This window comes from Chanos chanos, chromosome 9 (genome assembly GCF_902362185.1).
Source record: "Chanos chanos chromosome 9, fChaCha1.1, whole genome shotgun sequence".
Lineage (NCBI taxonomy): Eukaryota > Metazoa > Chordata > Actinopteri > Gonorynchiformes > Chanidae > Chanos > Chanos chanos.
Window position 1 is genome coordinate 37,858,908 of NC_044503.1, and position 144,179 is coordinate 38,003,086.

General features: G+C 39.9%; 5 protein-coding genes and 1 pseudogene across 5 annotated transcripts in view; 3 read left to right on the forward strand and 3 right to left on the reverse strand.

Moving 5' to 3' along the window:
- The window catches only part of LOC115821751 (NACHT, LRR and PYD domains-containing protein 12-like), a 16,210-nt gene extending 5,566 nt beyond the window's left edge, over positions 1-10,644 (reverse strand). The window contains exons 1-8 of the mRNA XM_030785546.1: positions 9,362-10,644; positions 8,077-8,254; positions 7,696-7,875; positions 6,477-6,559; positions 6,281-6,353; positions 1,288-1,454; positions 655-828; positions 131-301 (exon numbers count right to left, since the gene is read on the reverse strand). Coding sequence (XP_030641406.1) covers positions 131-301; positions 655-828; positions 1,288-1,454; positions 6,281-6,353; positions 6,477-6,559; positions 7,696-7,875; positions 8,077-8,254; positions 9,362-10,644 — 2,309 coding nt within the window. The remainder of the gene's footprint in view (positions 1-130; positions 302-654; positions 829-1,287; positions 1,455-6,280; positions 6,354-6,476; positions 6,560-7,695; positions 7,876-8,076; positions 8,255-9,361) is intronic.
- A 6,724-nt stretch (positions 10,645-17,368) lies between these two features.
- Positions 17,369-19,991, reverse strand: LOC115821752 (nuclear factor 7, brain-like). The gene is made up of 4 exons (XM_030785547.1): positions 19,524-19,991; positions 19,133-19,228; positions 18,589-18,819; positions 17,369-17,836 (listed from the first exon to the last, which is right to left on the reverse strand). The coding sequence occupies exons 1-4, from the start codon at positions 19,989-19,991 to the stop codon at positions 17,369-17,371; spliced, it is 1,263 nt and encodes a 420-aa protein (XP_030641407.1).
- A 16,283-nt stretch (positions 19,992-36,274) lies between these two features.
- LOC115821753 (NLR family CARD domain-containing protein 3-like) lies at positions 36,275-54,728 on the forward strand. Its single transcript, XM_030785548.1, has 9 exons — positions 36,275-36,569; positions 36,999-38,796; positions 39,885-40,058; positions 49,129-49,302; positions 49,630-49,800; positions 49,884-49,930; positions 50,450-50,974; positions 53,465-53,533; positions 54,529-54,728. Exons 1-9 carry the CDS (start codon positions 36,275-36,277, stop codon positions 54,726-54,728), a joined length of 3,453 nt encoding a protein of 1,150 aa, XP_030641408.1.
- Positions 54,729-66,157: 11,429 nt separating this feature from the next.
- LOC115821754 (NLR family CARD domain-containing protein 3-like) lies at positions 66,158-98,859 on the forward strand. Its single transcript, XM_030785550.1, has 8 exons — positions 66,158-66,452; positions 66,881-68,681; positions 76,542-76,715; positions 77,177-77,350; positions 92,213-92,383; positions 92,471-92,517; positions 93,017-93,540; positions 98,812-98,859. Exons 1-8 carry the CDS (start codon positions 66,158-66,160, stop codon positions 98,857-98,859), a joined length of 3,234 nt encoding a protein of 1,077 aa, XP_030641410.1.
- An 11,886-nt stretch (positions 98,860-110,745) lies between these two features.
- Positions 110,746-113,588, forward strand: LOC115820976 (protein NLRC3-like). The gene is made up of 2 exons (XM_030784706.1): positions 110,746-111,033; positions 111,780-113,588. Exons 1-2 carry the CDS (start codon positions 110,746-110,748, stop codon positions 113,586-113,588), a joined length of 2,097 nt encoding a protein of 698 aa, XP_030640566.1.
- A 27,203-nt stretch (positions 113,589-140,791) lies between these two features.
- On the reverse strand, positions 140,792-144,173 carry LOC115821755 (zinc-binding protein A33-like; annotated as a pseudogene).
- Positions 144,174-144,179: the final 6 nt, after the last annotated feature.

Here is a 144,179-nt window from a genome sequence, read left to right on the forward strand (position 1 = left end):
CAAAAACACACAACAGACAGTGGATGAGTCTCACATATAAACACACACACACACTGACACACACACACACACACAGACACACACACAGACACACACACAGACACACACACACACACACAGACACACACACTGTACTGACTTAAGTCGACAGTGTTGATTCATCTGTGTGGAGAGACGCTTCACTCCTGAGTCTCCTGGGTGATTGTAGCTCAGATCCAGTTCTCTCAGGTGTGAGGGGTTTGAACTCAGAGCTGAAGCCAGAGAAGAACAACCTTCATCTGTCACTAAACAACCAGACAACCTACAGACAGACAGAGAGAGAGAGAGAGAGAGAGAGAGAGAGAGAGAAATAAACATACATACAGACAGAGAATATCAACTCGTCATCTGGTTTGTGAAGTGTGATTCATTGTAAAGGTTCCACTCTGTTTTACCATAAATGTTGACTTTGTTAAACTATCACATTAACTAAACTCACAGACCAGTTACTAACATTAGCTGTACAGACACTGGGGGAAATTCATCTACTTTTATGATCAGTATGTTTCACACACAGCAGTACTTTAATAACCACACTATACATCAACCTGGTCTCATTTTAATGTGAGCATAGTCATTTTAAACACTGCATTTACATTCCTGGCTAATACTGACCTCAGTATCTCCACTTTACAGTATGGATTCTTCAGTCCCACACAGAGAAAGTTCACTCCTGAATCCTGAAGGTCATTGTTACTCAGGTCCAATTCTCTCAGGGGACAGTTTACTGACTGTAGAACTGAGGCTACAGATGAACAGGACTGTTCAGTGAGTTTACAGAGAGCAAGTCTGGAGAGAGAGAGAGAGAGAGAGAGAGAAACAAGTTTTATCCCAACAAGTTTTAGCTGAACAGAATTTTCCACATGAGATCAAGCTCCTGTTAAGAGTCAGAACAACTTCCTGGCTTGCAATAAACACTGTCACATCATCAGTGTCTGCTCATTAAACACGTTGAGTTTCAAGTTTTCATTTTATTTAAAGCCCGATATCACTGTTTACAGTCACAAATGGCTTTACATGCCCACAGGTTTACAACAAACAAAACAGGACGACACCCCCCGACTTAATCCTCATATCAGACAAGAAAAAAATCCCCTTCATGGCCAGACAGGTGTGCAATAGTCTCCTGCTACTGGAAACCCCATAAAGTCCCATCTCAGTTTCCACAGAAGAGACTCAATAGTGGGGCTGTATAACTGCCCTGAGAGTGGATAACCTGCCATTTTTCAGTTCCTGACTAATACTGACCTCAGTATCTCCAGTTTACAGTGTGGATTCTTCAGTCCCACACAGAGAAACTTCACTCCTGAATCCTGAAGGTCATTGTTACTCAGGTCCAGTTCTCTCAGGGGGCAGTTTACTGACTGTAGAACTGAGGTTATAGATGAACAGGACTGTTCAGTGAGTTTACAACCAGCAAGTCTGGAGAGAGAGAGAGAGAGAGAGAGAGAGAGAGAGAGAGAGAGAGAGAGAGAAAGACAGAGAACACAAGCATTCACTCATTTAAGAATTAAAAACTGTACTCATAGAATTTGACAAAAAGGTGTTAAATGTTGTGAAAAATTTGCTTAAATTGCTTAAACACACAGTGTGATATTTTTGGGATGAGTGTAAATTGTAATTAACTGTACATGTTAAACTGGAGAGACTAATGAAAATTTAAATAAGAAATATGCTATCAAAAAGGACAACACTTATAAAACTGTCAGTCAAGTTCATATTAAAAGGACCAGCCATATTCCACACAGAACAAAAGCGAGACAGACACCCTGTTTACTGGCCAACTCATTAGTCATGTAAAGATCAAAAGCACAGTTGGTGAATCTGATGACAAGTATGGTTATTTATACAAGAAGAAACTCAAATTTACCACGTAAAAATTAAGGCATTTTCATTAACCGTTGAAAATGTTATTCTAAATGTTGAATTACTTGCCGTCAAATCGAAGAGAAACTTTTCAACTCTGTGACCGTCGCCACTGCACTGAGGCTAACAGCGCGTGTAAATAACGGTATTCAGAGACTAATTACAATTTCTTATTCATTCAAAACCCGTCTGAATAAATACACTAAACATTTCACTGGCGGTTTTCCACAGGTATTTAAAAAGAACACGACACTTACTTTGTACACGAAGGTAAAGAAGAAAGACACAGAGAATCCGACATTTCCCAGACACTCGACGCTCGTCCGTCTCTCTCAAATTTTACCTCAGAAAATTCACCCCTCGCTCTCCGGCCGTTAGCAAGTCTCTCGGTTTCCCACTGACTTCGGTTGCTTAAAAAACGACGGCTTAAAATAGCCAAAGAAACCGACTGCAAAGTCCTCTATGAAATTTCATAGATTCTGCTTATATAATGATAGATTGATCAGGTGTGCAGGTAAAATCTCTTAGACAGGTAATGACCCCAATAATGAATACAGCAAAAAGAGCCGAGATCTGCCAGCTTCTCTCGCCGGTTCAAACTGATCACACTGATCTGCAGAAAGCCCTACTGTGGTGGATTCATAACCTTTCAAACTGGGTTCTGCTTGTACGATGAAAAAACAACCACATACATTCAGGTTAGTGTGTTAGAAATGTTGAGGTAAAAATAATTACACAGATATTTTTTTTTTCCCAGTGACTGGACTTCGAGTGCAAGTCCACAGAGAGAGAGAGACAGTTTTTTTGCTTTCCCATAACTAACATTCCTCGGACATAAAAGAAGCAAGAAACTTACTTTATAGAAGCGCAAACGAGACAGGTATCCGAAAAATCCCAGATTTCCGACACATTCAATGCACGTCGGTCACTGCGATGTTCATTATCGTTAAATGAATGAACCGTTTTAATTAATCACTGTTTTTATTACAGGCTCGTGACACGAGGTTACCGCTCTTTACATTTCAGTTAAACTCTCGCTCTACTAATCAAAGCGTCGTAAAGTAGCCACTCAAAACGTCACTCGGGTATTCTAAATCACAGCATACCGCCATCTAGTGGGTCTGGCACGTCACTACACAACTGGGTAATTTTATATCACTACATCCCCTTTCCTTTGAGGCTTGAGAGCAAGTTATATATAATAAAATTAAAGTGTGCAAGAATAAACTGTTGGGGAAGTAAAATGTTTCTTTGGTTTATGAAAACATCGTAACAGTTATGCAATCATTTTGTGTGAGTTAATCGACAATCATTTTTTCAATAATTATTTTGTATTAAGAATTTATAACAATATAATCATTTATATTAAAGTAAATGTATGAAACTCTTTTATAAAGATGTGATCTGTAAATGGAGGAATAGAAAGGTCACTGAGTTTGTCTCTGTGCAGAGAGTGCTGATGGTCAAACATTCAAGGTTACATGGTGTGAGCCTTTTTTGGAGAAGATGAGAAGTCTGACTGTGTTGGAATGTAGCCAAGGGCACTATGATAAGATGAAAGAGTGCTCTCATTTGCTCTTTGTATTCTCTAACAAATTCTCATTCATTTTTGTTCATTTATCAATGCAGGTGCTGATGTAAGACAGTATTCTCACTTATTTTTGAGTTTGGCCTGGGTCAAGACGTCAGTTCCTGATTACATCATTAGGAAATGACGGTGTCTAGCAAGATAGGCAAAGAAGATGGGAAGTCCTCTAATGACTGTCTTGACAATCATTGGATAATCCCTGATATGACTTTTGTATAACTATAGGTGATGTGTACCGGTTAGTTAGTCACTCCCAGGACCGGCTCTGTTTGTTGTATGCTGCTTTGAGTTTATGCAATAAACGTGTACTGCATCAGACTCTGAAAACTTTGACTGTCTTTTTTTAAGAAGATGAACAGTGTGGCTGGATTCTCGTTCATATCTGGCCCAGGCTGAGAATTCTCTCCCACAAAACCCTTGCATACAATTAAACTGAAATGAAGTCCAAAGAAATGTCCAAAAGAAACAAACATAAGTGCATTTCTCTCTCTTTTTTTAAATGTTAAGTGTCAGTCCAGCTATTCATCTCAAATTCCATTTCAGATGGACAATGTCAATGTCTTGTTTCATGATTTTTTTTCTCTTTTCTTTTACAGATTCAGTCTGTCAGGTGGTTTGACAGTATGTGTGGACCTTCTCAGCACAGGTTAGTATGTTTGTTCAGCTGGAGCAGCATTGTCTTGCAGTGGTGCTGGTTCTGATGTAACATTGTAAACTGGATCAGATGATGAATCACAGACTGTATCTCCTCCATTAGTCTGCTCCTGCAGAGTCTCTCTCGTTTTCAGAAGAGACTGACGATTCCTCCTAAGGGTTTGTCCATCCTCTGTCCTGACTGTTTAAGATCTTGGACCCACTTCCTTTAGAACAGTGTCTTTCTTCTTCCAGGTGTTTGAATCTTCAACTCTCACAGTGTCATGCACTGAAAGTCATCATTTGCTTTTTGCCTCTTTTTCAAGGGCTCGATTTTTTTTTCTTTTGAAGCATGATGCATAATTTGTGACTCAAAAAAGTTCAGCGGGAGACACACCAGGTTCCATAGGTGAAGCCCGGTAACTTAACAGAGCTAAAGAAAGATCTGATTTACTGTCTGTCACCTCCTTAAGCAGCTGTTTGACAATATGAACTCCTTTCTTGGCTCTGCCGTTTGACTGATCGTACAGCAGACTTGAACTTACATGTTAAAAGTTGTAGTGTTCTGCAAAGTTCTTCTTAAGATTTGTTAGGACTCTTTGCAGAACTTTGTCTTTTGCAGTTCCATTCACAATCACTTTTGATTTGATCCGTAAACGTAGCTGTGGACTTTCTCAAGCCCATTCACTAACCCTAGACATTCTCTCTCAGTCTGAGTCATCGTCCTTGAGGCATATGTGACAACCGTCAGTGGATCAGTGGATATCTTGGTTGGTTTCTTTGAGTCAGAGAAGCTGAGTATTGACTCTGTAGTTAGACTGATTTTCAGTCTCTCCCATTCTTGTTCATGATTCTCAGTCCACTTGAATTCACTTGTATGCTGTAACAGTTCTCTCAGGTAAACGGTTTGTGAAGACAGGTTCAGTCTGAATTTTCTGAAATTGATCATCCCCATTGCATGTACTACAGACTTTTTGTCAGTGGGTCTGGGCGTGTTGAGGATCTTTTGCACCCTGTTCTTGTCCAGCTTAACACCATCTCCTGAAAGCTTGTCACCAAAAAGTCTGTATTACATGCAATGAGGATGATCAATGTTGTCTGCATAAACACACACCGCATAACACAATGTTGTCTATATAAACACACACACTGTCTATACACTCAACAATATGTCCCATGGCACAGTGAAATATTTCAGGAGCGGAGGAAATTCCAAATGGCAGTCCCTACCAAAACAAAAAACGCCCAAACATAGTGTTGAATGTAAACTACTTTGTGCTGTACTTTGTGTTCTTCCCTTGTAGGAATTTGATCATGTTTGCATTAGGTTTGATATTTACATTTAAATCTTTTGGGTTCATGCACATGTGCAAATCACCATTTGCTTTTTTGACACAGACCATTGAATTCACCCATTCCACTTTCTTTATCACTCCTAAAGACACCATTCTGTCTAACTCTTTCTTTACACAATCTCAAAGTGGCTCTGGGACCCTCCTGGGAGCATGGACTACTGGCTGCATGTCGTCCTTCAATCATATCTTATATGTGAATGCTAGAGTACCAAACCCTTTAAAGACATCTGGAAATCTCTGCACAATTACATCTACACTATGACTCTGATCATTGGAGCTGTTGATACAGTAAACCCTTTTAACTGGGTCTAAGTCCTCACAAGTCTCATCACCCAAAAGTCAGTCACGCCCATCTGACATCACAACAAACATAAGGTGATCTCTCTCCTTTACTTTAACTCTGAGTCTGTATGTGCCCTTAGTTTCCATGTGTTGTCCACTGTAGGCCTTGAGCTGTACAGCCTTCCCGTGAATGTGAGGCTTTATTTTCACTGCTCTGATATCACTCTCACTAATCAAACTGCCCTTTGTCCCAGTGTCCAGCTTGACTGGAATTAAAACTCCATTTATTTGCAATGGCATCATCCACTCATTCTTTTTAACACTGTTCACATTAGACTGGTCAGTGTGTGTCTGTTCTTCCGCCATTTCTCAAATGTTTTATTGTGTTTCAGAGTTCATTCACTCACCTGACATATATGGATATAATCACATAAAGGACCACAAAAAAACCATGGGATATTGCTCTGTTGTCCCTAAGTAACACACACAGCGAAGACATCCCGGACTACAACTCTACCGTCACCGGCTTCCAGACGATACGGGCAGACAGAGAGCGAAAGAAGAGCGCTAAGAGGAAAGGAGGGGGTTCGCTAACGTTAACAACAGATGGTGTTATCCAGGGCACATGACTGTCAAGGATAAAGTCTGCAGCCCGGACATTGAACTTTTAGCGCTGAGCCTACGTCCCTATTATTTGCCCAGGGAATTCTCACCAGTTATAATGATCACTGTTTATGTTCCGCCATCCGCCGACGCGAACACAGCGGGTGACGTCATACTCTCGGTCACAGCGGAGCTTCAGTCACAGCACCCCAGGGCTGTCATCACGATTTCTGGGGACTTCAACCACGTGACGCTCTCCTCTATTATGACAAACTTCACCCAGTTTGTTGACTGTCCAACCAGAGACAATAAAACCCTGGATTTACTATATGCTAACATTAAAGACACATATAGCTCTACAGCCCTCCCCCCACTAGGCAGATGGAATCAGGACCTGGTCCACCTCTCACCCCAGTATAAGTCTCTTGTCCAGCAGCAACCTGTAACCACCAAGACAGTCAGGAGATGGTGGCAGGATGCAGTTGAGGCTCTGAGGGGCTGTTTTGAGGCTACGGACTGGGAGGTTCTCAGCGAGCCGCATGGTGAGGACATAGAGGGGTTAACACAATGTATTACGGGTTACATTAACGTCTGTGTGGACAATGTCAACCCCACCCACACAGTACAGTGTTTCCCCAATAACAAACCCTGGATCACCAGAGACATAAAGGCCCTCCTTAATGATAAAAAAAGGGCCTTCAGGGCTGGGGACAAGGAGGAGATGAAGAGGGTCCAGAAAGCACTGAGTGTTAAGATCAAGGAGGGCAAGGACGCCTACAGGAGGAGGATGGAGGACAGGCTGTAACAGAATAACACAAGGGAAATGTGGAACAGTATGAGGAGAATCACCGGCTACAGTCAGACCAGCAGCCGTATGAGAGAGGACAGCATGACCAGGGCCAATGAGTTAAACCTGTTTTTCAACAGGTTTCACACTGGAGCCCTTGTCCACTCACCCCCCAGCCCCTCAACCATTCACACCTCCCAAATCACCATGCAGTCCCCCTCCAGCCCTTCTCAGGTCCCTCCTGCTCCTCCCCCCTCATCACTCCCCCCAACCATCACAACTGACAACTGAAAAGTCAGAAGACAACTGGAAAAACTCCACTCAAGCAAAGCTGCAAGCCCCTGACGGCGTGAGCACAGAGGTGCTGAAGGGATGTGCTGAACAGTTCTGTGGTGTCTTCCAAAACATCTTTAATCTGAGCCTGGGACTGGGAAGGGTCCCCACACTCTGGGAAACGTCAGGCCTGGTCCCTGGAGAGGCTGGTCCTCTCCCACCTTAAACCCCTGGTCAGACCAGCACTAAACCCCCTGCAGTTTGTTTACCAGGAACACGTCGGAGTGGAGGATGCCATCATATACCTGCTGCACCGAGCCTGCTCTCATCTGGACAAGGCTGGGAGCACTGTGAGAGTCATGTTCTTTGACTTCTCCAGTGCATTCAACACCATACAGCCTGTACTGCTGGGAGACAAGCTTACTATTGTCATCAGACCCAGCTTTGATCTTTTTCATCAAGTCAGATAATGTGATTTGATGTGCTTATTTTATTGCTGATTCATACACTATTTATTATTTTATTTGCATGAATTGAATGACTGGAAAAACTATTTACTATTTATATGAATTGAATGACTGGAAAAAAATGTTAACTATTTAATTAAATGACTGTAAAACTTATCAACAAGTTGCTCCATTCAGAATTACTGACCTCAGTATTTCCAGTTGACAGTTTGGATTCTTTAGTGCGGCACAGAGCATCATCACTCCTGAATCCTGAAGACCAGTGCTTCTCAGGTCCAGTTCTCTCAGGGGGCAGTTCACTGACTTCAGAGCTGAGGCGATAGTTTCACAGGACTGCTGAGTGAGGTTATAGTCTCTGAGTCTACACAGGGAGAAGGAAAACAAAACACTGACTTTTTAAAGAATAAAATGATCCTGTAAATCACTCATAGAGCTGGACTTTGGTGACATTTTATCATAACATAATAAAAAATGTTAATCCAGACAAATGGTTGTTATAGTGACTATGAACAAACTAAAAAGTAACTGAGAGGAGTTCTGCACCACTGACTCGCTACAAACAATAAAAATCCAGCTTCCAGGCATTTACGTTCGATCGTTTATTACCACAGATCAAAACAAGACTATTTCAGACGTCGAACCTGTACACTAGCATAGCAAGGTAAAGCAAAGCAAAGGAAAAACCATGAGCATCCAAAACAGTAAGTGGGTCAACAAAAAATATACACTCCCTACTCCTCCCCTCTCCATGCTGTCATACCGGTGAACAGGTGAATATGTTCCCTCATTCTTTCAAACACTACCTACACCTACACCCACCTGACATGCATGACAACCGTAAACCCACAAGCTGATGCACAAATACAAACACAAAACAAACATTTCATAGGCATATGGCATTAGGCTCCTATAGTTGTTTTAGAGAAAGTTTGATGTTATAACCATCCTCCACATTCAGATATTGACATTACATTTGTAGCTGCCCTATAAACACAGCATTGCACAGGAGGCATCTGAAATATGTACAATACTATATATTTTTCACCCAGTGTTAAAAAATGATGAGTAGAAGGAAAAAGGAGAAAGAGATACAAACAGAATTCAAGGGAACAGCCTTTTTCCCCAGTCCTTTCACTGAGAACATGCTCTCACACACCCAGCATCCAACCAGAGAGAGAGAGACAGACAGACGGAGAGCCAATGTTCAGACACTGCTGTTAATGTCTCTAATAGAAGTGTCTGAACTCTGTGTCTGTCTAAACGCATCAGCTTTGACTACACATTGCAGAGGTTCTGAAAATTATGGAAATTACTGAATAGAGAAAATGACTGAAGTCAATTCCGAAGTCAGTTACTTTATATGTATTGTCCAAAGACATGCCAAAATATGACCAGGGAATTCCCACCAATTCCCCTCCAAATAAAGCTTCTAAAGACTCAGTGTTATGAAGTGAAACTGAAAACTCACAGAGCTTTTCTGCAGCACCTCACAGCTGGGAGCAGTCTCCTACGACCCTCATCTGATGTCTTGTATTTCTTCAGGTCAAACTCATCCAGCTCCTCCTCTGACATCAGAATCATGTAGGCCAGTGCTGTGCAGTGTGCAAGTGAGAGTTCAGTTGTGTAATTTTCAGACTTGACAAAAGCTTGAATTTCTTCATGGAGAGAGTGATCATTCATTTCAGTCAGGCAGTGCAGTAGATTGATCCATCTCTCAGGTGGGACACCATCTTTATTTAACTCTTTAATGTAACGGCTTATTTTCTTGATGCTCCGCTGGTTGTTCTGTGTGTGTGTCAGCAGGCCTTGTAGGAGTTTCTGGTTGGACTCCAGTGAGATGCCATGGAGGAAGCGGACAAACAGATCGAGACGTCCATCCTTACTCTCCAAAGATTTATCTACAGCTTTCTTCAGCAACTCATCCAAGGGAACATTGTCTGGCAAAGGTCTCGTGTTTTCCTTCAGAAAATACTCCAGTGCCTCCATGTTCTTGTTTACGTAGCAGTAAAACACATAGAGAGCAGCAAAGAACTCTTGAACACTCAGATGCACAAAGCAGTAGACCTTCTTCTGACGAAGCACAGATTCCTCCTTAAAGATCTCAGTACAAATCCCAGAGTACACTGTGGCCTCACTCACATCAATGCCACATTCTCTCAGATCCTCTTCATAAAACATGACATTGCCCCTCAGCAACTGATTAAAAGCCAGTTTAGCAAGTTTCAGAAAGATCTCCTTGCTTGATTCCAGAAGAATCTTTGAGTCTGTCTCAATTTTATCCTCATATTTCTGCTTCTTCACTTTAGTCTGAATGAGCAGGAAGTGTGTGTACATCTCAGTCAGAGTTTTAGGGATCTCTTTTACATTGTCTTGACGCAGCATTTCCTGAAGCACAGTGGCTGAAATCCAACAGAACACTGGAATGTGACACATGATGTGGAGACTCACTGATGTCTTGATGTGTGAGATGATTCTGTTGGCTTGACTCTTATTACTGACTCTTTTTCTGAAGTATTCCTCTTTCTGTGAATCACTGAATCCTTGGACTTCTGTCACACGACTGATGAACTGAGAGGGGATCTGACTGGCTGCTGCTGGTCTGGAGGTTATCCAGATGAGTGCAGAGGGAAGAAGATTTCCTCTGATGAGGTTTGATATCAGCATATTCACTGATGATGTTTTGGTCACATCACTCTTAGAAAAATCCAACTGAAGTCGACTCTCGTCAAAACCATCAAAGATGAACAGCATTTTACAGTCATTATATTTCTTTGGATCCAAGTCTTTCAGTTCTGGGTGAAACTCTAGCAGGAGTCCATGAAGACTGAACTGTTCATCTTTAACCAAGTTCAGTTCTCTAAAAGGAAGAACCAACATGAAATCAATGTCCTGATTGGTCCTTCCTTCTGCCCAGTCCAGAATGAACTTCTGCACAGAGACTGTTTTTCCAATTCCAGCAATGCCCTTGGTGAGTACAGTTCTGATTTCTGGCTTCTGTCTGTCCCTTCCAGGTTCTTGACGAGACAAGGCTTTTTTCTGCTCTTTAGTTCTGTTGGTTGACAAGGGTTTGAAGATGTCATTGCAGCTGATTGGTTTGTCTTGAGAAACCCATTTCCTGGATGCTGTTTCAATCTGTAAAACCTCATGTTTCTCATTCACTCCTTCACTCTCTCCCTCTGTGATGTAGAGCTCTGTGTAAATGCTGTTGAGGAGGGTTTGGTTTTCTTTCAGTGCGACACCTTCATATAAGCACTCATACTTCTTTTTCAGGGTGGTTTTATGACCCTCAATGATTCTCAGCAGGACATCATCTGACTTAGACATGGACGTGTTGTGCTGGACATTTTGGCAACATCCAGACAGATCCTCAGTTAGTTCTGTCTCCACACTGCAGAGAGAGAGAGAGAGAGAGAGAGAGAGAGAAATGGAGAAGAGCAGAAGTTCAGAAAAAAAAAATATCTCTCAGACCCTGCTGACACAGGCCACACCTGGACTGATCCTAGATCAGACCTGAGTTTCCATACTTGACAGATACATCCATCAAGGCTGGCAGGCTGAACCCTTCTCATCAGCCTTGTAGTTGAGTTTAGGGCTCATATTAGGATGATAGTGACGAAGTGTAACAATAATTATTGACAGCCGGTGAAGAATTCCCACTACACAGTGTTTAATCATTCAGAGAGTGGAGCTGATTGAACAGAGGGGAATGAGAGAGTTTCACTAATGGAAACCAAACAGGACAAACAAACTGCATGTACATGTCTCTTGTATGAGACAAGGACTAGCCTGTTATTTTTTTCATAGTTTTCTTATATTGTTCCTTGAAGATTTTGAAGTTTGAGTTGTAACCTTTGGATTCTAGGATATTAAAGGTTAACAAATTATAATGTGTAAATACGTTACAATATTAAACGTAGTTAACAAAATTAAACTGTGTCTAGAATAGACCATTTCATCCGTTTTTTGGTAAATTGTGTACCGTTACTTTAAGAGAGCGCTCCTTCCTGCATTTACATGCATAAGCGAACTAAGCAGCTGCTTAGGGCCACTGTGGCCACCAGAGGGCCCCCAAGAGCGCTTAAAATGTCTCACGAGGGACCTTGAATGTATTTATTCATTTATTTATTTATTTAGTTGTGATATATTATATTGTGGTGATCATATAAAAACACATTATTATGTTAACGGGCTGGTGAGATAATACTACTGGTTTAGTCAGTTACTGCTGCCTCTGTCAGAGCTGGTGTTATGTTCATGTGCATACACACTGTAACTGACATTAACTGCATTTTGATACAAACACAGTCAGTCAGACTAACGTTAGGTTACAGTGCTGTCCTCTGCGTCGATTAAAAAAGCAGCAAAAAAGTAATATTGTCATAAAAAGGACATATCCCTCTGTTTATCAAAGTTATTTGATATTAACTGGTGGTGATTGTTGTTCTTACGACAGAGTATTAGGGCCACACTGAGGGACAAAGAGAGTTCTGAGACTTCCAGAGTAAAGTCGTAATGTTAGGAGAATAAAGAATAAATAAAGTGTTATTTTAGGGGGAAGACATCAGAAGAGCAGCCTGCCGCCTGTGTTAAAATAAGATGATTAATTAAAGTGACCTGTTGACTCATGTGTGTGTCAGTCACTGTGATGAACAGCTCAGGCTGTCACTGACTGTCCTCTCGCCCGTTTACTGGTTATGCATCTTCCTAAAACTTTTATGATTTTATTCTCATAATACTATGATTTTTTCCTCAGTTACGACTTTAATCTCGTAATATTACGACCTTCTTCTCAAAATCTGAGAATTTGTTTTCCCTCAGTGTGGCCCTAATACTCCATCGTATGTTCTACACTTTTTCACACTGCAAAATTTTTTTAAACCCAAACCAGTTAAAGTGCTTGCTTGTTTACAGTAAATGCGTTTTCTGCTGGTTTATTTTTGTTACTTTTCAGTACAAAACATTCAGTATGCCTTTTAGTACTGTATCACTTTGAATATTAAAGTGCAAATGAACACCAGACCACTGTTGGTATGATGTAAGCAACACAGCTACCACTAATAAAACTGATAATGGGTGTGTTAGACTGACAGTAGGTGTGTGAATGATCAAACATTGACAATAGTCATTAGTATTGGCGGCGCCGAGGCGGTGGAGGGCCCCAGTCAAATTCTGCTCAGGGCCCCATAAAGGCTTTGGCCGGCCCTGTTTTTAATGGGTGTCCTTGCAGTGTGAACTGTGTCCTTGTTGGATGAGAATGATTTGAATGGTGTGTACTGAGTGTGTACTGAGGTCTGGGAGAATTGAGCAGGTAAGTCAGTGTATAATATACAGCATATCATATGTCATAAACACTGGTCAATGTGACAGAGTGACAATAAGGAATCATCTGCTGAAAAATCATCTGAAAATCATTGAAGAGTTTACAGGTAAAGTGACTGAATCAGTGTGTGACATTTCCTGTTGTTTGGTGACCACTTCATTGAATCATATCAGTGTTTGGTTTCATAACAGCCAAGAACTACAACATATGAACAGCATTTTGTCTGTGTTTTAGTTTCACTCTCTTTGATTCCAAATATCTGAATGAAAATATCCACACATCTCACTGTAACCTGTGTGATCTCTCTTTAGCTGTGTTTATACACACTGACATTATCAGTATGAATATATTATACACAGTGTTAATATCAGTTTATATTATACATATAGTTAATACGGTATAAATACAGTCACTCACTGTGACTCAGAGGGGACTGGTTCTCTGCTGAAGTTTAGAGGGTGACCCATGGATCTATCACTCTTCATAGACACACAGCTGGGTACTGGAGATCCTGGTCTCTGTGTCCTGTAGTCAACAGGATCCTCCTCCTCACACTGTCCAGACTGACTCATTCTACAGACAGTGTTCTTCTCCTCTCTGTCCCTACAGTCAATCCTTTTAGTTTTCTCCATTCTCACAATGTCCAGTGAGACTTGTTCAGACAGTGCAACTGTTTTGGTCCTGTGGACACACACACACACACTACAATTCATATACACAATAATATGTTTAAGGTACACACACACAAACCCACAAACACTAGAGTTTCTATACACAGTCATATGTTACAAGGTACACACATACACACACACACTGCAGTTTAAGTACACAATCATATGTTTTGATTTGCAAACAGATCTCGCAATCAGATGTTGAAAAGATGATGTTTATCTGAACTCTGTTACACTGTCGCCACCTGCTGGTCAGTGTCCGCAGGATTTCACAAGGAGGAAGACGGAAGTGAATTTTATGTCTTGATTTAACGAGTGCAAACGCTGCGCAGTTTAATGATAATCTGTGCAAATACCAATGTACAGGTTACTGAAGCTTATTAAAATAATAAAATGCTTCTTGAACACGTTTTAAATGTTTCCTATAATGCTGATGTGTGAGTGTCTTTGGAATTATGTGACGGTACACAGTCTACGCTACATTAAGTGTTAACCTCTGAATCAGTTAACTGAGCTCAAATAACATCGCTTTAATGGCTTTGTCTGTGGACAAGAACGGCACAAAACGTCAGTTTCAATATTTATTAAAAAAATGATCAGCTTTAATATTTTAAGCGATTGAATGTGTTTGGGCACTCAAAGCATATTCATATGTTCCGCGTTTCAACCGAAGTTTTGATCGGTTGACCTCATACGATTTAGTAGATCATGCTGTTACCATTGTTTTAGGAACAAAGCAAATCACTACAGTAATCTGGACGTAACACAACAATTTTTAAACACTTACCGCAATACTTCACAACGCTGCACTACATAAATGTCATTTCACACGAAGTTAATTTTCTGTCGTAAATGGCGCTGGGAACAGAGCAACGTTTACTTTCGTTTTCTCTCTCAGACTCCCAGAAAGCACTGCCCTGATCACTTAGGCCCAATACGAATTCCGTCTCGGCGGATAACCGGACAAACGGGGCACACATTTATAAATAGGCCTAATATCGCCGCTAAGACAAAGGTCCTCTCCACTTTATTTCTGAATGAAAACCTCTCTTTCTGCAAATAATATATCTGAAGGAGGCAGGTGTTCCATTGATATTAGATAGAAGTACTTTGGTTAGACGTACTGCGAATCAAGGACTTTGGCGGACTTTTAGGTACTGTAGTACCGTCTGAAATTGTACTGTTTGTCACTTAGGCAGGATGGAAGGCCAGAGTCGAAGTAATTCTGCGCGTAGTATGAAATATGCACCCCGGATATATCCTATATCGTCTCTACCGGTTCGGCTGTTCTTGAGGAAATAAAATAAAGGTTTAACATTGTTTAAAGTGAGTAGTCTGAAATCCCGGAAAACACCGGATAGCCTACAATGTGGAATATACAGTTATAAGTGAACAACACGCTACGTCACAACATCAGGCAGCGTAATCGCAATATGTAAATATGGAAAGTTTCTGGGGTGAGAAGGACTGGCTTTTAATTTCGTGCAGAGAAAAATAAAGTTTTAAAAAACTGTGAAGTAAAAAGATGAGCTCTTGAAGATCCTGAACATGTAAATGCAGTTGAAGCCACTTGCAGTGTTCACCACTTGTTATTATAAATGTTTTATACATCAGTCAAGTCCTTTTAAACTTTTTATTATAAATGTTTTACACATCAGTCAGGTCCTTTTAAACGTGTTATTCTAAATGTTTTACACATCAGTCAGGTCCTTTTAAACTTGTTATTCTAAATGTTTTATACATCAGTTAACACCTTTTAAACTTGTTATTATAGATGTTTTATACATCAGTTAAGTAACTTTTGAGCCTGGTCATTGCACAGATTTTTCATATATGTAATAGTAATTAAAATTTCTGCTTAGTTTGATGCTGATGTTCCTGTTGATTGTTTGCATGATGGTTACTAATATACATTTCAAAATGTTTATTTAGGACCCTCTCACTTAAAGAGGTTACAATCTGAAGAGATTTAGATTAATGATGTTCAGTGGATCAAGTCAACTGTAATAGATTTACTGGGAACTTTACTAAAGCTCCATTATTTATGCCACTGGTGAAGTAATAAAAGTGCAGTTGTTGTGAGAAGCTTATTTTAAGCCTTGTTGCATAACGCAGGCCAGGGTTTTCTTTGGCCTGATCAGGTTCTGGGATTAGATGGCAAATAGAAAATGACATGCAAATAAGGAAACCTTCAGTGAAGTGTCCAGAGTATACACCAGCTGTTTGGTATAAACACACACACACACGCACACACACACACACACACACCCACACACACACACACACACACACAGATATGCATACTCAGACTGAGGCTTCGTAAGGGTGCCCCCAACATGTTAGTGTTCTGCTGATAACCGATATTGAAATGATATTTGAACATTCTTATTGTAATATAATAATGCTTCATTTGTTCTGTTCCATTATATTTGTTCTGGTGGAATAGCGCTGGAGTAACTTTCATTATTTACCTTTTTCATTGGCTGATTTCATTGATTTCATAACCACATTTCTCAGTAATATTATTTAACCAGTTTAAAAAACAAATCAGCCCTTTTGTTTCAAGACACTGGTGTCTGCCCCTTTTCACCCGTCAGGCCTGGCCCAGTCATTTACAAACCTTTAGTGGATTACATAATATTTTACTTCTTGAATTTTTACTTTCTGCAGCCTTCTATACCAAACATTGTTATGGAATATGAATGAAACATCTTGTAATGTAATTAGAAATGATTAATAATGTGAGATCATCATTAAAAGCTCTCTTCATTAAAGTGACATGGAAGTGGTACACTCTAACACAGATACTTTTACACATGATCGTTTTACAGACGCCACATACGATTATGAAACAGAATTAAACATTGGATATCGACCTTTTCTAAATGTCAACATCTGACATCTTTTTTTTGTGACACCAGGTTGGTTTTTACCACATTTCTTTTGAACCTGAAGATTTTGCACAAATAACCCTCACCGTAAGAGTTTCCATTTCAGGCCTTTATTTCATTCAAAAAAGAGCAGAACAGCTGAAAACAAAGTAGAAAAGAATGACATTTGCTTTGGTTTCCACCACTTGACTGAATATATCTGATTGCTTTCAAACACAGTGAGTATGAATGGATGTAGTCAGAGATTGCACAGTCATAACCTAACCTGACAGACAGACAGATAGACAGAGAGAGAGAGAGAGAGAAACAAACTTTGATTCAAATAATGGTAAAGAAAAATCAATCAACAAACAAGTAAGATAATGTGAACTGTAACCGTGTGTTGATCATTATTCATTTGTCTTTTAATTAGAAAAGTCAAGTTGTTGTTGTTTTTTGTAAAGGAATCTACAGAATGTGATAGATGCATTATATCTGAGAGGAGCTGGTTAAAGTTAAACTCTCACAGTATTGCAGTGGACGTTGTCTTTCCCTCACTGACCAGTGACAAAAAAAAAGCCCAAATCTGGAGCATTTCCCTTATTTGAGTCGGGTCAGTACCAGCACAGTGTCAGCGGATCACTGTTCTTCCCCTCCAGATAGGCTCCAGGGAAGAGACAGAGAGAATGAGGTAAATTAAAATGACAGGTTGATTCTCCAATCAGAGTCATGTTGTCAGCGTTGTAAAAGGACACCTGATTTCTCTCACAGTCCAGGTACACTCCAACCTTTCTGGGCTTGACTCTGACATCCACAGGTCTGCCTTGTTCATCCTGATGCTGGCTGATTCTGTAACCTGAGGAGTAGCTGAGAGCCAGTGTTGTATCTTTGGTTACATTGTGACTCTTGCACACGCCAACACCCACTTCCCAGTCCAGTTTCTCTCCCACTTCCACTTCCCAGTAATGCTGTCCGCTCGTGAAGGAGCCCTCGGTACTGACGCAGAGAGATCTGTCCTTTTTGGATCTCTTTTTCAGACCCACTCTGTTGGCTGAGATCTTCAGATGGGAGCTGTCCTTTTCCTTTATGGCATGATGATAAGGAGCTAAAAGTGAACAGATTCACAGATTTTAAAATGCTATCATCCTAACAATACGCCACCATCATCAACACAACAAAATCGTCACTCTCTCATTTGACGATTTTTGCTTTCCTTTAAAAAAGAAAAAGATCTGAGCTTTGTGTAATGTTGTGTTAAAATGCATCTTCCACAGGGAGAAATAAGGGAAAGGTGTGTGTAATATCAATAAGGGATAAACCTCTCTATCCTGGTTTAATGGTTTCTAACATCTCCTTCCACACAAAGAACTGCAGGTGACTCTCATAAGGACCCAGGGAGACTGACTTGGGGGTTACTGTAGGCCTGAGGTTCTTCACTTTTGACACGAACCTTAAGGAAAACAGGTCATTTGTCTAGACAGTTTGTGCATTTTATTGTCTATTATTTTATACCGTGTTTTATTTCTGAAAGATTATGACTAATCTATAAAATCATAATCTAAAATTCTAAATGATAATCTTGTGAATTATGACCAATCCCAGAACTCACTTAGTTTTATGAATAGGAAATATGCTGGATGGGTTTTCACCATTTCCCTGTTTCATTTCATCCACCAGAGACTGTCCACAGTCACTCCACCACTATAAAAACACACACACACACACACACACATGCACACAGATACACACACACACACACACACACACACACTGTAAGCCTTCATATGAGAAACCAGACACATTCTCAATATTAAAAGGGACCAACTGCTCAAACCCGTGCAAATCGATCCGTATCCTTGTCCAGGGCCGACTGGATCATCTCCTGTTTTTCCCTCCCCTCTCTCAGCAGAGCCTCCACGACAGACAGTTTCTCCTCTGCCACTCTCACTGTACCTTTCTCCTCCTTTTCCAGCTGGTTTTTCACCTCCATCTCCCTCCTCCTGAGGAACTGGTGCAGCTCCTCAAACTGAAGAGAGATCTGAGCAGAGGCAAGGCCAGATCTCTCCTGTGAACACATATCACATGTCATCATCACAGGGCTAACCAAGAATGCCCCAGTAAGATTAGAAACTGGACTAATATTTGATTAAGTGATCATGAATGGTTCTGGAGATGTTCTGCTCTAGAGCGTCTTGGTTGGGTCTCCTACGTTCTAGAATTCAGAGTCAGAATCCTGAAGTGACATTTAGCGTTTACACTTAAAAGTAAACGTGTGGATTCAGGTTGGACAAGCAAAGATTGGCCAAAATGTTGTTTTTACACTTAAAGTATAAAATATATTAGTTTTCAAATCCGTTACAGCTAGTGTTTAATCTCACCTTGATGTTCTTAATCTCCTCTGTTTGTTTATGGATTAAATCATTCAGCTGTGTGTTTTCTGTGGAAAGGAAGTCCAGCAGTCCATACAGATCTTTCTATGAGCAAAATCAAAATATTGAGGTAGAGAAGATGAAGTTCTGCAAAATTATTTTCATGTTCTTCTCAGCAAAACCTCCAACCTACCACTGTGTTCAGGCAAAATATGTTATTATTGATACAAAGATTAGGAAAAAAATATCACACCCTCACTTTTCATCATCCCATAGCACATACCATCAACTCATAAGTACTGTCTCCTCTACTGCATGGCAGAAAAATCTCATCCCAAAACTCCAGAGCTTGATCATGTCTTGGTTCTTGTGAAATCATACTCAGATTGCGATACTGTACCTTTTTCGTTTTCTCAACGTCTTTAATGGGCTTCACTTTGTGTTTCTTATGCTGGTTGTCCTTTTTACAGCTGCCGCAAATCAGTCTCTGATCTGTCTCACAGTAGTAGCTGAGTTTCTCCTGGTGTTTTGAGCACTCTGCGGTCTTCGAATCCAACTTGTGTGTTTCCAGATGTTGACCCTCTAGCTCTGTCGCCAAGGCGTCCGCCTTCATTTTCAGCGCCTGGTGCTCCGTTAAATGGGCTTTGGCGGCGTCCACCATGTTTCTCACCGCTCTGCTGGTTTGGATGTTGCTTTCGGTGAACGTAAGCCTGCATTCGGGACACGCCGCGCTTTGTCCCAGTCCGGAGCGCAGGTGGCCGGTGATACACCGTCGGCAAAAAATGTGTTCGCACGGCAGACACACGGGATCCGTGAATTCACACAAACACACCGAGCATTGGATCTGGTCGAGGAGTTGAGTAGCCATCGCTCTTATTGTGCAGTCCCGAATCTGTTAACGCGTCGTCCAGACGCGAGTCTTCGTTTTTTTTTGTTTTTTTTTTTTGTCCTCTCACTTAACACTGTAAACTAGTTTTGTCTGGTTTCGTGCCCAAAAAATTACACAGTCAGTCATGTGAGACTGTCACTCTCTAATTCTGGTTACATCCACTGCAACACTCACAGATAGATTGTGTGTGACACCCATAAGGAGATTATTATTACCTATTCCTATGAACTTCAGCTCCAGGTTTTTCAGAGAACACTCACGGTGACTCACTGGTTCTAGATGTCATTATGTAACACAAGCATGAAAGGGAAAAAAAAAAATTTTCTTCAGTCTTTTGTTGCAGGTGTTTTGCTGTCGAGCACAGTTCTTTGTTGATGACTGTCTTTAATGTTTTCCCCCTTAGCCAATCCCTTACAGACACACACACACTCAGACACACACATAGAAACCTTTACTCTAAACATGTCGAAGCAGTTTGACGAGTCAGACTCAAAGGCAGGCATTTCTGTCTGTGCATTCCATCCCAATGCAAACCACAGAAGGACCCAGCACTCCACAGGGCTGTCCAAATGTGTGACGTTTTCACTGACACTAAAGCAAAATATCATTTTTAAAGCTAAATACTTGCATGGCCCTCCTTGATTTTATTAGTGAATCTGTTTTCCCAAATGAATATGACAAAATGTCCGTGTTTTAAGAGAACGGTTAGTCCCTGTTATGTAGCTAAGGGAGATGTAACAGAGACATGTAATGCCCTCTAATAAAAACCCTCCTCAGGTTTTAAAAAGTAAGGTTGGTTATGAAGGGGGGAGGTGTGTTTTTGACAGGAAATGTAACAGAGTATTGTTGTGTAATGAGGTGAAAGATAAAACTGCTCACACCACCTGGAAAAACCTGTCTGTGTGTGTTCACCATACACCTGCCCCTCTCTTCATTCTTTTCTTCTGCTGTCGTTGTCAAAGCAGAGCAAACATATCTGTCACCCCATCACCTGACCAACAATCTCATCTCTGTTTAGCTCTCTCTCTTTAAACTTTGACTTCCCCAGCATTACAAGACCTTTCTGATTTTCCACAGCCTGCCAAGCTATGAGAGGAAAATGTAACCTCAGACTTGTCATCTCTGGGAAGTTTACGAGCCTGTCTGGAGAAACTTTCCTCCACGGTGGCTGGACTGGGGAAAGATTTTGTTCCAGTCCTCTGAATCTGATATCCTAAGCCTGCGTGGACTTGAATAAGTAACTAAACATGTCTGTGCAGAACTGGCCTAAAAGATACAGAAACCTCCAGATCTCCTCTGATACAAAGAATGTCAGATTCTCCATCAGTCTCCCTGAAACACGGTCATCTGCAGGATCAACCTTAATCTGCAGGATTTTCCATTGCTTTTCAGTGACATTCCTTTGCCTGACATATGGAGGGGCTGGTGTCCTTGGCTAATGTAGCTTTACACAGAGTAGTGATGGTCAGATTCACTGATTCTCATCGGTGCATCAGTATAGAGATTCACGATGCCATTGCCCGGATTAAAAAAACGTGCACCGGATACAATATGGGATGAACTCGGGATGCATCGTCTCTCACATCCTAGCATTGGTAAAATCCGATTTATTTATATATAATTATTAGTAGAAGCCCTAGGCCTTTCTTGTTTAGAAATGCGACCAATAATTTGTGACCAGTAATTTTATATTTAGATTGATTCCTCCTGTCTAGACTGTTTCTCAAGTGTACGCGAAGTCAAAAAGAAACAGCATAAATGAGATGTTTACTGAGCTGCAGAACTAGAGAAACAAATATGTGAAGTAAAAATGTCATTTTTTTAGTTCATTTATGATTTGCTGTCTGCTTAAGAAGAACCAAAGAAATAAAGTCAAACTATTTTGTACCATATTCAATTGCACAGAATCATGCTCCTTTGCATCACATCATATCAGGTTGAATGGCATTATGTGGAATCAAATCGTGTCAAATCACACTGCATCGCAATCATATTGTATCGCATCAGCGGTTGCTTCATATGTATCTTCAATGTATCGGATCATCGGCAACGTGTATCGCGTCAGCCTCAGCGGTGGAGATGCACATCCACAGTGTGAAGTGAACCTTTTAGATCAGATTGTTTATCTTAATATTTTTTGGAGAAATCATTTCTTAATTTCCTTCATTCCATTGTTCTTTTTTTTTTTAACCTCGACCTGCCGACAAAAAACGCAAGAGAGGAGGAGAAGGAGCTGATGGACAAACTGCTCTGGCAGACGCAGCTGAGATTTGTTTTGAGTTCAGAACATGTATTTAACGAATGCAACCAGCCCCAAATCGTCCTTTGTGGAATACACTAGATCGGATCTGCTCCAAACAACCAGAACATGGAAAGTGTGCGCTTTCTCTCATGCTCTTTTAACCTTCATACTGAAGTAACGAGCTTTGCTAAATCAGATCCCGCAAGAAGCCCCTCAGGTTGATAGGTCTGGTGACACAAGTCACATCTCACATTTTTGTATTAGAGCAGTGTCTCCTCCAATGGACAATTCATGAGAAGCGTTTGAGGTAACCTTTGAGGTATGTTAGCATTTTTTTTTCTTTTTCACTTCAAAAATATGTCACCATTTTGATTTGTACATATTTTATGTGGCTCTGGTGAAGTCTATAGTGATAATAATGGTCAATCAAAAAATGTCCTGCTATACATGCATAATAGAACTTTTGCCTTATCAAGCAAATATTATTAAATGTGCTGAGAAAGTGCTGGAAATCCATGACTACATACAAATCCCTCATTATTCAGGAAAGACACAAATCCTGTGACTAACAGATTATGGTTAGGCACCCTTTTTGGGCTGGAAGATCTTTGTTTAATGAGGTTTGACACCTGTGTTGTGAAAATCAAGCATTGTTCAGTCAATTTGCCATGAGTTTGACATATGCTTCTTTATTCTTCAGACTTCACCACAAGCCACTTCTGAATAACTCATGGCTTTACCACTACAGTATGTCAGGTTTGTCTTCAGGTAGGCTGGGTCCTATTACACACCTGTAAAATGGCCATCAGTGAGTAACAGAGAGTGATATTCTCCTACACAATTTGCAGTTTAACTTTCCATTTTATTTTGTGCAGTGATTTTAGATAAACATGAAGTTAACATTCCCCTCAAACTTTACATTTAAAAATTTACCGGTTTCCTTTGTGATGACTAACGTCCAAATATGGTATTCTGCTCCGAGGTGATGTGTCAGGAAGTACAACGGCGCTGGACACAAATGCAGACAACTGAAGTATTTTAATGAGAAATGAAACAAACAAAAGAAGCTCAACACAAACAGGGTTAACAGGAGGCCAAAAGAAAGAGTACACACGGGTTAACAGGAGGCTAACAGAAAGAGTACAAATGGGTTAACAGATGGACTAGGAACTTTGGCACACGAAACACAAGACTGCTCAGTAGACATGGGAAAGTGTAAACTTCGCACTGACTGATTGGATGGAGGGGTTTAAACAGTGAGATGTATAATCGAGCTAAAGTGGAGGCAGGTGTGCGGGAGGAGAGTGATCAGACCAGTGATTAGTAGACCGGCGATGCTGAGCGCGGAATGGCTGAAACCAGCGAGGGAGGGGGCGAGGTCGTTACATGATGCGTGAGTGTGAAACAGGGTTATTATCATATACTAAAACTAAATGAAACTAACGGTGATTGCTGAAAAACAAACAAAGATAAAATAAGAAAAGACAAAGAATAATTGTCCTTATCGTTTCAAGACGGCGGACATCGTATCCATTCAAGGCGGCGGGTGTGACACTCCCAACATTCTGAGCAGCTATAGCCAACAACCATAAGATGGCGATACAGCGCATCAGGACCTACACTCACTAATAGAAATAGGCCTTATTGACAAGTGAAGAAGTCAGATATGTCAGGGAGGAAACCTGTGAGTCCTGTATGGGACTATTTTAAATTTAATTGTGAAAGTGATACAAGCAAATGCAGAAGTACAAGTAAATTCAGGTAACAGCACCTGTGGTGTAGAAATCAAAGGGAAAAGTCAAATCTTAAAGTTCACCCCCAATGTTACCATGGACGGGAATACAAATTATTCATGGAAAAAGATGTATCAAGACAGTGGGTGAGTGACAATGATTTTCAGTTAACTATACTGGTAGGGTTGACCGTGAAAACCCATGTCATATTGTTTGCCTGAAGTAAATAGTTGAAATATTTAATTGTGTTCTTGCCTTTTATGTATATTAACAGGCTTTCAGTCTGAAATAAATGCATCACATACATTAGTTACGTGTAGTCTTGAAATGTTGATATCTACAGTGATTAGCAGATTATTTTTCACGCTGCACTTTGATAATCTTTGATAATTTTTGTCCTTAACTTAAATTTCTAAAACTGAAACCGAAACTTTAATAAGCTCAAATGACACAGAAATGAGTCCATGAGATAAAAACTAAACTGAAACGAATGAAACCACTGGTGGGTGAAACTAACTAAAACTCAATGGAAATTCAGTTTGAATGCAAACATACTATCAAAGTAAAAAACGAATTTGAAAGCAGAAAGCTAGACCTGGTGGGCTTCAAACCCGGGTTGCTAGGGCAGAAGATGAACTACCAATAAACACTCCACCCAGGATTAGAGTGAACGCAGTTGCAGAGTCAGAGACGGGAGAGAAGGTAGATCTCAAAAAGGTTTTTAATGGAACACAAAACCTCAAAAGTCCAGAAAAAAGAAAGCAGCTCAATCCAAAAGAAAAACAGAAAAGAGATCAATTAGGAAAAAACTTAGGCAAAAAGGCTTAACAAGTCAAAAAGTGAAAACAGGCACAACTCAAAAAGGCAAACAAAAACTTCTCCAAAAAGCAAAACATTACACAGTCCAACAAAAAAACAAGAACTCGGACAGCTAACATGAACCAGGACTCAAGAACACAGGGGAAAATGGCTCAAAGACTAAGCAACGGGTGAACAAAAGACCATGGTTTAAACAGACAGACAAGACAAGACACTGGTGATACATATACATCAATAATGAACAACAGGGAAACTGATCATATGACAGGGACAAAACAAAAAGACTGAGGACCCCTATGGCCAAAAAAAGGAATGACACTCCACAGTCATGACATACTGAGATAAATGAGATAAAAATGAAATTCTAATCCGGTTTTATCATAGTTCTTTCAAAGCTTCAGACAAGTTAGTTCCTGGTTTAGTTCCGGTACAAAGATCAAACTTCATATCATAAAAACAACAGTAAATCCCCAGTCCACTTTACTGGAAATGATCATTCTGTGTCAGCGGTCAGTTAGAAATGGAATGAACATATAAACTAAAACAAGTGACTGTGTTCACTTAGAGACAGAGAGAGAGAGTAAAAGCCAGTGAGTCTCTCTGTCTCCCCTTCTCTCTCTCTCTCTTTCTCTCTCTGTCACACATACAGAGTGCCAGTTTAAAGAGACTTGTCCTGTCCTGAGGAATGGAGCTCCACTGTTGATTTGTTGACATTAATTATTTAATGTAGGTATGAGGTCCTGTGTCTCCAAAAATACAGACATTTATATAATCAAAATATATTACTCTGTCTCTATATTACACACATTTATAAAATCAAAATATATTGCATTGTCTCTATATACTATATACACACATTTATTTAATCATAATATGTTAGACTGTCTCTATATACTCCATACACACATTTATATAATCATAATATGTTACACTGTCTCTATATACTCCATACACACATTTATATAATCATAAAATATTACACTGTCTCTATATACTATATACACACATTTATATAATCATAATATATTACACTGTCTCTATATACTCTACACACACATTTATATAATCATAATATCTTACACTGTCTCTATATACTCCATACACACATTTATATAATCATAATATGTTAGACTGTCTCTATATACTCCATACACACATTTATATAATCATAATATGTTAGACTGTCTCTATATACTCCATACACACATTTATATAATCATAATAAGTTACGCTGCCTCCATATACTCCATACACACATTTATATAATCATAATATATTACACTGTCTCTATATACTCTACACACACATTTATATAATCATAATATCTTACACTGTCTCCATATACTCCATACACACATTAATATGTTCACAATATATTGTGAAAATCATAGGATGTGTTTTTCCCTGTTCATTTAGTTAACATTTCACCCTCAACACAGTCAACATCACACAACACCCAGAATAACCTGACAGGTTCAAGCACATTTACAACTGATCCTCCATCTTTACATGTCATTCTCATAAAGTGACAGTAGTAGATTCAGAGGTAATTCAGTCTGTGTGTCTGTAGTCACATAATCTTTGGTGTGTGTAACGTTTGTTTCCACTATGTGGCGCTTGTGCACTTAGTTACTTATTTCTTTCATTAACCTTTGATTAATTGATCTGTTTTGATTTCTCAAGTGTTGCGCAATATTCATGATTTCTACGTTAAATGTCATTTTTTCTGAGTGAGATTTATTTTTTTGGGTTATATTTTGTTCCCATCATGCATTTTCTACATGTCACTTCCTGCATGTCGACAGCGTGAAAGGTTTGAACAACTTTTTCCTCGCTAGGTTTGAAGTATTTGCTTCGTTATTGTAAGTCATTTAGCTAAAAATGTCAAGATACAAATTCCTCTCTTAGCCCACAAGCAGGCAAAAGAGGTATGTAGAGTTATTTTCTGTATTGTCACGTGTGTTCTGTTTAAGTGAGTGTAATTAATGGTTTTGTCTGTCATATTCGTCCTTTTTTATTTAGTTCTATGGTGTTGATGGTGCTGTTGGTGTTTGTGTTCCTCTAAGCATTAAACATCTGTGAAAAGGGACCTGAGCCTTTGCATTGTGACTAGGGGCAGCACAATCTGTTTTGGGCCTAATTCATTCTGAAGAGGGAGACAATGGTCCACTTCTGTATACATATATGTCCATAATAAAATAAGACTCATATGTGCAGTGGTTAGTGAGAGTTTCATATGAATGTGTCTTTTCTAATGTGAGACAGTGACTCCCTTACAGTCATCACGAATGATCAGAAACCACATCAAACCCTAAACCAGTAACTCACAGAAACCAGATCAAACACTCAACCAGTGACTCACAGAAACCAGATCAAACACTCAACCAGTCACTCACAGAAACCACATCAAACACTCAACCAGTGACTCACAGAAACCACATCAAACACTCAACCAGTCACTCACAGAAACCACATCAAACACTCAACCAGTGACTCACAGAAACCACATCAAACACTCAACCAGTAACTCACAGAAACCACATCAAACACTCAGCCAGTGACTCACAGAAACCACATCAAACACTCAACCAGTGACTTGCAGAAACCAGATCAAACACTCAACCAGTAACTCACACAGAATGCGAAATTCACACGAATAAAATATGCATAACACATGCTCCTTAGCAAACAACACTATCAACACATGTTCCTTAGTAAACAACACTATTAACACATGTTCATTAGTAAACAACACTATCAACACATGCTCCTTAGTAAACAACACTATTAACACATGTTCCTTAGTAAACAACACTATTAACACATGTTCCTTAGTAAACAACATTATTAACACATGCTCCTTAGTAAACAACACTATTAACACATGCTCCTTAGTAAACAACACTATTAACACATGCTCCTTAGTAAACAACACTATTAACACATGTTCCTTAGTAAACGACACTATTAACACATGCTCCTTAGTAAACGACACTGTTAACATATGCTCCTCAGTAAACAACACTATTAACACATGCTCCTTAGTAAACAACACTATTAACACATGTTCCTTAGTAAACAACACAATCAACACATGCTCCTTAGTAAACAACATTATTAACACATGCTCTTTAGCAAGTAAATTAATAAAAAGGTTTGGAAGTTATCAGTCCTACAGACATTTAAAACTAGAGATAATAGTCAAGTAAAAATATTTAACAGATCTGATGCTATTGTCATGTTTATTGTCTGCTCTTATGACTTCTCTCAATAACATGTTTACTGTGCTGGTGAAAAACTGTGATGTATTTAAGAAGGAAAATACCATGTATTCAAAGACACAATATGAAAATGTGTTTCATATAAATGTGAAAAGCATGAAGTATAGAAGAATACTGCATTACCTTCTGTCAGGTGAGTCTTCAGTCAGACAAGTCCAGTTCACCATCAGTCCAGACTGTTTGGAAAGTTCTGGTTCCCTAGTTCAGAACTCACAACATGTTTAAAATCTTAATGACTCTAGTCTGGGTTACTCCAATGTTTCCGTTAAAAATGTCTCTCTCCAAACATGTCTCAGCCTCCACAGAGAAACACAGCAACACACCCTGAGTTAATAGAGCAGGAAGTTAGTTCCTAGTTTATGAAGTACAAAGATCAAACTTCACATTATCAGAACAACAATAAAACCTCAGTCCACTTTATTCTCATTATGTTCCACTGGTCAGGTAGAAATGGTATAGAGACATAAACTAAGGCATTTGACTGTATTCACACAGTGACACATTTTTGCATTTCATGAACTATAAATATGACAGAAAGAGAGAGCGATACATAATTCAATACATAATTAATACATAATTAAATGACTGAAGACTAGTAGCTTTGACGTTAGTGGTTCTCAGTCCTGCTCTGGACTGAGAACCACTAGGACCCTTACTGTGCACATTTTCCATCTTTTCCTGTTCCACCTACCCGGCTGAACAGTGGCACTTCTGATTGGCTGAGCAGACCTGATTAGTGTGATTGACATGCTCTTTATTAAATCAGGTCTGCTCAGCCAATCAAAAGTGCCACTGATGAGTTCAGCCACTGTCACCGAATCAGAACTTATATTATCACTGTCCTCTTCTGTTTCCTGTACAATTCAGCCCTTTAAACAGACAGAAAAAACTTTCATAAATACAATTTTTTTAAAAGTACAGAAAATGAAAATATTTGGACATCTTATGAAAAGGTAACCTTTAAAAAGCCTAGCTGAGAAACAATTGTTTTCCAATCATTACAAATGACACAAGAAAAGCTATTGTCACTAACAAACACAAAACACTGGGCACTGAGACAATCTCATGCATTCACAGTTCAGCACTTAAACAGACAAAAAACTTTTCTAAATTTTTAAAAAAGTACTGAAAATGAAAATAACTTTCTTAATCTTATGAAAAGTTAAGCTTTGAAAAGCCTTACATTAGAATAGTTTGCCAATCATAATATATAACAGAAAAAAGCAACTGTGACCATCAAACACTAAACAGTGGACATTCAGCGAGTCTCATGTAATACCAGTGAAATGCATTAGAGGGCGCTCCAGTGACCATTTCATTAACCTGTGCTTATTTGCTGTTAGTGACTGAAGCACAGAGGTTGCTGGACTCTTGCTTGCTGTTGTTCCATCCTGTTGTTGTTGTCCTGTTGTCCTGACAGTGAACAGGAGATAAGATCTCACTGTGTCCACAGGCTGCTGTGACAGGATGGACGTAACAGAAATGACTAAAATCATTCTCACATTATGGAAATGAACAGGAGCAGTGTTGATGATAAATCATGCTGTTGTTTTATCAGGCTGCCTGTGAAACTTCAGCATTTGTCTCCTTTTCTGTCTTTATTCCTGAATGGAGTTAAATCCATTTGTAAAGCAATGAATACCAATGAATTTCTTTCAAGTTTAAAAAACAATATTTTCTATCATTATGTGTTTGTGTCATATTAAATGTGAGTGAGTCCCAGTGATGTGAGTGGAGGGTAAATGAACAGACTGACTGATATTCTCATAGGTGACAAAATCTGTACTTTCATCCTACAAGCAAACCACAGAGAGGAGGAAATACATTCTTTTACAACACAACAACATCACAAACACTCACATGGAAAACATATTAGAGTTCGATTTTAGTCTGATTGTTACGGCTGTGGTGTTGGGGTTTGTTTTTTTTTTTTGAGTGGTTGAGCCAGGAGTGGTTAACGGTGCCGGTGCTTAATTGTTCACAGGAACCGGGCTGTTTTAAAAGACCTGGGGAGACCTATAGACGGGGCCAGTGGGCCAGACGGCAGTGTGAACGCTGTGCGCAGGCGTGGACAGTAACGAAGTACATTTACTTGAGTACTGTACTTAAGTATATTTTTCGAGTATCTGTACTTTACTTGAGTGGGGGTTTTTTTTGGAAACTTATGACTTTTACTCCACTACATTTGAAATACAAACATTGTACTTTTCACTCCACTGCATTTCTATGAAGGTTCTCGTTACTCGTTACTTTAACGCATAGCTTTGAAGTCAGCGGACGAATTCTCTTTTCTAAAATGTGATAGGCCATATTGTGTTCATCACAGGGGAAAAACCAATCACAGTAAACTACTCCAATGCTGTCAGTCAAGTGCGTGCTGCATTTCTTCTAACAACTGAACTTGGCGGTTTTACTGATGGCCACTGCAATGGAAGATAAAGATGATGAAGATAAAGGTTCCTCACCAGAGCAGCCATGGCCATATCTTAAGTCCATGTCTGAGATTTTTTAAATCAACTGGTTTCCAAGCTAATTGCTTCTCGTATGCGTTCGCGTGCTGTGTTCGCCCAACACTTCATTTGCCACAGTAGATATGAGATGTGACTTGAAAATTGCGATTTGTATGTTTGTGAATGTGTGACGAATCTGGTGACAGAGGCAGACCGCAACTTATACTGTTAACACAGTGTGTGAACACATACGGAAACCAGTTGGCTTGAAAACCATTTGGGGCATAACACCGGGTCCACTGCTGACGCATACTAACAGTTGGCTAACGAAAATGCAGAGTTAACGTTACTGACAAAAATCCTTTCAGAAATATATGTTTTAATCTTGTCAGGTAAACACAGTAATATTTGTAAGGTCAGCGGATTCACGTAGGACCCGGTCCCAATAAGACGAGGGGGGCGGGAATCAAGCGGTGATGATGGTCATTCAGCTGTTTCACATTTCAGACAATGCTATGTAGTAGAAGTAAAATTAACCTAGCCTACAACATTATGACGTGTTTATCCTTTTAAGGCCAATCTGAGTTAACCTAGTGCCTGCTTAACTGAAGCTATACACTGTCTTTTATAGAGGAAGCATTTGGTTCAACTGTGTTTCCATAGGCTTTGTAGCATATTCCACAAGCTTTTTATTCTACCCCTAGTGGAAATTCCAGTTGAAATCCAGTAGAAAATCCCAGTAGAAATCCAGTAGAACACCAGTAGAAAACCATTTAAAAACCAATGGCAATTTTAACTGGTTCCTATTGGTTTTTATAGGGAAACTGAAACACATTCAACTGGTTTCATAACTGGTTTCTACTGGAATGCCAGTAGAAAAACCAATAGAAATTTCTACTGGAATGTATTGGTCTGGTTCCAGTTGAAAAACAACTGATAGAAACTGCTGGTCTCAAGTGGTCTGTATTGGTTGAACTGGTCTCAGATGGTCTGTATTGGTTTTAGCTGGAGACAACTGTGTTATTGAGTTCACGTGAACTTACATGGTGTTTGGTGGAACCCTGAATTATAGTGAATACATCACTGCATGTAATTTATGTTCTACAAAAATTTAGGTTCTACAGTCAGTGCATTCAGTAGGTTGTTTCAGAATCATTAGACTCTGTAAATGCATTGTTGCAACGATACAACAATGTGATGACATTAAAAAGAAAATGTACTTTTGAATACTTAGGTATTTTTAAAAGAAAGTACTCCAGTACTTTAACTCAAGTAAAACTTGAACTGAACAACAACTGTATTGGAGTAATATTTGACCAGGAGTATCTATACTTTTAATCAAGTAATGGAGTTGTTTACTTTGACCACCTCTGGCTGTGTGTGTGTGTGTGTGTGTGTGTGTGTGTGTGCATGTGTGTGTGCACGCACGCATTGTAGCTCTCTATTACAGTGATATCTCTCTGTGTGTATATTTTATTGTCTGTTTACAGCGGTTATGCTGTGTGCTTAAACTGCAGCTTCTGATGACGGTGATTACGCTGTGTGCAGCGTGGAGGAAGTAGTTTTGGTTTTTACTTTTGGTTTTGTTGTAACCCTTTATTTTATCTTTTCTTGACTTATAAATAAATTCACCACTCACGTATTTCTGTTTCCCATCTATCTTTTTTCTCTCACTCTAAGTTTTTTTTTCTTACCTCCCACAGTCCCTAGACTTAACTCACAGGGATGTAACAGTACTGTATACCAGTGAGTCAAACATAGTCATATAAACACGTATCAAATCAGTCAACGTCGTAGAAGCTGTGCTCATGTGAATAAAAATAATTTAATAAACGTAATAAAAGTAGCGAGAAGTGTGGAGTCTAATGTAACGGAGTGTAAATATATTCTTTAAATCATAAATGTACTCGAGTAAGAGTGAAAAGTGTTGTGCATTAAAACAATTTATAAGAACAATTTATTGGAAAAAGTTACTTATAATTATAAGTACATATAATTGTGCTAAAGTAACACATTACTACACACCTGTGTGTGTTCTTGTGTGTATGTGTAAAAGCGAAAGTCGATTTATATTTGTACATGTATATATAAAATATTCATACATGGTTTTCTCTCTCTCTCTCTCTCTCTCTCTCTCACACATACAGAAACACACAATCATGTCCTCTCTCACCCTCTGTCACACTCACACACACACACACACACACACATCTGTGTTTAGGACTAGGACTAAACACTTCACAAACAGCTTCTTTCCCTTTCCCTCTAGAACACTCCTCACACACTTCTGACATGCATATCTTATGTATGTTGTATGTGCAATATTGTATAGTATTTTTCTGTGTTGTATTGTATTTCCATTGTATTGCTGTACTGTTATAATTGTGTATTGTTGCTAATCTGTGGAGTGCCTGCTGTCCATGTATGTATTGTGCTGAAGAGTTAACATACTGTACTGAAAACAAATTCCACTGGCCTTGGTTTTGTGGGCAATAAACAATCTAATCTAATATCAAAGTTCATTTTCACAGTATCTGCTGACAGTAATTTCTGACTGGGCGTCAAGTACTGGGGCAGGACTTCCTCAAAGAGGGGGAGACCAAACGTAGACTGGAACCTGTCCATGCGCCACTTTAACAGAAATAATTCCTCAAGGTAAATGAATTTTATTCACTCAGACATTATGGAATGTATGGTTAAGCATAAACAAATGTTTGGATTATACGCTGTTTACTATTTTAGCTGCTTTACCATTACATAAATATGGGTAAATGAGTTTATGAGAAACGTTGGTCTGTATCAGGAAACAGAAACGTGCTTTGGACTGTAGTTGTGTGTTGTCTTAAGATGATAGAGAAAAGTCACTGAGTAAAAGCTGCTTTCAACTCATCTGTTCTGTCGTTTGTCAAAACCACAAACACTGTCTTTCATTTTTACACTCTAATGTTCAAAGACTGATTGACAGACCAATATTATAGAGATATGTATCCCATTGGTAAAGAGCAGAGAGTGTAATTCTGCTATCAGGGGACAATAGAGTTGAGCTCTTGTGATACCTTTTGTATATGAACCTGCCTTATCTGCACTTTTATTGTACTGCTGATTGTGTTAATCAAATGAAGTTAAACCTCAGATTTTATCACGAAATATTGTCTGATGTCATATGGTGTGACGTCACACGTGATGAGCATAACGGGTGTTTAAAAACTTTAATAAGCATATAGTAAGCATTTAATAATCTCAGGGAGATTTATAAATCTCATTATAAATAATAAAGTTTGAAGTGGATGCACTTGGTAAAATGAGATGAGATTCACTTCCTTCTTCTTCTTGCATTGCTCAGGAAATGATCATTCGATGGCAGCAGCATAACAAACTGCAAAACTGCAATGTTTTATACAAGTGCTCTCCACAAAAAGAGGGTAATTCACTGATACAGATGAGTAAACTGTTTCTTTTACCACATGACAAGAGATGGAGTAATAGATTCCAGCTGTAGTGATGCTCTATTTAAAACTAGTTGTGCAGTAAAATCAGTGATGTGTAGTTATGGTAAGCAGCACAGGCAGTAAATCAAATAAAAATCAGTTTTAGTGAACCAGTAAAATTAATAAACTGGTATGTTTGCATAACCATTTATGTTGTACTCTTCATTCTCTCTCTGAATTATTTTAATCCTTTGAAATTTCATAATGAGAAATTACTGGGGTTTTTTTTTACCTGAAATCAAGAGAATGACAGGCAGCCCCAGTCTTTTAAGCAGTGCTTTAGTTTCTTTTACTGTTGATCGTTGTTCACTGCCGCATGGTTTAAATGTGTCATAATGTAAGAAATGAACATGTCATATTTACATATGAAGTGGACAAGCCAACACGAATCTGATTCTGAAACACGCAGCGTTCAAGTTCCAGTTCTAACTGTTTCACTCACTCGTGATGACAGCCTAGTTAACTATATCAAAGTAAACTAATATGCACATAAACCAGCTGAACCAATTTTGAAAATGAGATTTTAGGGAAAAAATATGAAATAGAAAGACCTCCATGCCTCTGTTAAACCTGCAGCAAAGAGAGGAGCAGAAGACTCTTTGAACTTCATTAGAACTTGTTACAACAACATAATACACATCATCAAGAGGAAAGATCACTGTGTGAACTTTATTTTCAAGTAGGCCTACAGACAGTCAGTGTAAGTCACTCTTATCTGCATTATGTCTGCGTTGTGTATTTTGTGTTGTTTCGGCTGCCTTGTCATCAGTTGGCCTTGTTTGTGACCTTTTGTACATTCTGCTATTTAAGTGACCATCAGACCTGTTAGACCTGGACCACTGTCACCCTCTTGCACTGTGTTCTCATGAACTGATAGTGGTTAGATGCATATAAATAAACCGAGTCTAATTCTTTACAGTGAACCTTATTCAAAATACTGTTTTTTATTTGTATTAAGTGTGTGTTATGTCAGCTGACATAGAATCACAAAGCCTAAATGCAAGTGACTTCTTATCTGTGTCTGACAGATTATACCTAGAATATACATAGTACAGCTCTCAGGATTCACTTTCTGACACACAGGGTGAACACCAAACAATGTAAGTCAAAGAAACAGGGAAAACCAAGGAGTATTCATACGGAACTAAACGAGGCTAAAGGAACTAAGAACAGGTGTACACAATGACTGAACTAAAAGGACAAAACAAGGAAATCAGGCGGCAACACAGGGCTCAACCAAGACTGACCAAAAGAAGGGGAAACAAGAGGAAGAGGGAAACAGAACCCAGACTCACCACTAGAGGGAGACAAAGTGATGAACTACGGAAATGAAGAGGGAACAGAGAGGGAACAGAGAGGGACAGGGCATGACATTAACAAACACAAACTACCGACTAACAAGTGTTTAACAATCTTTAAAAAAAACTTCCCTGACATTTTAAAAATCATTTCATGATCATTGTAAATATTGATTGTATACTCCTCCTAAAACAGGTATGAGCTGTTTAAGGTCAATTATACAGGATAGTCTGTGTGATGGATGTGCATGGTGGAAACAGGTGAAAACACTGCTCTTTATATTAAAGTGTGAATGTGCTCTCTGGGCTGTGTTGTTCAGGACTCCTTAGCAGACCCCTGGGCAGGTCCTTAATGACTTATTAGTCTTTTAGAAGACTTTACATGCTTTGATATAATGTTTTAATGACTTCTGTCCAATTCATGCTTCATGTGTATCATTGTGAAGTGATTATGAAATGGACATGCTGTAAATTAGACACTTATAAAGCTTTTATTCATAGTTACCTATGTTTGATTGAAGTGGGTAAAGGTAAACAGTTACTGCAGTACTCAAGGTGCAGTATTAATATAAACCCTTATGTAGAGTGACCAGTGTCCATTCTGTTATCTACAGGTCACAAATGCTCGTTTATACTTTAAAAACAAGCTGGTGGACTATTAAGACACTCAGTCCTGACAGTGTGAGCTACTGAGACCTATTATATCAGTCAGGTCCTAATGGTGGACTATATCACACACAGTCCTGACAGTGTTGTAAGTGAAAAACCCCAGCTGGGCTGCTCTTTCTCTCATATTCATACCAACACATCTGACATCAACTATCAACCCCTTTCACAGTCTCTACAGTCTCTTACTGAACTCATTCTCTCTGTGAAATACACAGACATTTCACACACTGTTAAAACACACATTTTTGTGTTTTAGGGCTGGCTGATATTTTATGGTGAATGATGCAGACTCTGCGTGAAAAGAAGACAACATTAACTCAGATCCTGTCTGCTGATATCAGCTTTGTCCTCCAGTATGTGCAGCAGGAACAACTCATCACTGATCGTGAATACAAAAACCTCAATGTCCCTTCTCACAGCAATGAACAGATTTCTATCAACTTACTGGACAAACTGATGGACAAGGGTGAAGAAACATGTCAGAAATTCATCAGTCTAATGAAGGAGCCAAACATTGTGGCCACATTTCCAAAGCTTAAAGATCTTTTCCCAACTCAGTCTGCAGAGCTGAGACAAGGTACAGTCAATCAGTCACTGAGTGCTGGTGACATCATATGAATTCATTTGTGGGTAAATTCACCAGCGTTAAATGAACTCTGAGAGTGGTTTTATTGTCCTACAGTAGACCAGTGTGGATTGTGTAAACTGTCTCAGAGTTTATTTAATACAGGAAAAGTTACTGTGTCTTCTCCACTTCAATGCATAATCAATCCTTCATCAAACACTGACCGTCTGTAATTCACATTTTAATTCTTTTCGGGAGGCTTGATCATTCTTGTACTGGTCAGAAGTGGAAAAGCTTGATGATTCTAACCATGTGTAATGCTTGCATTTAGTACCTGATATATAAACACATGTTTTTAAGTCATGACTTTTTAAGACAGACTGTTATACTGCATCTTGGTTTGTAACTCACTCTCCTTCTGCACTTCATTATACTCAACAGAACCAAGCTATCAAGAGGTCACAACCAAACTGAAGTCCAGTCTGAAAAAGAAATATGAGCGCATTTTGCATGGTAATTCAATAACAGGCCATACAAAGTTCCTGAATGATATTTACACTGATCTCTACATAGTGGAGGATGAGACTGGAGGAGTCATTCATGAACATGAGATTATGCAGGCTGAGGCATCAATCAGGAGATTTACTACAGAGGAAACTCCAATCACATGCAGTGACATTTTCAAAGTCCCATCTGATCCAGGTCGAAGAAACAGAAAAGTGCTGACTATGGGAATCGCTGGAGTGGGGAAAACTGTCTCAGTGAACAAATTCATACTGGACTGGGCAGAGGAAAAGTCCAACCAGGATATAGATTTTATTTTTCCACTTCTTTTTCGTGAATTGAATTCACACACACACAAAAAAAAATATAGCCTGATAGAGTTGCTTCATGAATATTTTGAAGATTCTGCTGAACTGCAGTCTCTTCCAGAGGGCGATGGTAAAGTCATGTTCATTTTTGATGGACTTGATGAGTGTCGTTTCCCTCTTGACTTTACTGAGACAGAGAAATTGAAAAAGATTAATCAGAATACATCATTGGGCACACTAATAACAAACCTAATCAAGGAAAATCTGTTTCCCTCTGCTCTCATCTGGATAACCTCCAGACCAGCAGCAGCCCATCAGATCCCTCGAGACTACATTCACCAAGTGACTGAAGTACGAGGATTCAGTGATGAACAAAAGGAAGAGTACTTTAAGAAGTACAATAAGAACCAGGATACGGCCAACAAAATGATCTCACACATAAAGAAATCAAGGAGCCTCCACATCATGTGTCACATACCAGTCTTCTGTTGGATATCAGCCACTGTGCTTCAGCCAATGCTAGCCAAAGTTACCAGTAAAGAACTCCCTACCACTCTGACTGGGATGTACACACAGTTTCTGATTTTCCAAATACATCAAATGACAGAGAAAAAGGGGGCTAAGAAGATCAGTCAAATTAGAAAGCAAGATAAGGCTGAAAAGATCATTAAGAAGCTTGGAAAGTTGGCCTTCTATCAGCTGGAGAAGGGTAATCTGATATTCTATAAGGAAGACCTGAGAGAGTGTGGCATTGATGTCAGTGAGGCTTCAGTGTACTCAGGAGTTTGCACACAGATATTCAGTCAAGAGCAGGGAGTCAGTCAGACGGTGGTGTTCAGCTTTGTGCATCTGAGTGTTCAAGAATTCCTTGCTGCAGTCCATGTGTATCTCTCACATCATTACAAGAGAAAGAATCCACTTCATCCAAGCACAATTGCGAACAGATTTAAATGGCTGTTTAAGAGCACAGAAGCTTTCTATGAATCTGCTATAGACAAGGCCTTAGAGAGTCAGAACGGACACCTGGACCTTTTCCTCCGCTTCCTTCATGGCCTCTCACTGGAGTCCAATCAGCGACTCCTGAAAGAACTACTGCCACAAACAGCAATCAGATCACAGAGTGTGGAGAAAACAGTCAACCACATCAAGAAGACATTAAACAGCAACATCTCATCAGAGAGGAGCATCAATCTCCTCTACTGTCTGAATGAACTGCAGGATGACTCCCTTGTAAATGAAATTCAAAAGTACTTGGGCTCAGGACATCTCTCAACAGAGAAACTGTCATCTGCACAGTGGTCAGCTCTGGTCTTTGTCCTGCTGATGTCAGAGGAGACTGAAGAAAAGTTTGAGCTGAAGAAATACAGAGGATCAGATGAAGGCTTGAAGAGACTTCTGCCAGTACTGAAAAACACCAAACGGGCTCTGTAAGTATAAGAGTTTAGTGGTGCAGTTACTTTGGTTCATCATGTGTACCCTAATCTACAGTGGCAGAACTTGCCCACTTGTTTCCTTCAAGAGAGAAGGACTGACAGGACTGTATCAGAGAGCAAGGATTTGGCTGCTTATGTAACATGCAAATGAGAAATCTGTTTGTAGCCATGTGTGAGTTTTTCAGTGAAAGGCTAGTTAAACAGTGGGGAATATGGAGGATGATTTGTAAAACAAAACAATAGGATACAGATTACTTTCTCTGAATTCCGTGACAGCTTATTGTCACAAATCACCAATCATGATACGATCTAATCACAGAGTTGATAGGATGATCCAAAAACATTAACAACTCTGAAAACCATGTCAACCAGGGGCAAAGACAATTTCACAGAAAATCCAAGAGATGATATTCAAATGAGTAGGAAAGAGAATAAAAAAAAACAGAATAGTCAAAATTTTAACACGGCTCAGTAATGCTTCCAGAAGAGAACACAAGACTTGGCAAACACCAGGGAGAAAACAGAGATTTAAATACACAGGACTAAATGAGCTAACAAGAGACAGGTGGGCAAGACTCAATGAAACAAACCAGGAAGTAAACACACATACACAAGACTACTATCAAAATGAAAGTCCAGTAGAATTCAGGGGAAGGGGAGCATTGGGTTGTGACTCTTATCTGTTAGAACCAACATATAGTTTATTAGTTAAAAGGTTTTTATAAAATCTTGGTATTAAGAACATGTTTAAGAGAGAGAACGTATGTAAATGGAAGAGACAAAAATGAGAAAAAGATGGACTTTTCTGTTATGTACATTATGATGTAATAGACTTTGTGACAGGGTATTTTGAAACCTGTTTCCACTGATTATATATATAAATAATAATAATAATAAATAAAGACTTGTAATAGAGTAACTAATAGATGAGTGTGTAACTTTAAAGCATTTTTTCATGAACTGTAATTGTTTCTTTCTCTGTAGATCTACTGATTACATCAATCAGTAAAGTAACCATATGCCTCTCTCTCTCACTCAATCACTCACTCATACTCTCTCTCTCTCTCTCTCTCTCCCTCCAGACTTGCAGGTTGTAAACTCACTGAACAGTCCTGTTCATCTATAGCCTCAGTTCTACAGTCAGTAAACTGTCCCCTGACAGAACTGGACCTGAGTAACAATGACCTTCAGGATTCAGGAGTGAAGTTTCTCTGTGTGGGACTGAAGAATCAACACTGTAAACTGGAGATACTGAGGTCAGTGTGGTCAGTAACTTGTGGAATATGAACTTATGAACAATCAGTCTGGTTTTATTAGAGTGACCATATGTCCTCTTTCTCCCAGACATGTCCTCTTTTTGGACATGTCTCTGTTAAGAACATAATGTCAGTCTAATCTACCTCATTAAACTCCATCACTACATGTCTCTGTCAAAAACATGATGTCAGTCTAATCTACCTCATTAAACTCCATCACTACATGTCTCTGTCAAAAACATAATGTCAGTCTAATCTACCTCATTAAACTCCATCACTACATGTCTCTGTCAAAAACATGTCAGTCTAATCTACCTCATTACCTCATGGGATTTGTCTTTTGCTTTCCACAGTCATCATTCATCGTACGTGTATTTGCATTGCATTGACCTTTTTCATTAGGTCCCGCCCTCTCACCAGTGGAGGGTCATGTACAGTATCACGCCATAAACATTGGTTAAACTGCATATCATTCATTACAGTTAACACCACAGCAACAGGCAAGAGACCTTAAGAAAGCCGTAACACCACCAAAACTTGAATGGAGAGAAATAAGGTCATTTTGCCTCTGTTATTATACTAGCAGTTATTTGTCTTATTAAAGACTGGCTGGCTATGTATTGAGACAGTTAAGTACAGACACAGTTTCACATTGCATTGGCATTGTCAACCATCAGTCTTACATGTGCAACGACAGGAACCAAAAGTGACAGACACTTAAATTTCCCCCTTAAGTTAGGAGGGGACTGCATTCCCCCCGCCACCCCCCTGCTGTCCTCTTTTTGAAAAAACAAAATATGGTCACCCTAGTTTTATTCAAGAACAGATGGGCAGATCATCTCAGATTAATCCGTATATCAGTTACAAAGTCATTTTTCTTCACCTGAGATGACTTTTGCCATGTGAAGACTTCCATTTGTCTGTGTATCAGTTAAAGTAGTTAAAATACTTTGTTTGTTAAGTAGCTAACTGTGGCAGATGGGTTTTGTCACTCAAGAAGCTAACATTGCCAGAATTGCAAACTTAAACAGTTATTTGCAGAATAATGTCATTCCTACTGATTCAGAATCAGTGTGGACATGGGTTGCTAAAAAATCTTAAACTGTTAAATTTTCTCCCCTGATAAATCAAATCAAGAATCAAGATTTTCTCACATCGATTCTCTTGTGTGTTATCCTGTGTTGTCTGGATTAAAATGAACTCTTGTTATGTTGACTATTAAGCTGAAATCCTGCTCTGATGTCTTGCTGTGTCCCAGTGTGAGACAGAAGACAGGACAGGAGAGTTTTCAGAGAGGCAGAAAATATCAAAGTCGCCACATAAGTGGGTAGTGTCTTAAAAGGACAGGTTGTGTATATTTTTCTATACACCACAGGGAGTGTACATTTTTCTTACCTGTTCATAATTAACCATTGCTGCACTTATTGAACACAATTAATTTCATTTGTCGTCTAGTACTGACTTTTATAAATGGAACTGTATGTCTTTATGCTAGAATTTGGATCCTTCATTTATAGAGTGTTTTGTGTGTGTGTGTGTGTGTGTGTGTGTGTGTGTGTGTGTGTGTGTGTACATGTGTGTGTTTGTGTTAGGTAGATTAGAGGTAGATTAGACTGACATTATGTTCTTGGCAGAGACATGTAGTGATGGAGTTTAATGAGGTAGATTAGACTGACATCATGTTTTTAACAGAGACATGTAGTGATGGAGTTTAATGAGGTAGATTAGACTGACATCATGTTTTTGACAGAGACATGTAGTGATGGAGTTTAATGAGGTAGATTAGACTGACATTATGTTTTTGACAGAGACATGTAGTGATGGAGTTTAATGAGGTAGATTAGACTGACATCATGTTTTTGACAGAGACATGTAGTGATAGAGTTTAATGAGGTAGATTAGACTGACATTATGTTTTTGACAGAGACGTGTAGTGATGGAGTTTAATGAGGTAGATTAGACTGACATCATGTTTTTGACAGAGACATGTAGTGATAGAGTTTAATGAGGTAGATTAGACTGACATGTTTTTGACAGAGACATGTAGTGATGGGGTTTAATGAGGTAGATTAGACTGACATGTTTTTGACAGAGACATGTAGTGATGGGGTTTAATGAGGTAGATTAGACTGACATCATGTTTTTGACAGAGACATGTAGTGATGGAGTTTAATGAGGTAGATTAGACTAACATTATGTTTTTGACAGAGACATGTAGTGATGGAGTTTAATGAGGTAGATTAGACTGACATGTTTTAGACAGAGACATGTAGTGATGGAGTTTAATGAGGTAGACTGGGGCATGTGGTGGGAGGGGAAGGTCTTTCTCACTCATGGTTCTAATGTTAGTGATGGGGTTCATATCCTTTTTCCCAACAAACTTGATTCTACTCTTCATTCTGCACATTGGGTAGAACAGAGGTGTATTGTTATAGTGACAGTAGAAATGAGGAGATGGAGATATCAGGTTGTGAGAGAGAGACTACTCAGAAAGACTGACTTCACTTTAGCTGATTCTGTGAGGATATGTCAGGTGAGTGAATGAACCCTGATACACAATAAAACATTTGGGAAATGGCGGGAGCCATGGTCAGTGAAAGCCCAGCAGTGGCCATAACAGCGTCTGGAAAAGAAAAGAATTACTGACCAAAGAAAGTGCAAAAACACCTTAGGGAAGACAGATTTAATTGTAAAAGATGTGACCTGTGACATGCTCCAAAGCAATGTACATTTTATGGCAAATACTGTGCAAAGGAAAAATTATTTGTACAAAACAGTGTTTCTCCAAAGAGAAACAGAACAAGAGTCGAGGTGTGTGTATGGTAGAAGAGACTAATGTTAGTGACATGTTCTTTGTGGGTATTGGTAACTCATGATAATTCTGAACAGACACACACAGAACAGTCTAATGTGAACAGTGTTAAAAAGGATGAATGGATGATGCCATTGCAAATGAAGGGGGTTTTAATTCCACTCAAGCTGGACACTGGGACAAAGGGCAGTTTGATTAGTGAGAGTGATATCAGAGCAGTGAAAATAAAGCCTCACATTCACAGGAAGGTCGTACAGCTCAAGGCCTACAGTGGACAACACATGGAAACTAAGGGCACATACAGACTCAGAGTTAAAGTAAAGGAGAGAGAAGATCACCTTATGTTTGCTGTGGTGTCAGATGGGCGTGACTGACTTTTGGGTGATGAGACTTGTGAGGACTTAGACCAGGGGTCGGCAACCCGCGGCTCCCAAGCCGCATGAGGCTCTTCAGCCCCTCTCTAGTGGCACCCTAGCTTTGTCAAAAAAAAAATGGAGATTAATAGCTTTTTTTTCACATTTTGTTATCATTGTTGTACACGTAAAGTCATCCTTACATTATCTAATTGTAAAAATATGAAGCCTATACACAGAAAAAAAATTTGATTTAACACTACGTCAACTAAAATGTGCGTCATATGCTACGTCTGGGCCTAAGTCAGAGAAATCCTTCCGAAGTCTTGCGGCGGCTTGAGTGTGTATTTTCCACAGTTGCCGAAGACACGGACAATATCTCCAAGCCTATCTAAATTACTTCGACTCTGAGTAAAACGAATTCTTCATCCTGAAAATTCGCTAACTTAGCTCACTCGCCGTCTCTGAGAATGCATCTGCCATTGTTACCTCTATTAGGCTTTAGGGCACTTTCGCGGTCATGTGTCTTCCACTACGCCCATTTCTCATTAACATATATTTGCATATAGGCGAACTGGAAAATGAAAAGGCAAAGTGGGAAACGACAATGCAATGCTGGTTTGCCTTTGCATTTTCATTTTGGCAGATACAACGCGTTCATGTCGAAAATTAAATCGCAAACTGGTATTTTGCCATAGGATTATCAACTTTGTCTTTTCGTTTCCATTTTGTCCGATTTGTACCGCAAAATCTGTGTACCGCAAAAAGGAAAAGACTAACAAATAAAATGAAATGACAAAAAGATGTTTTAATTTTATTTTTATTTTTGTCAGAGAAGACTCGTGTTTGTCTTGAAAATGAAAATGAAAATTGAGTTATCTAATTTCATTTTTCATTTTGGCAGGATATGTGCGCACAGGTAATGAAAAAGAAATGTCAAACCGGGGTTTGAACTTTCATTTTACGGTTTTCATTTTCATTTTAATTTTGGCATGGATTACCTCCCATACCAAGTACCTTACCAGAGCAAACTTTTTTTTTTTTTTTTTTTACTGTGAACTAACTGTACGTTCACACTGAGCGGCAAGAGCGTCAAAAGACGCTCAAACCTCCCTACCAACAACGCTGTTGAACACTGCGGACGCTCTGGCGTTGATGAAATAGGCGGGTACAAGTTCCTTCGGAAAGCTTGGTTATGCAAATGTTTTTTAAAGGGGCCACAATGCAAAACAAACAAAAAGGTCGAGCGGTATCTTTGTGCTGACTGACAACCAGTAGGCTATAAGTTAACCTTATGAAATATTTTAAATGTGAAGGTGAGAAATCGATCGATGACAGAAATAAATGAACAATTCTAATGACATATTTCGTAACAAAATAAACTAACGAAATACACTACTTAAAAGCCATTTTTGTTGTGTGTCTGTTGTGTTAATGCTAGGCTAGGTCAGATTCCTGCATGGAGTTTATAGGACACATTTACTATCCTTGGTCTTTAATTAACACTAACATTTGTGCATAACCTACATTACAGTAACTGTGGTCCTGTTCCTGATTGAAGTTTAGTGACTAATTAGTGTAACTGGTCAAGTCTGTATTGTTTTGAGCCAATGAATTGCACTCCCGCTTAAAATCAAGCGTTCTGGAGCGAAAATGTTGCCTATAAATTGTGTTCAGCTTCATATCAAATTCATCTTATCACTATGGACAACCGAGAGGTCGTTGTGTTCGGTGCTGCTTTATTTTATCTGAGGCGAAGACGTCCGAGATCCGACTGGGTTCACCCCATTCTTCAGGCTCGTGAGCAGCTCGGGGAATATCTCCGGCTGGTGCGGGAGTTACGGCTGGATGACGACAGGTTCCAGTCATACTTTAGGCTTGACAGGAGCCAGTTCGACAGCCTGCTCTCAAAAGCCGGGCCCGGATTGCCAGGCTGCACACCGACTGTCGGCACGCTATTTGTCTAGCCGAGCGCCTGGCAATTTGTCTACGGTGAGTTTATAATTTTTTTTCTGTGTTTGTGCTTTAAATGGTCCTGCAATTTCGAATTTGGTTTTGTGTTTTCAGTTGCCTGGACAGTAATTTCAGTGTTTTATGGCTATTTACTGTTTGGTAATATAGCATAAGGCTGTATTTTTGCTAGTTCATTTTGCCTTACTGTAATTTTTTTTTCTAGACACTTGGCCACTGGTGATTTCTACCACACCATAGCTTTCAGCTACCGTGTCGGAGTTAGCACCGTGGCAGGTATTGTTGTAGAGGTTGCCAGGGCCATATGGGACGCCTTAGTGTCAGAGCTCATGCCAGTCCCCACCATTGAGGACTGGCAGAGCATCGCCACTGACTTTCTCCATCAGTGGAACTTCCCCAACTGTCTTGGGTCCATCAATGGGAAACATGTGGTGATCAGGGCTCCTGACAACTCAGGGTCCCTATTCCACAACTACAAGGTTCTTGGTTGTGCTCCTGGCAGTGGTAGATGCCCACTACTGCTTCCGGGTAGTGGATGTGGGCAGCTACGGGAGGACAAGTGATGGTGGTGTGCTGGCTAACTCCACTTTCGGCCAGGCACTCCGTGATGGGACCCCTGGGCCTGCCACAGGATGCTCTGCTGCCAGGTGCAGAGCATTTGGGACCACAGCCATTTGTGTTTGTGGCAGATGAGGCCTTTCCACTCCGTCGAGACCTCATGCGGCCTTTTCCAGGAACCAACCTCTCCAGTAGGCACAGAACTTTCAACTACAGGCTGTCACGTGCAAGGCTGATTGTTACAGCTCAATGGCGTATGTACAGAAGAACCATTGGCATCAGCCCTGCCAACGTGGACACCTGTGTGAAGGCTACCTGTGTCCTGCATAACTTCCTGAGGAGGACCGCAAGCACCACCAGGACGCCCATACCATCGGCTGGAGATAGAGAAGCTGCTGGCCTACAGGAGGTCACCCAAGTGGGCAGCAACAACTCCACACGGGAGGCCATCCGTGTCAGGGAGACATTTGTTTCCTATTTCTCTGCAGAGGGAGCTGTCCCCTGGCAACCACTGGCATGATTCATGTCTACAAATGGCTCTTCCTCTCTCTCTCTCTCTCATTCCCTCTCTCTCTCTCTCTCTTCCTCTCTCTCTCTCTTCCTCTCTCTCTCACTTGCCTCCCACTGATCTTCAGTCTGATTGTGCCCGGCCATGATATCCTCTCTCTCCTCTGGAGTTATGGTTTCCCCATGGTTTCCCCAACCCCCCAGTTTCTCCTCCATTTTGCTTAGGACCAAAGGTTTTGTGGGAATAATAGTTTATACTGTTGTGTTCTCTAAAATTCTCCAGAGCGGAGCACTTCCAAATTCCTATTGGTTGCCGCCAAACCGCATCATATCTCATTACCATAAAGTTAACCGAACTTCAGCTGTATTTTGACGCCCAAACCACCCTCGCCGCGACGCTCTTCGCCGCTTAAAGACACTGGCTCTCATAGAAAATGAATGACTTCCGGTCACTTTGATGCTCTCACCGCTCTCAGTGTGAACGTACAGTAAAGCTGCGTTTTAACCGAAGTGAAATTCGCGGGTTTTGATTGCTTGCCTTCGTGCGACGTTACAGCAAGGATTTTTGAATACACCAATCAGATTACTCAGGAAGGGCTAGGAGCCACGCCCCCTTCCCAGGTATCTCTTCGAAACGGAGGACAAGCTGATCATGTGATCAAAATGCTTGCTCTGATGTAATATAATTGTTTCAGAAAGTAGTGATCATGTCCAAGTAAACAGTGTGTGCACTTCTTTGGTCAGTTTATAGCCGGCAAAATATAAGTAATAAAAATTGACCAGTAGGAAGGCAGTGAAGTTTCTTTAAGCAACAAACAACTTTAAAAATTAGTGTTTTTAAATTGAATATGAATTCATGTTCAATTTAAAAACACTTATTTTTAAGAGAAACACTAACTGTGAGGAATTAAGGGATATCAAGTTGCCGGTCGTACACCCACTGGCCTTATTCTTCGGTCAGAAAGAATGCAGCTCTTCCAAGGAGATTAGATTGACCATTTATTTGTAATTTGTCTGTGTGTGAGTGTGTGGTTTCTAAACAAGAAAGAAACAATATATAATAAGTGCAATATACCAAACAAACAGGCATTGTCAACTGACAGAAGCGTAATAGGAACGAACAGAATCAGAATGTAACAACGACAACACGGCTAGATTGCAGCGGAGGGCATCATGTGTTATGAGGTACAATACAATATGACTAAGCAATTATACATTTGCCGTTAGGAACTTATGTAGTCGAGTTACAGGTAAAGTGCACACAACGAATCTCAATGAACATCAACGGATAACAACACAACCATCATAAATATTACATTTACTGAGTTGTAAAACAGGCAGATTGTTCGTGCACTTTGGGCTAACTGCTTTCGTACTCGCACCAGTTATGCCAGTATGCTGTACGATATATAAAAAGAATGAACTGCAGTCTGACATGCGAACATAAGCGTACATGTAATACAACAAGCATGTAATATTCACTGAGCAAAGTAGACAACACTTGTGGTGTCATTAACGCACAACAGAATAGAAATGTTTCATCCGAACTACATAACAGGACCAACAGTGTCTCCATACAATTTTGAAGGTCGCACTAAAGAAAAGCAAACTTGCGCATGTACGAACATTAACAGGGGTCTTAAAGGGACAATGTCCTTTAACAACGGTAGGGAATTTTGTACACTAACAGTTAAAACATTTTACTAGTGACTTGACATTTTCAAAAAAACAATGTATTCTCTTTAGTGCACTTTGTACAGTGCACTTTGTACATTGTACATTGATGAATCAAACAATTCATTTCATTATATTTCATTATTTTTGAGTGCATTCTCAATGTACAGCACTTTCTCACCAAGTGCAGGTATTGGGTTTGTTAGACCAGTTGAGACCAATTGTTTCCAGTTGAAATGAATAGCCGACAACACCAGTTACATCCTATTGGTTTCAACTGGGTGGAACTGGTGAAGCAGCCACTGCCCATGACTCTGTTGGTCTGAATGGATTTTAAATGGTTTCAACTGGTATTCTTAACTGGGCAAAGCATTAGAATCTGAAATCCCAGTTGGAACCAACTGAAACCAGTTCAGACCATTTGAGACCAGTTCATCCCAATAGACTAGCTACTGGGTTTTCAACTGGAATTTCAACTAGGGTGGAGAGGAACGCTTAACATTACATAACGAGTGTATTCTTTAGATTTTGGTTTTGATATTTTGACATGTGAAAGTGTTCATGAAAACATGTGTGAGAGAAATTTGGCGATCATTGATATCTGTTTAGGTACATTTTGGCACATTAAGCGTTTTTCACGTTAAGCGTTTTAGAATATCCCCTCTCTCTCTCTCTCTCCAGACTTGATCTCTGTAAACTCACTGAACAGTCCTGTTCATCTATAGCCTCAGTTCTACAGTCAGTAAACTGTCCCATGAGAGAACTGGACCTGAGTAACAATGACCTTCAGGATTCAGGAGTGAAGTTTCTCTGTGTGGGACTGAAGAATCCACACTGTAAACTAGAGATACTGAGGTCAGTATTAGTCAGAAACTAATATACAGTATTAGAATGAATATGTTCATATTAAAATAAGACCAGGTTGATGTATAGTATGGTTATTAAAGTACTGTTGTGTGTGAAACATACTGATCATAAAAGTAGATGAATCTCCCCCAGTATCTGTACAGCTAATGTTAGTAACTGGTCTGTGAGTTTAGTGAATGTGACAGTTTAGCAAAGTCCACATTTATAGTGAAACAGAGTGGAACCTTTACAATGAATCACACTTCACAAACCAGATGACAAGTTGATATTTTATGTCTGTCTATCTCCTCCTCTCTCTCTCTCTCTCTCTCTCTCTCTCTCTCTCCAGACTTGTTCTCTGTAAACTCACTGAACAGTCCTGTTCATCTATAGCCTCAGTTCTACAGTCAGTAAACTGTCCCCTGAGAGAACTGGACCTGAGTAACAATGACCTTCAGGATTCAGGAGTGAAGTTTCTCTGTGTGGGACTGAAGAATCCACACTGTAAACTGGAGATACTGAGGTCACTATTAGTCAGAAACTTAAATACAGTGTTTAAAATGACTATGTTCACATTAAAATGAGACCAGGTTGATATATAGTATGGTTATTAAAGTACTGTTGTGTGTGTGAAACATACTGATCATAAAAGGAGATGAATTTCCCCCAGTATCTGTACAGCTAATGTTAGTAACTGGTCTGTGAGTTTAGATAATGTGATAGTTTAGCATAGTCAACATTTATGGTAAAACAGAGTGGAACCTTTACAATGAATCACACTTCACAAACCAGATGATGAGTTGATATTCTCTGTCTGTATGTATGTTTATTTCTCTCCCTCTCTCCGTAGGTTGTCTGGTTGTTTAGTGAGAGAGAAAGGTTGTTGTTCTCTGGCTTCAGCTCTGAGTTCAAACCCCTCACACCTGAGAGAACTGGATCTGAGCTACAATCACCCAGGAGACTCAGGAGTGAAGCGTCTCTCCACACAGATGAATCAACACTGTCGACTTAAGTCAGTACAGTCTGTGTGTGTGTGTGTGTGTGTGTGTGTGTGTGTGTGTTTATGTGTGAGACTCATTCACTGTCTGTTGTGTGTTTTTATAGTGTGGACCATGGAGGAGAATTCAGGATCAAACCAGGACTAAGAAAATGTGAGTACACACACACACACACACACACAAACACTGAGTTTGGTTCACACATGGAAAAGAGACCATTTATCTAAATCCCTAAAAAAAATTCTTTGTTAATTCCATTTAATGAAAAAAGAGGGATAATAATATAATATGGGATAAAATATGACTTTTACTTAATTTTTAAAAATTTTTATATAATTTTATTGTGTGTGAACTAAAGAAAGACAAAAAGTGAGTGAATAAAATAAATAAAGTGGAAAACTGGTCAGAAACGGGTTCAGGTCACGTGAAACACACTGGGTCAAGGGTCAAACAACAGTAACACACACATCAACAATGACACACTCAAACTCCTTATAATAACATAATATAATAATAATATAATACTGAGATTTAAATAAAAGAAATATAATATTTAATAATATAATATTAAAATAATAATATAATACTCTCCATTCAATATACAACACACACACACACAGAGTTGAGAGTGTGTGAAATGTTTTCTCCTCTAATTTCTCTTCTTCTCTGTAGATGCCTGTGATCTCACACTGAACCCAAACACAGCACACACACTCCTCTCTCTGTCTGAGGGGAACAGAAAGGTGACATATGTGAGAGAGAATCAGTCGTATCCTGATCATCCAGAGAGATTTGATTACTGGGAACAGGTCATATGTAAAGAGAGTCTGACTGGACGCTGTTACTGGGAGACTGAGAGGAGTGGAGATTATGCTGATGTATCAGTGACATATAAAGGAATCGGGAGGAAAGGAGGGAGTGATGACTGTAGGTTTGGACTCAATGAAAAGTCCTGGAGTCTGTGTTACCGTGGTAACAGTTACTCTGCCCGCCACAATAATCAGAGAACTGCTTTACCTCACCACCCCTCACACACACACAGAGTAGGAGTGTATCTGGACTGGTCGTCTGGAACTGTGTCCTTCTACAGCGTCTCCTCTGACACACACACACTCACACACTTACACACATTCTACTGCACATTCACTGAACCCCTCTATGCAGGGTTTAGGGTTTATGGCTCCTCAGTGTCTCTGTGTCAGATAAAATAAATACACACACACTCTGAAATACACACACACACACACACATTCTTTTTCTCTTTTTCACATGGACACACACAATGTTCATATGTATCATTTACATTTATTTACATTTCCACTTAAACACACACACACACTCACAAACACAAACATGTGTGTATGAAGTACAGTCAGAGTTTTATTGATGTATCAGAAATCTGTGACTGTAATAATAAACAATTATTCATTGATTTAAGTTTTGGAGAGATTTGTTTGTTTTTTACTTTTTTTCAGAAATTCTTGTCCATTTACTTTTAAATTCTTGTTTAATTGTTTTTATTTTGTTACAAACACAGTGTAAAGATGCACATGTCAGAGAGAAAGACACAAATAAAATATCATTATATATAAAAACATTGAAAGTGTTTCTGATGCTGAACATACACACACACTCTCTCTCTCTCACACACACACTCTCTGTCTCACACACGTACTCTCTCTCTCTCTCTCTCTCTCTGTCTTTCACACACACACAAACATACTCTTTCGCTGTCTCTTTCACACACACGCACACACTCTCTCTCTCTCTATCGATTGCTCTCACACACACAGACACTCACACTCTCTCTCTTTTTCTCTCACAGATACACACACACACGCAGACTCACTCTCTCTCTCTCCTTCTCTCTCACACACAAACATACTCTTTCGCTCTCTCTCTATCCCTCTATTTCTCTCTTTCGCACACACACACACGAACAATCTCTCTCTCTTTCTCTCCGTCTCCCTCTCTCTCACACACACACACACACACACACACTTTCTCTCTCCCTCTCTCTCACACACACACACGCACACACACACACTCTCTCTCTCTCTCTCTCTCACACACACACACAAACTCTCTCTTTCTCTCTCTGAATTCAATTCAATTCAATTCAAAGTGCTTTACTGGCATGACAGATAAGTCATTGTATTGCCAAAGCATTCATACAAAGCATAAGGAATACAAGGAACAAGTCATATGGATCTAATCTAAGTCTAAATCTAATCTAAATTTAAATCTAATCTAAATTTAAATCTAATCTAAGTTTAAATCTAGACCTAATCTATTCTATGTATAGATTTACACAGATTTGGACTAACATAAAATAAACATAGACACTACACTCAAATATGAATAGGAACATTATATGTGTAATATATATAGTGACATTAAACGTTAAACATATTTACATATTTAGGTTGAGCTAGTGTCCCTCAGTGTCCCTCAGGCTATGACATAGTGAAATATATTTGGCTGCCAGAGCAGCTGAAGGTCCCTCTCCTGAGAGGATAGCCATTTTTTCATTTTTGTCTAGGACTTCAAAGTATGGGTGGTTGGTTTTAAATGTGTGGAAAAGAGTTTCTTATTTCTGTATACTTCTCACAGTGAAGAAGAAAATGCTCCTCTGTCTCCACCTTCCCTGTCTGGCACTGACCACATGTTCTGTCCTCTTTTGGCAGCCAGGTTTTTCTGTGTCTGCCTGTTCCCACTGCAAGTTTGTGGTCACTGAGTCTGTACTTGGTCAGGATTTGCCTCTGCAAATCAGTATACACAGTATACAGTATACACAGTATACATATTTGAATTAAAGAGAGAACATTAACCATTATATCAGTATATATATATATGTATATATATTTGTATTAAAGAGAGAACATTGACCATTATATCTATCTATCTATCTATCTATCTATCTATCTATCTATCTATATACATACATACATACATGAATTAAAGAGAGAACATTAACCATTAAATCAGTATATATATGTTTGAATTAAAGAGAGAACATTAAGCATTATATTAGTATATACAGTATATATATTTGAATTAAAGAGAGAACATTAACCATTATATCAGTATGTACCGTATATATATTTGAATTAAAGAGAGAACATTGACCATTGGTATCATGATATTAATGAACTGACCGTAAACACCAGGAGTGGTTAACCACAATAATAAAATCAGATTAATAAACTTAACTTAGTAAAAATGAATTTAATAAGATGTACTCATAGTTCTTAAAACAGAGCAAGGGAAAAATGTCAAGTAACACACACACACACACACACACACACACACAGACTGGCGGTTCCAGCTTGTATAGTGCCCTGGGCTAACCCCCCCCCCCCCCCCCCCCCCTTCAGACTCCCACCCCCCCTACAACAACAACAAAAAACCACCATTCTGCGCTAACTGCCATTTTCATAAAGACATTTGGAACAACACAAATAAATCATCATAACATTTAAAACTATATAAATATTTAAATATATATATACATATATATATATATATATATATATATATAAATAAGAGGGTTGATGGGTAAGGACTGGACACACAGCCTCTATTTCTTTTAGATGGGAAACAGCTACGTCTGAGCATTGTACCTCTTTTTTCGTTTACGGTGGACTGTTTAAAATATGCTGTGTTTTTTTAAACTCTGTAAACCAGACGAGACAGACTCTCTGTATTGGCTGCTAGAGGAGACACTGATCAAAGGAGTGTGTTTGGGTGTGGCAGGTGATCATTTGGCGGGCCTTGCCCAAATGCTGTGTGCTTCAAGAGCAGTGAAACTGTGGCATGTAACTAATGTGGCAGAACCTAATCACAGGCAGTGGTCTCCTTGTTGGGCCAGAGATCCACCCACCACATCAACACAGTGATTCAGCTGTGGAAAGAAAGACTGACGGCAGAGGAGTGGTCCTTTTGAGAGGACTATGGACTGGGAAAGATTGTACCCAACAAGGGGGATCCATTCCATTCCCATTCACGTGTGCTGTACTAATCAGTACTAAGTTTCTATACATCCGGCTTACCTGTACTCTAACTACAATCTTATGCCTCCATCTTATGCACCAGGGTACATTGCTATGGACGTACAGTATTGGATTTTTTGCCGGTATCCAATGTTTTCCTGTCATTATTTTAGAAATGATTCAGTCGTCCTAATGTTCTTACTGCAGTTCATTTGACTCGTCACTCCAGGATCTCGCATCTAAAGTGTGCATTTGGCCTAAAAGTAATGGAACTCATTATTGGCCAAATTAAACATTTGCCTACTGAAATGGAGTTAGTAAGCAGACAAGCACATTTCTAAAACTCCATTAAAATGCCAGTGCTTTCCCTCAGCTTTTAATGCCTTTAAGACCATAAACAGACAGAAAGACAGTCTGTAAAAAAGTGTTGCAGATTACTTTTGAATACTTCTGGGAGGGTGATGTTTGTACTCTACACTCTTAATTCTAAGAAGCCCTTTAAACTCCAGAAATTTGACAGCTGCTTTCTGATTCTGACAGACAACCAAGTCAGCGAGGTAGCAATGCAAAGTTTCATGTCTAAGCCAGTATTGGCCACTATGATGACATGTTAATATAACTGTGCATCCCTGAACATGGCATATTGTAATCATACACACGATGTTTCTCTTATACGTATAATTTCTCTTCCCAGCTTCTGCCGCAAAAGAGGTTACATTGAAATGTCTGTCCCTGACTCTCCTGTTGTATGTGTTTTAGCAGGCCAGGACAGTCTGAAGATGCAGGCGAGGCATGACAAAACACTCAGCAACATGTACAACACAGCCAACCCAAAACCCAACCAAAGCCATGTTGCTCCAATTTTGGACCTTAAGTTTGAGGCCAGACTGGCCTTCATTGCTTCAGATGCAATAAGGGAAGAAGGCAGAGCCACAAAAATCTTTGAGGCATATCTGTGAGTTTCTTAACTTGCCTCACTGGAACTCTTGGGTGCCTGTTTCTGTGCATGCTGTGTTGTATCAAGCCTGCACAGTGGTTGAGTAACTGTACGCGCAATTTTGTCCGAGGCAATGGATGAGCTGTGTTGCACCCTAGGTGGCGCCAACTGCAAATACATAGAGGAAACAAAGGGAAGATGGGAAGACTTCTGTACCAAGGTGCAGTTCTATGGCCTGTGGAAGAGGGCCCTGACACCCCCTTTCCCCGCTGAGTCTGCCTGGAGGTAAGTTGCTGCTCCATATACCAAATCCACTGTAATCTGTCAGTTCTCAGTCCTGCTCCTGGAGGACCACTGGACTGCACATTTTATAAGCAGTTTCCACTGTACCGTTTTTCAATATGGAGATGCCGATAAAACTGCACTGATCAGCTGAATGAGGTGTGGGGTTATCATAAGGAGGTTGAACACACCGGGGTTAATTAGGGCCTTTGATGATTTCAATCATTTGTGTTAGAACAGGAAGACCTGAAACACATGCAGGGCAGTGGTCCTCCAAGAGCAGGACTGGGAAATACTGGTGTATGAGGCCAGCTGATAGATTGATTTGAAGTGGGCCTATTGTTGTCATTTTTTTGTCTCATAGTGGATTTCACCATCGCCCTCCTGACAGCATTCCCATCACTGTTCCCCTCACACCAACTCCACCACCAAAACTGCACCCCCATCACTGTTCCCCTCACACCAACTCCACCACCAAAACTGCACCCCCATCACTGTTCCCCTCACACCAACTCCACCACCAAAACTGCACCCCCATCACTGTTCCCATCACACCAACTCCACCACCAAAACTGCACTCCCACCACTGTTCCCCTCACCAATTCCACCACCAAAACTGCACCCTCATCACTGTTCCCCTCACACCAACTCCACCACCAAAACTGCACCCCTATCACTGTTCCCCTCACACCAACTCCACCACCAAAACTGCACCCCCACCACTGTTCCCCTCACACCAACTCCACCACCAAAACTGCACTCCCACCACTGTTCCCATCACACCAACTCCACCACCAAAACTGCACCCCCATCACTGTTCCCCTCACCAACTCCACCACCAAAACTGCACTCCCACCACTGTTCCCCTCACACCAACTCCACCACCAAAACTGCACTCCCATCACTGTTCCCCTCACACCAACTCCACCACCAAAACTGCACTCCCATCACTGTTCCCCTCACACCAACTCCACCACCAAAACTGCACCCCCATCACTGTTCCCCTCACACCAACTCCACCACCAAAACTGCACCCCCATCACTGTTCCCATCACACCAACTCCACCACCAAAACTGCACCCCCACCACTGTTCCCCTCACACCAACTCCACCACCAAAACTGCACCCTCATCACTGTTCCCCTCACACCAACTCCACCACCAAAACTGCACCCCCATCACTGTTCCCCTCACCAACTCCACCACCAAAACTGCACTCCCACCACTGTTCCCCTCACACCAACTCCACCACCAAAACTGCACCCCCATCACTGTTCCCCTCACACCAACTCCACCACCAAAGCAGTTTGGGAATGCCAGTGAAGCACTGCTTCATGTCGTTAAGGTGAGAGTTCTTATGTTGGTCTCTATCAATGTAGCCACTGTTATGTGTCCTTACATGTACTACCTTACTGCTGTTCTCTTGAAACTCTTCTAATCCGCAATGAATTGTTTGTCCTTGTCATTCGATTCTAGCCGAGGGAGGATCCATGGCTTTACTTGGAGAAGCGGCTTCTCTCCAGCCCGGTGTTACTCTTCGACGGAACGGCAGGCATCCTCGCCGTGGGAAACATACCTGTGAGCACCTTACCAAAGGAGGATTTCTTTGACGGAATGTTAATCTAAATGGCACCTAACATACCCAAAATGTGCTGCAACCCTCCTCTCAGCCATTCAAACAGAGGTACTGGGTGATGCCATCCACAATCGAGATGCCACAAGCGCATGTAAGAGAGCAATCACTGAGTGGAAATCATTCACTGAGAAACAGTGCATACGAGTTTAAATGCATAGAATATCAGGCCTGTTATTCATGTGCTAATCTTTCTGTTTGCACTATCTTTCAGTCATTTGTTGACATCCAGTTTTTCTTCAGTTTCCTCTGCTGAGGTTCTTTCATTTCCTGTTATCAGGAATAGTTTCATTTCGTTCAGAAATATTTTTCTCTCAGGTGTTCAAACAGTATAACCTTTTTTTTGTTCTTCAGTGGTCCAAGGTCATCTCTCTCTCTTTCTTTCTCTCTGTCTCTGTCACTCTCCCACTCTCTCTCTCTTGCTCTCTGTCTCTCTCTCTCTGTTTCTCACACCCTGTCTCTCTCTCTCTCTCACTGTCTCTCGCTCCCCCCCCCCCTCCCTTTTAGAAAGTGTATGTTGTGAAATGCCAGTTGTCAATAAATATTGATGGAAATTTCATTTGCAGTCCTGGTTGTGATTTCAGTAAAATCAGTTTCCTGTTTTAAGGTTAATGCTCTAACTACCTATTTGAGGCCTACCTATTTCAACATGAGCCAGCTTCTTTCAAGTAAAAGCATAATCGTTCTCCACTAGTATTAAGTAATTTCCACTTCAATTCGCAATTTATTTTCCTGTTCCTTGGCCTTTTTTCAGTGTGCTAAAATTAAGAATGCAAAAAAATTGAATTAAGAATTATTTGCTAATGTTCAGTGTATTTCACTTATTATTGTGCTGTAGCAATTCTGATCCCAAGTAATTTGATCTAAAAACCAGCATTTTCGTACAATTATCAGCTATTTATTTCTATTCTGGAACCAACTTACTGTAAGATTTCTTGTCAAGTAAAATGATCTTACTGCATGGACAGATCATTTCACTCGTATTAAGTCATTTTCTCCTGAAATTTATTGTTAATTTCTTGTATTTTAGCTAATTTTTTTTGCAGTGTGGTGTCACCATAGTTCAGAAGTCACCATAGAAACAGACACGTTTTTCTCCTCTCTTTGTTGTCTAGCCATAAAAAACGTTTACCTGTAAGTATTTTATGTTCTGTTGTCTTGTAATTGTTAACCAAGCACAGTCGATGCAAAACAGAAACAATTCAAACTCCGAATCCAAATTCAAACTTTGAATCTTTAGTTAATTCATGTATGCTAACCGTTAGCATGTCCATTGAAATTATTATGTAAGTTAGCCTGAAGGTAAACTCAGTGCTATGTATTCAGTTCGTTTCATATGTATGTGGTTATGCACATAAACAGCAATGTATGGATTCATTCTGAACTATTATAGGCAATTGTTTTATTTGTATGTGTTTTATTTGCATGTTTTAATTTTACAGAGTTTCTTAAGTAGATGTTTGAACCAAACTCCTTCCTTTTCTTGGGATTCTGTTGGCTACATGCTGATCTTGTGGGCCGGACACCGGGCGTAAGCAGGGTCAGAATAGCGTCTGTGTTTCTGAAAGATGGAGAAAATTTATTTACATTAGTGTATGTAAATAAAGTGTATGTAGAGTATGTTTTGTATAATTTGTTTTTGTGTGTGTGTGTGTGGCTGTGTCCGAAATGGCATACTAGCGTACTGCATACTACATACTAGCCTAGTATACACTGCGTACTGCACACTACTCCACACGCTAGTATGCAGTATGGTACAATTACGAGACGTTTCGTGTAGTGCACTACACTACATTGCCATTGTCGCCGTCCGCCATATTTTTTGAAAATTTTCGGAAAGTTAGAGGTTCCCGCGTTGCATCATGGGATGCAGTAGTCAGCGAAGTGAGCTCGGGATGTATACTAGAAATTTTTGCCAGAGTAGTACATCATCCGGGTAACTGTCGTGTACTGCAAAATTTTTATTTTTCACGTACTGCATACTACTTACTACTTTTACGTCATAATTAGTATGCGAGTAGTATGTAGTATGCCATTTCGGACACAGCCTGTGTGTAAGATAGTGAGATCTGTTTTTGTTTTTGTGTGTGTGTGCACGTGATAGAAAGAAAGAAAGAGAGAGAGAGAGAGAGAGAGAGAGAGAGAGAGAGAGAGAGAGAAAGAGAGAGACTGTGCTTTTACATAAGGTTATCAGTATGACAGACAGTTTGACTGTTTTACTTTGTGTGTCTGTGCTTGTATCAGAGTTCATAACTGTGTGTATGTCTGTATGTGTTTATGAGACAGATTTTGTGTGTGTGTGTGTGTTTCTCATTCATTATCATGTCTGTCTCTGTTATCTTGTGTGGATTATGGAGTGAGGAGAAAGTGACAAGGACTAATGGAGTGTAAGTTAACGCACACACACACACACACACATTCCCCCTCTCTCTTTAACACACACACGTTTCACAGACATACTCTCTCTCTTTAACACACACACACACATTATCTCTGTTTCACTCATGCACGCACCCTCACACACCCAAACACGCACATGCACTCTTTCTTTAGCACACACACACACACACTATGTCACATGCACACATCTCTGTCTCTCTCTCTCTCTCTCTGTCTGTAAGAGCCGCACTTTGTTAAAACGAGTTTTGTTCATAGTATTTTTGCTTTTGGATGGTGCTATTTTTGTTGTGCTGCTTTGTGCATGTGGAGGTGGGTGTCAGTTGTGGAGGCGGGGTTGGTGTGGATGCTGATTGGTTCATTGTGGAGGGGCATGCGTGGGGATAGGACTGGTAGGAAAGTAGGGACGATGCTGCTGAGTGGGTGTTTATTGGACACGTGCGGCTCGGAGACAAACAGCCTTTTGACCGCCATCCGTACGTTTATCGTGATCCTGAGATGTAAATATGGTCACAACTACAAGAACGGTAAAGGAAGAGTGATTTAACTGTTGAACGTGATTCTGATTGTTTAATGAACCTGAAAATAAACGACGCCGACATTCACCCGGACCTGGCCGTGAGTAGCCTGCATCACAGCTGTGGTGAATGATCGCCTAAAAGTTACAGTTGGATACGGTGGGAGTCAAAATTTACCTTTTAGTGTGACCACGTGAAAGAAGTGGCATAATTACAACAAAACACAGAACCGAAATTTTGCCTCTATACCCTCTCTCCCACTCTCTCTTTCTTTCTTTCTTTCTCTCTCTCTCCGTCACACAGACACCCACACACACGTCTGTATTTAAAATTTTTTACTTGTAATATTGATCATTTGCTATTCATTCACACATATTTACATACAAACAAGTCAATAAAAATAAAAAAAGAGGTGGCACTCCAACATCATGTAGAGCTATCATACAAGTAGTAAACGGAAGATTATGCTTATACAAAATGGGAACATTCGTAATAATACGATCAAACAAAGCCGGCAACACAAGTTAATGCCGCATCGAATATAAGCTTAAACCGTATTATTTACATGATCTGACATACTCGGTGGGGAACACAAACATGGGCACACATCAACCGGTGCATAGATAACAAGTATTTAGTTGTCCAGACCAACCACCTCACATGCCCGAGAACTAATAGTGGATTATCCGTCGTATGAAGAGAGAATGAGGTATGACAGCATGTTACGGCATCAATAATAAATGAACTAGTGGATTACATCGCCGTTCTTATCATTTAGCTGACACGACTTATGCATGGGGTGGTTAGCGAGAACAACCACGAGAAAACGACAGGCTTCACTTGAAACAGCGTTTGCATAGCTAGCGAACAAACTACACAAAGGGTACTTCGGGAACAGTATACATAATATTTAACTGTATACATTATGGGATCACTTCACAAGTACGCACACCAATGGAAAACACAGGTAATAAGACAACTGCAAACTCAGAATCTATCAACTAACTTACGTCACGATGACCTATTAGGGCACGCAAATGGCTCGTACCAAATAAGAAATGGGGTATACCAGTAGCATAGGTAAGGTAAAGAAGACGGCCTTCAAAACAAAGAGAGTAAGATCTTATGAAATATTAAAGTATTACACTATTTCTGGTATTGATTTCTCATTGAATCCCTTACACATTGAAAGTAACCCCCATGCAGGACCGAATGTCTGACAGTGCCTTCTCTGGAACTGGACGGTAGATGGTACATGTCCGCTAGTTGGCAGCAAACACAGTCAACACACAAACTGGGGACATAATGAAAACTGAGGACCAAATTAAAAACGGAGAGAAGAGAAACAGATTGTTGTTGAAGAGCAGACTTTCATTACATGATAAAGTGACTAAGTATTAGGGGTGTGCATCTCTGCCTTTTAAGACGATCCGATATGTATCTAGATACATCGGCGATGATTCAGGGATTAAACATTTTAATAATTAAAGATTCGGTGCGATTTGATTTTTGCGCGATTCGATGGATGTAATGCAATCTGATACAGTTCTTAACAGTTCTGAACACACACACTCGTACACACACAGGCATGCATACACACGCACACACATATAGGCTATATACAAGTAAATACACTCTCCATTTTTGAATATGGGGTTTATGTGAGTGTGTCTGCAGAGGTGGGTAGGGTAAGCAAGAACTGTACTCAAGTAAAAGTATTGTTACTTTATAAAAATAATGACTCAGGTAGAAGTAAAAGTCCTCATCAAAATGACAACTTGAGCATGAGTATAAAAGAATCTCATAAAATGACTTCTCAGGTAGTGAGTAACTTCATATGATGATTTATTACATCTATACTGTATCTATACTGCATTCAAATGTATCAGAATATTAGTTATGCCTAAAATAAACATTTAAAGGTAAACTACTGCCCGCGGCCCTAATTAGAGAATGTGTGAGAGTGAGAGATGCACTACTGAAATATCAGCAGTACAGTAGACATTCATTCCAAACTCATCTAAAGTTGGCAACACCTTGTCTTTCACTGATTTTCTCTGTAACTTTGCATTTATTTTAAAAGGTATGTATGTGTGTAAGGTTGTAGATAAGAATTCTGGGTCCCCATGCTCCACTACCAAGGGATGAGTTACGGCTAACATAGTAACACTGTTACTATAGTAACACTGTTCTCTGTTTCATGAGGCTCAGTTCCCTCCATCCTCTCTCTCTAGCTCCTAATACTACTGTGTTAACAGTGTGTCTAAGTACTGTATACCAGGGGTAAGGTTTATTTAAAACAGTGAGCCAAGCGTAGTCATATGAACACGTGTCAAATCAGTCAATGTCGTAGAAGCTGTGCGCATGTGAATAGAAATAATTTAATGAATAAAAGTAGCGGGAAGTGTGTAGTCTAATGTAACAGAGTGTGAGTATATTCTTTAAATCGTAAATGTACTCGAGTAAGAGTGAAAAGTGTTGTGCATTAAAACTACATAATTATTGAAAATTTATTGAAAAAAGTTACTTAAGTACATGTAACGGAGCTAACGTAACACATTACCCACCTGTGCGTGTCTGTGTGTGTTCTTCTGTGTATGTGTAACAGCAAAAGTTGATTTATATTTGTACATGTATATGTAAAAGACTCATACATTATTTTCTCTATCACATACTCACTCTCTCTCTCTCTCTCTCTCTCTCTCTTCTCTTCTTCTTCTTCTTATATCTCTCTCTCGCACATACAGATACAAACAGCCATGTCCTCTCTCACCCTCTGTCTCACACACACACACACACACATGCACAAACACACACACTGTCTCTCCTTCACACCTGTGTACATACACAGGCAAATACGCTCTCAACATTTGAATAAAAAGTTTTATGAGTTTTTGGCTCCAGATCTCAGAGATTGGGCGGCTAATAATTACATTATAATAACACTGAGAATTCAACTGAAAAGTTTTAGTCTGACCAAATGGAATAGAAACATTTCACCAAACAACTCTTGGTCTGACAGCTGCACAACTCATCTGTGTTCCCTTATGTTTGATCAGGCCACACTAAACTCAGACAGCTTGCAGTTCAGAACAGGAAGTTGTGTTGTGTGGGAGATTTGTGTGGTTTCCTGATACAGCTACATTGCATGTCTGCTAAAACACCAAACATGTGCAGTGACAGGACTGACAAAAGTGCTGCACAGATGCTCAGTTCCTGAACAGATACTGCAGTGTAACAGGAGTGACTGTAAACAACCAACACATACGATACATACGTGACAAAAAAAGAGTTCCTCATTCTGAGTTCTGTGTTACCTCTCCATTGGTTCATACACTGTCCTGGGGTTCACTGTCTGTGTTCAGGGCCAGACACAGTCTGTGTTGAGGGCCAGACACTGTTTCTGTTTGAGTTAGGCTGTTGGGACTTAGAGGTGGTACAGATACCACCCAAATGTTGCAACATGTCCATATCACATGACTCTCAGACAAGCTTCCTAGCCTGAGCTACAGTCTGTGTCAATCAATGCCAACCCCTCTGTCATATGTTTCAACTAGAGATACTGAAATATCATAGTCACTTGATTGCTGAACAGAAGAGGAGCCCCACTGTCTTCTGGTTCTTCAAATAACAGAAGGTGAAAACATGACTTCCTCAAAGTTTATTGTCAGGGTATCTTCTGACAGCAGTTTCTGACTGGGCCTCAAGTATTGGGGCACAACTTCCTCAAAGAGGGGGAGACCAAACGCAAACTGGAACCTGTCCGTGCATCACTTTAACAGAAAAAAAATCCTCAAGGTAAATGAATGTATTCACTCAGACATTATGAAATGTATGGTTAAGCATATACAGATGTTTGGATTATATGCTGTTTACTATTTTAGCTGCTTTACCATTACATAAATATCGGTAAATGAGTTTATGAGAAATGTTGGTCTGTATCAGGAAACAGATACGTGCTTTGGACTGTAGTTGTGTGTTGTCTTAAGATGATTGAGAAAAGTCACAGAGTAAATGCTGCTTTAAACTCGTCTGTTCTGTCATTTGTCAAAGTCACAAACACTGTCTTTCATTTTTACACTCTATAGTCCAAAGACTGATTGACAGACCAATATTATATAGATATGTATCCCATTGGTAAAGAGCAGAGAGTGTAATTCTGCTATCAGGGGACACTAGAGTTGAGTTCTTGTGATACTTTTTGTCTATGAACCTGCCTTATCTGCACTTTTATTGTACTGCTGATTGTGTTAATCAAATGAAGTTAAAACCTCAGATTTTATCATGAAAAATTTTGTGATGTCACACGTGATGAGCATAACAGGTGTTTAAAAAACTTTAATAAGCATACAGTAAGCATTTAATAATCTCAGGGAGATTTCTAGATCTCGTTATAAATAATAAAGTGTGAAGTGGATGCACTTGGTAAAATGAGACATGAAATTCACTTCCTTCCTCTTCTTGCATTGTTCAGGAAATGATCATTAGATGGCAGCAGTATAACAAACTGCAAAACTGCAATGTTTTATACAAGTGCTCTCCACAAAAAGAGGGTAATTCACTGATGCAAATGAGTAAACTAGTTCTTTTACCACATGACAAAAGACAGATTAATAGATTCTAGCTGTGGTGATGCTCTATTTAAAACTAGTTCTTTTACCACATGACAAAAGACAGAATAATAGATTCCAGCTGTAGTGATGCTCTATTTTGAAACTAGTTGTGCAGTAAAGCAGTGATATGCAGTTATGATAAGCAGTACAGGCAGTAAATCAAATAAAAGTCAGCTTTAGTGAACCAGTAAAATTAATAAGATGGTATGTTTACATAACCATTTATGTTGTACTCTTCTGTTGATCGTTGTTCACTGCATCATGGTGTAAATGTGTCATAATGTAAGAAATGAACATGTCATATTTACATATGAAGTGGACAAGCCAACACGAATCTGATTCTGAAACATGCAGCGTTCAAGTTCCAGTTCTAACTGTTTCACTCACTCCTGATGACAGCCTAGTTAACTATATCATAGAAAGATAATATGCACATGAACCAGCTGAACCAATTTGATTTAGAGAAAAATATGAAATAGAAAGACCTCCATGCCACTGTTAAACCTGCAGCAAAGAGAGGAGCAGAAGACTCTCAGAACTTCATTAGAACTTGTCACAACAACATAATACACATCATCAAGAGGAAAGATCACTGTGTGAACTTTATTTTCATGTAGACCTACAGACAGTCAGTGTAAGTCATTCTTATCTGCATTATGTTTGTGTTGTGTATTTTGTGTTGTTTCGGCTGCCTTGTCATCAGTTGGCCTTGTTTGTGGACTTTTGTACGTTCTGCTATTTAAGTGACCGTCAGACCTGTTAGACCTGGACCACTGTCACCCTCTTGCACTGTGTTCTCATGAACTGAAAGTGGTTAGACGCATATAAATAAACCGAGTCTAATTCTTTACAGTGAACCTTATTCAAAATACTGTTTTTTATTTGTATTAAGTGTGTGTGTGTTATGTCAGCTGACGTAGAATCACAAAGCCTAAATGCAAGTGACTTCTTATTTGTGTCTGACAGATTATACCTAGAATATACATAGTACCGCCCTCAGGATTCACTTTCTGACACATAGGGTGAACACCAAACAATGCAAGTCAAAGAAACAGGGAAAACCAAAGAGTATTCATACGGAACTAAACGAGGCTAAAGGAACTAAGAACAGGTGTACACAATGACTGAACTAAAAGGGCTAAATAAGGAAATCAGGAGGCAACACAGGGCTCAACCAAGACTGGCCAAAAGAGGGGGAAACAAGAGGAAGAGGGAAACAGAACCCAGACTCACCACTAGAGGGAGACAAAGTGATGAACTACTGAAATGAAGAGGGAACAGAGAGGGACAGAAAGGGACAGGGCGTGACATTAACAAACACAAACTACCAACTAACAAGTGTTTAACAAATGTTTTAAAAAAAAAGTCTTTCCCTGGCATTTAAAAATCATTTCATGATCATAATAAATATTGACTGTATACTCCTCCTAAAACAGGTATGAACTGTTTAATGTTGATTATACTGGATAGTCTCATTATACAATTAGTCTTTTAGAAGACTTCACATGCTTTGATATAATGTTTTAATAATTTCTGCCCTATTCATGCTTCATGTGTATCATTGTGAAGTAATTATGAAATGGACGTGTTGTAAATTAGACACTTATAAAGTCTTTCTTCATAGTTACCTATGTTTGATTGAAGTGGGTAAAGGTAAACAGTTACTGCAGTACTCAAGGTGCAGTATTACTATAAACCCTAATGAAGAGTGACCAGTGTCCATTCTTTTGTCTACAGGTCACAAATGCTTGTTCATACTTTAAAGACAAGCTGGTGGAGTATAGTCCTGACCGTTTGAGTCCTGACAGTGTTGTAAGTGAAAAACCCCAGCTGGGCTGCTCTTCCTCTCATATTCATACCAACACATCTGTCATCAACTATCATCCCCTTTCACAGTCTCTACAGTCTCTTACTGAACTCATTCTCCCTGTGAAATACACAGACATTTCACACACTGTTAAAACATACATTTTTGTGTTTTAGGGCTGGCTGATATTTTATGGTGAATGATGCAGACTCTGCGTGAAAAGAAGACAAGACTAATTCAGATCCTGTCTGCTGAAATCCGCTTTGTCCTTCAGCATGTGCAGGAGAAACAACTCATCACTGATCGAGAATACAACAACCTCAATGACCCTTCTCATAGCAAGGAACAGATTTCTATCAACTTACTGGACAAACTGATGAACAAGGGTGAAGAAACATGTCAGAAATTCATCAGTCTAATGAAGGAGCCAAACATTGTGGCCACATTTCCAAAGCTTAAAGATCTTTTCCTAACTCAGCCCACAGAGCTCAGACAAGGTACAGTCAATCAGTCACTGAGTGCTGGTGACATCATGTGAATTCATTCATGAGTAAATTCACCAGTGTTAAATGAACTCTGAGAGTGGTTTTATTGTCTCACAGTAGACCAGTGTGATTTGTCTAAACAGTCTCAGAGTTCATTTAATACAGGAAAAGTTTCTGTGTGTTCTCTACGTCTATGCATAATCAATCCTTCATCAAACACTGACCGTCTACAATTCACATTTTAATTCTTTTCTGGAGGCTTGATCGTTCTTGTACTGGTCTGAAGTGGAAAGCTTGATGATTCTAACCATGTGTAATGTTTGCATTTAGTACTTGATATATGAACACATGTTTTTGAATCATGGTTTTTTAAGACATGACTGCATACTGCATCTTGGTTTGTAACTCACTCTTCTTCTCCACTTCATTTGACTCAACAGAACCAAACTATCAAGAAGTCGCAACCAAACTGAAGTCCAGTCTGAAGCAGAAATATGAGCGCATTTTGCATGGCAATTCAAAGACAGGCCACACAAAGTTCCTGAATGATATCTACACTGATCTCTACATAGTGGAGGATGAGACTGGAGGAGTCATTCATGAACATGAGATTATGCAGGCTGAGGCATCAATCAGGAGATTTACTACAGAGGAAACTCCAATCACATGCAGTGACATTTTCAAAGTCCCATCTGATCCAAGTCGAAGAAACAGAAAAGTGCTGACTATGGGAATCGCTGGAGTAGGGAAAACTATCTCAGTGAACAAATTCATACTGGACTGGGCAGAGGGAAAGACCAACCAGGACATAAATTTTATTTTTCCACTTCTTTTTCGTGAATTGAATTCACACACACACAAAAAAAAATATAGCCTGATAGAGTTGCTTCATGAATATTTTGAGGATTCTGCTGAACTGAAGTCTCTTCCAGATGGCGATGGTAAAGTCATGTTCATTTTTGATGGACTTGATGAGTGTCGCTTTCCTCTTGACTTTACTGAGACAGAGAAATTGAAAAAGATTAATCAGAAAACATCATTGGGCACACTAATAACAAACCTAATCAAGGAAAATCTGCTTCCCTCTGCTCTCATCTGGATAACCTCCAGACCAGCAGCAGCCCATCTGATCCCTCGAGACTACATTGACCAGGTGACTGAAGTACGAGGATTCAGTGATTACCAAAAGGAAGAATACTTTAGGAAGTACAATGACAAGGACCAGGATATGGCCAACAAAATGATCTCACACATAAAAAAATCAAAGAGCATCCACATCATGTGTCACATACCAGTCTTCTGCTGGATATCAGCCACTGTGTTTCAGCCAATGCTAGCCACAGATCCTAGTGAAGAACTTCCCACAACCCTGACTGGGATGTACACACAGTTTCTGATTTTCCAAATAAATCAAATGAAAGAGAAAAAGGGGGCTAAGAAGATGAGGCTAATGAGAAAAGGAGATAAGGCTGAAAACATCATTTTGAAGCTTGGAAATTTGGCCTTCCTTCAGCTGGAGAAGGGTAATCTGATATTCTATAAGGAAGACCTGAGAGAGTGTGGCATTGATGTCAGTGAGGCTTCAGTGTACTCAGGAGTTTGCACACAGATATTCAGTCAAGAGCAGGGAGCCTCTGAGAGAATGGTGTTCAGCTTTGTGCATCTAAGTGTTCAAGAATTCCTTGCTGCAGCCTATGTGTTTCTGTCACATTGTAACAAGAAAAAGAATCCACTTCATCCGAGCACAGTTACGAACAGATTTAAATGGCTGTTTAAGAGCACAGAAGCTTTCTACGAATCTGCTATAGACAAAGCCTTAGAGAGTCAGAACGGACACCTGGACCTTTTCCTCCGCTTCCTTCTTGGCCTCTCACTGGAGTCCAATCAGCGACTCCTGAAAGAACTACTGCCACAAACAGCGATCAGACCACAGAGTGTGGAGATAACAATCGACTACCTAAAGGCAAAACTAAATGAAAACATCTCATCAGAGCGGAGCATCAATCTCCTCTACTGTCTGAATGAACTGAAGGATGACTCCCTTGTAAATGAAATTCAAAGTTACTTGGGCTCAGGACGTCTCTCGACAGAGAAACTGTCATCTGCACAGTGGTCAGCTCTGGTCTTTGTCCTGCTGATGTCAGAGGAGACTCAAGAAAAGTTTGAGCTGAAGAAATACAGAGGATCAGATGAAGGGTTGAAGAGACTTCTGCCAGTACTGAAAAACACCAAACGGGCTCTGTAAGTATAAGAGTTTAGTGGTGCAGTTACTTTGGTTCATCATGTGTACCCTAATCTACAGTGGCAGAACTTGCCCACTTGTTTCCTTCCAGAGAGAAGGACTGACAGGACTGTATCAGAGGGCAAGGATTTGGCTGCTTATGTAACATGCAAATGAGAAATCTGTTTGTAGCCATGTGTGAGTTTTTCAGTGAAAGGCTAGTTAAACAGTGGGGAATATGGAGGATGATTTGTAAAATAAAACAATAGGATACAGATTACTTTCTCCCCTCTCCTCTCCCTTTCCCTTTCTTCTATTTTATGTTGATTTATATGCAATATTTATGTGTCTTTGCACCTTATTGTCTTTTGAATCAAATTTGCCCATGTCTTTCCCCTATGCTGTACAGCTTATTGTCACAAATCACCAATCATGATACGATCTAATCGTACAATTTAATAGGATGATCCAAAAACATTAACCATTCCGAAAACCAGGTCAATCAGGGGCAAAGACAATTTCACAGAAAATCCAAGACACTTATCTGTTAGAACCAACATTTAGTTTATTAGTTAAAAGGTTTTTATAAAAATCTTGGCATTAAGAACATGTTTAAGAGAGAGAACGTATGTAAATAGAAGAGACAGAAATGAGAAAAAGATTAACTTTTCTGTTATGTACATTATGAAGTAATAGACTTTGTGAAAGGGTATGTTGAAACCTGTTTGCACTGATTATATATATATATATATATATATATATATATATATATATATAAATAAATAATAATAAAGACTTGTAATAGAGTAATTAAAAGACAGAGGAGTGTGTAACTTTAAAGCATTTTTCTCATGAACTGTAATTGTTTCTTTCTCTGTATATCTACTGATTACATCAATCAGTAAAGTAATCATCTGCCTCTTTCTCTCTCTCTCTCTCTCTCTCTCTCTCCCCAGACTAGCTGGTTGTAATCTCACTGAACAGTCCTGCTCATCTATAGCCCCAGTTCTACAGTCAGTAAACTGTCCCCTGAGAGAACTGGACCTGAGTAACAATGACCTTCAGGATTCAGGAGTGAAGTTTCTCTGTGTGGGACTGGATGATCCATACTGTAAACTGGAGATACTGAGGTCAGTGTTAGTCAGTAACCTGTGGAATGTAAACTTTTGAACAATTAGTCTGGTTTTAGTAGGGTGACCATATGTCCTCTTTTTCCCGGACATGTCCTCTTTTTTGGACCTAAAAAATGTGTCTCGCCGAGATTTCTAAATCGCCAAAAATGTTCGTGATTTGGCTTTTGCTTTCCACAGTCATCATTCATTGTATGTGTATTCGCATTGCTTTGACCTTTTTCTTTAAGTCCCGCCCTCTCACCAATGGATGGTCATGTACAGTATCATGTCACAAACATTGGTCAAACTGCATCTCAATCATTACCGTTAACACCGCAGCAACAGCCAAGAGACCTTAAGAAAGCCGTAACACCACCAAAACTTGAATGGAGAGAAATAAGGTCTTTTTTGAAAACCAAAATATCAAGACTTCCATTTGTCTGTGTATCAGTTAAAATAGTTAAAGTAGTTTTAACTTTGTTAAGTAGCTAACTGTGGCAGATGGGTTTTGTCACTCAAGAAGCTAACATTGCCAGAATTGCAACCTTACACAGTTATCTGCAGAATAATGACATTGCTACTGATTCAGAATCAGTGTGGACATGGGTTTCTAAAAAGTCTTAAACTGTTAAATTTTCTGCCCTGATGTCTTAAATCAAGATTTTCTCACATCGATTCTCTTGTGTGTTATCCTATGTTGTCTGGATTCAAATAATCTCTTGTTATGTTGACTACTATGCTGAAATCTTGCTGTGTTGTCTTGCTGTGTCCCAGTGTGAGACAGAAGACATGACAGGAGAGTTTTCAGAGAGGCAGAAAATATCTAAGTAGATATATTAGTGGGTAGTTTCTTAAAAGTACAGGTTGTGTATATTTTTCTGTTCTCCACAGGGAGTGTACATTTTTCTTACCTGTTCATAATTAACCATTGCTGCACTCATTAAAAAAATTAATTTCATTTGTGTGGTCTAGTACTGACTTGTTTAAATGGAAATGTATGTCTTCATACTAGGATTTGGATGCGTCATTTGTAGAGTGCTGTGTGTGTGTGTGTGTGTGTGTGTGTGTGTGTGTGTGTGTGGTGTGTGTGTGTGTGTGTACATGTGTGTATGTGTGTGTGTTTGTGTGTTTGTAGCAGGTAGGTTAGAAGTAGATTAGATTGGCATCATGTTCTTAACAGAGACATGTAGTGATGGAGTTTAATGAGGTAGATTAGACTGACATCATGTTTTTAACAGCGACATGTAGTGATGGAATTTAACGAGGTAGATTAGATTGACATCATGTTTTTGACAGAGACATGTAGTGATGGGTTTATTGAGGTAGATTAGACTGACATCATGTTTTTGATAGAGACATGTAGTGATGGAGTTTAATGAGGTAGATTAGACTGACATGTTTTTGACAGAGACATGTAGTGATGGAGTTTAATGAGGTAGATTAGACTGACATGTTTTTGACAGAGACATGTAGTGATGGAGTTTAATGAGGTACATTTGACTGACATCATGTTCTTCACAGAAACATGTAGTGATGGAGTTTAATGAGGTAGATTAGACTGACATGTTTTTGACAGAGACATGTAGTGATGGAGTTTAATGAGGTAGATTAAACTGACATCATGTTCTTAACAGAGACATGTATTGATGGAGTCTAATGATGTAGATTAGAGTGACATCATGTTTTTAACAGAGACATGTAGTGATGGAGTCTAATGAGGTAGATTAGAGTGACATCATGTTTTTAACAGAGACATGTAGTGATGGAGTCTAATGAGGTAGATTAGAGTGACATCATGTTTTTAACAGAGACATGTAGTGATGGAGTTGAATGAGGTAGATTAAACTGACATCATGTTCTTAACAGAGACATGTATTGATGGAGTCTAATGATGTAGATTAGAGTGACATCATGTTTTTAACAGAGACATGTAGTGATGGAGTCTAATGAGGTAGATTAGATTGACATCATGTTTTTGACAGAGACATGTAGTGATGGAGTTTAATGAGGTAGATTAGACTGACATTATGTTTTTGGCAGAGACATGTAGTGATGGAGTTTAATGAGGTAGACTGGGGCATATGGTGGGAGGGGAAGGTCTTTCTCACTCATGGTTCTAATGTTAGTGATGAGGTTCATATCCTTTTTTCCAACAAATTTGATTCTAATGTTCGTTCTACACATTGGGTAGAACAGAGGTGTATTGTTATAGTGACAGTAGAAATGAGGAGATGGAGATATCAGGTTGTGAGAGAGAGATTACTCAGAAAGACTGAACTCACTTTAGCTGATTCTGTGAGGATATGTCACGTGAGTGAATGAACCCTGATACACAATAAAACATTTGGGAAATGGTGGGAGCCATGGTCAGTGAAAGCCCAGCAGTGGCCATAACGGTGTCTGGAAAAGCAAAGAATTACTGATCAAACAAAGTTCAAAATATACCTTAGGGAAGACAGATTTAATTGTAAAAGATGTGACATGCTCCAAAGCAATGTACATTTTATGGCAAATACTGTGCAAAGGAAAAATCATTTGTACAGAGCAGTGTTTCTCTAAAGAGAAACAGAACAAGAGTCAAGGTGTGTGTAGAAGAGACTAATGTTAGTGACATGTTCATTGTGGGCATCGGTAACTCATGATAATTCTGAACAGACACACACTGAACAGTCTAATGTGAACAGTTTTAAAAAAGATGAGTGGATGATGGCCAGCTCAAGGCCTACAGTGGACAACACATGGAAACTAAGGGCACATACAGACTCAGAGTTAAAGTAAAGGAGAGAGAAGATCACCTTATGTTTGTTGTGATGTCAGATGGGCGTGACTGACTTTTGGGTGATGAGACTTGTGAGGACTTAGACCAGGGGTCGGCAACCCGCGGCTCCCGAACCGCATGAGGCTCTTCAGCCCCTCTCTAGTGGCACCCTAGGTTTGTCAAAAAAAATATGGAAATGAATAACTTTTTTACATTTTACTATCATTGTTGTAGGCGTAAAGTCATCCTTACATTATCCAATTGTAAAAATATGTAGCCTATACGCGGAATTAAAAAAATGTTTTAACACTTCGTCAACTAAAATGTGCGTCATATGCTACATCGTGGCCTGGTGCCTCTTTGCCGAAGTCAAAGAAATCTTTCCGAAATCTTTGCAGTGGCTTGAGTGGGTGTTTGCCACAGTTGCCACGTCTGATGATTATAATCGACTTTGGGCTTGTTTTTCTGTGAAGTGGATTACAATATTGATGGTCCTGGTTGCAATTTTTTGAACTTGTTTCCAAAATGTAGTTGTTTATTTGGGTTTGCTCCCTATCTCCTGACTCTCTCCACTGTAACTGTCTCAGAGATCCGTCCACAACCCTGTTCCTGACTGATGGAATTTCTTTAGCTAGTTCGCTAACAACACCAGGGACTAATTGGGCCAAATACAGAGAAAAAAGAGTGGGAGAAAGAGACACAGATCCATCATGCAGATCTCCTTCAACATGGAAGCACTGATAAGCCTAAAAGAAACACAGCACCGTTCTGATCAGTGAGGCTTACGGACATTGGATCCACAGTCTCAATGCAAAACCAGACAAGACAGAGAAGTGAGCTGAAGGTAGCAAACTACATAGCCTGTCACACGTCCATTAGTTCTGTTGACCATCTCGGCAAATGAATTGGATCTACTTGATAAACAAAGCAAAATGCACCAGACCAAATGCACAGTGTTGATCAACCATGCAATTGCTCGATGCATGTTCAAAGAACTGCGGAGGGATATTAGAGATGCCCAGTGCTCCTTCATGATCGATGATTCATTTATTCATTCCTCCTTTTTTTGGCCATTTGGTTTCGTTCAACTTCTGTAGAGTTAAAAAGAGAAATGTAAAATTACAGGTTACAGTATTTTTGAAATGGTTGCTTATAAAACGCAAAAATAAATTCGTACATACACAGTATATATATATATATATATTGATCAAGTGGCCTTTCCCTCACACAGTGTGGTAGGTCAGGTTGCCTGGTTGCTCGTTCCTCTCGTGAGATCTGGTAACATTGGTGTTTTCCAAAGCTAGCTATGGATTCAAAATCCAAAAAAAAGAAAAGTCTGGGAGGAAAACAGAATTGAATAGTGCCTGGACAGATTGGTTTGCTTTCACCACCACTATTGCTGGCGTGCCGGAATGTTGGATCTGCAGTGAGAAGTTGGCAAACTACAAAAAAATTATATGAAAACATAAAAACAAATGACTGAAAGGTCATTTACACCTATTAGTCATGTTGTGGGCTCAGTTAGACTGAGTTAGGCTGTTGTACCTGCATTTAAAAAGCTGAAATATTTTTTGTGGGTCCTCCAGGCCGATTTTTTTTTTCTGGCCAAAAATTGGCTCTTTAGACAGTAAAAGTTGTCAATCCCTGACGTAGACCCAGTTAAAAGAGTTTGCTGTATCAACAGCTCAAATGATCAGAGCTATAGTGTAGATGTAATTGTGCAGAGATTTCCAGATGTCTTTAAAGGGTTTGGTACTCTAGCATTCGCATATAAGATATTACTGAAGGACGATATGCAGCTAGTAGTCCATGCTCCCAGGAGCGTCCCAGAGACACTTAGAGATTGTCTAAAGAAAGAGTTAGACTGAATGGCATCTCTAGGAATGATAAAGAAAGTGGAAGAGCCCACAGAATCGGTTAATTCAATGGTCTGTGTCAAAAAAGCAAATGGTGATCTCTACATCTGTCCAGACCCAAAAGATTTAAATGTAAATATCAAACCTAATGCAAACATGATCAAATTCCTACAAGGGAAGAACACAAAGTACAGCACAAATTACTGTACATTGAACACGCCGCTTGGGGGCTCACACCATGTAACCTTGAATGTTTGACCATCAGCACTCTCTGCACAAACTCAATGACCTTTCTATTCCTCCATTTACAGATCACATCTTTACAAAAGAATTTCATACATTTAATTCAATATAAATGATTATATTGTTATAAGTTCTTAATACAACATAATTATTGATAAAGAAAAAATGATTATGTTGATTGACTCACAAGAAAATTACATAACTGTTATGTTGTTTTCATAAACCAAAGAAACATTTTATTTCTCCAACAGTTTGTTCTTGCACAGTTTAATTGTATTATACAGAATAACTTGCTCTCATGCCTCAAAGGAAAGGGGATGTAGTGATATAAAATTATCCAGTTGTGTAGTGACGTACCAGACCCACTAGATGGCTGTGATTTTGAATACCCGAGTGACGGTCTGAGTGGCTACGACGCTTCTATTGATTAGTAGAGCGGCAGTTGTAACTGACATGTGAAGAGCGGCAATGTCGTATCACAAGCCTGCAATAAAAACGGTGATTAATTAAGACGGTTCATACCTTTAACGTTAATGAACATCATAGTGACCGACGCTCATCGAGTGTGTTGGAAATCTGGGATTCTTCGGATACCTGTCTCGATTGCGCTTATGTAAAGTTAGTTTCTTGTTACTTTTATATATTTGTGGAATAACTGTCACAGGAATGTTAGTTACAGGAATGCAAAAAATTCTGTCTCTCTCTTTCTCCCTGTGAACTTGCACTCGAAGTCTAGTCATTCAGAAAAAAATAAATTATATGAGTCATTTGTGACACACTCAGCTGAATGTATGCGGTTGTTTTTTCTATCATACAAGCAGAACCCAGTTTGTAAGGTTATGAATCCACCACAGCAGGGTTTTTTGTACAGGTCAGTATGATCAGTGTGAACCAGCGAGAGAAGCTCTCGGGTCTCGGGTCACTAACTGTCACTAACTATTCATTAGGCTATTGGGGTCACTAACTATCTAAGAGATTTTATCTGTTCACCTGATCAATCTATCATTATATCAGCAGAATGTATGAAATTTCATACAGGACTTTACAAACGGTTTCTTAGGCTATTTTAAGCTGTCGTTTTTAAGCAACCAAAGCCAGTGGGAAACCGAGAGACTTGCTAACGGTCGGAGCGCGAGGGGTCAATTTTCTGAGGTCAAATTTGAGAGAGACCGACGAGCATCGAGTGTCTGGGAAATGTCGGATTCTCTGTGTCTTTCTTCTTTACCTTCTTGTACAAAGTAAGTGTCGTGTTCTTTTTAAATACCTGTGGAAAACCGCCAGTGAAATGTTTAGTGTATTTATTTAGACGGGTTTTGAACTGATACCATATTGTAATTAGTCTCTGAATACCGTTATTTACAAGCGCTGTTAGCCCCAGAGCAGTGGCGATGGTCACAGAGTTGAAAAGTTTCTCTTCGATTTGACGGCAGGTAACTCAATATTTAGGACAGCATTTTCAATGGTAAATGAAAATGCCTTCAATTTTATGTGGTAAATTTGAGTTTCTTCTCGTACAAGTAACCATACTTGTCATCAGATTCAACAGCTGTGCTTTTGATCTTTACATGACTAATGAGTTGGCCAGTAAACAGGGTGTCTGTCTCGCTTTTGTTCTGTGTGGAACATGGCTGGTCCTTTTAATATGAACCTGACTGACAGTTTTGTAAGTGTTTTCCTTTTTGATCTCTTATTTCTTATTTAAATTTTCATTAGCCTCTCCAGTTTAAAGTGTACAGTTAATTACAATTTGTTTGAGCAATTTAAGGAAATGTTTTCACAACATTTAACACCTTTTTGTCAAACTCCATCAGTACAATTTTTAATTCTTAACTGAGTGAATGCTTGTGCTTTCTCTCTCTCTCTCTCTCTCTCTCTCTCGCTCTCTCTCTCTCCTTGTCACTCTCTCTCCAGACTTGCTCTCTGTAAACTCACTGAACAGTCCTGTTCATCTGTAGCCTCAGTTCTACAGTCAGTAAACTGTCCCCTGAGAGAACTGGACCTGAGGAACAATGACCTTCAGGATTCAGGAGTGAAGTCTCTCTGTGTGGGACTGAAGAATCCACACTGTAAACTGGAGATACTGAGGTCAGTATTAGTCAGGAACTGAAAAATGGCAGTTTATCCTCTCTCAGGGAAGTTATAGAGCCCCACTATTGAGTCTCTTCTGTGGAAACTGAGATGGGACCTTGTGGGGTTTCCAATAGCAGGAGACTATTGCACACCTGTCTGGCCATGAAGGGGATTTTTTTCTTGACTGCTATGAGGATTAAGTCGGGGGGTGTCGTCCTGTTTTGTTTGTTGTAAACCTGTGGGCATGTAAAGCCCTTTGAGACTGCAAACAGCGATATTGGGCTTTAAATAAACTTGAAAACTTGAAACTAAATGTGTTTTATCAGCAGACAATGATGTATTTCTTTATTGCAAGACAGGAATATGTTCTGACACTTAACAGGAGTTTGATCTCATGTGGAAAATTTTGTTCAGCTAGACCTCACTGGAATAAAACTTGTTTCTCTCTCTCTCTCTCCCTCTCTCTCTCTTTTCAGACTTGCTCTCTGTAAACTCACTGAACAGTCCTGTTCATCTATAGCCTCAGTTCTACAGTCAGTAAACTGTCCCCTGAGAGAACTGGACCTGAGTAACAATGACCTTCAGGATTCAGGAGTGAACTTTCTCTGTGTGGGACTGAAGAATCCACACTGTAAACTGGAGATACTGAGGTCAGTATTAGTCAGTAACCTGTGGAATGTAAACTTTTGAACAATGAGTCTGGTTTTATTAGGGTGACCATATGTCCTTTTTTACTCAGGTCAGTTTTAGTCAGGAATGTAAATACAGTGTTTAAAGTGACTATGTTCATATTAAAATGAGACCAGGTTGATGTATAGTGTGGTTATTAAAGTACTGTCGTGTATGTGAAACATACTGATCATAAAAGTGGACACACACACACACAAACACTGAGTTTGGTTCACACATGGAAAAGAGACCATTTATCTAAATTCCTAAAAAATACAACTTTTCTTTGTTAATTCCATTTAATGAAAAAAGAGAGAAAATAATATGAGATAAAATATCACTTTTACTTAATTTCGTAAATTTTTAATGTAATTTTATTGTGTGTGAACAAAAGAAAGACAGAAAGTGAGTGAATAAAATTAATAAAGTGGAAAACTGGTCAGAAACGGGTTCAGGTAATGAGAGGGAAACACACTGGGTCAAGGGTCAACCAACAGTAACACACACACACATCAACAATAACACGCTCACGAGTCCTTAAAATAACATAATATAATAATAATATAATACTGAGATTTAAATAAAATAAATAGAATATAATAATTAATAATATAATACTAATATAATAATATAATACTCTCCGTTTAGTATAAAACACACACACACACAGAGTTGAGAGTGTGTGATATGTTTTCTCCTCTAATTTCTCTTCTTCTCTGTAGATGCCTGTGATCTCACACTGGACCCAAACACAGCAAACACACAACTCTCTCTGTCTGAGGGGAACAGAAAGGTGACACGTGTGGGAGAGAAACAGTCGTATCCTGATCATCCAGAGAGATTTGATGACTGCTGTCAGGTCATGTGTAGAGAGAGTCTGACTGGACACTGTTACTGGGAGACTGAGTGGAGTGGAGGTGCTGATATATCAGTGACATATAAAGGAATCAGGAGGAAAGGAGACAGTGATGACTGTAGGTTTGGAAACAATGAAAAGTCCTGGAGTCTGGAGTGTGGTGGTAACAGTTACTCTGCCTGTCACAATAAACAGAAAACTGTTATACCTCGCGACTCCTCACACACACACAGAGTAGGAGTGTATCTGGACTGGTCGTCTGGAACTGTGTCCTTCTACAGCGTCTCCTCTGACACACACACACTCACACACTTACACACATTCCACTGCACATTCACTGAACCCCTCTATGCTGGGTTTTATGTTTTAGGCTCAGTGTCTCTGTGTCAGATAAAATAAAAAAACACACACACAATGTTCATATGTATCATTAATATTAATTTACACTTCCACTTGAACACACACACACACACACACACACACACACTCACTCACTCACAAACACAAACGTGTGTGTATGAAGTACAGTCAGAGTTTTATTGATGTATCAGAAATCTGTGACTGTAATAATAAACAATTATTCATTAATTTACAAAGTTTTGCAGAGATTTGTTTGTTTGTTTTTAGAAATTCTTGTCCGTTTAAGTTTAAATTGTTGTTCATTTGTTTTTATTTTGTTACAAACACAGTGTAAACATGCACATGTCAGATAGAAAGACACAAATAAAATATCATTACATATAAAAACATTGAAAGTGTTTCTGATGCTGAACACACACACAAACTTTCTCCTCTCTCTTTCTTTCTCTTTCTTCCTCTCACGCACACTCACACAATGTCTCTCTTTCTCTCCCTCACTCACACACACACTCTCTGTCTTCCTCACACACACTCTCTCTCTTCCTCACACACACACAAACACACACTCTCTCTCACTTCCTCTCACACACTCTCTCTCGCTCTCTCTCTCTCTTCCTCACACACACACACACTCTCTCTCACTTCCTCTCACACTTTCTCTCTCGCTCCCTCTCTCCCTCACACACTCACACACGCACTCGCTCTCCCTCTCTTTCGCTCTGTCTCTCACACACAGACACATTCAGACACTCTCTCTCACACATGCACTCACTCTCACACACACACAAACACTCGCTCTCTCTCTCTCTCTCTCTCTCTCAGACACACACACTCTCTCTCAACTCAGTTCAAAGTGCTTTACTGGCATGACAGGCATTTGTATTGCCAAAGCATTCATACAAAGGATAAGGAAGACAAGGAACAAATCTAATATAAATTTGAATCTAATCCAAGTTTAAATCTAAACCTAATCTATCCTGTGTATATATTATTCTATGTAATGTATTCTATGTATATTCTCTCGCTCTCTCTTCCTCTCACACACACACATACACCCACTCTCTCTATTTCTCTCTCTCTCACTAACACACACACACACACAAATACTCTCTCTTTTTCTTTCTCTCTCTCTTTTGTTCACACACCCACACGCACACACATCCACACACCGGCACTCTCTCTCTGTTTGTCCCTTTCTCACACACACACACACACACACACACACACACACACACACACACACACACACACACACACACACTCTCCCCCTTTTACGCTTACACCAGAGCGGCCTCCTCCCATCATCTCTTCCCTATCTAGACTTGGACCGAACCGTTCTCCACAAAGCACAACAGGGAGACGGCCTCCTCCCAGGGCAGACAATTCTGCCATAAACGTTCATCCACTGTACTGCTTCCAGAAAAGATTCACAGCATCTCAGACACTAAGACTTACGCAAGACAGCAACACAGAGCGTCGTCATCATTCACTACACATTGATTACAGAATTCACTTGTCATTTACACACGTGATCGTATTTTCCGCCATTCCATAGGCGCAAAATACTATTCTGAAATGTCCAAACAAAGCGCGCACACAAACTATTTAAAAAGCCACGTCAGCTATTACCACTGTTTGTCACGATGAAACACGACTTTTTTGCAGTCGGGAAAGATTCAACACTTTGTTCAACAAACTCATATCTTAATCGTTCCATTCCAATATCCATATCTTCGCTCCAGTCCGATCATGTTGGTAAGTTTTCTTTTAATGCCGAGCGCGCATTTCACCGATTTAAGTGACGCGCACGCAACTGCACCGTCCCACTGCGGAAGATGTTAAGAGATTCCGCAGTCCTGACCGAGTGAGGAAGGTCATTCCACACAATGGCACGCGCACACGCACACACCATCTCTCTTAGACACACTCTCTCTCTCTCTCTCTTTGTCTCTCACACTCTTTCCCCTTTCTCTCTCTCTCTCTGTCTCACACACACTCTCTTCCTCTTTCTCTCCCTCTCTCTCTCTCTTTCTCTCTTTCTATCACACTCTCTGTCTCACACACACACGCACTCTCTCTTCCCTCTCTCTCTGTTTCTCACGCAGACACACTCTACCTCTACCATACACCCTCTCTCTCCGTCTCTCTCTCTCATTCTAACAAACACACTCTCTCTCTTTCTTTCACATACACTCTCTCTTACACAAACAATTGCTTTCTCTCACACACTCTCTCTCTCACACACACAAGCACTCTCTCTCTCTCCCTCTCTTTCTTTCCAGCACAAACACATACACATGTTCTCTCTCTCTCACAATACGAACATACAAACGCGCTCTCTCTCTCTCTCTCTCTCTCTCTCTCTCTCTCACACACACACACACACACACACACACACACACAGACTCTCTTTATCTCTCTCTCTCTGTCACCTGTAAACATTCAAATACAAATACATTCTCAGTCGCTCTTTCTCTGTCACACCTGTCTTTCTTTAAAACAACAAGAACAACAAAAACACCGATCTCTAAATCATCCTACAGCAGGATGTCTGAACCCACTTAAAAAAGCTCTGGCAAATCAAATTTTCATCCTGGAAAAATAAAGAATCAACCGCGACTCCGCCTGGTTTAGTTTTATTTAACGAGAATAAACTCGTTATTTATTGAGACTTAAGCCGTCATTTTAGGATACGTGTTATTTTAGAGGGGAAATATCAGAAGAGCAGCCTGTCACCTGCGTTATAACGAGGAACGTGGAGCATCTTGTGAAGTTATAGCCTAGTGTAGTACAGGTTTCACACATTACGACGAAATACAGCACTGAAGCTTTTGGCACATCAGCACCACACAAGTGTCAGGACTTTGATGTGGGTGGCACGGCACGACGCTGTGCTTCCGAAATGTCAGTGACAGAGACAGCGGTTGCCAGATCACAGGCCCAGGCTGCCTTCACTGTAATCTCGTTCGTTTTGCTGCTTGCTGGTAACATATTTTCTTTAAAATGATCGGGCGGTTTTTCCTACAAATTGACAATTTATTCTCGTTAAAAAGCGACTTTATTCTCGCAATAGTGACTCTTTTTTTCTCAATTACGACTTTATTCTCGAAATCTCAGAATTTTTTTCCACAATGTGGCACTAATATTCCGTCGTAAACTATGCACATGCTATGACATCCTGGTAACGCCACTGCCTTTAGGCTTCCCGTTTGTGTCTCAGACTGCGGGAAAATGGTGCATTCAGCTGCCAGAATTAAGAACAGGTAAACAAAAACGTTTACCTCTAAGTATTTTATGTTCTATTATCTTGTAATTGTTTACCAAGCACAGTCGATGTAAAACAGCAACAAATGAAACTCCGCTTTGAATCTTTAGTTAATTCGTGGATGCTAACCGTTAACATGTCCATTGAAATTATTATGTAAATTAGCTTGAAGCTAAACTCAGTGCTATGTATTCAGTTCGTCTCATGTGTACGCAGTTATGCACATAAACAGCAATATGTGGATTCATTCTGAACTCTTATAGGCAGCTGACATGGGCTTTATTTGTATGTTTTAGTTTTACAGAGCTTCTTAAGTAAAGGTTTGAGCCGAACTCCTTCCTTTTCTTGGGATTCTGTTGGCTACATGCTGATCTTGTGGGCCGGACACCAGGCGTAAGCCGGGTCAGAATAGTGTCTGTGTTTCTGAAAGATGGAGAGAATTTATTTACATTAGTGTATGTAAATAAAGTGTATGTAGAGTATGTTTTGTGTCATTTGTTTTGGTGTGTATGTGTTTGTAAGGTAGTGAGATATGTTTTTGTTTGTGTGTGTGTGTGTGTGCGAGAGAGAGAGAGAGAGAGAGAGAGAGAGACTGTGATAAACATAAGTTTATCAGTATGAGAGACAGTGTGTATTTTACTTTGTGTGTCTGTCTTTGTATCAGAGTTCATAACTGTGTGCATGTCTGTATGTGTTAATGAGACAGATTTTGTATGTCTGTTTCTGTTATCTCATGTGGATCATGGAGTGAGGAGAAAGTGACAACAACTAATGGAGTGTAAGTTAACACATACACACACAGAGTTTCACACACACACACTCATTCTCTCTGTCACATGCACACATCTCTGTCTCTCTCTCTCACACACACTGTTTAATTCTGTTTCAGTGATTTGTTAATCCAGTGGATGTTGCTATACCTTAATGATTATTTCCACCAAGTTTTCTTGTTTATGGTATTGTTCCGGCTTAGTGGGTGTTTTTTGATGCAGGTTTTTTGAAATGTTTTATGCTTATGAATGTGGTTATGCATTTTGTTTAAAGCTTTCCAATTATCCCAGAAACTGTTTGAATTAAATGACTGTTTTTATTCTAATTTTGGAGGTGCCTTTTTGTCCTTAGAGTTTGTTTGTAATAGCTCTCTCTCTCTCCCTCTTTCTCTTGCTGTCACACACACACACCTGTATTTTAAGTTTTTTACTTGTAATATTGATCACTGGCTATTCATTCACACACGTTTACATATAAACATGTCAATAAAAATGAAAAGAGGGAGTGACCTGCAGGATTGGCAGCCGGAAGCTTCTCCAATTAAACTTATGTGCCTGGTTTGCAAGAACTAGCCCATCACAGTTGATCAGTCAGAATCACTGAGTCCAAAGTTAAAGTTGATGCTGTTATTGCAGGAGTTCCACCACCACACAAGTCTCAAACTCTGGAGTATCTACTCCGATGCTCAAACGCAACTATTAGGGTGTGGTTTCCTATAAACAAGACACAAACACACAAATAGGCTAAACATTAGTGAACTGGCACAGGTCGATACTCAAAGTGACCACAAGGTGGCACTCCAACATCATGTAGAGCTATCATACAAGTAGTAAACGGAAGATTATCCTTATACAAAATGGGAACATTCGTAATAATACGATCAAACTAGCTAACAAACTGTCAAACTGGCAATGCAAGTTAATGCCCCATCGAATATAAGCTCAAACTGTATTATTTACATGATTTGACATACTCGGTGGGTAACACAAACATGTGCACACATCAACCGGTGCATAGGTGTATAAACAAGTATTTAGTTGTCCAGAGCAACCACCTCACATGCCCGAGAACTAATAGTGGATTATAGATCGTATGAAGAGAGAATGAGGTATGACAGCATGTTATGGCATCAATAATAAATGAACTAGCGGCTTACATCGCCGTTCTTATCATTTAGCTGACACAGCTCAGGCATGGGGTGGTTAGCGAGAACAACCACGAGAAAACGACAGGCTTCACTTAAAACAACGTTCGCATAGCTAGCCAACAAACTTCACAAAGGGTACTTCAGTATACATAATATTTAACTGTATACATTATGGGATCACTTACTTCACATATACGCACACCAAGGGGAAACACAGGTAACAACTGCAAACTGTAAACTCTACACAAGTCTATCAACTAACTTACGTCACTAATGACCCATTAGGGTACGCAAATGGTCCGTACCAAATAAGAAATGGGGTATACCAGTAGCATAGGTAAGGTAAAGAAGACGGCCTTCAAAACAGAGAGAGTAAGATCTTATGAAATATTAAAGTATTACAGTATTTCTGCTTTTGATTTCTCATTGAATCCCTTACACATTGAAAGTAACCCCCATACAGGACTGAATGTCTGACAGTGTCTGCCCTGGAACTGGACGGTAGATGGTACATGTCCGCTAGTTGACAGCAAACACAGTCAATACACAAACTGGGAACGTAATGAAATGTGAGGACCAAGGAGAAATGTCAAATTATAAACAAAGAGAAGAGAAACAAATTGTTGTTGAAGAGCAGACTTTCATTACATGACAAAGTGACTAAGTATTAGGGGTGTGCATCTCTGCTTTATAAGACGATCCGATGTGTATCTAGATACACGGGCGATGATTCAGGGATTAAACATTTTAATAATTGAAGATTCGGTGCGATTCGATTTTTGCGCAATTCGGTGGATATAATGCAATCCGATACAGTTCTTAACAGTTCTGAACACGCACCCCGAAAACACACATTGTCTCTCTCTCACTCATGCAAACACACTCATTCTGTCTTTCTCTCTCTCTCTCTCTCTCTGACATACACACACACACACACACACAGACACACATAAAGGCTATACAAGTAAATACACTCTCCATTTCTGAATATGGGGTTTATGTGAGTGTGTCTGCAGAGGTGGGTAGGGTAAGCAAGAACTATACTCAAGTAAAAGTATTGTTACTTTATAATAATAATAATGACTCAGGTAGAAGTCCTCATCAAAATGACGACTTGAGCATGAGTATAAAAGAATCTCATAAAATGACTTCTCAAGTAGTGAGTAACTTTATACGATGATTTATTACATCTATACTGTACTACATTCAAATGTATCAGAATATTAGTTATGCCTAAAATAAACATTTAAATATACACTACTGCCCACGACCCTAGTTAGGATAAGCGGCTTAGAGAATGAGTGAGAGTGAGAGATGCACTACTGAAATATCAGCAGTACAATAGACATTCATTCCAAACTCATCTAAAGTTGGCAACACCTTGTCTTTTACTGATTTTCTCTGTAACTTTACATTTATTTTAAAAAGGTATGTATGTGTGCAGGGTTGTAGATAAGAATTCTGAGCCCCCATGCTCCATTACCAAGGAGTGGGTTATGGCTAACAACCTTTTCTGAGTTTATTTCAGAACATAAAGCAACTAGGACGAAGATCTCTGTGCTGTTGTTCATTTGGGGACGTTACAATGGAGAATGTTGCTACTTCTCTGTCACAAGAGGCAGAGACCAGAGGATGCAGGTAGAGCGCTTACTGAAAGTGTGGTACAGTGTCTGAAATCTCCGAAATGTCTTCTCCGTCGTTGAAACGAGCGCTATAGTAGCACTGTTCTCTGTTTCATGAAGCTCAGTTCCCTCCATCCTCTCTCTAGCTCCTAATGCTACTGTGTTAACAGTGTGTGTAAGTATTGCATATCAGTGTAGGTGGGTGGTTTATTTAAAACAGTGAGACAAGCGTAGTCATATAAACACGTATCAAATCAGTCAAGAAGCTGTGTGCAATAAACATAATAAAAGTAGCGAGAAGTGTGTAGTCTAATGTAACAGAGTGTAAGTATATTTTTTAAATCCTAAATGTACTCGAGTAAGAGTGAAAAGTGTTGTGCATTAAAACTACAATTTATAAGAACAATTTATTGGAAAAAGTTACTTAAGTACATATAACTGTGCTAAAGTAACACATTACTACACACCTGTGTGTGTGTGTTCTTGTGTGTATGTGTAACAGTGAAATTTGATTTATATTTGTACATGTATATGTAAAAGATTCATACATTATTTTCTCTATCACATACACTCTCTCTTTCTCTCCTTCTCTCTCTCTCTCACACATACAGAAACACACAATCACGTCCTCTCACACACGTTCTCACACATACACACACACACACACACACACTGTCTCTCCTTAACACTTGTGTACACACACAGGCAAATACACTCTCAACATTTGAATAGAAGGTTTATGAGTCTTTGGCTCCAGATCTTGGTCTGACAGCTGCACAACTCATCTGCTTTATCTTTGTGGAAAATATTTCAGCATTAACACTGCATGAACATACACTCTGCCTAATCAAGTCTTAAGCTGCAATACTAAGTGTCATTTTAGGTTAAACAGTGAAATAAAACAAAGAGGAAGTTCTGCGAGAATGCGATTTTTGAGTGTGTGCAGGAATGAGCCTGTAAGCCCAAAAGAAGTAGTATTATTGATCTGTTGTAACCTCTGTATAATCAAGCGTATCAGTCACTGCTTGAACTGTCTGTAACCTTGGGTGAAAATATTTTAGATTAGACAAGTGAAACTGTCAAACGGATGTCAGGCCATAACCATCTGTCACAGTCTAAAATTTGTGTCTGTATTAAAGACAAAATCATATGTCAGACAAAGGGAAGTTGTGAGGGAGCATTTTGGGTAAACTCAGCAGTTCTCCTTTGGGAACATGTTGTGTTGAAGTTCGGGGGCTGGACGGACTGGTCCCGCTCCCACATCGCACCACCTCTAAAGGTGTCTGTGTCACTGTACAAATACTCTGTCATTCTCTCTGTTCAGAGAGACTATGCTCACAACTGACTAGAGTGCACTCTCCCATGATCATGCTATTGGAATAGATATCAAAGAGGCAAACTCTCTTGCTATTTTTAAAACCAAACTTAAGACTCATTTATTCTACGTGTCATATGATAGCATAATCTCAATCTGACCATCCGGTTAGGCTCAGTCTCTGCTGTAGTCTCTCCTGGCATAGTTTAGCTTAGTAGCTGCTGGCTTAGATACCTCTCATCTTCTCTCTCTCCTCCCTCTCCTCTGCTCTTATCTTAACCTGGTCAGTTTCTGTCATTAACCTGCTCTCTTCTCTTTCTGTGAGTGGTTGATGTCCGCGCCTCCTTCCTGGATGTGGCACCTTCCCCTGGCAGGCTGAATGACTTTGTGCCCTGCTGTCCCTGGCCCTGCTCCCCCCGCGTCGCCCTGCTCCTCTTGCGCCCTCCTCAGCTACTACTCTTGCAACTTTCAATAAAAAATTATCTATAAAATTATTTTTCTTATTTCATCTGTTAAGTGCCGCTACTCCAATAATGCTCTCCTTCCCTCCCTCTTGTCCTGCATGGCTGTGGCTCATCAGTTTGAGCATGGGTGTCTGGCTTGAATGTGGCTACGTTCTCCATGTCATCTCTCTCTTTATCGTCATCCTGATGGCTGCTGCGGCTTCGTGTCTTCCTGCGCTGCTGTTACTGTGTCGTCCACCCCAACTGAGCCCCATGCTGTCTTGTCATTCTTCATACTGCCTACTAGTTGTGTTTTCATTTTTATTATCACTGTGTTGTTTTGTAATTTGCCCTCTGGGCTGACAGCTATTGCACACCTGGCTGGCCTAGAAGGGGTCTCCTCTCTTTGTGGTCCTTCTCAAGATTTCTCCTATTTTTCCCTAACGTCTGGGTTTTTGAGGAGTTTTTGCCCGCTATGAGGATCAAGTCAGGGGGTGCCACCCTGCTCTGTTTTGTTGTAATCCTGTGGGCATGTAAAGCCCTTTGAGACTGTAAACAGTGATATTGGGCTCTAAATAAACTTAAACTTGAACTTGAGTTAACTCAGAGTAAATAGTAAACCTCCTAATAGAGGAGCCCTCTGGCTTTATTCTCCTAGCAAAACAAAGTCATAGGACTCTTCTATTAGGAGGTTTACTACTTACTCTGAGTTAACTAACTCTGAATTTTCACTAAAGTCGCTGTCTGGAATGAATTGGATCTACTTGTGATAAACAAATCAAAAATCACTGGACCAAATGCACAGCGTTAATCCACCATGCAATTGCTCCATGCAAAGAACTGCGGAGGGATATTAGAGATGCCCAGTGCTCCCGCATGATTGATGATTCATTTATTCATTCCTCTTTTTTTTTTGGCCATTTGGTTTCGTTCAACTTGTGTAGAGTTAAAAAGAAAAATGTAAAATTACAGGTTACAGTATTTTTGAAATGGTTGCTTATGAAATGCAAAAATAAATTTGTACATACACAGTATATGTATTGATCAAGTGGCCTCTCCCTCACACAGTGTGGTAGGTCAGGTTGCCTGGTTGCTCGTTCCTCTGGCGAGATCTGGTAACACTGGTGTTTTCCAAAGCTACCTACGGATTCAAAATCCAAAAAAGAAAAGTCTGGGAGGAAAACAGAATTTAATAGTGCCTGGACAGATTGGTTTGCTTTCACCACCACTACTGCTGGCGTGCTGGAATGTTTGATCTGCAGCAAGAAGTTGACAAACAACAAAAAATCATATGAAAACATAAAAACATGTATATGGGTTTATGGTCATGTAGACCTACTAGTCATGCTGTTGGGTCATTTAGACTGATAGGCTGTCGTACCTGCATTTAAAGAGCTCAAATATTTTTTGTGGCTCCTCCAGGCCAATTTTTTTTTCTGGCCAAAAATTGGCTCTTTAGACAGTAAAGGTTGTCAACCCCTGACTTACACCCAGTTAAAAGGGTTTACTGTATCAGCAGCTCAAATGATCAGAGCTATAGTGTAGGTGTAATTGTGCAGAGATTTCCAGATGTCTTTAAAGGGTTTGGTACTCTAGCATTCACATATAAGATATTATTGAAGGACGATATGCAGCCAGTAGTCCATGCTCCCAGGAGGGTCCCAGAGGCACTTAGAGATTGTCTAAAGAAAGAGTTAGACACAATGGTCTCTCTAGGACAGAATGGTGTCAACCCCTGGCTTACTGTCTCAACAGCTCCAATGATCACTTATGTTTGTTTCTTTTGGACATTTCTTTGGACTTTATTTCAGTTTAAATAACTGAATTCAGTTTAAATAACTATATTCCAACACAGTCAGACTTCTCATCTTCTCCAAAAAATGCTCACACCATGTAACCTTGAATGTTTGACTATCAGCACTCTCTGTACAAACTCAATGACCTTTCTATTCCTCCATTTACAGATCACATCTTTATAACAGAATTTCATACATTTACTTTAATATGAATGATTATATTGTTATACATTCTTAAAACAAAAGAATTATTGTTAAAGAAAAAATGATTGTCGATTAACTCACACAAAATGATTACATAACTGTTTCGATGTTTTCATAAACCAATGAAACATTTTACTTCTCCAACAGTTTGTTGTTGCACAGTTTAATTTTATTATTACTTGCTCTCATGCCTCAAGAGGAAGGGGGATGTAGAGATATAAAATGATCCAGTTGTGTAGTGACGTACCACACCCACTAGATGGCGATAGTCTGTGTTTTAGAATACTCGAGTGACGTTTTGAGTGGCTACTTTACGACGCTTTGATTAGTAGAGCGGCAGTTTTAACTGAAATGTGAAGAGCGGTAACCTCGTGTAACGAGCCTGTAATAAAACCAGTGATTCATTCAAACGGTTCATACATTTAACGTTAATGAACATCATAGTGACCGATGTGTATTGAGTGTGCTGGAAATCTGGGATTCTTTCCGGATACCTTTCTCGTCTGCGCTTATGTAAAGTAAGTTTCTTGTTATTTTTATATATTTGTGGAATAACTGTCAGAGCAATGTTAGTTATAGAAATGCAAAAAATTCTCCCTCTCTCTCTTTCTCTGGACTTGCACTCGAAGTCTAGTCATTCAGAAAAAAATGAATTATTTGTGCAATTTCTGACACACTCAGCTGAATGTATATGGTTGTTTTTGTATCATACAAGCAGAACCCAGTTTGTAAGGTTATGAATCCACCACAGTAGGGCTTTCTACAGGTCAGTGTGATCAGTTTGAACCAGTGAGAGAAGCTGTCAGATCTCGACTCTTTTTGCTGTATTCATTATTGGGGTCATTAACTGTCTAAGAGATTTTACCTGCACACCTGATCAATCTATCATTATATAAGCACAATTCAGGAAATTTCATGGAGGACTGCAATCATTCTCTTCGGCTATTTTAAGCCGTCGTTTTTTAAGCAACTAAAGCCAGTGGGAAACCGAGAGACTTGCTAACGGTCGGAGAGCGAGGGGTGAATTTTCTGAGGTCAAATTTGAGAGAGACCGACGAGCGTCGAGTGTCTGGGAAATGTCGGATTCTCTGTGTCTTTGTTCTTTACCTTCGTGTACAAAGTAAGTTTTGTGTTCTTTTTAAATGTCTGTGGAAATCTGCTTGTGAAATGTTTTAGTGTATTTATTCAAACGGGTTTTGAATGAATAAGATATTGTAATTAGTCTCTGAATACCGTTATTTACACGCGCTGTTAGCCTCACTGCAGTGGCGACGGTCACAGAGTTGAAAAGTTTCTCTTCGATTTGACGGCAAGTAACTCAACTTTTAGGACATTTTCAACGGTAAATGAAAATTCTTTCAGTTTCTGTGGTAAAATTGAGTTTCCTCTCGTACAAGTAACCATACTTGTCAGCAAACCAACTGTGCTTTTGATCTTTACATGTTTAATGAGCTGGCCAGTAAACAGGGTGTCTGTCCCGCTTTTGTTCTGTGTGGAACATGACTAGTCCTTTTAATATGAACTTGACTGACAGTTTTGTAAGTGTTGTCCTTTTTGATCCCTTATTTCTTATTCAAATTTTCATCAGTCTCTCCAGTTTAAAGTTTACAGTTAATTACAACTTACACTATCACACTGTGTGTTGGAGCAATTTAAGCAAATTTTTCACAACATTTAACACCTTTTTGTCAAACTCTATCAGTACAATTTTTAATTCTTAAATGAGCGAATGCTCTCTCTCTCTCTCTCTCTCTCTCTCTCTCTCTCTCTCTCTCTCTCTCTCTCCAGACTTGCTCTCTGTAAACTCACTGAACAGTCCTGTTCATCTATAGCCTCAGTTCTATAGTCAGTAAACTGTCCCCTGAGAGAACTGGACCTGAGGAACAATGACCTTCAGGATTCAGGAGTGAAGTTTCTCTGTGTGGGACTGAAGAATCCACACTGTAAACTGGAGATACTGAGGTCAGTATTAGTCAGGAACTGAAAAATGGCAGTTTATCCTCTCTCAGGGAAGTTATACAGCCATGCTATTGAATCTCTTCTGTGGAGACTGAGATGGGACCTTATGGGGTTTACAGTAGCAGGAGACTATTGCACACCTGTCTGGCCATGAAGGAGATTTTTTCTTGCCTGCTATGAGGATTAAGTCGGGGGGTGTCGTCCTGTTTTGTTTGTTGTAAACCTGTGGGCATGTAAAGCCCTTTGAGACTGCAAACAGCGATATTGGGCTTTAAATAAACTTGAAAACTTGAAACTAAATGTGTTTTATCAGCAGACACTGGTGTATTTCTTTATTGCAAGACAGGAATATGTTCTGACTCTTAACAGGAGTTTGATCTCATGTGGAAAATTCTGTTCAGCTAGACCTCACTGGAATAAAACTTGTTTCTCTCTCTCTCTCTCTCTCTCTCTCTCTCTCTCTCTCTCTCTCTCTCTCTCTCTCCAGACTTGCTCTCTGTAAACTCACTGAACAGTCCTGTTCATCTATAGCCTCAGTTCTACAGTCAGTAAACTGTCCCCTGAGAGAACTGGACCTGAGTACCAATGACCTTCAGGATTCAGGAGTGAACTTTCTCTGTGTGGGACTGGATGATCCACACTGTAAACTGGAGATACTGAGGTCAGTGTTAGTCAGTAACCTGTGGAATGTAAACTTTTGAACAATTAGTCTGGTTTTATTAGGGTGACCATATGTCCTTTTTTACTCAGGTCAGTTTTAGTCAGGAACATAAATACAGTGTTTAAAGTGACTATGTTCATATTAAAATGAGACCAGGTTGATGTATAGTGTGGTTATTAAAGTACTGTCGTGTATGAAACATACTGATCATAAAAATGGATGAATTTCCCCCAATATCTGTACAGCTAATGTTAGTAACTGGTCTGTGAGCTTAGTTAATGGGATAGTTTAACAAAGTCAACATTTATGGTAAAACAGAGTGGAACCTTTACAATGAATCACACTTCACAAACCAGATGACGAGTTGATATTTTATCTCTGTCTGTATGTATGTTTGTTTTTCTCTCTCTCTCTCTCTCTCTCTCTCTCTCTCTCTCTCTGTAGGTTGTCTGGTTGTTTAGTGACAGAGGAAGGTTGTTCTTCTCTGGCTTCAGCTCTGAGTTCAAACCCCTCACACCTGAGAGAACTGGATCTGAGCTACAATCACCCAGGAGACTCAGGAGTGAAGCGTCTCTCCACACAGATGAATCAACACTGTCGACTTAAGTCAGTACAGTCTGTGTGTGTGTGTGTGTGTGTGTGTGTGTGTGTGTGTGTGTTTTTGTGTGAGACTCATCCACTGTCTGTTGTGTGTTTTTGTAGTGTGGACCATGGAGGAGACTTCAGGATCAAACCAGGATTAAGAAAATGTGAGTACACACACACACACACACACACACACACACAAACACTGAGTTTGGTTCACACATGGAAAAGAGACCATTTATCTAAATTCCCAAAAAATACAACTTTTCTTTGTTAATTCCATTTAATGAAAAAAGAGAGATAATAATATGAGATAAAATATCACTTTTACTTAATTTTATTGTGTGTTAACAAAAGAAAGACAGAAAGTGAGTGGAATAAAATAAATAAAGTGGAAAACTGGTCAGAAACAGGTTCAGGTCACGAGAGGGAAACACATTGGGTCAAGGGTCAAACAACAGTAACACACACACATCAACAATAACACACTCAGACTCATTATAATAACATAATAATAATATAATACTGAGATTTAAATAAAATAAATATAATATGTAATAATATAATGCTAATATAATACTCTCCATTTAGTATAAAACACACACACACAGAGTTGAGAGTGTGTGATATGTTTTCTCCTCTAATTTCTCTTCTTCTCTGTAGATGCCTGTGATCTCACACTGGATCCAAACACAGTAAACACAGAACTCTCTCTGTCTGAGGGGAACAGAAAGGTGACACATGTGGAAAAGAATCAGTCGTATCCTGATCATCCAGAGAGATTTGATAAGTGTTATCAGGTCATGTGTAGAGAGAGTCTGACTGGACGCTGTTACTGGGAGACTGAGTGGAGTGGAGGTGCTGATATATCAGTGACATATAAAGGAATTGGGAGGAAAGGAGAGAGTGACGACTGGAGTGATGACTGTAGGTTTGGAAACAATGAAAAGTCCTGGAGTCTGGAGTGTGGTGGTAACAGTTACTCTGCCTGTCACAATAAACAGAAAACTGTTCTACCTCGCGACCCCTCACACACACACAGAGTAGGAGTGTATCTGGACTGGTCGTCTGGAACTGTGTCCTTCTACAGCGTCTCCTCTGACACACACACACTCACACACATACACACATTCCACTGCACATTCGCTGAACCGCTGTATGCAGGGTTTTATGTTTATAATGACTCAGTGTCTCTGTGTCAGATAAAATAAATAAACACACACACACACATTCTTTTTCTCTTTTTCACATGGACACACACAATGTTCATATATATCATTTGCATTTATTTACTCTTCCACTTGAAAACACACTCACACACACACACACAAATGTGTCAGAGTTTTTTAAATTTTATTTACAGTTTTATTTGTGTATGTATCAGAAATCTGTGACTGTAATAATAAACAATTATTCATTCATTTACAAAGTTTCGTAGAGATTTGTTTGTTTTTGACTTTTTTTTCAGATATTCTTGTCCATTTACTTTTAAATTCTTGTTTTTTTGTTTTTATTTTGTTACAAACATAATATAAAAATGTACATGTCAGACAGAGAGACACAAATAAAATATCATTACATATAAAAACATTGAAAGTGTTTCTGATACTGAACACACACACACACTCTCTTTCTTCTCTCTCTCACACACACACACACACACACTCACACTCTCTTTCGATCTCTCTCTCTCTCACACACAGACGCACATTCTCTCTGTCTCTCTCTCTCTCTCACACACACACACTCTGTCTCACACATGCCCTTTCTCTCTCACACACACAAACACTCTCTCACTCTCTTTTTCTCTCACAGACACACACACACAGACTCACTCTCTCTCTCTCTCTCTCCCCCTCTCTCACACACACAAACATACTCTTTTGCTCTCTCTTTCACACACACACACACTCTGTCTCACACACGCACTCTCTCTCTTTCTCTCTCACACTCTCTCTCTCTCTTTCTCTAACAGACACACACACGGACACACACTCTCTCTTACCATCTCTTGCTCTCACACACACACATTCTCTCTCTCTTTCTCTGTCTCTCTCTCACACACACTCTCTCTCACGCACACACAAACACTCTCTCTCTCTCTCCCTTTCTCTCTCTCTCTCACACGCACACACACAGACACATTCTCTCTCTCTCTCTCACACACACACACAGAGACTAACTCTCTCTCTCTCTCTCTCTTTCTCTCACAGACACACACACACAGAGACTAACTCTCTCTCTCTCTCTCTCTCTCTCTCACACACACACACACACACTCTCTCTCTCTCTCTCTCTGTATCTCTCTCTATCTCACACGCTCTTTCTCTCACACACTCAACCTCTCTCACTCTCTTTATCTCTTTCTCACACACACGCACACACACACAAATAAGCTGTATATACTTTTCTTCTGAAGCTTTTCTTTTTTGTGTGTTCATTGAAATGAGAGTAGATGTACTGTACTGGAACAATCTTTCACAGGAGCCTGTATGAGAAAATTAAAAAGGTCTATGAAATACTAAAGACAGAAGTGTTTTGTTGCTGCTTTCAAAGAGTAATTCAAATGGTGCATGTGTGTATCATTTTGTTGCAGAAATGTCATTTTGAAAAAGGCTTGTTAGGTTTTGATTGCAGAGTTTCATTTTAACAGGGAAGTGAGATGTTTATCTCTGAGTGTTGTGTCTTATTTGGCTTGCGTGTAGAGTTTTGACACAATGAGCGAAATTCCGCAACAAGTGTTTAAGCAATCATAAAAAACTGTTAGACACGGTTACAAAAGTTCAAGTTTTGTTGCTTTTGTCTAAGCATTCACTTCCAGTGTGTAAGCAATCATAAAAAAACTGTTAGACACGGTTACAAAAGTTCAAGTTTTGTTGCTTTTGTCTATGCATTCACTTCCAGTATGTAAGCAATCATAAAAAACTGTAAGACACGGTTACAGAAGTTCAAGTTTTGCTGCTTTTGTCTAGACATTCACCTCCAGTGTGTAAGCAATCATAAAAAACTGTAAACAAAGAGACCAAAACTACAGAAGTGTAAGCGTCTCCTCTCTCTGTGGTCCCTCTCAAGATTTCTTCCATTTTTTTCTCCTTTACACCTGGGTTTTTTTTTTGGGGGGGGTTTCTTGCCCATGATGAGGATTAAGTCAGGGGGTGTTTGTCGTCCTGTTTTGATTGTTGTAAAGCTGTGGGTATGAAAAGCCCTTTGAGACTGTAAACAGTGATATTGATCTCTAAATAAACTTGAGCTGTGTTGATGAGGTGATGAGGGATTGATCCATACGCATTGACCAGGTCAAACCAGATGACAGTTAGATTAGAGAGAGTGCCAATATGGCGACCGAGCGGCTTCACGTCGCCATGGTGACAATGACATCATCATCTATCTGGATCTCTGATATCCATGTGTATGTATCAGCCTCAGCAAAAGCACCTCAGTACTTCACAGTTTGGTCCGGTAGTGATGATGTCTTAATGACTTTATTTGGATGTTTTTACTATGCACAGAGAGTGACTGACTATGGATCAGAAATAAAGAGCAGATCATTTTTTAATTATGTTTAACTTATAAACAGTCACATTCAAAATGGTGACAAAATGCAAAAACAAACAGCACAAACAAACAGTGAATGTTGTGACAGAAGTTGTTGAATATGTCTGAGTTTGAATCCTGCCTTACTGCTTATTTGTCAATTCATTACATCAAGTAGAGAAAAACAATGAAATGTGCAAAAGCGTGAGTGAGAGAAAAAAAAGAGTGAGTGAAAAAGAGAGAGAGAGAGAGATGCACAGAGAGAAAAGGCGGGAGAGTGTGAGTGTATGAGAGAGAGAAAGAGAGAGAGTGAGAGAGAGAGACAGAGAGAGGGAGAGAGTGTGAGTGTATGAGAGAAAGAGAGAGTGTGTTTGTATGTGAGAGTGAGGGGGAGAGAGAGAGAGTGAGTGTATGAGTGTATCATGTGCAGCAGTAAAAGACCTTGGTGTAATTATTGACTTCAGTCTTTCATTTGAAGCTCATGTAGATAATATTACCAGGATAGCCTTCTTTCATCTCAGAAATATTAACAGGATAAGAAATGCATTGTCATTTCAAGATGCTGAAAAATTGGTTCATGCTTTCATTACCTCTAGGTTAGACTACTGTAATGCCTTACTGTCTGGATGTTCCAATAGGTGTATACATAAGCTACAGTTAGTTCAGAATGCAGCAGCCAGAGTTCTTACTAGAACCAAAAGATATGATCACATCACCCCTATCTTATCCACACTGCACTGGCTCCCAGTCAAATCTCGTATTGATTATAAAATCTTACTATTTACATATAGAGCACTAAATGGTCTTGCACCACAGTACCTGCGCAAACTCCTGGTCTTTTATGATCCACCACGCCAACTTAGATCAAAAGGTGCAGGCTATTTGTTGGTACCTCGAGTTATGATGGCTACAGCAGGGGGCAGAGCCTTCTCTTACAGAGCCCCACAGTTATGGAATAGCCTCCCAATTAATGTTCGAGACTCAGACACAGTCTCTATGTTTAAGTCAAGGCTGTAAACTTATCTGTTTAGCCAAGCCTTTTGCTAACAGCTCTTTACTAAGTAAAGGACCAGATCTGGAGGGTTCTCGGGCATAGACTGTTTGGTGAACTGAGATGTTTGGATGCTGTTGCCCCCCCACTCTAACATGTTCACTCAGATTTGTTGACTGTGGAGTGGGTGGCCGCCTTGTGTCCCAGAGTGCCATCGTGTCCGTATTACCTTCGTATTACCTTCTAGCTCTCCCTTTTAGCTATGCTGTAACAGCTAGTCTTGCTGGAGTCTCTGCACTCGGCACACGATGTATATTTTCCTTTAACCATTAGGCCTATGTGGAAATGAACATCTAACAATGTGTGTGTGTGTCTCTCTCTCTCTCTCTGTCGAGCCACGCGTGCTATTCCTGAGATACCAGTGATCCTGACTCCTCTTGCCCTCTGGACCAATCCATCCTGGTGTTCTCATCTTTCATCCCCCTGTCAGCCTCCTGTCAGCATCGTCATCCCCTTTGTTCATGCTCCAATTTACTTGCAATTGTAACTGCCCACGTGGTCGGCACCTATTGCACACCTGTCTGACCAAGGAGGGGTCTCCTCTCTCTGTGGTCCCTCTCAAGATTTCTCCCATTTTCCCATTTCCCTTTTGGGTTTTTGGGGAGTTTTTTCTTGCCCACCATGAGGATTAAGTCAGGGGGTTGCCGTCCTGTTTTGATTTTGATTGTTGAGACTGTAAACAGTGATATTGGGCTCTAAATAAACTTGAAACTTTGTTAGGGGGACCTTCGAGTGCAACACTTTAGTGTTAAAAATCCACAGACATGTCACATGTAATGTTTCTTTCTGGAGCTTTCCGTCAGCCCATACTAATCAGAGCAGAGAGAGAGAGGTGACACTAAAGTGTAGGGAATGAGAGAATCAGATACTGAAACTCCTATTTACAGACTGTTCTTTCATTACCTAAACTGATCACATGATCCAGGTCATACAGTAAAATACTCTTATTAATACAGGAGAACAGCTGGACACTGGTCCACTGTTACTACACAGCACTGGTCAGATTCATATCATCAGACATCAAGAAGAACAAAGAAAGCACCGGAGATGTCAAGCTGTTGAACTGATCATCAGGCGTAAAATCACATTGAATTTGTTTGTTTCCTATAGTTTCTATTGTGATAGTTTCTTCTCTAACAGTTTTGTAGTGTCCTGCCCATTAGCATCTAGCAGTACCTGTCTGTGTTTCAGGCTTTTTACTGCCTTCAGTTTGTCTTGCACTTGTGTTTGCTCTGTTAGCGAAGTCAGCTGTGGCACTTATGCCACAGACAGCATCTTAACTATGCTTTAACATCGCTTGGGATAAAATAAATGCAAATAAATAATAAACAATAAATCAATTGAAATGTAAACCGCTTCCTCGTGTTAAAGTTTGTCTCGTTACAGAGCAGTCGTTGGTTTTTATTCCATGCAGGTGCCAGCTGTGTGGCGTGGATGTTGTGTATCCCTCTTCCGTTAGCTCATCTTGACTGATAATTCTTCATCTATGAGGCTTTTCCATTTCTGTAAGGGGAGCCTCTACTATTAGGTTAAGTATGTGCATGACTAGCTTGTTTGTTCTTCTGTTGAAGTTCATATATATATTTGTATATAGTTCCCATATGTATCTGAATCCCATATGATTAAACAATAGTTTCCTACTGTAGTGTTTGAAATTGATTGTTGAACCCGGTTAAGACTCTGAAATAAGGTCACACTTGTGTGTTTATAGGGCAGCATGGTGGCACAGTGGGTAGCACTGTCACCTCACAGCGAGAAGGGTGGCCAGGGTCCTTAATGTGTGGAGTCTGCATGTTCTCCAGGAGCTCAGGTTTCCTCCCACAGCCCAAAGACATGAAGCTTAGGCAAACTGGAGACACTAAAGTGCCCCTAGGTATGCTTGTGTGTGTGTGTGTGCGTGTGCCCTGGGATGGACCGGTGACCTGTCGAGGGTGTTTCCCTGCCCTCTGCCCAATGAATGCTGTGCTTTGAAAATGAGTGAGCGAGAGTTTTACATGTTTTCCATTGTAATCCACAGCAGTAATTAATTCTGCTACATGTGTACCTCACCTGGTTTAATGGTTCCCAGCCTCTCCCTCCACACAAAGAACTGCAGGTGACTCGCATAAGGTCCCAGAAAGAGGGAACCAGAACCTCTGTGAGATGTGTGAATATATGTGAATTCACACACTTCATTATTTTGTTCTGATTACATGTATCCAAATGACACTGATCAGTTCTGTATGATGTTTAGTTCTGACATGTGACTGAACTCTTGGTTTTCATCAGTTCCTCTGTTACAGTGTCCTTTGTTCATCCACCACTGTTAACACACGCACACACACACACACACACACACACGCACACACAGAGGGAGTGGGAGAGAGAGAGAGAGAGAGAGAGAGAGAGAAGAGTATCATCATTGAAGTGTATCATTACTCTGATCACATTTCAACTAATAGAGTGTCAGTGATGAGAACAGTAATAGATGATCAAACCTGTAAAAACTTGTCAGACTGATGAATGTCTGGAGCAGATTTCACTATTTCTTCATTCTTCTTCCTGTCTTTAAGTAAACTCTCTATCACACTCTTTTTTTCCTCCATAAGTTTCACTGTTTTCCTCTCCTCCTCCTCCAGCTGTTTCTTCACCTCCTTCTCTTTCTCTCTCAGGAACTGATGCATCTCCTCAAACTGAGCAGAGATCTGAGCTGAGAGGAGTCGGGATTTCTCCTGTCAATATTAAACACGTTCACAAACCCCAAGATTAATGAGGTCTGTGGTGATAAATAATGACTTTAAATGTAAACCTTTAATCACAAGTAAGTGTTAGTCACAAGTGAACATAAAACTGTCTCACCTTATTTGTCCTTATATTTTCAGTTTGTGTCTTCATGAGATTTTTGTGATCTCAGCAGTGGAGAATCCTAAAGCACGTTTCACTTCATCCTGTGTAGGAAGTACAAAAATGAAACAGGGTTCTGTGAAGTATAGTTGGAGAATTGGAAACTGAAACACATGACCAGTAGAGGGAGCCAATAGGACTGACTGAATTGACGTGAAATCAAGTGATTTGTTTACAATTTAAAACTGATGACGGATGATTAACTAAAAGGAAAAATAACAGGTTTTCTACATTGAGTGAAACAAGACAAATACCATTATTACATTTAACCCCATGTCATGAAACCACAAATACTGAGAGATCTGAGAAGTTTGGTAAACTTTGTATTGTCACTGTTCTGTACATGACAAACCTGTCTGGTCCTGACTGCCTCCCTCACAGGTTTAAAGAGGCATCCTCCATGTTCACCTCCATCTCTACAGACCAGACAGATCAGCCTCTGACCCTTCTCACAGAACAGATGGAGTTTCTGATGGTGTTCAGACCATACAGATCAGCCTCTGATCCTTCTCACAGAACAGATGGAGTTTCTCATGGTGTTCAGAGCAGATCAGATCAGCCTCTGATCCTTCTCACAGAACAGATGGAGTTTCTCATGGTGTTCAGAGCAGACAGATTAGCCTCTGATCCTTCTCACAGAACAGATGGAGTTTCTCATGGTGTTCAGAGCAGATCAGATCAGATGAGCTGTTTTTCTCCTGCAGTAGATTTTGGATCCTCTCAACCACGTTTCTCACTGAACGATTTGGTGGAAGATTGGCCTGAGTATATGGCTGCCTGCACTCTGGACGACGGCTCAAACCAAGATTTGTTTGCAGATCAGTGACAATACACACTCCACAGAAAGTATGATCACACAACAGATTCACTGGATCCGTGAAATCGTTCAAACATATTCAACATCTAATCTCTTCTGACAATACTGATACCATCATACTACTTGAACTAATGTGAAAATTCCCCTGAAATGTCCTTAACTGTTTAACAGTGTCCTGTTTTTCCTCAATAAAGGAATTCAGATCACCTTGACCTTGTTCCTGGTGTTGTAGAAGATGGTATGAATGTATGATAAAGTCCTTTCGATTTTGCACAAGGTTACCTAACTTGTCTTTCGCAACATTATGCACTGGCCTGTGGCAGCACCCAACGGTGGTTTCCCAAGAACAGTAAACATATGAGTTTAACAAGCAAATCTACAGTGAATGCAGGGAGTGTGCATGTCATTTCAACACAAGTCAAGTACAGCTTTATTAACTCAGCCATATACAGTACAGCACACAGCACAGACCAAATAACATCCTCCATGGGCCGTATGGTGCAGAACAGATGGACAGCAACACGTTCAGGAGGACAATTAAACACACTCTGTTCAAATAAAGGGCTATGTTAAAATGAAAGAAAAACACTATAGTAAAAGGACTATATTACTGGGGGTTGGTTGGGGGGCATGTGGAAGACACAGTGTAGTGAATATAATACTTTGGAAACACTAAAAGTAAAAGCTGTTATACACTCCTATGGAACCAGGGAACTTGAACAGTATTGTTGTTGACTCCAACACAATGACAGCAAAAAAGCATCAGCAGTCAGTGATCAGAGGTCACACTGTGTGAAAGAGGCTGGATGCATCTGCAGTTCAGTGTTTCCTTTAGCCTTCAGCTTTCATAACAAGAGCATCAAAACATACAGAACGCAGGTCGTCAAGAAAAAGGCAAGAATAAAACAATGTGACGTGTGGTAAACTCCACACAAAGCTCCACAAAGAAAGAGGGAAAATGAAAGAGAACAAACACACAACTAAACAAGCGCTGCATCTGGACAGTCTCTTTGGCTTGGAAGGTTCCTGACTGAGTGAAATGACCCGGAAGTGTCTCAGTGGCAGCCGTGATCAGAGTGGTTTGAATTCTCTAAGCGTTAAGGAAAGGTGGTTCAATGCTTTCTTTCATACCTCCTTTAACATAGGGTACAGTGAACCGCTGATTCTCAGCTCCAGTCCTGGGGGCCCACTGTCCTGCACTTCTGGGTTTGAACTCTTCATCATCACCGCTAACTGAGCTGATCAAGGACTTGATGATTAACTGATCGGTGGAATCTGGTGTGTCAGTCCTGAGTTAAAACAAAGACGTGCAGGACAGTGGGCCCCCAGGACTGGAGTTGAGAATCATTGCACTGGACCATCCTTTAGGAAAGGAAAGGAGCAGTACCTCCCAAAACTGTTCACGAAAACAAACGATCAGCACGACAGACAATACGATAATGACATCTGCATTGTTACGTCGGACGTCTGCATCGTAATGAAATGTTTTTAACTCCACGTGTTTGTAACTGAAGAATGATGATGTGTACAGTGGTAGATTTGAAGCCTTAACATGTTGTGCTAATCTTTCATAAATGTAACTATTATGTCATTATAATCACACTACCTGAGATTCATGTGGATAAATATTAACATGCTGTGCTAATCTTGTATAAATGTAACTATTATGTCATTATAATCACACTACCTGGGATTCATGTGGATAAATATTAACATGCTGTGCTAATCTTTCATAAATGTAACTATTATTTCATTATAATCACACTACCTGGGATTCATGTGGATAAATATGAGAGGACAGGAGGCTGAGCGTGAGCGACCATTCTCAATGTGACGACCATTTCCTTTCAGTTTTGTGACTGGTGAAACGACACGGTAAGAACGGAAGGGGTGAAGTATTTAAGATGCGCTTTTAGTTGTCTGTCTTCGGAACAGTGTAGTTTTACCATGGCAACACCCTGTCGCCGCCTGGATTTGTGCGCCACCCGATTTACGGCGGAAGTGCGAAAGTCCAGAGGTCCGGCCTGCAACACGCATGTGCAACAAGAATAGTTTACGACACTAATCGGTTTGCATTACGACATTGTATTTGTACGACACAAGAAGCACCCAAATCGGGCAGCGACAATCACATTTGGTTAGAAAATGAGATAATAAGTAAAAAAATAAGAAAACTTATGTTACGGCTGTGGTGTTGGGCTGTTCTTTTTTTTATGTCTCTCTCCAGGTACCGTCCTCTCTTGTGACCATTGTTGTCATGAGTGGTTAACGGTGCCGGTGTTTAATTGGTCACCGGAACCGGCTGTTTTAAAAGACCTGGGGAGACCTATAGATGGGGCCAGTGGGCCTGATGGCAGTGTGAACGCTGTGTGTGTGTGTGTGTGTGTGTGCGCTCGCATTGTAACTCTCTATTACAGTAATCTCTCTCAGTGTGTGTATTTTATTGTCTATTTACAGCAGTTATGCTGTGTGTTTAAATCGTAGCTTCTGATGACGGTGATTACGCTGTGTGCAGTGTGGAGGAAGTAGTTTTGGTTTTTACTTTTGGTTTTGTTTTAACCCTTTATTTTCTCTTTTCTTGACTTTCACAACGTATTTCCATTTCCCATCTATCTTTTTTCTCTCGCTTTAAGTTTTTTTTTCTTACCCCCCACAGTCCCTAGACTTAACTCACAGGGGTGTAACAGTACTGTATACCAGTGAGTCAAACATAGTCATATAAACACATATCAAAACTGTCAACGTCATAGAAGCTGTGTGCATGTGAATAAAAATAATTTAATAAACGTAATAAAAGTAGTGAGAAGTGTGTAGTCTATGTAACGGAGTGTAAGTATATTTTTTAAATCCTAAATGTACTCGAGTAAGAATGAAAAGTGTTGTGCATTAAAACAATTTATAAGAACAATTTATTGGAAAAAGTTACTTAAGTACATATAACTGTGCTAAAGTAACACATTACTACACACCTGTGTGTGTTCTTGTGTGTATGTGTAAAAGCAAGAATCGATTTATATTTGTACATGTATATGTAAAATATTCATACATGGTTTTCTCTATGACAAACACTCGCTCTCTCTCTCTCTCTCGCACATACAGAGGCGCACAATCATGTCCTCTCTCACCCTCCGTCACACACACACACACTCTCACACTTTCACACATGCACACACGGCACACACACACACACACACACACACACAAACACACACTCCCACATGCATACTAGGTACACACACACACACACACACTGTCTCTCCTTCACACTTGTGTACACACACAGGCAAATACACTCTCAACATTTGAATAAAAGGTTTATGAGTCTTTGGCTCCAGATATCGGGGATTTAGTGGTTAATAATTACACTATAATAACACTGAGAATTCAACTGAAAAGTTTTAGTTTGACCAAATGGAATAGAAACACTTCACCAAACAACTCTTGGTCTGACAGCTGCACAACTCATCTGTGTTCCCTTATGTTTGATCAGGCCACACTGAACTCAGACAGCTTGCAGTTCAGAACAGAAATTTGTGTGGTTTCCTGATACAGCTACATCACACATCTGCTAAAACACCCAACGTGTGCCATCTGTCATCGTGTTCGGTGATTTCAGCCACATGAAACTGTCCCTTGTGCTTGCAACTCCCTGGATGAATTCAGGAACACAGTGACATCATACATCAGATTCTGTGAGGAGATGTGCACCTCTACCAAAACTGTGACAGTCTATGGCACTAAAAAACCCTGGTTCTCCAAAGAACTACACCTCCTACACAGAAAAGAACTGGGCGTACAAAAATGGAGACAGGGATCAATGTAGAGAAACCAAATATAAGTCACGTGCTCCAATAAGAAAAGCAAAGTCCAGCCATGCAACGAACATCCAGTAACTCCACATCAATACGGAAAAATCTAAATAAGCACATGACACATTACAAAAAACACCATGGCTCCCCTCCAGATAATGACCCTAACCTCCCAGATCAATTAAATGAGCTTTATGAAAGGTCTGAAAAACCTGTTCCACCAGCCACCCCCTCCCCACCCTCACTCCCACTCCAATACCACCCTCTTGCATCCCGGAGAAGGAGGCGAGAACTATGTTCAGGAAGCTGAACATCAGGAAAGCATCAGGACCAGACGGGATCAGCCCTGCTTTGCTAAGCCACTGTGCAGATCCGTTGGCCCCAGTATTTACCACCATATTTAACACCTCTCTAATGTACAGTCCCACAGTGCTTCAAACTCTCCACCATCATTCCTGTGCCGAAGCCCTCAAACATCACCTGCCTTAGTGACCTCAGACCATCTGTGGGCAGGAAAACATTTGAGCGCATCATTCTGTCATACTGGAAATCCTGCACCTCCCCCCTAATGGACCCATATCAGTTTGCCAACCGGTCTGTTGAGGATGCAGTCAGCATAGCACCCCACCATGCCTTTCAACACCTGGAATCACCAAACGCCTACACACGTGTCCTGTTTACAGACTTCACTTCAGCCTTGAACTCCATCAACTCACTAAAATTCTTTACAGTTCTCTTCAACATGAACATTGACCCAGCCATATGCCACTGGACCCAGAGCTTTCTATGGAACAGGCCACAGAGGGTGAAGGTAAATAATCTAACCTCACACCCCCTTACCTTCAGTACAGCTGCCCCCCCCCCCCCCACTTTACATCCATGGACAGTTCTGTGAAAATAATGAAATACGCAGATGACACAACCATCGTAGGCCTCATCTCCAACAACGATGAAACCCAGTACCACAGGGAGGTGGACCAAGCAGTCACTTGGTTCGCAAACAATGACCTCCTGCTCTATACAGCCAAAACCCAGAAACTGATTATTGACTTTCGATGTATGCCGAATCCCAAAATACCCATACAAATAAACGGAGAACCCATCACCATCATTGAGTCTTTTACATAGAACTTGGAACCTACATTTGCAATAACCTGAAGGGGAAAACTAACACCGTACATGTCATTGCAAAAGCTCACTGACGACTTTACTTCCGAAGGCAGCCTTAAAAATACCAAAAATACGAGCTTCAACACCTCATCCTGGGCCACTCAGCCATCATCGAGTCCATCATCACATCTTCTGTTACAATATAGTACGGCAGCACGGACAGTCAAACACGGGAAAAAACTACAGCGGATTGTCAACAAGGCCTCCAAAATCCTCAGCCTCCAACTCCCCTCAGCCGAATCCCTACAGACTCACCGGACGTTAATGCGAGTGAAGAGGATCATCTCCGACCCCGCACATCCTGCTCGTCACCTCCTCCAGCTCCTTCCTCCAGGGAGGTGCTACAGGTCACTGTCCACTAGGACTAAACACTTCACAAACAGCTTCTGTCCCATAGCTATCAGGACGCTAAACTCCTCCCTCTAGAACACTCCTCACACACTTCTGACATGTATATCTAATGTATGTTGTATGTTGTATGTGTAATATTGTAGTGTTGTTCTGTGTTGTATCGTCTTTCCATTGTATTGCTGTATTGTTATAATTGTGTATTGTTGTTGATATGTGGAGTGCCTGCTGTCCATGTATGTATTGTGCTGAAGAGTTAACATACTGTACTGAAAGCAAATTCCACCGGCCTAGGTTTTGTGGCCAATAAACAATCTAATCTAATATCAAAGTTCATTTTCAGAGCATCTGCTGACAGCAATTTCTGACTGGGCGTCAAGTACTAGGGCAGGACTTCCTCAAAGAGGGGGAGACCAAACGCAAACTGGAACCTGTCCGTGCACCACTTTAACAGAAATAATTCCTCAAGGTAAATGAATTTTATTCACTCAAACATTATGAAATGTACAGTTAAGCATATACGAATGTTTGTATTATATGCTGTTTACTATTCTAGCTGCTTTACCATTACGTAAATATTGGTAAATGAGTTTATGAGAAATGTTGGTCTGTATCAGGAAACAGAAACGTACTTTGGACTGTAGTTGTGTGTTGTCTTAAGATGATGGAGAAAAATCACTGAGTAAAAGTTGCTTTAAACTCGTCTGTTCTGTCGTTTGTCAAAACCACAAACACTGTCTTTCATTTTTACACTCTAAAGTCCAAAGACTGATTGACAGACCAATATTATATAGATATGTATCCCATCGGTAAAGAGCAGAGAGTGTAATTCTGCTATCAGGGGACAATAGAGTTGAGTTCCTGTGATACTTTTTGTATATGAACCTGCCTTATCTGCACTTTTATTGTACTGCTGATCGTGTTAATCAATTGAAGTTAAACCTCAGATTTTATCATGAAATATTGTGTGATGTCATATGGTGTGATGTCACACGTGATGAGCATAACAGGTGTTTAAAAACTTTAATAAGTATATAGTAAGCATTTAATAATCTCAGGGAGATTTATAAATCTCATTATAAATAATAAACTGTGAAGTGGATGCACTTGGTAAAATGAGACATGAAATTCACTTCCTTCTTCTTCTGCATTGTTCAGGAAATGACCATTCGCTGGCAGTAGTATAACAAACTGCAAAACTGCAATGTTTTATACAAGTGCTCTCCACAAAAAGAGGGTAATTAACTGATGCAAACAAATAAACTGTTTGTTTTACCACATGACTGGAGACAGAGTAATAGACTTAGTGATGCTCTATTTAAAACTAGTTCTTTTACCACATGACAAAAGATAGAGTAATAGATTCCAGCTATGGTGATGCTCTATGGTTATGCTCTATTTAAAATGAAACTCCCTCTAGAACACTCCTCACACACTTCTGACATGTATATCTAATGTATGTTGTATGTGTAATATTGTATAGTATTGTTCTGTGTTGTATTGTATTTCCATTGTATTGCTGTACTGTTATAATTGTGTATTGTTGTTGATATGTGGAGTGCCCGCTGCCCATGTGTGTATTGTGCTGCAGAGTTAACATACTGTACCGAAAACAAATTCCACTTGCCTTGGTTTTGTGACCAATAAACAATCTTATCTAATATCAAAGTTCATTTTCAGAGTATCTGCTGACAGCAATTTCTGACTGGGCGTCAAGTACTAGGGCAGGACTTCCTCAAAGAGGGGGAGACCAAACGCAAACTGGAACCTGTCCGTGCACCACTTTAACAGAAATAATTCCTCAAGGTAAATGAATTTTATTCACTCAAACATTATGAATTATATAGTTAAGCATATACAAATGTTTGGATTATATGCTGTTTACTATTCTAGCTGCTTTACCATTATGTAAATATCGGTAAATGAGTTTATGAGAAATGTTGGTCTGTATCAGGAAACAGAAACGTGCTTTGGACTGTAGTTGTGTGTTGTCTTAAGATGATGGAGAAAAATCACTGAGTAAAAGCTGCTTTAAACTCGTCTGTTCTGTCGTTTGTCAAAACTAACACTGTCTTTCATTTTTACACTCTAAAGTCCAAAGACTGATTGACATACCAATATTATATAGATATGTATCCCATTGGTAAAGAGCAGAGAGTGTAATTCTGCTATCAGGGGACAATAGAGTTGAGTTCTTGTGATACTTTTATTGTACTGCTGATTGTGTTAAATCAAATGAAGTTTAAACTCAGATTTTATCATGAAAAATTGTGTGATGTCATATGGTGTGATGTCACACGTGATGAGCTTAACAAGTGTTTAAAAAACTTTAATAAGGATATAGTAAGCATTTAATAATCTCATGGAGATTTATAATGTCATTATAAATAATAAAGTGTGAAGTGGATGCACTTGGTAAAATGAGACATAAAATTCACTTCCTTCTTCTGCATTGTTCAGGAAATGACCATTAGATGGCAGCAGTATAACAAACTGCAAAACTGCAATGTTTTATACAAGTGCTCTCCACAAAAAGAGGGTAATTCACTGATACAGATGAGTAAACTGTTTCTTTTACCACATGACGAGACGGAGTAATAGATTCCAGCTGTAGTGATGCTCTATTTAAAACTAGTTCTTTTACCACATGACAAAAGACAGATTAATAGATTCCAGCTGTAGTGTTACTCTATTTAAAACTAGTTGTGCAGTAAAGCAGTGATGTGCAGTTATGGTAAGCAGTACAGGCGGTAAATCAAATAAAAATCAGCTTTAGTCAACCAGGAAAATTAATAAACTGGTATGTTTACATAACCATTTATGCTGTACTCTTCATTCTCAGTCTCTGAATTATTTTAATCCTTTGAAATTTTATAATGAGAAAATACTAGTTTTGCTGCCTGAAAGCAAGCGAGTGACAGGCAGCCCCAATCTTTTAAGCAGTGCTTTAGTTTCTTTTACTGTTGATTGTTGTTCATTGCCTCATGGTGTAAATGTGTCATAATGTAAGAAATGAACATGTCATATTTACATATGAAGTGGACAAGCCAAAACGAATCTGATTCTAAAACACGCAGCGTTCAAGTTCCAGTTCTAACTGTTTCACTCACTTGTGATGACAGCGTAGTTAACTATATCATAGTAAACTAATATGCACATAAACCAGCTGAACCAATTTTGAAAATGAGATTTTAGGGAAAAAATATGAACTAGAAAGACCCTCATGCCAGTGTTAAACCTGCAGCAAAGAGAGGAGCAGAAGACTCTTAGAACTTCATTAGAACTTGTTACAACAACATAATACACATCATCAAGAGGAAAGATCACTGTGTGAACTTTATTTTCATGTAGACATACAGACAGTCGGTGTAAGTCATTCTTATCCGCATTATGTTTGTGTTGTGTATTTTGTGTTGTTTCAGCTGCCTTGTCATCAGTTGGCCTTGTTTGTGACCTTTTGTACATTCTGCTATTTAAGTGACCGTCAGACCTGTTAGACCTGGGCCACTGTCACCCTCTTGCACTGTGTTCTCATGAACTGAAAGTGGTTAGATGCATATAAATAAACCGAGTCTAGATCTTTACAGTAAACCTTATTCAAAATACGTTTTTTATTTGTATTAAGTGTGTGTGTTATGTCAGCTGATGTAGGATCACAAAGCCTAAATGCAAGGGACTTCTTATCTGTGTCTGACAGATTATACCTAGAATATACATAGTACAGCCCTCAGGATTCACTTTCTGACACACAGGGTAAACACCAAACAATGCAAGTCAAAGAAACAGGGAAAACCAAAGAGTATTCATACGGAACTAAACGAGGCTAAAGGAACTAACAGGTGTATACAATGACTGAACTAAAAGGACAAAACAAGGAAATCAGGAGGCAACACAGGGCTCAACCAAGACTGACCAAAAGAGGGGGAAACAAGAGGAAGAGGGAAACAAACCCAGACTCACCACTAGAGGGAGACAAAGTGATCAACTACTGAAATGAAAAGGGAACAGAGAGGGACAGGGCATGACATTAACAAACACAAACTACCAACTAACAAGTGTTTAACAATCTTTAAAAAAAAAACTTCCCTGACATTTTAAAAATCATTTCATGATCATAGCAAATATTGACTGTATACTCCTCCTAAAACAGGTATGAGCTGTTTAATGTCAGTTATACAGGATAGTCTGTGTGATGGATGGTGGAAACAGGTGCAAACAGTGCTCTTTATATTAAAGTGTGAATCTGCTCTCTGGGCTGTGTTGTTCAGGACTCCTTAGCAGACCCCTGGGCATGTCCTAAATGACTTATTAGTCTTTTAGAAGACTTTACCTGCTTTGATATAATGTTTTAATGATTTCTGTCCTATTCATGCTTCATGTGTATCATTGTGAAATGATTATGAAATGGACATGCTCTAAATTAGACACTTATAAAGCCTTTAATCATAGTTACCTATGTTTGATTGAAGTGGGTAAAGGTAAACAGTTACTGCAGTACTCAAGGTACAGTATTACTATAAACCCTAATGTAGAGTGACCAGTGTCCATTCTTTTATCTACAGATCACAAATGCTTGTTTATACTTTAAAAACAAGCTGGTGGACTCAGTCCTGACAGTGTGAGCTATTGAGACCTATTATATCAGTCAGGTCCTGATAGTGGACTATATCACACACAGTCCTGACAATACTGTAGGTGAAAACATTGTAAATGTGGTCTTTGAGCTGAATATTATTTTATAATAATGTCTGATTTTTCACATGCTCCCCAGTGATTCAAGATGCCAGCTGTTCCAGAGATCCTGCTGAGAACTCTGGAAGAGCTGGAGAGAGCAGAACTGGAGAGGTTTCAGTGGTACCTGACTACAGAGAATGTGCTGGAAGGCTTCTCTCACATCCCAAAGGCTCAGCTGGAGAATGCTGATGTACAGGACACAGTGGATAAGATGGTAGATGGATATGAACCAAGAGGTGCTGTGGAGATCACACTGCTCATTCTGAGGAGGATGAAGCAGAATAACCTGGCTAAGAAGTTAGAGAGTAAACCCAGAGAAGGTAATGCAGCTCACATGACATTTACAACACAAATGTTTATGCTAGGGGTGTCAAGGTTAAGGTGTTACCTTCTGTGAGTAAAGCAAATACGTAAAGCAGTTTTTGAACAATGTGGAAATATAAGTATGATTAATGGAGATGGAGCATGAGGCTTCAGCACATAACACACAGCAGTGTAGTGTTCTCTGAAACAGTCTCAGAGTTCATTTAATACAGGAAAAGTTACTGTGTGTTCTCTACTTAGTGTGTGCTCTCTATGGGGGCAGCCGTGGTCTAAAGGTTAGAGAACCGGGCTTGTGACTGGAGGGTTGCCAGTTCAATTACCAGGCCCAACATCCACGGCTGTGTGCCCTTGAGCAAGGCACTTAACCCCAATGCTCCCCGGGCGCTCACCAAGGAAGGCTGCCCACTGCTCTTGCATCTGGTGTGTGTGTTCACTACTGGTGTAGTGGATGGGTTAAATGCAGAGGACAAATTCACTGTTCACTGTGTGTGTGTGCAATCACAGAAACTTAACTTCAATGCATGATCAATGCTTCATCAAACACTGACCGCCTATAATTCACATTTTAATTCTTTTCTGGAGGCTTAATCATTGTTGTACTGGTCTGAACTGGAAAGCTTGATGATTCTAACCATGTGTAATGTTTGCGTCAATACTTGATATATAAACACATGTTTTTAAGTCAAGGCTTTTTAAGACATGACTGCATACTGCATCTTGGTTTGTAACTCACTCTCCTTCTGCACTTCATTAGACTCAACAAAACCTAACTATCAAGAGATCACAACCAAACTGAAGTCCCATCTGAAAAAGAAATATGAGCGCATTTTGCATGGAAATTCAAAGACAGGCCACACAAAGTTCCTGAAAGATATTTACACTGATCTCTACATAGCGGAATATGAGACTGGAGGAGTCATTCATGAACATGAGATTATGCAGGCTGAGGCATCAACTAGGAGATTTACCACAGAGGAAACTCCAATCACATGCAGTGACATTTTCAAAGTCCCATCTGATCCAAGTCGAAGAAACAGAAAAGTGCTGACTATGGGAATCGCTGGAGTGGGGAAAACTGTCTCAGTGAACAAATTCATACTGGACTGGACAGAGGAAAAGACCAACCAGGACATTGATTTTATTTTTCCACTCCCCTTTCGAGAGCTGAATTCAGTAAAAGATAAAGAATACAGTCTGATAGAGTTGCTTCATGAATATTTTGAAGATTCTGCTGAACTGAAGTCTCTTCCAGATGGTGATGGTAAAGTCATGTTCATTTTTGATGGACTTGATGAGTGTCGCTTTCCTCTTGACTTTACTGAGACAGAGAAATTGAAAAAGATTAATCAGAAAACATCACTGGGCACACTAATAACAAACCTAATCAAGGAAAATCTGCTTCCCTCTGCTCTCATCTGGATAACCTCCAGACCAGCAGCAGCCCATCAGATCCCTCGAAACTACATTCACCAAGTGACTGAAGTACGAGGATTCAGTGATGAACAAAAGGAAGAATACTTTAAGAAGTACAATGAAAAGGACCAGGATATGGCCAACAAAATGATCTCACACATAAAGAAATCAAGGAGCCTCCACATCATGTGTCACATACCAGTCTTCTGCTGGATATCAGCCACTGTGCTTCAGCCAATGCTAGCCAAAGATACCAGTAAAGAACTCCCTACAACTCTGACTGGGATGTATACACAGTTTTTGATTTTCCAAATAAATCAAATGAAAGAGAAAAAGGGGGCGAAGAAGATCAGTCAAATGAGAAAGCAAGATAAGGCTGAAAACATCATTGTGAAGCTTGGAAAGTTGGCCTTCCTTCAGCTGGAGAAGGGTAATCTGATATTCAATGAGGAAGACCTGAGAGAGTGTGGCACTGATGTTAGTGAGGGTTCAGTGTACTCAGGAGTGTGCACACAGATATTCAGTCAAGAGCAGGGAGTCTGTGAGACAGTGGTGTTCAGCTTTGTGCATCTGAGTGTTCAAGAATTCCTTGCTGCAGTCCATGTGTATCTCTCACATTGTAACAAGAAAAAGAATCTACTTCATCCAAGCACAGTTGCAAACAGAATTAAATGGCTGTTTAAGAGCACAGAAGCTTTCTACAAATCTGCTATAGACAAGGCCTTAGAGAGTGAGAATGGACACCTGGACCTTTTCCTCCGCTTCCTTCTTGGCCTCTCACTGGATTCCAATCAGCGACTCCTGAAAGAACTACTGCCACAAACAGCAATCAAACCACAGAGAGTGGAGAAAACAATCGACTACCTAAAGGCAAAACTAAATGAAAACATCTCATCAGAGAGGAGCATCAATCTCCTCTACTGTCTGAATGAACTGCAGGATGACTCCCTTGTGAATGAAATTCAAAGTTACTTGGGCTCAGGACGTCTCTCAACAGAGACACTATCATCTGCACAGTGGTCAGCTCTGGTCTTTGTCCTGCTGATGTCAGAAGAGACTCAAGAAAAGTTTGAGCTGAAGAAATACAGAGGATCAGATGAAGGGTTGAAGAGACTTCTGCCAGTACTGAAAAACACCAAACAGGCTCTGTAAGTATAAGAGTTTAGTGGTGCAGTTACTTTGGTTCATCATGTGTGCTCTAATCTACAGTGGCAGAACTTGCCCACTTGTTTCCTTCCAGAGAGAAGGACTGGCAGGACTGTACCAGAGGGCAAGGATTTGGCTGCTTATGTAACATCCAAATGAGAAATCTGTTTGTAGCCATGTGTGAGTTTTTCAGTGAAAGGCTAGTTAAACAGTGGGAAATATGGAAGATGATTTGTAAAATAAAACAATAGGATACAGATACTTTCTCCCCTCTCCTCTCCCTTTCCCTTTCTCCTAGTTTTTTCTTTTCTTTTCTTAATTTTATGTTGATTCATATGCAATATTTATGTGTTCATGTCTTTCCCCTTTAGTTAAAAGGTTATTTGAAACCTGTTTGCACTGATTAATTATATATATATATGTGTGTGTGTGTGTGTGTGTGTGTGTATATATACATATATAAATAAAGACTTGTAATAGAGTAATTAATAGACAGAGGAGTGTGTAACTTTAAAGCATTTTTTCATGAACTGTAATTATTTCTTTCTCTGTAGATCTACTGATTACATCCATCAGTAAAGTAAACATCTGCCTCTCTCTATCTCTCTCTCTCTCTCCCCAGACTTGCTGGTTGTAAACTCACTGAACAGTCCTGTTCATCTATAGGCTCAGTTCTACAGTCAGTAAACTGTCCCCTGAGAGAACTGGACCTGAGTAACAATGACCTTCAGGATTCAGGAGTGAAGCTTCTCTGTGTGGGACTGAAGAATCCACACTGTAAACTGGAGATACTGAGGTCAGTATTAGTCAGTAACTTGTGGAATGTGAACTTAAGAACAATCAGTCTGGTTTTATTAGGGTGACCATATGTCCTCTTTCTCCCAGATATGTCCTCTTTTTCGGACCATAAAAATGCGTCCCACCGAGATTTCTAAATCGCCAAAAATGTTCGGGATTTGGCTTTTGCTTTCCACAGTCATCATTCATTGTATGTGTATTCGCATTGCTTTGACCTTTTTCTTTAAGTCCCGCCCTCTCACCAATGGATGGTCATGTACAGTATCATGTCACAAACATTGGTTAAACTGCATCTCAATCATTACCGTTAACACCGCAGCAACAGCCAAGAGACCTTAAGAAAGCCGTAACACCACCAAAACTTGAATGGAGAGAAATAAGGTCATTCTGCCTCTGTTATTATGCCAGCAGTTATTTGCCTTATTAAAGACTGGCTGACTATGTATTGTGGCAGTTAAGTACAGATGCAGTTTCACATTGCATTGGCATGGTCAACCATCAGTCTTACATGTGCAACGACAGGAACCAAAAGTGACAGACTCTTAAATTTCCCCTGTAAGTTAGGAGGGAAATGCATTCCCCCTGCCACCCCCCTGCTCTCCTCTTTTTTAAAAACCAAAATATGGTCACCCTAGTTTTATTAAAGAACAGACGGGCAAATTTGATGCGTATATCAGTTACAAATTCATTTTTCTTCACCTGAAATGACTTTTGCCACGTGAAGACTTCCATTTGTCTGTGTATCAATTAAAATAGTTAAAGTAGCTTTAACTTTGTTAAGTAGCTAACTGTGGCAGATGGGTTTGTCACTCAAGAAGCTAACATTGCCAGAATTGTAACCTTATACAGTTATTTGCAGAATAATGACTTTCCTACTGATTCAGAATCAGTGTGGACATGGGTTGCTAAAAAATCTTAAACTGTTAAATTTTCTCCTCCGATGTCTTAAATCAATATTTTCTCACATCGATTCTCTTGTGTGCTTTCCTGTGTTGTCTGGATTAAAATGATCTCTTGTTATGTTGACTACTATGCTGAAATCTTGCTCTGTTGTCTTGCTGTGTCCCAGTGTGAGTCAGAAGACATGACAGGAGAGTTTTCAGAGAGGCAGAAAATATCAAAGCCGCTATATTAGTGGGTAGTTTCTTAAAAGTACAGGTTGTATATATTTTTCTATACTCCACAGGGAGTGTACATTTTTCTTACCTGTTCATAATTAACCATTGCTGCACTTATTAAACACAATTAATTTCATTTGCAGTCTAGTACTGACCTTTATAAACGGAACTGTATGTCCTTATACTAGAATTTGGATCCTTAATTATATAGTGTTTTGTGTGTGTGTGTGTGTGTATGTGTGCGTGTGTGTGTATGTGAGAGTTTGTGTGTTTGTGTTAGGTAGATTAGAGGTAGATTAGACTGACATTATGTTCTTGGCAGAGACATGTAGTGATGGAGTTTAATGAGGTAGATTAGACTGACATCATGTTTTTGACAGAGACATGTAGTGATGGAGTTTAATGAGGTAGATTAGACTGACATCATGTTTTTGACAGAGACATGTAGTGATGGAGTTTAATGAGGTAGATTAGACTGACATCATGTTTTTGACAGAGACATGTAGTGATGGAGTTTAATGAGGTAGATTAGACTGACATTATGTTTTTAACAGAGACATGTAGTGATGGAGTTTAATGAGGTAGATTAGACTGACATCATGTTTTTAACAGAGACATGTAGTGATGGAGTTTAATGAGGTAGATTAGACTGACATCATGTTTTTGACAGAGACATGTAGTGATGGAGTTTAATGAGGTAGATTAGACTGACATTATGTTTTTAACAGAGACATGTAGTGATGGAGTTTAATGAGGTAGATTAGACTGACATCATGTTTTTGACAGAGACATGTAGTGATGGAGTTTAATGAGGTAGATTAGACTGACATCATGTTTTTGACAGAGACATGTAGTGATGGAGTTTAATGAGGTAGATTAGACTGACATCATGTTTTTGACAGAGACATGTAGTGATGGAGTTTAATGAGGTAGATTAGACTGACATCATGTTTTTGACAGAGACATGTAGTGATGGAGTTTAATGAGGTAGATTAGATTGACATTATGTTTTTGACAGACATGTAGTGATGGAGTTTAATGAGGTAGATTAGATTGACATTATGTTTTTGACAGACATGTAGTGATGGAGTTTAATGAGGTAGATTAGACTGACATCATGTTTTTGACAGAGACATGTAGTGATGGAGTTTAATGAGGTAGATTAGACTGACATCATGTTTTTGACAGAGACATGTAGTGATGGAGTTTAATGAGGTAGATTAGACTGACATCATGTTTTTGACAGAGACATGTAGTGATGGAGTTTAATGAGGTAGATTAGACTGACATTATGTTTTTGACAGAGACATGTAGTGATGGAGTTTAATGAGGTAGATTAGACTGACATCATGTTTTTGACAGAGACATGTAGTGATGGAGTTTAATGAGGTAGATTAGACTGACATCATGTTTTTGACAGAGACATGTAGTGATGGAGTTTAATGAGGTAGATTAGACTGACATCATGTTTTTGACAGAGACATGTAGTGATGGAGTTTAATGAGGTAGATTAGATTGACATCATGTTTTTGACAGACATGTAGTGATGGAGTTTAATGAGGTAGATTAGACTGACATCATGTTTTTGACAGAGACATGTAGTGATGGAGTTTAATGAGGTAGATTAGACTGACATTATGTTTTTGACAGAGACATGTAGTGATGGAGTTTAATGAGGTAGATTAGACTGACATCATGTTTTTGACAGAGACATGTAGTGATGGAGTTTAATGAGGTAGATTAGACTGACATCATGTTTTTGACAGAGACATGTAGTGATGGAGTTTAATGAGGTAGATTAGATTGACATTATGTTTTTGACAGACATGTAGTGATGGAGTTTAATGAGGTAGATTAGACTGACATCATGTTTTTGACAGAGACATGTAGTGATGGAGTTTAATGAGGTAGATTAGACTGACATCATGTTTTTAACAGAGACATGTAGTGATGGAGTTTAATGAGGTAGATTAGACTGACATCATGTTTTTGACAGAGACATGTAGTGATGGAGTTTAATGAGGTAGATTAGACTGACATCATGTTTTTGACAGAGACATGTAGTGATGGAGTTTAATGAGGTAGATTAGACTGACATTATGTTTTTGACAGAGACATGTAGTGATGGAGTTTAATGAGGTAGATTAGACTGACATCATGTTTTTGACAGAGACATGTAGTGATGGAGTTTAATGAGGTAGATTAGACTGACATCATGTTTTTGACAGAGACATGTAGTGATGGAGTTTAATGAGGTAGATTAGACTGACATCATGTTTTTGACAGAGACATGTAGTGATGGAGTTTAATGAGGTAGATTAGATTGACATTATGTTTTTGACAGACATGTAGTGATGGAGTTTAATGAGGTAGATTAGACTGACATCATGTTTTTGACAGAGACATGTAGTGATGGAGTTTAATGAGGTAGATTAGACTGACATCATGTTTTTGACAGAGACATGTAGTGATGGAGTTTAATGAGGTAGATTAGACTGACATCATGTTTTTGACAGAGACATGTAGTGATGGAGTTTAATGAGGTAGATTAGACTGACATCATGTTTTTGACAGAGACATGTAGTGATGGAGTTTAATGAGGTAGATTAGATTGACATTATGTTTTTGACAGACATGTAGTGATGGAGTTTAATGAGGTAGATTAGACTGACATCATGTTTTTGACAGAGACATGTAGTGATGGAGTTTAATGAGGTAGATTAGACTGACATCATGTTTTTGACAGAGACATGTAGTGATGGAGTTTAATGAGGTAGATTAGACTGACATCATGTTTTTGACAGAGACATGTAGTGATGGAGTTTAATGAGGTAGATTAGATTGACATTATGTTTTTGACAGACATGTAGTGATGGAGTTTAATGAGGTAGATTAGACTGACATCATGTTTTTGACAGAGACATGTAGTGATGGAGTTTAATGAGGTAGATTAGACTGACATCATGTTTTTGACAGAGACATGTAGTGATGGAGTTTAATGAGGTAGATTAGACTGACATCATGTTTTTGACAGAGACATGTAGTGATGGAGTTTAATGAGGTAGACTGGGGCATGTGGTGGGAGGGGAAGGTCTTTCTCACTCATGGTTCTAATGGTAGTGATGGGGTTCATATCCTTTTTCCCAACAAACTTGATTCTAATGTTTGTTCTACACACTGGGTAGAAGAGAGGTGTATTGTTATAGTCACTGTAGGAATGAGGAGATGGAGATATCAGGTTATGAGAGAGAGACCACTCAGAGAGACTGACTTTACTTTATCTCATTCTGTGAGCATATGTCACGTGAGTGAATGAACCCTGATACACAATAAAACATTTGGGAAATGGTGGGAGCCATGGTCAGTGAAAGCACAGCAGTGGCCATAACGGTGTCTGGAAAAGAAAGGAATTACTGATCAAACAAAGTTCAAAATATACCTTAGAGAAGACACATTTAACTGTAAAAGATGTGACCTGTGACATGCTCCAAAGCAATGTCCATTTTATGGCAAATACTGTCCAAAGGAAAAATTATTTGTACAAAACAGTGTTTCTCCAAAGGGAAACAGAACAAGGGTCAAGGTGTGTGTATGATAGAAGAGACTGATGTTAGTGACATGTTCTTTGTGGGCATTGGTAACTCATGACAATTCTGAACAGACACACACTGACCAGTCTAATGTGAACAGTGTTAAAAAAGAATGAGTGGACGATGCCATTGCAAATAAATGGAGTTTTAATTCCACTCAAACTGGACGCTGGGACAAAGGGCAGTTTGATTAGTGAGAGTGATATCAGAGCAGTGAAAATAAAGCCTCACATTCACGGGAAGGCCGTACAGCTCAAGGCCTACAGTGGACAACACATGGAAACTAAGGGCACATACAGACTCAGAGTTAATGTAAAGCAGAGAGAACATCTCCTTATGTTTGTTGTGGTGTCAGATGTGTCCACAACCCTGTTCCCTCCACCCCTCCCCTTCCCCAGACAAATCAAAACAAACCAAAATTTCACTAACAACACCAGGGACTAAGTGGCCAAATACAGAGAAAAAAGAGTGGGAGAAAGAGACACAGATCCATCATGCAGATCTCCTTCAACATGGAAGCACTGATAAACCTAAAAGAAACACAGCACCGTTCTCGTCAGTGAGGCTTACGGACATTGGATCCACAGTCTCAAAGTAAAACCAGACAAGACAGAGAAGGGAGCTGAAGGTAGCAACTTACATAGCCTGTCACACAGCCATTAGTCCTGGGGGGGATTCCAGAAATTGGGTTTAGTGAGAATTCAGAGTTAGTTAGCTCAGAGTAAATAGTAAACCTCCTAATAGAGGAGCCCTCTGGCTTTATTCTAAACAAAGTCATAGGACTCTTCTATTATGAGGTTTATTACTTACTCTGAGTTGACCCTGTTGACCATCTCAGCAAATGAATTGGATCTACTTGTGACAGACAAATCAAAACTCACCGGACCAAATGCGCTGTGTTAATCCACCATGTAAATGCTCCATGCAAAGAACTGCAGAGGCCCAGTGCTCCTTCATTACTGATGATTCATTTATTCATTCCTCTTTTTTTGGCCATTTGCTTTTGTTCAACTTATGATCACTTATGTTTGTTTCTTTTGGACATTTCTTTGGTGTTTATTTCAGTTTAATCGTATGCAAGGGTTTTGTGGGAGAGAATTCTCAGCCTGGGCCAGATGTGACTGAGAATCCAGCCACACTGTTCGCCTTCTTAAAAAAAGACAGTCAAAGTTTTCAGAGTCTGATGCACTATACGTTTATTGCATAAACTCAGAGCAGCATACAAGAAACAGAGCCGGTCCTGGGAGTGACTAACTAACCGGTACACATCACCTATAGTTATACTAAAATCATATGATATATCAAGGATTATCCAATGGTTGTCAAGACAGTCATTAGAGGACTTCCCATCTTCTCTTCTTTACCTATCTTGCTAGACACCGTCATTTCCTAATGATATAATCAGGAACTGACATCTTGACCCAGGCCAAACTAAAAAAATAACTGAGAATACTGTCTCACATCAGCACCTGTATTGATAAATAAACAAATAAACGAATGCTTGTTAGAGAATTCAAAGAATAAATGAGAGCACTCTTTCATCTTGTCCTAGTGCCCTTGGCTATATTCCAACACAGTCAGACTTCTCATCTTCTCCAAAAAAGGCTCACACCATGTAACCTTGAATGTTTGACCATCGGCACTCTCTGCACAGAGACAAACTCAATGACCTTTCTATTCCTCCATTTACAGATCACATCTTTATAAAAGAATTTCATACATTTACTTTAATATAAATTATTATATTGTTATAAATTCTTAATGCAAAAGAATTATTGATAAAGAAAAATGATTATGTTGATTAACTCACACAAAATGATTACATAACTGTTACAATGTTTTCATAAACCAAAGAAACCTCTCCAACAGTTTGTTCTTGCACACTTTAACTTTATTATACGGAATAACTCGCTCTGATGCCTCAAAGGAAAGGGGATGTAGTGATATAAAATGATCCAGTTGTGTAGTGACGTATCAAACCCACTAGATGGCGGTAGTCTGTGTTTTAGAATAGCCGAGTGACGTTTTGAGTGGCTACTTTACGGCGCTTTGATTAGTAGAGCGGCAGTTTTAACTGAAATGTGAAGAGTAACCTCTTGTCACGAGCCTGTAATAAAAAGAATGATTAATTCAAACGGTTCATGCATTTAACGTTAATGAACATCATAGTGACCCACGCTCATCGAGTGTATAGGAAATCCGGGATTCTTCGTACACCTGTCTCGTTTGCGCTTATGTAAAGTAAGTTTCTTGTTATTTTTATATATTTGTGGAATAACTGTCAGAGCAATGTTAGTTATAGGAATGCAAAAAATTCTCTCTCTCTCTCTCTCTCTCTCTCTCTCTGTGGACCTGCACTGGAAGTCGAGTCATTCAGAAAAAAATGAATTATTTGTGTAATTTCTGACATACTCAGCAGAATGTATTTGGTTGTTTTTGTATCGTACAAGCAGAACCCCGTTTGAAAGGTTATGAATACGCCACAGTAGGGCTTTCTACAGGTCAGTGTGATCACTTTGAACCAGCGAGAGAAGCTGTCAGATCTCGGGTCTTTTTGCTGTATTTATCACTGGGCTCGTTGATGTCGAAGAGATTTTACTTGCACACCTGATCAGTCTCTTATTATATAAGCAGAATTTATGAAATTTCATAGAGGACTTTGCAGTCGGTTTCTAAGGCTTTTTTTAAGCCGTCGTTTTTTAAGCAACCAAAGCCAGTGGGAAACCGAGAGACTTGCTAACGGCCGGAGAGCGAGGGGTGAATTTTCTGAGGTCAAATTTGAGAGAGACCGACGAGCGTCGAGTGTCTGGGAAATGTCGGATTCTCTGTGTCTTTCCTCTTTACCTTCGTGTACAAAGTAAGTTTTGTGTTCTTTTTAAATACCTGTGGAAAACCGCCAGTGAAATGTTTAACGTATTTATTCAGACGGGTTTTGAATGAATAAGATATTGTAATTAGTCTCTGAATACCGTTATTTACACACGCTGTTAGCCTCAGTGCAGTGGCAACGGTCACAGAGTTGAAAAGTTTCTCTTCGATTTGACGGCAAATAACTCAACATTTAGGATAACATTTTCAACGGTAAATGAAAATTCTTTCAGTTTCTGTGGTAAATTTGAGTTTCTTCTCCTACAAGTAACCATACTTGTCATCGAATTCACCAACTGTGCTTTTGATCTTTACATGTTTAATGAGTTGGCCAGTAAACAGGGTGTCTGTCTCGCTTTTGTTCTGTGTGGAACATGACTAGTCCTTTTAATATGAACTTGACTGACAGTTTTATAAGCGTTGTCCTTTTTGATCTCTTATTTCTTATTTAAATTTTCAGTAATCTCTCCAGTTTTAAATTTACAGTTAATTACAATTTACTCTCATCCCAAAAATATCACACTGTGTGTTTGAGCAATTTAAGCAAAATTTTCACATTTAACACCTTTTTGTCAAACTCTATCAGTACAATTTTTAATTCTTAAATGAGTGAATGCTAATGTTCTCTGTCTTTCTCTCCCTCTCTCTCTCTCTCTCTCTCTCTCTCTCTCTCTCTCTCTCTCTCTCCAGACTTGCTGGTTGTAAACTCACTGAACAGTCCTGTTCATCTATAGCCTCAGTTCTACAGTCTGTAAACTGTCCCCTGAGAGAACTGGACCTGAGTACCAATGACCTTCAGGATTCAGGAGTGAAGTTTCTCTGTGTGGGACTGAAGAATCCACACTGTAAACTGGAGATACTGAGGTCAGTATGCAGTATTTACAATGACTGTGTTCACATTAAAATAAGACCAGGTTGATGTATAGTGTGGTTATTAAAGCACTGTTGTGTGTGAAACACACTGATCATAAAAGTAGATGAAACTCCCCCAGTATCTGAACAGCTAATGTTAGTGACTGGTCTGTGAGTCTAGTTAATGTGATAGTTTAGCAAAGTCAACATTTATGGTAAAACAGTGGAACCTTTACAATGAATCACACTTCACAAACCAGATGACAAGTTGATATTTTATGCCTGTCTATCTCCTCCTCTCTCTCTCTCTCTCTCTCTCTCTCTCTCTCTCTCCAGACTTGCTCTCTGTAAACTCACTGAACAGTCCTGTTCATCTATAGCCTCAGTTCTACAGTCAGTAAACTGTCCCCTGAGAGAACTGGACCTGAGTAACAATGACCTTCAGGATTCAGGAGTGAACTTTCTCTGTGTGGGACTGAAGAATCCTCACTGTAAACTGGAGATACTGAGGTCAGTATTAGTCAGGAATGTAAATACAGTGTTTAAAATGAGTGTGTTCACATTAAAATGAGACTAGGTTGATGTATAGTATGGTTATTAAAGTACTGTTGTGTGTGAAACACACTGATCATACAAGTAGATGAATCTCCCCCAGTATCTGTACAGCTAATGTTAGTGACTGGTCTGTGAGTTTAGTTAATGTGATAGTTTAACAAAGTCAACATTTATGGTAAAACAGTGGAACCTTTACAATGAATCACACTTCACAAACCAGATGACAAGTTGATATTTTATGTCTGTCTATCTCCTCCTCTCTCTCTCTCTCTCTCTCTCTCTCTCTCCAGACTTGCTCTCTGTAAACTCACTGAACAGTCCTGTTCATCTATAGCCTCAGATCTACAGTCAGTAAACTGTCCCCTGAGAGAACTGGACCTGAGTAACAATGGCCTTCAGGATTCAGGAGTGAACTTTCTCTGTGTGGGACTGAAGGATCCACACTGTAAACTGGAGATACTGAGGTCAGTATTAGTCAGGAACGTAAATACAGTGTTTAAAATGAGTGTGCTCACATTAAAATGTGACCAAGTTTATGTATAATATGATTATTAAAGTACTGTTGTGTGAGAAACATACTTATCAGAAAAGTAGATGAATTTCCCCCAGTTTCTGTACAACTAATGTTAGTAACTGGTCTGTGAGTTTAGTTAATGTGATAGTTTAACAAAATCAACATTTATGGTAAAACAGAGTGGAACCTTTACAATGAATCACACTTCACAAACCAGATGAGTTGATATTTTATCTCTGTCTGTATGTATGTTTCTCTCTCTCTCTCTCTCTCTCTCTCTCTCTGTCTCTTTCTCTCTCTCTCTCTCTCTCTCTCTCTCTCTCTCTCTGTAGGTTGTCTGGTTGTTTAGTGACAGATGAAGGTTGTTCTTCTCTGGCTTCAGCTCTGAGTTCAAACCCCTCACACCTGAGAGAACTGGATCTGAGCTACAATCACCCAGGAGACTCAGGAGTGAAGCGTCTCTCCACACAGATGAATCAACACTGTCGACTTAAGTCAGTACAGTGTGTGTGTGTTTTTTGTGTGTGTGTGTGTCTGTGTTAGTGTGTGTGTGTGTTTGTGAGTGAGACTCATCCACTGTCTGTTGCTCTTGTAGTGTGGACCATGGAGGAAAATTCAGGATCAAACCAGGATTAAGAAAATGTGAGTACACACACACACACACAGACAACACACACACTGAGTTTGGTTTACCCATGGAAAAGAGACCATTTATCTAAATTCCTAAAAAAAAAAACCTTTTGTTTATCTTCTCCATTTAATGAAAAAAGAGAGATAATAATATGAGATAAAATATGACTTTTACTTAATTTTGTAAATTTTGTATATAATTTTATTGTGCGTGAACAAAAGAAAGACAGAAAGTGAGTGAATAAAATAGGTAAAGTGGAAAACTGGTCAGAAACGGGTTCAAGTCACGAGAGGGAAACACACTGGGTCAAGGGTCAAACAACAGTAACACACACATCAACTATAACACACTCAGACTCCTTATAGTAACATAATATAATAATAATATAATACTGAGATTTAAATAAAATAAATATGATATTTAATAATGTAATACTAATGATATAATAATTCCATTTAGTATAAAACACACACACACACACAGAGTTGAGAGTGTGTGATGTGTTTTCTCCTCTAATTTCTCTTCTTCTCTGTAGATGTCTGTGATCTCACACTGGACCCAAACACAGCACACACACACCTCTCTCTGTCTGAGGGGAACAGAAAGGTGACATGGGTGAGAGAGAATCAGTCGTATCCTGATCATCCAGAGAGATTTGATAAGTGTTATCAGGTCATGTGTAGAGAGAGTCTGACTGGACGCTGTTACTGGGAGACTGAGTGGAGTGGAGATAATGGTGTTGAAATATCAGTGACATATAAAGGAATCAGGAGGAAAGGAGGGAGTGTTGACTGTGTGTTTGGACTCAATGAAAAGTCCTGGAGTCTGGGGTTTTATGGTTACAGTTACTCTGCCCGTCACAATAAACAGGTCACTGTCATACCTCACCACCCCTCACACACACACAGAGTAGGAGTGTATCTGGACTGGTCGTCTGGAACTGTGTCCTTCTACAGCGTCTCCTCTGACACACACACACTCACACACTTACACACATTCCACTGCACATTCACTGAACCCCTCTATGCAGGGTTTACTGTTTCTTTTTTATCCTCAGTGTCTCTGTGTCAGATAAAATAAATAAACACACACTATGACATACACACACACACACACACACATTCTTTTTCTCTTTTTCACATGAACACACACAATGTTCATATGTATCATTTACATTTATTTACACTTCAACACACACACACAAATGTGTCAGAGTTTTAATGATGTTTCAGAAATGTGTGATTGTAATAATAAACAATTATTCATTCATTTACAAAATTTTGTAGAGATTTGTTTGCTTGTTTTTTTTTTCAGAGATTCTTGTGCATTTACTTTTAAATTCTTGTTTATTTGTTTTTATTTTGTTACAAACACACTGTGAACATGCACATGTCAGAGAGAAAGACAAAAATAAAATATCATTGCATATAAAAACATTGAAATTGATACTGAACACACACACTCTCTCGCTCTCTCTCTCTCTCTCTCTCTCTTTCTCTCTCTCTATCACACACAGACACACATTCTCTCTCCCTCACACACACACACACTCTCTCTCACTCTTTCTCTCTCTCTCTCACACACACACACACACCCTCTCTCTCACACACACAGATTCACTCTCTCTCTCTCTCACTCTCTCTCTCTCTCACATACGGACACACACTCTCTGTCTCACACGTGCACTCTCTCTCTCTCTCTCTCTCTCTCTCAAACACACACACACACACACACACTCTCTTTCTCTCTCTACACAAATACACACTCTCTTTCTCTCTCTCTATCTCTCTCTTGCACACACACAAACACTCTCTCTCTCTTTCTCTCTCACACACACACACACACAGACATGCACTCTCTCTCTCTCTTTCTCTCTCTCACACACAGTCTCTCGCTCTGTTTCACAAATACACACTCTCTCTTTCGCTCGCTCTCTCTCTCTCTCTCTCTCTCACACACACACTCTCTTTCTCTCTCTCACGTACACACAAACACACTCTCTCTCTCCCTTTCTCTCTCTCTCACACAAACACAGACACATTCTCCCTCTCTCTCTCTCTCTCTCTCTCTCTCTGTCCCTCTCACACACACAAACACTCTCTCTTCTCTCCCTTTCTCTCTCTATTTCTCTCACACACACACACACGCTCTCTCTCTCTCTTTCTCTCTCTCTCCCCCTCATACACACACACACTCTCACACTCTCTTTATCTCTTTCTCTCTCATACACACACACACACAAATACTCTCTCTCTCTTTCTTTCTCTCATACACTCACACTCTCCCCTCTCTCTCTCTCTCTGTGTCTCTCTCTCTTTTTCACTCTCTCTTTTTTTCTCTCACTCTTTTTTTCTCTCACTCACGCTTTTGCACATTTCATTTTTTTCTCTCGGCCAAAACAAGACGGGTGAATCACTGATTATCACACACAGAACCCTGACAATGCAAAGTTTAACAAACTTCTCACATCTCCCAGTATTTGTGGTTTAATAACTTGGGATTAAGTGTTATAATATTGTATATTTGCCTTGTTTTACAGCATGTAGAAAAACCATTATTTTTTTTCTTTATAGTCAATCTCTTTCCACCTCTTTCTAGATTATACATGGGACACGTGATTTCCCATAAATTCAGTCAGTCTTTTTGGCTCCCTCTACTGGTCATGTGGTTCAATTTCCAATTCTCCAACTATGCTTCACAGAACCCTGTTTCATTTTTGTACTTCCTATACAGGATGAAGTGAAACATGCTTTAGGGTTCTCCACTGCTGAGATCACAAAACTGCAAAATCTCATTATGACACAAACTGAAAAATAAGGTGAGACAGTTTTATGTTAACTTGTGACTCACACTTACTTGTGATTAAATGTTTACGTTTAAAATCATTATTTATCACCACAGAGCTGATTAATCTTGGGGTTTGTGAATGTGTTTAATATTGACAGGAGAAATCCAGACTCTTCTCAGCTCAAATCTCTGCTCAGTTTGAGGAGATGCATCAGTTCCTGAGAAAGAAAGAGGAGGAGGTGAAGAAACAGCTGGAGGAGGAGGAGGAGAGGAAAACAGTGAAACTTATGGAGGAAAAAAAGAGTGTGATAGAGAGTTTACTTAAAGACAGGAGGAAGAATGAAGACATAGTGAAATCTCCTCCAGACATTCATCAGTCTGACGAATGTTTTTACAGGTTTGATCATCTATTACTGTTCTCATCACTGACACTGTATTAGTCTAAATGTGATCAGAGTAATGATATACTTTAATAATCGCACAAGTCTTTTATCTCTCTCTCTCTCTCTCCCACACTCTGTGTGTGCGCATGTGTGTGTGTGTGTGTGTGTTAACAGTGGTGGATGGATAAAGGGCACTCTGTAACAGAGGAACTGAAGCAAACCCAGCAAACACCAGAATAGTACGTATCATCAAACTTCAGAGCTGAACATTCTAGAAAAGTTATCAATTTCATTTTGTTAAATGAATTTAAGGGTAAGAGGTTTTAGTACAAACAAACATACATGACAAGAAAAAAACATTTTAAGCTATACACACACGCAAACACACACACGGACATTTTTCAGAGAATCAGCCTCCTCCTCTCTGGAACCACACGAGACCCAGAGTGACAACGATTCACAGGTTTGATCATCTATTAAGTTTCAAGTTTCAATTTTATTTAGAGCCCAATATCACTGTTTACAGTCTCAAAGGGGTTTACAGGCCACAATAGTCAAAATGTATGTGTATGTGCGTTTGTGTGTGTGTATGTTTATGTGTGTGCATGTGTGTGTGTGCATGTGGGTGTGTGCCTTTGTTTGTGTGTATGTGTGTGTGTGTGTGTGTGTGTGTGTCTGTGGACAGTTGTCCATGGATGATGAAGAGTCTGCACTAGAGGAACTGGAGAACACCCATGAAAGATCAGAGGAAGTTTGATCACACACAGATCAAAACATTATAGAAAAGTTATCAATTTCATTTTGTTGAGTGAACTGGGGTGGGGGGGGGAGAGGTGCCAACACATACATGTGAAAGTTTTATCATATATCTATATATACAGCATCACATTTATGAGAATTAGAATCTGTGTGATCACACACACTGTGAATAGTGAGTAGTGAACTGAACCCATCCCATAGACAGCAGTGAGAACACATGAGGAGCAGTGGGCAGTGGGCAGCATGCCCTGGGATAAGTGCTGTGGGTGTGGAAGGGGAATAGAGCTGTTTGCCCATTCCCCCACCCACATTTCATCCTGCGAGTCCCGGGGTTTGAAACAGCAACCCTACGGTCTCAAGCCTGCTTCCTTAGCCATTAAAACATGGCTGCCCCTGTGGCCTAACGCTTAATATATGTGCAGTTCCATTTATGTATTCAGAGTAACATTTATATAGTCAGGAATTACATTTATGTATTCAGAGTTACATTTATATATTCAAGAATTGTATTTATATATTTGGGTTTATGTTGATATATTTCCTGTTTGGCCCTCATATATATATATATAAGTTTCAAGTTTATTTAGAGCCCAATATCACTGTTTACAGTCTCAAGGGGCTTTACAGGCCACAACAGTCAAATCAAAATATGACGGCACCCCCTGACTTAATCCTCATGGCGGGCAAGAAAAAACTCCCCAAAAACCCAAGAGGGAAATGGGAAAATGGGAGAAATCTTGAGGAGGACCACAGAGAGAGGAGACCCCTCCTTGGTCAGACAGGTGTGCAATAGGTGCCGACCACGTGGGCAGTTACAGCTGAAAATAAATTGGGGCATGAACAAAGGGGATGGTGATGTAGACAGGAGGCTGACGGGGGATGGAAGATGATTACACCAGGATGGATCAGTCCACAGGGCGGGAGGAGTCAGGATCACTGGTGTCTCAGGAGTAGCATGTGTGGCTCGACAGAGAGAGAGAGAGAGAGAGAGAGAGAGAGAGAGAGAGAGAGAGAGAGAGAGGGACATTGTTAGATGTTCATTTCCACATAATGGTTGAGGTAAATATACATCGTGTGCCGAGTGCAGGCAGGGACTCCAGCAAGACTAACTAGTACAGCATAGCTAAAAGGGAGAGCTAGAAGGTAATATGGACATGATGGCACTCTGGGACACAAGGCGCCACCCACTCCACAGTCAACAAACCTGAGTGAACATGTTAAAGTGGGGGGGCGACAGCATCCAAACATCCCAGTTCACCAAACAATCTATGCCCGAGAACCCTCCAGATCTGCTCCTTTGCCTAGTAAAGAGCTATTAGCAAAAGGCTTGGCTAAACAGATAAGTTTTCAGCCTTGACTTAAACATAGAGACTGTGTCTGAGTCTCGAACATTAATTGGGAGGCTATTCCATAACTGTGGGGCTCTGTAAGAGAAGGCTCTGCCCCCTGCTGTAGCCATCATAACTCGAGGTACCAACAAATAGCCTGCACCTTTTGATCTAAGTAGGCGTGGTGGATCATAAAAGACCAGGAGTTCGCGCAGGTACTGTGGCGCAAGACCATTTAATGCTCTATATGTTAATAGTAAGATTTTATAATCAATACGAGATTTGACTGGGAGCCAGTGTAGTGTGGATAAGATAGGGGTGATGTGATCATATTTTTTGGTTCTAGTAAGAACTCTGGCTGCTGCATTCTGAACTAACTGTAGCTTATTTATACACCTAGTAGAGCATCCAGACAGTAAGGCATTACAGTAGTCTAATCTAGAGGTAATGAAAGCATGAACCAATTTTTCAGCATCTTGAAATGACAATGCATTTCTTATCTTGTTAATATTTCTAAGATGAAAGAAGGCTATCCTGGTAATATTATCTACATGAGCTTCAAATGAAAGACTGGGGTCAATAATTACACCAAGATCTTTTACTGCTGCACCTAATGAAAGAGAAAGGCCATCCAGAGTAACTATGTGGTCGGAAAGCTTACTCCTAGCTGCATGTGATCCTAGTACAAGTACTTCTGTTTTTTCAGTGTTGAGTGAGAGGAAATTCGTAAGCATCCAGTGCCTAATATCCTTTAGACATTCCTCAATTTTGTTAAGTTGGTGTCTCTCGTCTGGCTTCGCTGAGACATACAACTGTGTGTCATCAGCATAGCAGTGGAAGCTAATACCGTGTTTACGAATAACATTACCTAGAGGTAGCATATATAAAGAGAAAAGCAGTGGGCCTAAAACAGAACCTTGCGGGACTCCGAACTTTACCTCAGTATGTGCAGAGGACTCACCATTTACATCAACAAACTGATAACGATCAGTTAAGTAGGACCTAAGCCATAAGAGGGCCGTTCCCTTAACTCCAACAACATTTTCTAGTCTATCAAGGAGAATGGTATGATCAATGGTGTCAAAGGCTGCACTGAGGTCAAGTAGCACAAGCAAGGAGACACAACCCTGATCAGAGGCCAGTAAGAGGTCATTTGCAACTTTAACCAGTGCTGTCTCTGTGCTGTGATGAGGCCTAAATCCTGACTGATACAGTTCATGGATGTTATTCTTATGTAAGTATGAGCATAACTGCTGTGCTACAGCCCTTTCTAGGATCTTGGAAATAAAGGGGAGGTTAGATATTGGCCTGTAGTTGGTCAATGAACAGGGGTCAAGGTCAGGTTTTTTAATTAGGGGTTTGATAACTGCTAGTTTAAAAGATTTAGGTACATAGCCAGTACTAAGGGAGGAATTGATTATTTTTAAAAGCGGTCCGATGACTACTGGCAGTATCTGCTTAAGGAAACGTGTAGGTAAGGGATCTAGTACACAAGTTGGTGATTTTGATGAAGAAATTAGTGAGGTCAATTCGGTCGCCTGAAGGGGAGTAAAACATTCTAATCGCTGATCTGATATAGTTATATTGTTATCTACAGTGTTAGTGATCAAATTATCTGGTTTAAAATTTATAGCCTGGATTGTTTGCCTGATATTTTCAATTTTGCTATTGAAAAAATTCATAAATGCGTCGCCACTGAACATTGATGGTGTGCCTGTTTCCGAGGTGCTTTTATTCCCAGTTAGTTTTGATACGATATTAAATAAAAATCTAGGATTATTTTTGTTGTCTTCTATTAGGGTGGAGAGATACATTGATCTAGCGGCACTAAGAGCTTTTCTATAGCTCAGGAGGCTCTCCTTCCATGCAAACTGGAATACTACCAATTTAGTTTGGCGCCATTTACGTTCTAATTTTCGAGTGGTAAGTTTTAAGGCGTGTGTGTGCTCATTATACCAGGGAGCTAGTTTTTTCTCTCTGATTATTTTCCTTTTAAGTGGGGCCACATTATCTAAGGTGTTGCGGAATGTTAACTCTAAAGATTCAGTTGCCTGATCAAGTTCTGTGGGGTGTGACATTGTTCCAGTCAAAGTTGATAACTCTGGGAGATTATTGATAAAGTTCTGCGTCGTAGCTGGCGTAAACGTACGTTTATTATGATAGCGTGGCGAGCTGCATATATAATTACTAAGAAATATTTTGAATGAGATAAGATAATGATCTGAGATAGCTTCAGATTGTGGAAATGTGACTATACTTCCTACATTTAGTCCGAGTGTTAGTATAAGATCGAGGGTGTGGCCACCATTATGAGTGGGCCCTATGACCGTCTGATTAATCCCTACTGAATCTAGAATGGACACGAACGCTGTTCTCAGAGGGTCCTGTGGGTTATCAAAATGAATGTTAAAGTCTCCGACAATTAGAGCTTTGTCTAAAGAAATAACAAGGTTTGAGATAAAATCTGCAAATTCACAGAGGAATTCAGAGTACGGCCCAGGCGGTCTATAGATAATAATTAGTGTGATAGACTGGGTATTTTTTGTGGCTACATATGTTATGTTTGTATAAAGAACTTCAAACGCATTGAATTTATGTAGAGGTTTTTGTATGATGCCTAGGCTATCATTATAAATAACTGCAACGCCTCCTCCTCTGCTAGTTACACGAGGCTGGTGTATATAACTGTATCCGGGAGGACTAGCTTCATTTAATGCGACGTACTCATTTGGTTTGATCCACGTTTCTGTTAAACACAGTACATTAAACTCCTGATCAGTAATAATTTCATTGACAAAGAGCGCTTTAGGAGTAAGAGATCTAATATTTAACAGTCCTAGTTTTAGATCGAAGGTGCTGGCGGTACATTCTGTATGATTTAAATCTATGTTAATTAGATTACTAGAACAAATTCTCTGAGTATTTCTACATTTTCGTATAGGTCGGGGAACAGACACAGTCTCAATATAGTTTAACCTGGGTGACGACTCTGTGCAGCTAGCAGACGGTCGGTTTAGCCTTTTTGCCTGCTCCCTGGCCTTGGCTCTGGATTGTCACGGATTAACTGTTCTGAGACTATGCGCTATGTTACAAGAAATGAGAGCAGCACCTTCCCGAGTGGGATGGACACCGTCTCGCCCTAAGAGGCCAGCCTTGCCCTCAAAACTATTCCAATTGTCTATAAAGCCCACATTGTTGTCAGAGCACCACCTGGACATCCAGCAGTTCAGCGACCATAACCTGCTGTAAGCTACATCGCCTCGCCGGATTGGGATGGGGCCAGAGCATATTACTGCATCGGACATCGCCTTCGCTAATTTACACACCTCTACGATATTACTTTTAGTAACCTCTGATTGACGAAGGCGTATATCGTTAGCTCCTACATGAAAAACTACCTTAGAAAACCTGTGCTTACTTAACACTTTAAGATTACTTGCTATGTCCGGCGCTCTGGCTCCCGGTATACAGCTAACTAAGGCTGCTGGTGCCCCTAAAGGTCTAGCTAATTTCACGTGCCGTAGAATGGAATCTCCTATAACCAGAGCTCTTTCAGGTTTCTCAGCGGGTGTTTCACTGAGGAGGGCAAACCTGTTTGACACGTGAAGCGGGGAGTGGTGCGTCTCTCGTGGGCTAGCCTTAGCGTTAGCTTTGGCTTTGCACCTATGCCGCCGAGTCGTCACCCATTCGCCCCGCTGTGAGGGCTCTAGTGCCGGAGTCGGAGAGCTGCTAACTCTTCCTGAGCCATCCAGATTTTCTTTTACAGGAACTAGGCTATTCTCACTCTCACTAAGCCTCTCTAGCATCTGGATGCGCATCTCTAATGCTACAATCTTCTCCGTCAGGGAGCTAACTAATGCACATTTAGCACAAACAGAGCTATTATTAATGACGGAGGAAGAATGGCTAAACATCCTGCACTCGACACACTGAACAGGCTGAGCATTTGCCATAGTGAAAGTTTCACGTACCTTAATCCCAGATTTAATTTGGTTTTAAATTAGGCGTTGGTATTTAAATTAGGCAGTTCACGCGTAGGGCAGCTGCAGAGTCGCACAGGAGATATATAAACACATACATTTTTCAGAGGATCAGCCTCCTCCTCTCTGGAACCATATGAGGCCCAGAGTGACAACGATTCACAGGTTTGATCATCTATTACTGTTCTCATTACTGACACTGTATTAGTCTGAATAAGATCAGACAATGTGATCTCTCTCTTTCCTTCTTTCCTTCTCTCTCTCTGTCTCTCCCTCTCTATCTCTCTGAGACACATACACACACGAACACACACACACATGAACACATTTGGTGTCTGTGTGTGTGTGTGTGTGTGTGTGTGTGCACTCCTGTGTTTGTGTGTATGTCTGTGCAGTGGTGGATGGATAAAGGACATTCTGCATTAGAGAAATTGACAAATGAACAGGAAGAAACGTAAGTTCTGCTTTGCATTGTCTCATGGTTAACCTAAGTTGGAATATACAGTTTGATTTGGGTACACCTCCTATAAATGACCATGAAAAATACACCCTCTCATCTCCATGGACTTTTAGCATGCCACAGCCTGCAGACTCCTTATTCCTGGGACCATATGAGATTCACCTGCAGTTCTTTGTGCGGGAGGAGATGCTGGGAACCATTGAATCAGGTGAGTTAGACAGGAACTGCACTCCGGTGGACAGGACCTCGTGGAACAGATGTTCGGGTTCAGAAGCATGTAGCACTCAAATGGAAAGAGCTTATAAAACGTGTTTTTGGACACGATAGTTGCAGAAAAAGAACCTCAAATTTGATCCACTCAGACTGCAAACAACAACAACAGCAACAATAACTGACAACAATAATAACCGTCTGCTAAGGCCAATGATCCACTCTTCTACGATATTCAAATCTGCAACTGGTATATATGTTTGGATATTTTTCCAAAATTATTAGGACAAAAAATCAAAGAATGTATGATTGTGAAACCTAACTTATTGTACAAAATGATTAGAGATTATGCGTGTGTCATGCAAGCCCACAATAACCTTTAAATAGGCTTGTTTTGGTCATATCAACTTGGAAAACAAATAGTAAGGATCATGTAGACATGGCTTATTTCTTACCTACCTGCTGCATGTGTCTCCACAGTGATGTGTGAGGTGACTGTTATGTTTTGTCTCTACAGTGATGTTTGAGGTGACTGTTATGTTTTGTCTCTACAGTGATGTTTGAGGAGGCTGTTATGTTTTGTCTCTACAGTGATGTGTGAGGAGGCTGTTATGTTTTGTTTCTACAGTGATGTGTGAGGTGACTGTTATGTTTTGTCTCTACAGTGATGTGTGAGGTGACTGTTATGTTTTGTCTCTACAGTGATGTGTGAGGTGACTGTTATGTTTTGTTTCTACAGTGATGTGTGAGGGGGCTGTTATGTTTTGTTTCTACAGTGATGTTTGAGGTGACTGTTATGTTTTGTCTCTACAGTGATTTTTGAGGTGATTGTTATGTTTTGTTTGTACAGTGATGTTTGAGGTGACTGTTATGTTTTGTCTCTACAGTGATTTTTGAGGTGATTGTTATGTTTTGTTTGTACAGTGATGTGTGAGGTGATTGTTATGTTTTGTCTCTACAGTGATGTGTGAGGGGGCTGTTATGTTGTGTTCTACAGTGATGTTTGAGGTGACTGTTATGTTTTGTCTCTACAGTGATGTGTGAGGAGGCTGTTATGTTTTGTCTCTACAGTCATGTGTGAGGTGGCTGTTATGTTTTGTTTCTACAGTGATGTGTGAGGTGACTGTTATGTTTTGTCTCTACAGTGATTTTTGAGGTGATTGTTATGTTTTGTCTCTACAGTGATGTTTGAGGTGACTGTTATGTTTTGTCTCTACAGTGATGTGTGAGGTGACTGTTATGTTTTGTCTCTACAGTGATGTTTGAGGTGACTGTTATGTTTTGTCTCTACAGTGATGTGTGAGGTGACTGTTATGTTTTGTCTCTACAGTGATGTGTGAGGTGACTGTTATGTTTTGTCTCTACAGTGATGTGTGAGGGGGCTGTTATGTTGTGTTCTACAGTGATGTTTGAGGTGACTGTTATGTTTTGTCTCTACAGTGATGTGTGAGGTGACTGTTATGTTTTGTCTCTACAGTGATGTGTGAGGTGACTGTTATGTTTTGTCTCTACAGTGATGTGTGAGGGGGCTGTTATGTTTTGTTTCTACAGTGATGTTTGAGGTGACTGTTATGTTTTGTCTCTACAGTGATGTGTGAGGTGACTGTTATGTTTTGTTTCTACAGTGATGTGTGAGGTGGCTGTTATGTTTTGTCTCTACAGTGATGTGTGAGGTGACTGCTACACCCCTCCATCAAGTCACACGAAAACTGGCCTGGTATTTTTTCCTCCTGACTAACAGACAAACAAACAAACCGCACCTGCTGACTGACAGACAGACAGGCAAACAAACTGTACCAAAAACATAACCTCCTTGGGGAGATAATAACAACAACAACAACAACAACAACAGCAACGATAATAATGTTAGATAAATAATAGTTCGCTTATTCCTTATTAAACCGCAGTAAACTGTAACAACAATTTAACAAGAATTCACCCATTTTATCTGTTTAATTGTAATGCAAGTGTTGTCAGTGTTGCAGTGTTGTAGAAATGTCTTTACATAAATTCTGTGTTTCTGTGTGTGCATCAGTCCCAGAGTGTCTGTCTTTGGGTAATCATTACTCCCTAGAGGTGTCCTCTGATAGATGCAGTGTCCGTCGGCCGGAAAGGCTGAAAGACCAGGAAGATGACTGTAGATGTGAGACAAAATCAAGAGAAGCCTTTAGCTGTGGGCAGCATTACTGGGAGGTGGAGGTTGGAGAAAAGTTAGACTGGAGCATAGGATTGGAGGGAAACTCTGTTGTTTCGTGGACAGTTCCAGGTCATAGGTACAACAAGGCTGAACTCCTCTTACAACATGACAAAGGGTATATCCTCAGGAATAATGGATATGACACTACTGCTCTGACAGGCGTCCAGGAGAAACCCAGAAAGATAGGGCTGTATGTAGACTGTGACAGAGGCCATGTTTCCTTTTACAATGCAGACAACATGACTCTCATTCACTCCACCAAACATAACCTCCCGCGTCCATGCTCTATCACTCTGGGGCCTGGGCTTTATCTGGATGGCAGAAACAGAGACCCAGTGACAGTGTGCACTTACAAACCCAGTTTGCACCTTGACAGATTCAGTCATATCGTTGTGATTAACGGTTTATGTGACGATGGTCGACAGGGTTAAGATTGCACCCCAAGAAGCAGCCATGGTGTTTTGGAGTCTAGCTTGTTTTTTTTCTATCTGTTTATCTGAGAAACTGCAACACAACTGCTGCCACCAAATTTGCTACCAGAATTTATATGTCTGTCTGAGGAAATCCTTTGCAAAGACAGCTGGACATTGTACAATCATTCACTCTTCTCTCACTGTCCACTGAGTTAACAGCTGAATGGATAAGTTGCATGACACACAGCTGTTCTTCTCCTTCCCTCCCTCGGACTCCCAGGTTCAACCTCGCATCGCAGCCTGCCTAGCTGACATTGCCTCCTGGATGTCTGCCAACCATCTCAAACTTAACCCGGAGAAAACGGAGCTCCTGTTTTTTCCTGCTAAGAACTCCCCAGCGATCGACACTACAATCACCATTGAGGGATCTGCGGTGTTCCCCACCTCAGCAGCCAAAAACCTTGGCGTAACCCTCGACAACCAGCTGACATACTCCGGGCACATCGCAGCAGTCACACGATCCTGCAGATTCGCCCTATACAACATCAGGAGAATCCGCCCTTTCCTCACGCAACAGGCAACCCAGCTCCTGGTCCAAGCGCTTGTCATCTCCCGCCTGGACTACTGCAATGTCCTACTGGCTGGCTTGCCGGCCTGCGCCATCAGGCCGCTCCAGCTCGTGCAGAACGCCGCTGCACGCCTGGTATTCAACCTCCCTAGGCACTCTCATGTCACTCCACTGCTTACTGCGCTCCACTGGCTTCCGGTAGCTGCCTGCATCCAGTTCAAGACACTGGTGCTGGCCTACCTGGCCACAAGAGGCTCTGCCTCATTATACCTTCAGTCTTTTATAACGCCATACACGCCAACTAGGACCCTCCGCTCTATGACCTCTGGTCAGCTGACGGTCCCCTCACTCCGGGAACCCGGCAGCCGCTCCTCCCGACCTCGCCTCTTCTCCGCCATTGCCCCGAGGTGGTGGAACGACCTCCCCCATGCAGTCAAGACTGCGGAATCTCTTACCATTTTCCGCAGGAAACTGAAACCCACCTCTTTAGAACACACCTGTCCCCCAATGCCTAACCTCCCTTCCCCCCAAAAAAAAAAAAAAAAAAAAATCTTTGTCTTGTATTTCTGTTTGTAAAAATATTCCCGGGGCGCAATGCAAAGGGGCAATTTGACGCTTAGTCTTATTATGATCTCTGTTGAAGGTATTAGAAATCCGACTGATGCACCAATTGTAAGTCGCTTTGGTAAAAAGCGTCTGCCAAATAACTAAATTGTAAATTGTAAATTGCATTACTAATATCACAAGAGCACTTTTCAGTGTGTGGAATCGGCCTGAGATGGCACAGTGATGTAACAGTCATAATACAGTGATTGGGATGTCCGTCTAATTCTGCATACCAAAGACTCTGGTCCAGACTGTTTACGCAGAGAAAAAAAACACCCAGACTGCCAGGTGAAAAAACCTTAACCACACAAGTTGAAGCCCTGATTATGAATATGAAAATATGAAATATGAAAGGCTTATGTAAGTGCCCCACCGAAAAGGATCAAACTTCAGACCAGTGCTGCACCTCAGTCACAGATGGATGCCATGACATTGCCAAAGCCCCCCCTGCGCAATTCAGTCTCCTGCAGCCCTTGGCCTCATCCCAAACCAGGGAGAAGGAGGGCGAGGAGATGGTCCACTGAGGCAACGGAGAACCCGAGGGACAGTCCGGACTCCAGAGATTTGAGGGTTTTTATAAAACTCCTGCCACAACCTTGATGATTACAAACACGAACTCACTTCATACATGGGTCATATTTATTCTGTGTCGATTTTTTTCAGCTTGTAACTTCTGATGATTATTTCATGTCAGAAATGTTTAATTTTCTGGAAAACGTACTAGCCATGGTCAGGTACTTAAATCCTGTTCATAGCCCCATTCCTCAGAGATGGACTGTGAGAATATCCAGCCCTGTTAAGGACATATACGTAAGTGTCCCTTGGTATTAATAATGTATGTGTATAACAGTGATTAAAATTTCTTAGATATTAGATGTCAGCCATTCCATCATATTAATTTTTTTTCCTCAAATAATTATGAAACAACTATTACTGGTAGGACCCTTTTCCTCCACGTAACTATAGAAACGGATCTAACAGATTTAATAAGTGGACTTGAATAGCATTATTGTTATGATTATTACTCCAAAAAAAAATCACAAATCTGCACTTAAATTTATTCAGTATCGTTATTCTGTGCACAAAAAAAAAGAATCATTACAACTTTTCAGAAAACATGGCATGAAAAAATTTACTTTAACATTAACGAGATATTAAATAAGTAAGAAAAAGAAACTGGATTAAAACCAAAACCTATAATGATAAAATAGATTTCATGTAGAAAGAAAGTCAAAGAAAAGACATAATGCTGATTGCGAGTCGTCTTGTGGCTTTTGGTATCTTGTTAGTTTTGTTAAGTCACTACATTAACTGTGTATTTCCTAGCTGTGTCTCTAACATCAGTTTGTATGTACGTGTATCTGTCTGGTATGCCTCTGTAGCTTTGTGTGTTATAGTATCCAACTGAGTACATAATACATCTAGTATTTTGGTAATGTCAGCCTTAAGTCTTAATCTGGATCTCTATGAATAAAAAACCCAATAACTTATGCGTTAATGTTGTTTCTGATCTCTGACATATCACCACTAGCTCAAGCTTTCAAATCCCTTGCACTGGTTTAGTTTAATGAGAGGAAAGTTAACATTCCCAGTGACTACAGCCAGACCATGACCAGTCTAAGACTCAACATTTCCTCTACTGACATGGCCAACAACAACAGGGATTATCAGTCTAATCAGACAGTTAGTGAAACGAGTGCTCGCTGTCAGACAGGTGAGAGAAGGAGGTTGGGAATCTCACCTGGATCTGAATCTGTGGAATTCTTCACAATTAGTGTTCCACACTGAAACTGACAATATTCATATGATCAACTTTAAAACACACACACACACACGCACACGCACACACACACACACACACATGCACACGCCCTTTGTGTCATATTGTAACCTTTGAGAAAGCACAGCATGAATGAATATACTCCCATATATCCAATATTTTATGAGTTGCTCAAACGTCAAAACATTAAAGAGTCAAAACTTTCGTTAATATTCTCAGTGTAAATATTTTGGTGCAGGTACAAAATGCAGCCACAAGGGGGCACCATTAAACATCCCCACCAGTGAGGATGTTTATACTAATAAGTTAATACTGAAAACGATGACTCACTGATTGCTGTGTTTATCTGAATAGTATGGCGCATTCCTGACACTATGAATGTCATCATGTATTCAGTCACACAAAATGTCCTCCCAGATGCTATCAAAGCAATAATATCAACAAGAGAGGAAAAGGAATCAGGTAATGACTCAAAAGTAAAATGTCAGGAAAAAAAGCCTCAAGACAAAGATATAAGTCAAACACTAACGTAAGAATCAGACAGTATTTTTAATTTGCTTTCAAAACAGTTGTGTTTCTGCAGCTGATCTGAAAATCATTAAAGGTCAGGCAGACAAGCTAGCAAACCCACTTGAAGCTTGAAAACAAGTTGTTATGGAGATAGCACTCAACCGTAAACAAGCCTTTCACAAACTGATTTCATGAACATCATGTAATAACGACATATTAAAAAAGAATGCCCACAATATTTAAGGTAATTAAACCCGGCTTCAGGGAGAGGTAATCCCTGCTGTGGGAAAGGTCACTTTAGGTTAAACTGACTGGGAGTCAGGCTGAGCTCTGTGTGTAGTTGCGGTAACTGTTGGATCTGTTGTGCAGTTGGGTCCATAGCAGCACACTGTCAGTGGACCTCCATTCTTCCCCTCCAGATAAAGTCCAGGCCCCAGGCTGATGGAGTAGGGTGGGCAGGAGCTGATGCTGGCTGAGTGAATGAGTCGCATGTTGTCTGCGTTATAAAAGGAAACCTGGTGTCTCTTACAGTCCAGATACAGCCCTATCTTCCTGGGTTTCTCCCGGACGTCGGTCAGGACGGGAGTTTCCTTCCCGTCGCTGGTGAACGTGAACCCGCGGTCGTGTTTAAGATGAAGCTTCGACTCCGCTCCCGGCGACGGCTTGTCCTCGCCGAACAGTTTTCCTGTTTTCACGACACCCACGCTCCAGTCTAACTTCTCCCCGACCTCCACCTCCCAGTAGTGCTGTCCACTCCTAAACGTCTCCTTTGACTCGGCCTGGTCCCTCCGGCCTCCGCCCTGGTTCTTCTCCCTGTCTGGCTGACGGACGCTGAGACCGTCCGAGGACGCCCTCAGGATGAACTGAGGCTCAATGGTCAGACGCTCTGGAACTGAGGGACAAATACAACATCCAACATCCAACACACAAAACACCAAGAACTTAAAGCTCCTTTTCAATCCACTCGCTCCACAAGCAAGCTGCCACGTCCCCACAAAATCATTCTTTGAGATGTAGATCTCAACGAATTTCTTAACTGTTTTTTTTTTGAGGCTCTGGACGGTGGAACTCACCTGGTTTAATGATTCCCAGCATCTCCTTCCACACAAAGAACTGCAGGTGAGTCTCATAAGGACCCAGCTGGAGAGAGTCAGAACTATGTTTAGGTGTGTGTGACGACCGTGTAAATGTTGGCCTGCGGAGGTGATATTGTGCCCCACATCAGTGACCCTTAATTACATTATTAATTATCATCCTTAATTACGTAATTGGTTATCGCTCAAGAGACGTGAGGTATCGAATACATACAAAGAAGCTGGTTCTGACTTCATTTTCCTCAGTGTTTCTGTTGCTGAAAATCCTCTCTCATTCCACCACTGCAGTCAAAGATAAATGTAAAGATGTCAAATAAATCCACACAGTCACATACACACAGCGTCACTATGGTTAACTGAATATGACATTCAGGTTCAGATGCACTGCTGAATCAAACCTGGATAAATCTGTCCGACTGGAGCAGATCTGGGCTTGATTTTAAAATCTCCTCAATCGTCCTTCTCTCCTCAAGCGCTCCTTCTAACCTGGATTTCTCCTTCTGAAGGGGTTCCAGCGCTCTCTGCTCCTCCTCCTCCAGCTGTTTCTTCACCTCCTCCTCTTTCTTTCTCAGGAACTGATGCATCTCCTCAAACTGAGCAGAGATCTGAGCTGAGAGGAGTCTGGATTTCTCCTGGGAATGAGCAGAAATTTGACAAAACCTTTTCTTTCTTTTAACAAGTTGGTAAATGAGAAAAAAATGGTATCATTTCCAAAGATAAAAAACAGTATAAGGGATTACTGATGTCATTCATTTGTTTGGTAGTAAATGGGGAATGCCAGCCTTCCAAAGCATGACTTGGCATTTTATTAGACAGTGGGTGGTAATATGACTCCTGCTGACTCACTTTAAGCTTTGTGATTCTTTTAGCTTTGCCTCTAATTAGCCGATGCAAATCTGACATCTGGCATGAGGAAACCTTCACCAGTCTCTCCACTTCATTCTGTAAAGTCATTGTAGTGAAGAGACAGGACAGTGCTCTACAAATTCCTTTCCTGCTCACAATCACACAACATCTCATTTCATCAAGTAATGTTGTGCAATAAACAACTGAATGTTTATGTTACTATATATACACATACACACTTTCATTCTTTCGCTCTCTCTCTCTCTCTCTCTCTCTCTCTCACACACACACACAAATAATTAACACATTAAAGGTAATGTGTAATACTTGAAATATGAATTAAATATTAATATTCAATATAAAATATTGATATTTGAGACAGAAATATTGTATTACAGATGGAAGCATAAAAACACATATTTCTGTTTAGGGCCCATACACACACTCTGAATAACTGCACAGACACTGTTTCAAAAGAAAGAAAAAAAAGGAATATATATATATATTCTATATATACATATATATATAAGCAGAATGCTTTTGATTTTGCTTACCATTTTGTCCCTGGCTGCCTCGTATACTGGTTTAAAAATGTGTCCTGCGTGTTCAGATCAGACATATAAGCTTTTGATCCATCTCGCAGAACAGTTTGAGTTTCTCATCATGTTTAAAGAGATTTTCCAGTTTTGTGATCTCAGCAGTGGAGAATCCTACAGCATGTTCTATTTCATCCTGTGCAGGAATTACAAAAATGAAACTGGGTTCTATTATGTAAAATTGGAAAACTGAAAGTTGAAACACACGACCAGTAGAGGGAGCCAAAAGGACCAACTAAATTTATTGGAAGTCACGTGAATCATTTACAGTTTAAAAGAAGTGGAGGAAGATGACATATAGGGAAAAATAACAGCTTCTCTGAATGATGAGAAACAGGACAAATTTATAGCATTATTACATTTAACCCCAAGTTATGAAACCACAAATGCTGAGAGATCAGAGAAGTTTGGTAAACTTTGTATTGTCACTGTTCTGAATATGACAAACCTGTCTGGTCCTGACTGCCTCCCTCACAGGTTTAAAGAGGTGTCCTCCATGTTCATCTCCATCTCTACAGACCAGACAGATCAGCCTCTGATCCTTCTCACAAAACAAACGGAGTTTCTCATGGTGTTCAGAGCAGACAGATCAGCCTCTGATCCTTCTCACAGAACAGATGGAGTTTCTCATGGGGTTCAGAGCAGACAGATCAGCCTCTGATCCTTCTCACAGAACAGATGGAGTTTCTTATGGTGTTCAGAGCAGACAGATCAGCCTCTGATCCTTCTCACAGATCAGATGGAGTTTCTTATGGTGTTCGTAGCAGACAGATCAGCCTCTGATCCTTCTCACAGAACAGATGGAGTTTCTTATGGTGTTCAGAGCAGACAGATCAGCCTCTGATCCTTCTCACAGAACAGATGGAGTTTCTTATGGTGTTCAGAGCAGATCAGATCAGATGAGCTGTTTTTCTCCTGCAGTAGATTTTGGATCCTCTCAACCACGTTTCTCATTGAACGATTTGGTGGAAGATTGTCTGAGTATATGGCTGCCTACACTCTGGACGACGGCTCAAGCCAAGATTTGTTTGCAGATCAGTGACAATAAGCATTTGACAGAAAGTATGATCACACAACAGATTCACTGGATCCGTAAAATCGTTCAAACATATTCAGCATCTAATCTCTTCTGACAATGTTGATACCATCATACT

Excerpts from the sequence above, each read along its gene's own strand:
- LOC115821752 (XM_030785547.1), bottom strand. The coding sequence starts at position 19,991 with ATGGCTACTCAACTCCTCGACCAGATCCAATGCTCGGTGTGTTTGTGT. Across the intron at positions 19,229-19,523 it reads ACGTTGAGAAAACGAAAAAG|AAAGATCTGTATGGACTGCT; the intron begins GTACAGTATCGC and ends TTTTGCTCATAG. Across the intron at positions 17,837-18,588 it reads ATACGGATCGATTTGCACGG|GAAAAGGACAGCTCCCATCT; the intron begins GTTTGAGCAGTT and ends CATGCCATAAAG.
- LOC115821753 (XM_030785548.1), top strand. The coding sequence starts at position 36,275 with ATGCAGACTCTGCGTGAAAAGAAGACAACATTAACTCAGATCCTGTCT. Across the intron at positions 40,059-49,128 it reads TGTAAACTGGAGATACTGAG|ACTTGTTCTCTGTAAACTCA; the intron begins GTCAGTGTGGTC and ends CTCTCTCTCCAG. Across the intron at positions 49,801-49,883 it reads TGTCGACTTAAGTCAGTACA|TGTGGACCATGGAGGAGAAT; the intron begins GTCTGTGTGTGT and ends GTGTTTTTATAG.
- LOC115821754 (XM_030785550.1), top strand. The coding sequence starts at position 66,158 with ATGCAGACTCTGCGTGAAAAGAAGACAAGACTAATTCAGATCCTGTCT. Across the intron at positions 77,351-92,212 it reads TGTAAACTGGAGATACTGAG|GTTGTCTGGTTGTTTAGTGA; the intron begins GTCAGTATTAGT and ends CTCTCTCTGTAG. Across the intron at positions 92,384-92,470 it reads TGTCGACTTAAGTCAGTACA|TGTGGACCATGGAGGAGACT; the intron begins GTCTGTGTGTGT and ends GTGTTTTTGTAG.
- LOC115820976 (XM_030784706.1), top strand. The coding sequence starts at position 110,746 with ATGCCAGCTGTTCCAGAGATCCTGCTGAGAACTCTGGAAGAGCTGGAG. Across the intron at positions 111,034-111,779 it reads GAGAAGGTAATGCAGCTCAC|TCAACAAAACCTAACTATCA; the intron begins ATGACATTTACA and ends ACTTCATTAGAC.